The sequence below is a fragment of the Magnolia sinica genome, chromosome 9 (genome assembly GCF_029962835.1).
Source record: "Magnolia sinica isolate HGM2019 chromosome 9, MsV1, whole genome shotgun sequence".
NCBI lineage: Eukaryota > Viridiplantae > Streptophyta > Magnoliopsida > Magnoliales > Magnoliaceae > Magnolia > Magnolia sinica.
In genome coordinates this window covers 25,000,220-25,130,691 of record NC_080581.1, presented here as the reverse complement: position 1 = coordinate 25,130,691, position 130,472 = coordinate 25,000,220, and the positions used below count along the sequence as shown (strand labels likewise).

General features: G+C 38.6%; 1 protein-coding gene across 2 annotated transcripts; it reads left to right on the top strand.

Moving 5' to 3' along the window:
* The first annotated feature begins 20,472 nt into the window (after nt 1-20,472).
* LOC131254742 (uncharacterized) lies at nt 20,473-118,552 on the top strand. 2 transcript variants are annotated; one of them, XM_058255457.1, is made up of 16 exons: nt 20,473-20,608; nt 22,271-22,636; nt 22,730-22,858; nt 22,972-23,179; nt 24,891-25,037; nt 32,695-32,769; nt 39,504-39,575; nt 51,592-51,663; nt 62,046-62,117; nt 67,947-68,018; nt 69,830-69,901; nt 94,495-94,566; nt 101,278-101,421; nt 106,416-106,487; nt 117,474-117,620; nt 117,990-118,552. In XM_058255457.1, the coding sequence occupies exons 2-16, from the start codon at nt 22,439-22,441 to the stop codon at nt 118,181-118,183; spliced, it is 1,746 nt and encodes a 581-aa protein (XP_058111440.1). In that variant the 5' UTR covers nt 20,473-20,608; nt 22,271-22,438; the 3' UTR covers nt 118,184-118,552. The 2 variants fall into 2 exon arrangements, with proteins under 2 accessions (XP_058111440.1, XP_058111441.1); XM_058255458.1 differs by lacking the exon at nt 106,416-106,487.
* The last annotated feature ends 11,920 nt before the right edge of the window (nt 118,553-130,472 follow it).

Genomic DNA, 130,472 nt, shown 5'->3' with positions numbered 1-130,472 from the left:
GTGCTACATGCATACTGTCCAACCTTTTTGAAAGATAATTTTAAGGCTTGAGACAAAAAAAAAAAAAAAAGAAAAAAGAAAAAAAAGACAGATCTAGGATCAGGTGGACCACATTACAGAAAACAGTGAGTTTGAATGTCCACCATTAAAAACCCTTAGACTACAGGGTTTGGGCCAATATGATATTTGTTTTCCCCTCTTAATCCAGGTCTTTATGACCTTATGATTAGATTGGTTGGAAAATAAATTTTATGATGGGCCCTGTGATTTTTTTAACAGTGAGAATAATTATCCCCACTACTATTTGAGGTATGGTCCAACGATCCTTCTGTATGACTTAATTTTTGGGAATTTATAAGGCCCATGTGATTAGGCCTATCTTGATGTATTTATGACCCATTGTTGAGGCCTACCTTGATGTGTATGAGGCCCGTTGATGAGGCCCACCTTGATATGTAAGAGGCCCGTCTGTTGAGGCCCACCTTGATATGTATGAGCTCTCATCTGTGAGGCCCACCTTGATGTACTTTGTGGCCCATTTGTCAGGCCCACTTTGATATATTTTGTGGCCCATTCGAGAGGCCCACTTTGATATACTTGTGGCCCATCATGATGTATCTTTGACCCATGCGCAGGGCCCACCTGTTGCGTGTTTTGTGGCCTAGGTGTAGGGCCCACCTGTTGTGTATTTGAGGCCCGTGTGGTGAGGCCCATGTGATGTATTTGAGGCCCAGGTTGGGGCCCACCTATTGTGTATTCCAGGCCCGATGTGATGTGTGATTTTGCCATGAAATATGTAATAATGTCTATATGGGCCATTCCTTGGGGGCAATGTTGGTTAAATGTCCACATTAATAGACACTGATGGTTGAATGTCCACATTGTGACCTTCCCTTGGGCCTTGTTAGGCCCATTCTCATCGTTGCCAATTGTCGAGGCTGATTATCGTAACCGATTGCCGATTATGAATCAGCGTGACCGATTGCCGATTGCAAATTAGCTTGACTGATTGTCGATTCTGATTGTCAAGGCCGATTTCGAGTGTCGAGGCCGATTGTCGAGGCCTAATTTGATGTATATGCTGCCCATATTTGAGGCCCATTGTGATGTACATTCGGCCCATGTTTGAGACCCAATGTGATGTATATGCAGCCCATATTTGAGGCCCGTTATGACGTGTATTCAGCCTGTGTTTAAGGCCTAATTGATGTATATGAGGCCTATGTGATGAGGTCCATTGTGGTGCAATTGAGGACCAGGCGATGGAACCCATGGTGTTTTAGATTAGGCCCATGTGAGAGGCCCATCATGATATGTATTAAGCTCTTGAGAGAGGCCCATGGTGTTGTATATTTGGCCCTTGTGTGAGGCTGTGGGTCCACTATATGTTAGGCTCTACATTGTCGAGGTCGATTGTCGATGACGGTTGTTGATACCGATTATGAGTATGTGATAGCATAACATCATGATACATGCCCATACGCATCATCTGCATGTTTGTTATAAGATATGATTGACCATTGCATATGCCATAGTGCTAGTTGTTATGAGACTCCCTGATAGGCGGAGATTGTCTCACATGAGCGCATAGTATGTGCAGGATTGATGCATGACTGGATTATATGACTCATGCATCTTATATTGTGTGTTGTGATAACTATATGTCCTAGCGACATAAGGGTCGTAGCCTCCACAGGCAAATCGTGGATGGCCAGATGTGACACTGAAAATCTGTTACTAGCATCGGGCTGCTATAGATGGCCCTCGGTGAAAATTCATAAACCCTCTTGGTACTAGAGAACGCCCCAATGTTGAGACCGAGTAGATATATATGAGCGCATGAGGGCCGAATACCAGGAGGCCGCGTCTCCCATTGTGTCGTCGTCGGTTGGGAGGGGGTATGGCCTTACCCGCCTGAGGGAGTAGGCATAACTAGGCTGAGTTTAACCAGCTCCTGAATGGGTCCGCTATCGATATGTCGGGTAGATATTGGCTGACTAATGGTCAGGCGGATAGTGAGGTCTCTTCCACTTACCCAGTTGTGCACTTGATAAGGCAGCAAGATGATGTAGAGTGTACTAGACCCCGGTGATGACCCAAAGATGAACTGTACTAATACAAGAACTTATTGAGCAGGAGTTGCATACTCATTCATTCATTCATTCACTATCCACTCTAGCTGGTGGTGCGCAACTATTTGTTACATGTACCTTCACAATGGCCAGGATTTCGGTTGGGGTGCGCAACTAACCTGAGATCAGGAGTTTACCACATTGAGTCTGACTATCCAAATTAGGTATGAGACTAGTTTGGATAGAAGTCCCTTGTGATGGACCCCATAGCCTGCGATACTACGTACTATCATCCCGATTTCATACTCCAGTATGGTCATTCTATTCACACCGCATATCGTATTACATCCACGGCATATGGCATTTTGGGTTACTATATTTCTACATTTATGTGACCTAGATAAGGCTGATGGTATTCGTAGCTCTCTCGAATTGCATATTTCATTGCATCCTCGATATCTAATATCTAGTTCATTGTGTTTCCGCATTACATAGCCGAGTTACATTACTTTCTCAGTATATGACATTGACTTGATATGTCTTTTCATCGCATATCCTGGATGAGGTTGATGATATTCTTATGGACTTGCAATATTTCCATTTACTTTGATATCGTATGATTAAAGTATTATATTAAATGCTTGGCACTTATCTTATGCACACACTTACACCACCCTCTAAGCTTTCTATAAGCTTATGCACGATAGATGCGTGCAGGTAACGATAGGACGCAGTCCACGCTGGGGCAGGAACGTGCGAAAGAGCTTCTGGAGATTTTATTATATGCATGTATTTCCTTTTTAGTATTGTACTCAAATAATTATATTAGTGGATATGTGGTGATGATGTTGTTATTATGATTTGGGTATACTTGTGGTTATGCTTTTTATGAAACAAATTCATGTAAAAAAAATCCTCCTTGTAGGATCCCAGGATCAGAATCTGGCGCATGAGCTTTGGAAGCTGAGAATGGGGTACTACGGAGGTTGTCGGCACCGGATTCGGCGATCGAAAATTTTGTGAGCCCGGTTTCCGAGTTTGGGGCGTGACAAGTTGCGAATCTCCTTTTCCATCTTGAGGAGTCATTTCTATGTTTTTTTTTTTAAAGACTCATCTACCTAAATGTTGTCTTCATTAACGATGAATCCTGGCAATTTTCGCCCTGTCTCACCAAAGATGCACTTTTAAGGGTTGCGGTGGAGCTTGAACTTTTCGAAACTATCGAAAAGCTTTCCTAGGTCTTTGAAGTACACCCTAATCCTTCGAGACTTAACAATCATATCATCCACGTAAACTTCGAGATCTTTATTTATCATGTCTTTGAATAATGTTGTAATGGCCGTTTAATATGTCCGGCATTCTTCAACCTGGATGGCATAACCCAAAGCAGAAGGTTTTGTCCATAAAGGAGAAGAATTTGGACCTTATCGTGTTGTCAATCAGAGTGTTGATATGGGGTAATGGGAAGTCATCGTTTGGACTAGCCTTGTTGAGCTCCTAGAAGTTGATGCACATTCGGATATTGCAATCTTTCTTGGGGATGAGGACGGTGTTGGCAAGCCATTCCAGGTAGTTTCACACTACTAAAAAGCCCGTGTTATATTGTATGATGATTTTCTCCCGTATCTTCAAGATTCATTATGGTTGCATTCTTCGCAGTTCCTGCTTTACTGGCCTGATTTCTGGCTAAGTAGGGAGGTAGTGAACCATGAGGTTTTCATCGTGCCCATGCATATTTTCGTAGGAGAAGGCAAAGTTAGATAATCGCGGTTTCAAGAACTCGATCATTTTCTATCATTTGTCAGGGGACATGCTCCTCTCAAAGCTCACTCCCCGACGATTCTTGGGGGTCCCGAGATTCACCAATTCGATATCGCCAAGTGCAACACTAGTCTTAAAATCGAACTTTTTAAGGAGGTGTTCAAGTTCGTGAATCGGGTCATTATTTCCCTCGTCCTCGTCCTCTTCCAAGCCCATGAGTTCAAAGCCTAATTATTGATCAAAATCATAAATGTCAACTTCAAATTCATGCAACCCATTAGACAAGCCAAGCGTTTTATTGCATGTGGTTTTGAAATATATTTTGAATTTTTAGGTTTTGAAAATTTTCTATTTTTTTGTGATTTAAAATTTTTTTCTATATGTTTTTGGCTTTTAGAAGTTTTTTGATGTTTTTGAATTTTGAGAGTTCTTCGTTATTTTTTAGGTTTTGTGGTTATTTATTTATTTATTTATTTCTGAGGTGGTTGGATTCCGAGCAAGATGGCATTTCAAACCAAAGTTGCCCTTGGTGTGGCCCGGGGTACTGAGTCCTATTTACATAAGCATTTTGTTTTTTAATTTGGCCTTGTTAGTGGCAAGCATGCTAATTCCAATGTTAAACGGGTGGTGAACCAATTAATGCCCTACGTTCCTTCCCCTTGGAAAGTAAGGCCTAAAGTGGTGACAGATGTGTTGGTGACGTCGTACCCAACCATCATGATGAAATGAGGGCTGGGCTTTGAGTCGATGTTGAATGTTATGGCTTCTTCTTCAATTCTGAGGTTTTAAAGCTCCTCAGGCGCTACAAGTCCGGGGGAATTTCCATGGTGGTCCAATCAAGATGGGGCACCTTCTGTCCCTTGCCCAAATGCTTTGTCGTCGGGTGTAGACACCCCACTTCAAGCTGATAAACTGGTAGAGTTTGAACGGATGGATGGACAACCACATCACAATCCTAAACCCTAACCCTAAAAGCCTAAACCCTAGGAACCCCAGTCCTAAACCCAAAACTTAGTCCATCCAACTCAGTCAGCCTAACCTAAAACCCTAAGAACCCAAAACCCTAGAGCCTTGAGTCAACTTAGCGAGTCAACTCACCCGGTCAGCCTACTCAAACCCATAACCCAGTCAACTCACCTAATCAAGCCCGAACCCAAGTCCAAAACCAAGCCCAATCGGAAAGATGGTCGAAACTTCAAAGCCCCAACCCTCACAACAGAACCTGCACATGCTTGGATGATGCTACCAGCCAAAGCATGGAGTCCAAGTGGGGATCGATGGCAGCCTGGTTACCGCCGGCTAGGTGGCACTCCCCCTCTTTCTGGAAGCATCCCTCAAGCATGTGGGTTCCTCTTTTTTTGAATTTTAGGTGTGAGGTTGAGGTGCATTTACTCCGATGCCCAACTCATCCAACCCATGAGATGATGTCATGTGGCAATTTCCAATACTATCCATTCAAACGCATTTTACCCCTAAGATCACTAGGAATTACAAGAAAATCGAGTTGGGAGACTATAAATACCTCCCCTCCCCTTCACATTTCACACACACCAAGCTTCAGAAAGCCTTCTCATTTTAGAGAAGCTCACCCATTAGCCTTAGCCATCCTTCCACCAATGAGAGAGAGAGAGAGAGAGAGAGAGAACCCAACCCTGGTCTAGCCTAGCCTAGCCGAGCCAGAGTCCAAGCCTCCTGAGCCACCTAAGTTCAAATTTGAGCTACTCAATCTAGCATTGCGATATAACTATTCATCTTAGGATCCAAACCTCTATCTGTAACGCCCTGAAAATCGGGGGTCGAGCAGAAGTTCAACTCCCGAGTTCCAACGCATCACCTATGCAACATGGATAATATGATTAAATGTTGTCTGTGTTAGTGCACTAAACATGAGTGGGATTATACCAAATCAGCATATCATACCCTAGAGACAATTAAATTACGCAAGCGGAAGACCATGATAGGTGTGTATAAAACATATAAGTGGTGGTGCGTCTCCAGAGTATAATCATGTTCCAGGTAAAACAATTACATGTATCGTTTCAAAATACAAAATATCAAAATGTGTAGGTCCGTCTACATCATGAAATCCCTATAGCCCCAACGATCAGAATGCGGCCTACATGAACCCGCCAGAAAATTGCATATACGAGAACTCCTCGTCGTCATAAAAATCAGACTCTGCTTTATAAGTTGCGTCATCATTTGCAACTAAGACAGAGTCTGGTTGGTGTTTTAAAACACTGTCCCAGAGTGGGAGTGAGTGATCAACTCAGTGAAACTATAAGGCAAAGGTTAACATATTATCAATTCAGTCAAGCAGTAATAATAAAGCAGTACAACAATCATGTCCTAGATTACTTTTGTTAATGTAAGAATGATATGCAATAATGATGCATGCCCTCGCCTACACTCCCTTAGCAACTTTATCTCACGTTCGTGCATGGCATCCCCCCGAAACGTGCGCTTCCTCGCCAAAGCACATGCAGTGCAGTGCATGATCGTGATTAGTCAAGTTCTTAATTAGGCATATTCATACAGCAGGATTGGGAAGCTAAGGTACCTCCCTTCATATTATTTACTCAAACATTGATCCATCTAGGGTCGTCAATCCTAGTCAATCACATACGAAGAACAGTTCCAGGTAGCTACGGAGCAGCTCGTCACCTCAGCGCAGGCCTGGTTTATACTCGAGGTCACTACGGAAAAGCTCATCGCCTTAACGTAGTCTTAGAGTATACTCGAGGTCACTACGGGCTCATCACCTGATCGTAGGCCGACAGCTCGAATACAGTGTCTCATACCACCGTATTTAGCTTACGAGTCTGGGTTGCTCATTGGACACTACGAGGAGGCTCGTCGCCTCAACGTAGGGTAACAACTCGACCACGGTGTCCCATACCACCATGCCCGACTCATGAGTCTTAGCGGATCGAGGTACCAAGGTTAAACGGGCATTTCGCTGGTAAGTTTGGTACCTTAGATTCAAGCAATAGCGTCCATACATGGTGAACATACATTGGGTCAATCGGGTTACTTGACAAGCTCAACTGGTACGAGCGTACATTAACTTGAACAACATGGAGTGCGTAAACATTCCGCGTGGCCTAACCACTTTCGACAAACAGCGTACGACTCGGATTCATTAGGTGTATCCGTTGTGGCTAAGCAGTATGACCACCGACCATAAACCATTACCGATTGTCTGGACTACATCGTAGCCCCAATCACACTCCAACCAATAGCATCCACATATGATATTTCAAGACAGCATGTGACAACTAAATCTAAACATAAATCCCATTCTAGCATTTCAACAAACACATATCACACATGTCATCATACATAGACATTCATCTGTAAATCACATAGTAGTAAGATAGGTTGCATAAAGGAAACTGTAACTATATATAGGGGAATTGAGAATCCTATCTCAACACCCCCAGTAAGTACATTACATCAAGCATTTTCTCATTCAGGCATTTTATCAAACACTTAGACCACACATATTGCATACAAGTAATAAATTCGTTAAAAACACATACTATAGCTAGTCCTTTCACAATGAGTAGCTACGTATACAACGATCATGTATTAGCGATCAATAATCATAGCAAGCACAAATCATAATTCCATACTCATTCAAACATTTTTACAAACACTTAGACTACAAACTTCAACATACATGGCGTATGTTGGTCATAACATGTATTAGGGCAAATCCTTTTACCAAGGAGTTGTCACATATACAACAATCATATATCCATGACGGATAATCATAGCAAGCACAAATCTAAATTTCATACCCATTCAAACATTTTTACAAACACTTAAACTACATACTTCAACATACATGGCGTATGTTGGTCATAACATGTATTAGGGTAAATCCTTTCACCAAGGAGTTGTCATATATACAACAATCATATATCCATGACGGATAATCATGGCAAGCACGAATCCAAATTCCATACCCATTCAAACATTTTTACAAACACATGAATTACACTATATTCAACATAGTTCATATATATCTGTAAAACGAGGGAAACATTGTATCTAGCATGAGAAATGGCAACCAAGTCAGTTATAAATCATTAACCGACATTGACAGCCTTGAAAACCATAACCTAAACGTTTATAGTCCGCACCTTTCGCTGGTAAACTCGTAACGGATTTAGTTTGAACATTCTTGCCTTGTAAACTAGACTTTGAATACCTAATCAATAAAACGGGTTAACTATTTCACCGATTTACGTATTTGGATTCCTAAAATAGGTTAGGGTTAGGGTTTCTTACCCAAGAACGAAATCAAAATCTCCGGTATAGCGACACAGAAGCGGTAGTTACGTACGTGGAGTAGTGAGATCGAATCCCAGGAACTATCTCACACTCGCTCTCTCACTTCTCCACTTTCTCTCTCTTTTCTCTCTTAGGGTTTAGAATTCGTATGGAATGAGAGAGGGGTGGGTAAAGGTCCTTATATAGGCTCAGAACTGAAGGGAATGGCCCCAGGGCCATGGTATACTTAGGTCATGGACAAAGAGTGGTTGTTTCGGTCCAACGGAGCACATCTGGAGGCCCATTTTCTGCATACGATATGGAAAAAGTTCTCTAACATTGGATCTATTTCAGGTTAAGTTTTCAGTCCGATCGAATTTACAGAACGACCGCAGAGGACCAGTTTCAGTTCAACCGTCACCGCCACTCGATTAAGGCCACAAGTACACTGACCTGCATATGAAATTTTCCCTGATCCGAGGGTATATTTGGGTCAAATTCTGACGGTCTGAAACCTTAAAATTGGCCCGTAAGCGAACGGCCCAGTTTACTTAAATCTGAGTATATTTTCTAAAGATATTCGTGTTTCTCACACACTACGCTCCAGGCTAAATTTGTGCGTTTTTGGATACTATCTGGACTTGATTTTCGAGATGGTCGTCAAGCCCAATAAGGCAGTCATAACCGTATAGTTTCGCAGTCGTCGGACTTTCGACGCGCGGTACAGGTCCGATACGGAGTTTCAACGTGCTCCCGAGAGCAACCTAGTTTTGAGATTGATTCTAAGTTCCAGGATAATGTAGCGTAAATGAGTCTATAAGTTTTGGGTCTTGCAGATCGTATTTAAAGTGATCTAAGCTAATTTTACAGATAATCTCGTTTAACACTTAGTTAATTCTCGTCTAATTTCTAAAGGATTTGGTCCTGAGTGATTTCTGCCTGAGGTGGTACTCGGGTCTTAGTACGAATTTTTCCGAGACATTACACTATCAATTTTATCAAATTAGTGCATCAACATCGTACAACATTCATTCCATTCTCTACCCCCTGCTTCTCATATACATAGGCATCATAGTGCATTCTCATTATTTTCACGCATCTGACTCATGAGCGTATGCTCTGTGGCTTGCCAATATAATCGGATCTTACCCATCAGAAACCTTAGCCAGTTAGCCGTTGTTTTAGCATATACATTACATTCCATCGACTTCCATTTTATCTAATTGGCGGGCATATGCTTCGAGATCTGCCGATATAATCGCAGTAGGTCCACCAGAAACCTCATCCGGTTGGCCATCGTTTTATCGTCCATACAACATCAAGCATTCTTTGCACCCTACATGTGATCATTTCAAACATATGCTTTGTGGCTTGCCAATATAGTTGGATCCCACCCATTAGAAATTCAGATCGATCAATCGCTAGTATCATTGCATCGCATTACATTTTCAGCACGTAAGAACTACCCTTATTCTTCAGAAATTATTCAAATCTTGTGAAGTAAAGATCGTACATCTGTACGGGCAGAGTGAGTGCCTAATATATTCCCTCTCTATAACCACAATCCCTTACTTGAAATATCTAGAACGTAAACTCACGAGTCATCTTGGGGTTAAGAATCTTTGAGTTCTCGGTCCTAAGATTTTCTATGGTCTCTAACTGACTGTAGAATCGTAATAATTGGTTAGTGGCGACTCTGGTCAAATATCGCATCCTTTACCCCTATCACAAAAGCCATTGAATAAGGCAACCAGTGGAAAGAAGAGAGTAGATCTCTTGTACCCTCGGGGAATCGTGCTTCCTTCAGCGTCCACAGTCGGTCTTGTTATCATGGAGGTTGGGGTGACTAAGTGGATTAGGGTTCGGACTTTCATTCGGGTGGATGATTCCTGCTCTGCAAAATTTGACAGGGGTGAGGGGCGAGATTCAAATTTTCTTCTACTATAACTAACACAAAAAATAGATAGACTTAATTTCATTGCCCTTGAGATTTAAGGGCACAATGGACTTGATGGATGGCTGATCTAGTGAAACCAAATCTATGGTTAAAATTTCTCTAATTGCCATATCCAATATATAACATATAGAATTGATTTCATAGTCTTGGGGTTTATGAGACAACACATTTAATGGCCACTAGATATGCGAGTGGATACACATGCAAAGATTATCAATAAAATATTTTTCTTAAGTCATGTTTGGATCAATCTCATACATCGCGTGGTATAGTGTAGCATTATCTCTACTATATATAATGCAAGGAGCCAAGTGTATTTTTGCTTGTGCGATTAGTTTAGAAGAAGTGTGGCCTTCAAGATTTTACAAGACATTAAATGTGATTTTCAATTCATATCAATTGCATTTTCTGAAATTTCAAAATACGCATGCTTATAAATTGAGGGCTTGATTTTAGTTGCATCAAGGACGGATTGGATTGTACCCACTCCTCTCTGCTATTGTGTGAGTAGCCAACTCCCACCATTCTTTGTGTTCACAAGTAGCCCGCACACGAGCCTATCCAACAAAGGTTATGGAGTAACCGTGATGACTGTATAACACCCATTCTTACATTTATTGTGCGGCCTCATACTAGGATGTTAGCTCAAATGACAGGTGGATTTAAAACTTGAGTAAACCAGAAAATAAGAAAAAGTATGGATGAATTCCATTATTGAGGACTTTCTCTTTCTTTCCATGTGAGTAGCCACACTCATTCCATTCTCTTCCTTTTTCTCACTCTTTCCAAAATATTTTCCAATTTCTCTCTTTCCTTTCTTCTCTTTAACTGCACTATAGGTGCAACCTAGGTTTTCATTATTATCAATCTACTACAAAGGTCATTCTTCGAGTGCAATTTTTAATTAATGACATATCTATAAGGTAGTCTCCTTTTTGGATGTTGTTGAGATAATATATTCCATATGAGTATTCACTCGCATTGTTTACAAAGCTGACAATGGACTTGGGCAAGAAAAAATTGATATTTTAAATGGAAGTGAATTGTGTGGTGACCCTACTACTAGGAATATCCTTAGGGGTAGGTGTTGTAGAGCTCACCATAATGTATGTGTTTTATCCGCGTCATTAATCTATTTTGCTAGCTTGTTTTAGGATATGGCTCAAGTGGACCACGCCACACGAATAAGTAGTGACTGAGTAGCTATAATAAAAAACTTCTTAAGAGCCATAAAAGTTTTAAATTCAGTAGACATTTGTGTTTCCCTTCATTTAATCCCGTGTAACCTTATAAATGGGTTGGACGGCAAATAAATGTCAAGGTGGGCCATGGGAAAGTTCCATTAGTGGGTATCATTATCCACCCTATTTCTTGTGGTGTGGCCCACTTGAGCTTTTGATCTCATGTCTTAAAACAAGTTGGCAAAACCAATGAATGGCGTGGATATAAAACACCTACATCATGGTAGGTCCACACCTGCAAATAAGGATATATTCTCTTCTATAACTTAAATAAGCTCGGCTCAAAAGCCAAGCCCAACTAGTTCAAAATCCAAACATGAGCCCACTGTTGCCAAGCTAAATGATCTAGCACACATACAAATACATGATAAGATGGTTTTTTTTATTTATTAAGATAATGTATTCCATATATATAAAATGTATTCCATATGTATGTCATGGTTGTGTTCATGAATTTGGATTGAGTAGTTGGCGAGATTTGATGGTTCCATACAAAGCATGTGTGAAAGTTATTTTGAGTGGCCAAATTTTCCATAGCAACCTACCATTCAATCAAGCCTTACCATGTTGTGCCCATTCGAGCACGATACCAGTGCCACTTGGCTTGGATCCAAAACCAGCAATGTGGGTGGGACCCTAACCGTGAGGCTAACTTAATGTATGCATTATGTATCCATATTGTTCGTATATTTTTCTAGCATATTTTATGGCATGGTCCAAAATATGAAGCATATCCAAATTTCAAGTAGGCCCCATGACAAGAAACCATAGTTATTGACCATTAAAAATCTCTGCGGCCATAAAAGTTTAGACTAAGCTAGTACTTGTTTTTTTATTTCATCATGACCTTATCAACAGGTTGCATGGTCAATGAATATTATTGTGGACCCTAATAAGTTTTTAATGATGGGCATTTAATAACTGCTACTTCCTGTTGTGTGGTTCACCTAAATCTGTATCAGCTTCATTTTTTTTAACAATATTTCATTATAGGCCGACAAAACAAATAAATGGCATGGATATAATGCATAGATCAAGGTAGTCTTACTGTCAAGTCCCACCCACATCCATGTGGCAGTTAGTTACGCTAGCGAACTGTGTGGTGAGTGTTGGTACTCGGTTTGTTTGCTGTTACATGTAATGCACACAGGTGTGCTAGAGTTAATAAAGCGACTCGATCCAAACTGATCAACTTCGACCCAAAGCGATGAAATAAGCATATACATACAACATGAACGTATATATATGATCAGATTTTGAGAAATTTAGTCGCTTACTCAACCACTTGGAAAATTTTATAATGATCGAGCGATAATAGATGGGTGGGGTTCATCATTCAAAGATAGATTGCTTTGTGACTTCCACAAGAAATGATTTTTTAGAATACTAGTGCAATCAAACCAAAAAAAGCCTCATAATCAGTCACTAAGAGTGACTGCAAAAATGTGTCTATTGAAAGAAACATATGATATTAGATAATGTTAGATAGATAAGAGTTTCATGTATACAACGGAGGATATAAGAAAAAGATAACGAGACGATCAGATTTATCGGGTTCAAGGCTTAACTTGAATAGTCAATTTCTCAAGATAAATTTGTTGCCATTTTTCTATAAGTTCCAGCAAGCAAACAAAGAAAATCTGTAAGTTGTCTTCATGATACAGTGATCTCTCAATCCAAATTTCAACATAAAATTTTGCACATTTAAGTGTTGAATAAATATCTAGTTTTGACATCGATATGCCTTTAAGACGTTCAAAAAAAACTTAGCAGAGGTCAGATCGAGCGTACTTGTACAGAAGATGATATAATCTTAAGAATTGAGAGTATTAAAGAGTATAGACTTCTGGATTATACTATTCAGGATTTATATTAATTGAAAGGTCATGGATTTCTTCCTGAATAGTAAAAACTGTATCCACATGTGCGACACGTGGCATATGTGTCACATGTACAATCGCATCGTGCGAAGTGCTAAGTGCGCCTAATAAAGCGTCAAAAAGCGCCTAAGTAGGCCCTAAAGTGCACGCCGAGCGCGCCCTTGGTTGCATAAGCAAAAACCCCTTCTCTTACCGACTAGCTATACACACTATTTATGGAAGGTTTAAATAATTAATATATTTAATTACTTTCTAAAAATAACTTTTATTTTTAAAATTTATTTTTATTCTAAAAAACATAACAATCCCCCCCCAATTTCAAAAATAAAATAAGATTATATAACGAATGACATATCAGTATAAATAGGTGCGTAAGTAAATGTATCTTTTAGATTTGAACATTTACTTTAGTGTATATTTATCAAAGTTATGTCAGGTACTTAGTGACCCATTAATCTTGAACTAAGGACTTTATATGACTCATTGGACACATAACACACATCTATTTATATATAACTGGAAATCTAAAAGTTCGCACATTTCTGACCTTGTGCGTATCTTGATTTCATGAGTATTCTAGAGACGATACCAATCTCTTCTAAAACGGCCTCACTTCTCTACTCATATAGGTAGATCTATTAAAGATGATTTTGTTTCATTTTGGCAAAGTCTGCTTATAGATCTATTGAGAGTTAGTACTCAGCCTCCTATGAGATGCAGAAACCAAATACCAGACTTTTAGGAATGAGACTCAAATTTTCTTTTTCTAATATATGTTTCAGTCACATACTTAACTTGTTTATCCCTTTGAACCTAGCTTATATTTCAAAACATATGTATGGTTGGCATCAAGAGTGAAAGTTATATCTTTATATATCTTAGTCTCATTCCTTTCGTGGTTCTCCTTATTTGATCTCTTGATAAACTTTTTGTCAAGGGATCTACTAAGGTCAGGATGGATTTAACATATTCCACTGTGATTACTCCATCTCTGAGCAATCCTTTAACAAAGTTATGCCTTAGGCCTACATTTCTAGACTTACCATTATAAGTCTTACTCATAACACAACAAAGAGTAGCCTGAGTATCACAAAAGATATATATGACAAGAGTAGGTTTTGGCCAATACGGGATTTCCATTAGTAGGTATCTTAGTCATTCACTTTCTTTACAAGCAGCGCCAAGTGCAATAAACTCACTTTCCATTGTAGAGTGAGATATACACGTTTGTTTCTTAGAAACCCATGATATTGTTCTTCCTACAAGAGTTAATATCCAGCCACTTGTAAATTTAAATTCCATGCTATCTGCATTCCAGCTTGCGTCGTTGTACCCTTCAAATACAGCGGGATATGATTTATAATGCAGTCTATAATCTATGGTTCCTCTTAGATACTCTAAAACTCTCGAAATTGCATTCCACTGTACTAGTCCTGGATTACTGGTATACCTACTTAATATTCCTACTGTGAATGCTATATCGGGTCCAGTGCAATTCCTTACATACATTAAACTCCCAATAATACTCGTATATTTATGTTGCGCTTTATATCTACCAGTTTTTTTAACCAATGTAATACTTTGATCAAATGGGGTTGAAATCGGTTTACCATCATAATAATTAAACTTCTTTAACAATTTCTCTGGGTAATGAGATTGTGTTAAAGCTATTCTATCATTAAGATTATAAATCTTAATACCTAATATTACATCGACTTTACCCATATCCATCATATCGAAGTTGGAACTTAAAAACTTTTTACTTTCTTTCACACAGTCCTCATTTGGTCCAAATATTAATATATTATTTACATATAGGCAGATAATGATTTGACATTTAATATATATGCATTTATCTGCTTGGTTTACTCTAAAACTATTAGATTGTACTACTTGATGAAACTTCTCATGTCATTGCTTAGGAACTTGCTTGAGCCCATAGAGAGATTTGACCAGTTTACACACTTTCTTCTCTTACCCAGGTTGAACAAACCCTTCAAGTTGTTTCATATAGACTTCTTCATCTACATCACCATTTAAGAATGCCGTTTTGACATCCATTTATTGGATTATTAGATAGTGAATTGTTGCAAGAGTAATTAAAACCCTAATGGTAGATATACTAGCAATAAGAGCATATATATTGAAAAAATCGAAACATTCCTTTTGCCTAAATCCTTCGGTTACCAATCGAGCTTTAAATTTATTTATGGTTTCATCAGGATTAAATTTCCTTTTAAAAATTCATTTACATCTTATAGGTTTTGAACCTAGTGGAAGATTGACCAAGCACCATGTGTTATTGGAGACTATGAAATTCATTTCATCGTTGATGGCTTCCATCCAAAACTATATATCAGAAAATGAGAGAGCTTCACTAAGTGTTGATAGATCACTTTCAATACTTAGTGGTAGAATAATTTCATTTATTATTTCATTTCTATTCCCTTTTATAAGGAACATAAAGAAATCTGAGCCAAAAGATGTTTCTTTTATTGTCCTTCTCGATCTTCCTAGTTCATTTCTTTTTAGATAAGTGTGAGTTTTATCATGAATGCTGCTGGATTTTTTATTCATTGGTTCTGCTTTATTTTCATAAATATGATTTTTTCTATGATCATTCATATAGTCTTTGTATACCGTATTTTCAAAAAATATAACATTCCTATACTCTATAATCATGTTTTTGTCGGCAAAAGTAGTTTATTCTAGAACTAGGAATCTATATACGGGACCATGAATTTCATAATCCAAAAAAGCATACTTGATTCCTATAGGACCTAACTTTACTCTGTTAAAATCAATAATTTTGACTTCTGCTATATTTCCCCACACTTTGTAGTAATGAAGATATAGTTTCTCCTTTTTTAAGAATCTATATGGAGATATATCTAATTTTTTTATGTGGGATAACATTTAAAATACGGTTTGCTGTTAATAAATATTTTCCCTACAAATTTAGTGGTAATCCAGAATTTAATATCATACAGTTGATCATTTCAACTAATGTTCTATTTTTGCGTTCTACTAGACCATTTTGTTGAAGTTTGTAAGGTGCCGTAAATTCATGTATTATACCATTTGATTCACAGAAGTCATTGAATTTATTAGAAGAGTACTTACCTCTTTTATCACTTTTGAAGACTTTAATCTTTACATTCAACTGATTTTTCCATTCGACCTTATAAAGCGTAAACTTTTTAAAGATTTCATCTTTAAATTTTATCAAGTATACATAGAAAAATCTAGTGAAGTCATCGATAAATGTAATAAAATACATTTTTCCTCTATGAGTTAAGGTATTATTTAAATCATAGATATTGCAATGAATTAACTCCAAGAGTTGTGATTTTCTCATGCCAGTCCCAAAATGGTTTTCCGGTTATTTTATAATGGACAAACACATCACATTTTCCTTCTTTTTAAATTTCATATTTTCGTATAAGTCTTATGATCATCATTTTTTTCATTGAATGATAATTAACATGACTTAGTCTAACATGTCATAAAGATACAAAATCCACTATATAAACGGAAACATCATTATTATTATTAATATTCAATTTAATCATACCATTACATGAATATCTTTTGTTTACAAACATACCATTCTTGGTGATAACCAACTTATTAAACTCAAGCACTATTTTGAATATTCTCTTATTGAGAAGATCGCCTGACACTAGATTTTTGGATATGTCAGGTACATGCAATATATTTATTAGTGTCAGTCTTTTGTCTGATGTAAACTGAAGCTCTACTGTTCATTTCCCAATAACATTCACTTGAACATTATTACTCATATTCACTTCTTGTCCATTTGTAATACCTTCATAGGTCTTAAAGATGTTTCAGTTTTTTGATATGTAAATGGTTGCCCCAGTATCTAGCCACCATCCACCATCGAATATTACTGTGTTAGCTTCAGTAACCATTACTACAAGTTGGTCTTCTGCCATGTTAGCCTGAGCTTTTAATTGCTTCTTCCTACGTCGATATTCCTTTATATAGTGTCCTGGCTCATTACAGAAGCAACACTTGTCATTTGTCTTTCAATTTTTCTTAAATTCTGTATCTTTCTTTGGAGGAATAAATTTGAAGTTATAAAATTTTGACTTATCATCTTCTACTATATTTATTTTGGAATGATTTTTCAAAGCATTTTGCTCTTTTGTCTTGGTTTCTGGACTCTTCTTCTATACGAAGATGTTGTTGAAGCCCTTTAAGAGTGTAATTCCTCTCATTATGTTTCAGTTTGTTTTTATAATTAAATCATGATGAGGGTAATTTGTAATTAATACATCGACCAAGAAATTTTCAGAAAGATCTATACCACCAATCTTCAATTCATCAACCAAGTTCTGTAGTTCGGTTACTTGAGAGAGAATTGGCTGATCATTTTTAAACTTGAAGTGGACATAATTGTCGATCAGAAATTTCTTAGTACTGATCTCTTTAGTTTTATATATTTGATCTAATTTTGTCCACAGATCTTTAGCAGATGATATTTTACGATACGAATTATATATAGAATTAGATAGAGCATTTAGGATATGACATTTTCATAGAAAATCGTCCTCATTCCTTTTCTTCCGTTCTGCCTTCACTTGATCTGAGTCATATTCTTTTGGTTCGGGCAGAGAAGACAGATCATCATACAGAATGTATGATAACTTGAGAGTAGTTAGAAAGAAAAATATCTTCTACTGCCATCTTGAGAATACTTGACCGTCGAAACGATCCAATCGTACAAAGTCTTGTTTCATAACTTGAATGGAACGGAATTAATTGTCTCCATTATGAAAAGATAATAAATTTTATCTTTAATGTTAGATAAATAAGAGTTTCTTGTATACAACAAATGATAAAATAAAAAGATAACGAGACGATTAGATCTATCGGGTTCAAGGCTCGACTTGAATAGTCAATTTCTCAAGATAGATTTGCTGCCATTTTTCTGGAAGTTCTAGCAAGTGCAAGCGAAGAAAATCTATAAATTATCTTCATGATACAATGAATTTTCAATCCGAATTTCAGCACGAAAATTTGCACATTTAAGTGTTGAATATATCTCTAGTTTTGACATCGATATGCCTTTAAGACGTTCATAAAAAACTTAGCAAAAAGTTAGATCGAGAGTACCTGCACGAAAGATGATATAATCTTAAGAATTGAGAGTATTAAATAGTATAAACTTCTGGATTATAGTATATAGGATTTATATCAATTGAAAGGTTATGGATTTATTCCTGAAGAGATACTAATGTCTTTCATGAAATGACATGATTCTTTATCTTATGATAGTTATTTCTGTACCAATTTAGACAGAAACAGTTATCTAACAGTAAAAACTTTCTACCCATTCAGACAGAAACAGTTATCCAACAATAAAAACTGTATCCACATGAGCGACACATGGCAAGTGCTTCGCACAGTCCTTGAGAAAATTTGAACCCTGGTTGCATAAGCAAAAACCCAATTTTTTATTGACTAGCTATATACACTATTTATGTAATGTTTAAATAATTAATATATTTATTTACTTTTTAAAAATAACTCTTAATTTTTATTATTTTTATTTTAAACACAACAAAAAACAAATCCAATGTATGAGTATAGACTTGGTGGATCATAGCTAAAAACTATAGATAAGAATTACTACTACTCCTAGGACAAGCTGAGATTAAGTAAATTAATAGGTTTGTTTGATGCAAGACTTGAGTATCTTGTTCTATTGGATTCCTCTCATATTATGAAGTTTTATTACAGCTTCTACTTCCATATCATTATTCAATTACTGCAATGGTTATAGTGGTTGAAAACCTTTCTCTAAATACTTCTTGTTGTCCAAATTTTCTTTATCTTATTGCCTTTTGTATCTTGAGTAGTTCCGTCGTGTTTCTTTCTTCACTCGCTAGACTTCTAGGTAAGTTGGCCATAATCACTTCGTTGAACATTCACTAACATGTAAATTTGAATTTATGCCAATTATGATTCTATAAGAGGCCTTTAAGTATTTTGAAAATATTTTCATTTACACCGTATTTCTCATGCAATGCCACATGTTGATATTACAAAGAAGTTGGATGACAAATAAACATTATAAGGGTCATAGGAAGCTTCAACGGTGGATATCATTATTCTCACTATATCCGTGATGTGGTCTACTTGAGCTTTGGATATAATTTAATTTTGGATTCAAGCCCTAAAATAATTTAGAAAATCAGATGCATGGTGTTGACAAGACACATACATCAATGGTGGGCTGACAGAGATTATTCACTACGGTTACGCATAACGAGTAAATATGTGCACAGATAAGGCACATACATCAATGGTGGGCCCACAGAGACTGTTCACTACGGTTATGTATAATGAGTAACTATGTGCACAATCCGCTTCCCCCGAACCGTAACCCATGCGTATGTGTGTAGATGATAACACCCCACCAGACTACCGGCCTTTTTTACGGCAGCAGATACTTTCTCCAAAGTACCCAATAATTAGAGGAAAACGCGGGCTTGCGTGTGCTACCTTCCAAAGCGGCATCTGGCGGAGAGCGGAATAGGTGTTCGCCGGACAACACGTTAGTGGTTATTACCCTAACCGTGAGGTCCACATTAATGATATGTTGTATATCTACTCCGTCCATCCGTTTTTTCCATCCTATTTTAGTATGTTTACAAAAAAAATAAATAAATCCAATTCTAAGGTAGACCACGCCATAGTAAACAGTGGTGATTGAAATTCCACTATTAAAAACTCCCCAAGTCCACAATGATGCCAAATTAATTTTTAATTTCCATCCAAACCGTTGATAAGGTCAAAAAGACCTGGATGAAAGTACAATAAAAAAATCATATTGATCCAAAACTTTTTTGGCCCACGAAAGTCTTTTAATGATCATTCACTACTGTTTCCAGTTTTATGGTCCACCTGATATTTATACCTGTGTAATTTTTCGGATCACGTCTAAAATGAAATGTGAAAACGTATGGACGGTGTGGATATAAAAAGAACTTATTAATTTGGGCGCAACACGGTAAGGGTAACACCCACTGAGATATTACTCGGTAACATAATCCGCTCCCATCTTGCGTAATCCAATAAAGCAAATCCGGCGTCCCCGTGGGCCCAACTCCTCGCGCCTTCTTATCCCGTCCCATCCCCGAACCACCTCATCCGAGCCGGTCCGCTGACGCCCCTTACACGTGTCGCAAATCACTCGGTTCGGAGCTCGGTTCGGTCACCAGCTCCCTTTCTCACTCTCCCTCTTTCCGTCTCTTTCTTTCTGCTTCCTTCCCTTGTCTCCTCATTTTTTCCTACTTCAGTTGCGTCTCTCGCACTTCTTCTCTCCGACGATGAAAATACGAACAAGAGATCAAGAGAATCTCACGATCGGACGGCTACGATGAACCGGTGAATCTTGTCCTTTCGTTGCTTTGATCAGCTCCTTTTTAAAAACACTTTCTTTCATTTCCGATCGTTTCTGATCAATCCGTCGTTCGATCGTTTTTTTTTTTTTCTGTGATGGATGTATGATTTTTGAATTGTCGAAATATTCTGTTGTAAAAGTGATATTTAGGCCCTTATTTTTGACAGGTACAACCGCAACGTAGACCCCTTGCAGTGTTTAGCATGTACTCAGTTTAAAAGATAGAAGGGGTGTGTATCAGAAATCCGGGTTTTAGATATCATTTATCGTCCAACCAGCGGATAAGCTAGAACTCGTCATGTGTGTGAGACATCCAAACCATTAAATAAGTTGGCCTCACGATGAGGGTCGCCAAGTGCACAAATCAGCCCAATCCACTTATCAAGTGGGATAAACCGTTGAAAATAATAAGAACACAGATGTGACCCACCTGCTTAGTGACTTGGAGTGATTTTTGCATGAGGTGATCATCGTCGTGGGGCCAACCTTTTGGACGGGTTGGATGCCACCCGTACTTGTCAGGATGGAAATTATCGTCTGATTGGATGGTAAATTATCGGTCCAACTGGTTGCACATGAACATGTATATGTATGCGATTATATATTTCTGTTGATAGTTGTTTGTGTAGAAATTTGCTGTTTTTGGTCATTGTTGGAAGGTGGGTGTGTTGTTTTATTTGGCTTAAGCAGTTGTTGTATGCATAATTCAGATTGCATCGTCTTGGTATTTATTGGGTGGCAGTGGCAGTTTGGAGGTGTTATTTTGTTGGTTTAGAAAGCATTGTTTTAGTGAAATATTATATCATACCAAGGTTGATAGTATTCGAATGTATCAGATCACAATAAATTCTTACTGATATGGCACGTTTGAGCAATAAATCGGACCTTTTTTTTTTGCAATATAATTCACTTGTAACAACCACTGCCATGGCCACAATTTCTGCATGTTCTACTCTCCCTATTCGAAATAGGTGTATGTGTATGTTTGCGAATGGGTAGGCATGATTGGTGTGCAAATTTTCTTCAAGGAATTAGAAAGCACACGCTTTTTGCACACTTCCATAGTATCTAAAAGTCTCGTACTTGATGTGTGTCGGGAGTTTGAGATGCAGAAGTTATGGAAGTATATGATCCATAGCCATTGAAATATACGTGTATATTTGTAGTTTAAAATGATTGAGCATATGAATGATTTATATATACATGTGTGTGTATGCATGTATCTTTCTCTCTCTCTCTCTCTCTCTCTCTATATATATATATATATATATATATATATATATATATGATGTGTGTCGGGAGTTTGAGATGCGGAAGTCATGGAAGTATATGTTCCATAACCATTGAAATATATGTGTATATTTGTAGTTTAAAATGATTGAGCATATGAATGATTTATATATACATGTGTGTGTATGCATGTATCTTTCAATATATATATATATCAAATTTACAATGTTGAGCAAATGAATGATTAATATACCATTATATTAATCACTTTTATGTCAATTACTAAACTATCTCTTGTGCATGACTTTACATTTATTCACAGGTGAAAATGCACACACATTTCATGCTAATTTGTGTTTTCCTCTTGCCAGAATGTGTGCTAAGTTGCTTAAGCTTTTTTTTTTCTGTTTTTGTAGGGCAAAGTTGAAGGGAAGCCATTAACATATTTGGAGAGTAAATCATTATCATCATCTTAGCCATGCCCAATAATTTATGGCTGGCACGCTGAGAGAATAGATGATGCACGATATTGTCTCGAGGGTCTGTTGATAAAGACTTTTGAATATTTTCAAGATTGCAGCATCATGGGGGGAGCTTGTTCACGGAAGAGGGACCAACAGGTCAATGAAGACAGCGTACGCAGGGGGGTCTCTGTAAAATACAGTAAAAGTGGCAGTTCGAAATGGCTGATGAGCTCATTGTCTCGGTCTGGTGTAGATGTGCAGCAAGGAAGAGGCCAATGCCCATCCCTCATGGAGCTTTGTGTGCATAAAATACGGGAGGTAATTGTTTTGTTTTGATTTGGGTGCCTTGGAATTTCTACTCATCGTTCACTTTGAGTAGTTGAATATGTCGTTTTCACCTTTCCGTAACAGGATATCGATAAATACAGCAGCTTTGCGATGCTCCCGAGGGATATAAGTCAGCAGATCTTCAATGAATTGGTGGATTCTCACAGTCTGACTAATGTTTCCCTAGAAGCTTTTTGTGATTGTGCTCTCCAAGTAATATCCTAGCACATGCTTTGACATCCGGATTTAACTGCCACTGTGATTCGTATTTGTTATTACTTTGTAATTGTATATGAGAATTTCTGAAGGTTCTTTTGTTTGGTCAGGATATTCATTTGGGAGAATACCCTGAAGTGAAGGACAGTTGGATGGATGCCATTTCTTCACAGGGGCCATGTTTGCTCTCTGTTGATATTTCCGATTCTGATGTAACAGATTCTGGTCTTGTTCTCCTGAAAGTTTGCCCAAACCTTCAAAGCCTGAATTTCAACTATTGTGACAAGATTTCAGACCGGGGGCTGGAACATATTTCTGGTATTTACATGCTCTATCTTGTTCTACTTTACTGCAGTGGTTTTCTTGAAGGAAAAAAAAGCTGTATTCTATATTTAGACTAATCTTAATGCATATGATCCAACAAGGTGAGAGTTACAAATGTGACAAAATTTTTGAGCATTTAGAGGATAGAGACTGTCCAATGAATCGTTTTGGGAACTTGGTAGTTGAATAGACTGGCTAAGGCAACATAAGGACGAGACCATCAATCATTGTTGCAGTCATGTTGGCAGTTTTGTTCCCTTGCTTCTAGAAGATTCATTGTTAGTTCTACTAGTCTCTCCATGAAGGAGTGTTGGAGGTCTAAAGCGCCTAACAACTATTATTTGGCATTTCCTGGGACATAGGGAGGTTGCGTTTGGTTGGTTGCTAGCTATCGATAAAGTTCTAATATTATTGATCACTTGCATGGAAGGGGATGATAATTGCAAATGTCTGTATCTTCTCAAGGACATGGAACTTGTGGATCATCTATTTATTCATTGTGGTCATGTGTCCGTTGTCTACAGGACATTTATTTTCGATATGTTTGGCTTATGGTGGTCTGTGTCATGGTCACTCGAAGCCATCTTTCAAGCCTGGAATTGGGGAGTCTTGGATAGTAGGAGCAGACAGCTGTGGCATCCATCCTTGTTGCTTGTTTTCTAGTTGTTGCCAAAAGAATGTAATAATGGAATGTTCAACAATAATTATTGCTCTGTAGCTTCAATAATCCATACAGTCAAAAAGTTTGGGTGATTTCATGGTTTTTGGGACTGCCCCTTTTTAGGGAATGTATTAGGGTTGATATTTGAGCCTTGTAGGAGGTCAATCTTGATCGATGTAAGTGGGGCTTAGGTATGATATCTCACCATCTGTCCCCCTTTCCCTTGTCTCTTTTGTTTGGTATTAATAAATTAAGTTACCATTTGAAAAAAGGCCATAGGCTGTAGTTGTTAATCTCTTTTTATATACTACTGGTATGGCATGTGTAACTTGTGTGTAAAGAGGGGAGAGGGATAAGAAGGGGAAGGATGGGGCTAGATATGATGAAAGAGGATGCCGTGTACATACACAAACACACGGACGGAGGGTAAGTAACATGAAAAATAAATGACAGAAATACTCCCAGTTGAAGATGCAAAGACATCCCCCAAAGCCCAAAGTGGATGACTCTTGCAATGACTAATTGCGTAGCTAAAATTGTCGATAGCTACTTGAGACATAATAAAGATATGCATGGTAAATAAAGGGAGCAATTCGATTGATGTGCATACTAAATACTGGGAACAATTTGAGCAGTTTAATTAATTGGAGTTCTTTTTGTTTGGAGTGAGAGAGTTCTCTCATATACAACCAACCCTGGTATGATGCATCAGTTATTTCCCACAAGGATAAAGAAGGTTAAAGCTGACTCCAAATAGGTGGGAAAAAAGCTATGGTGATGATGATGATGGCAATTTTCTATCTTATGCTAAGCTTGGAGTGCTATACACCACACCGTGGTGTATTTCTTCCTACGTTTGAGTTTCTCCTATTTTATTCTTATTTGCCTACCCTTTAGTGATTGCCTTTGCCCTAATCTCTATGGTGCTTATTACTTTTGGTTTCATTTTAAGTGGTATAAGTGAGCAGCTGATTTATTTTACTATCTTATCATATTAGCTTCTGCCTATTGTAATGCGTGTTTGTGGTTGTTTTGTGCACTCAGGTCTATCGAACTTGACATCTTTGAGTTTCAAAAAGAGCAGTGCAATCACTGCTCAAGGAATGAGTGCTTTAGCTAGCTTGGTTAACTTGGTAAATTTGGATCTTGAGAGATGCTCGGGGATTCATGGTGGATTAATTCATCTGAAAGGTTTGTTTCATATTCTTGTAAGTTGGCTGGCTGCCAAAGCAAATTCTATTGTATGCTTTCTCATCAAATTTTCACATGGTTAACTTGCAGCATCTGTAGTACGATTATTTAAAGTATCTTGCAGTTGCAGGTTTTTGTTTTTCAAAGAAACTTTGATTTTAGAATCACATTTATGCGCAAGAACCCTCATATTGTGAAGCTAAAATATCTTATTTTATTTTATTTTTGAATGGTACTGTAGAGCTCGTAATTGATATTCAAAAATGATTTCACAGCTGCTTTCTCTTGGGATGTTTGTTTATGCATTTATAAACTTATGCAGATGCAGATACCTAGCACACAAGTTTTGATTTGGAATTATGTATCCATTCTTGTCAGTACATTATACGAGCATGGACACCCCTATACAAATGATGGCATGAGGAAAATGACTTATGACATTTAATGAAGTAATAGTTAAAGATGAAAGCACTGCTGTAAGCCACAACGAGCACATGTTCTAAGCTATAATTTAACTGTAACTACTAGAACTCGACGTTGGACTGATTATGATCTGGTGGTGCATTAATTTTGAATGTGCTAAGCTGACACAATATCAAATCAAGGGGGCCATTTACATGAGGGAGAAGACGAAAGTCCCACGGGAAAAAAAATGGATTTTTAGCCAAAATCATGTCATGTGGATCCCAAAAGCAGTTTTCCAGCACTATTGTTGGTCCTAGTTGGGTAATTGTTTGAGTAACATGATGGGTTATGGACATAAATACAATAGGTGTAGGAAAAAAGCTAGGGAGAGAATATTCTAGGAAAATTACTGGATGAACATGCAGCCATAAGTATAACACTTTATCAAGAAGATTCAATTAAGTTTTACAATTTTAATACCATGGGCATGGATGCCGTCCTCATTGTTTGAAGCATTGGTATCACACTTTGTTCACACCCTTGGTGTACAAAATATCATGGGATGTATTGGAAAATGTTGCGTGTATCGCGTAAAAGTATCGTAATATGAAGGAAGCATTGGGGAAACTATAGGAAAATGATGGATTTTTTTAGTGAAATTTCAGGAGGTAGAAGTGACATGATTATACAATTAGACGTTAAGACCGAAAACATTACAAAAAACCATGCACGATACTTTTCCATATATATTTTTTTGAGAAGTAACAACACTTTATTAGAAAGCCACAAAGCGGGCAAAGCAAATTAGAAAAGAGAACTGCCAACAACGGCCTTAACATGGACCGCCCAATTAGACAAAAAATACTTTGACTTTAAAAATGGCCGCTTCTAGGAGAACACCCTGGTTCCTAAAGCAACACCCATTTGGGGCATCCCATAATGCCCAAAAAACCGCCATTAAAAGCAGACACCACTTAACCTTCCCAAATTTACCTACTCCCCCACCGTGCCACGCACAGATAAGTTCCCAAGCTGTCTTTGGCATAACCCATTCGACATGGAAGGCTTAATACCATACATCTCGAGCGAGGGAACAATGAAGGAAGAGATGATCTATCGATTCCCGATTCGCCATGCAAATTAGCCACATGTTCGAAAGGACGGGCGATCTCTTCTGCAAATTATTCTACAATTAGAACTCTTTTTATCCCAAGGAGCTAAACAAACACCGCCACCTGAGGAGTGCCAGAAAACCAAAAACGAAAAGGATGGGGAAGAGTAGAATGAGGAGAGTCTTTCAAGATCAGCTCAAAACAAGACTTAACGGTGAACTTCCCCATTCTATGCCTCCTCCACACCATAGAATCCTTCTCAAGAACTGCAGGCCGGACTTTGTTTAGGAGATTCAGGAGCGCAACAATCTCCTCAATCTCACCTTCCAACAGGTTCCTACAATCAGTGTTCAAAGTATCGGTATTGCTACAAGTTTCTCTAGCCAGGGATATGGAAACAATATCGATATCGCCGATAATATTGTTGATAACCGGAAATGCGGAGAAACATAGGAAAAACAATGGAATTTTTAGTGAAACTTCTGGAGATGTTAAAATGTACATATTTGCATATTTAAAAATAAAACAAAATTGCAAAAAGAATGCATACGTTACAAGTTTCCATTTAATGGGGCCTTAAAAGCATGTGTTGGTGTAAGAAATTAGTCCAACCATCCCCTCCGGCCTATTTAACCATCCAAACATCCATCGATATTTTAAAATATCAACAACACATGATATTTCACGAAGAAATCATCAACAATTGAAAAAGAAACGAAAGATTGTGATCTCAATATCTCACATGTTGCGATATCGATAATATCAAGATATTGTCAATATTATCAATGGAAAATTGAACACTACATACAACCATGTGCCCATGAAAAAAAAAATTGAAATAAATTTTTTTCTAATAAACAAAATTTTGATGATAGCAATAGTAGGCAATATTATTGAAATATCGTCAATACACTTATGATACAAGTATTACCTAGAATTTACATAGTCGAAAATATTGGCGATACATTGGCGATATTGATGCATTGGCAATACAAGCGACACCTAGAATTTACATAGTTGAAAATATTGATGATTACATTAGCGATATTGATACGTTGGCAATACTTAGCGATACATTGCTAATACCTAGAATTTCTGATACTATTAGGGTTATTGGTATCGCTACCAGTGTTATCGGTATCGCTAAGCTAGAGATAAAGATAATATCGAAGATAATTTGAACACTGCCTACAATAAGGCGGGGACCAAACAACCGATCCCTCAACAATAGAGTAGCACTCTGCCACTGATATGAATCTATTCGGCGGAGGCGAGCAAACCTTGGGAAAACATGCTGCAACACGAGACCGTCGCACCAAGGATCAATCCAAAAGTGAGTACGGTTGCCCCTTCTCAACTTAAAAGAAATCCCACGCCTAACTAGGTGTTTGGTGTTTGCAACAACTTTCCAAACCGCGGATGCTCTGTAAAGAGAAGATTTTCTCACAAACCATCTGCTTTGATGTGACCCATACTTGCTCTCAATCACTTGTTTCCAAAGCCTTCCTTCCCCCACCCTGAAATGCCAAGTCCATTTCTCGAGAAGAGCAGTATTTATATCACCCAGGGTCTTAATACCGCTCCCCTTCTTTAACTGGCTTGCAAACCTCATCCCATTTAAGGAGATGGGACTTCCTTTTGTCATTAGAGCCTTCCCAAAGAAAATTCCTTCGCAACTTATCTAGTTTGTCCCGCATTGCTTTGGGACTTTTGAAAAGGGACAATAAATAAATATGTATATTGGAGAAGGCCGTCTTAAAAGAATTAGATGTCCACGCATCAACAAATAGTGATGCTTCCACGAGGCCAACCTCCTCTTGATTCTCTCAATGACTTTGTCCCAAAGATGTTTGGCTGGCTTCCCAATGCAGAGGGGCAGACCTAGATCAGTAGAAGGAAAGGTGCCCAACTTGCACCCAAAGATGCTGGCAAAGTGATCAAGGTCGTCTCCATGAATGTGAATCCTGAGCATTTTAGATTTTACCACATTAATCTTCAACCTCGAGACCGCTTCAATGCACACTAGAAATTTCTGAAGATTATCAATCGAATCCTCCTTGGCTTCACAAATAAAAGAGCGTATCATCCTCATACTAAAAGATGATAAATCTGGCTACCATTCTTTGTAATATCAAATCCTTTGAACAAACCATTCACGATGCCTCTGGAAAGCATGCCGCTAAGGGCCTCACCCACGACCACAAAAAGGTTTAGTGATAGCGGATCACCGTCTCAATCCTCTGGAAGCTTTATAGAAACCTTTCGGAGAACTGTTTACTAGAATGGAAAAAGACGCCGATTCAATACATGCCCTTATCCCCCCCCTCCACTTGATACCAAAGCTTAGCCGATCAAGCATGTAATCAAGGAAGTCCCAAATAACATGATTATAAGCCTTTTTGATGTCTAGTTTACATACCAGACTAGTTTTCTTGTCTCTATGTCTGGAATCGATACATTCATGAGCCACAAATGTGCTATCCATGATCTGTTTACCTGCGACAAAAGCCCCTTGATTCTCAGAAATAACCGAAGAAAGAGCCGTCATGAACTTGGCTGCGAGAATCTTAGCTAGAATCTCATAGGGGCTCCCAATTAAACTGATCAGCCTGAAATCTTTTATATGGTCTGCCCCTTCAATCTTGGGGATGAGGGCAATAAAAGAGGCCCCTAATTCATAGGGCAGACGACTCCTATACTAGAACTCAATAAGGAACTTCATAATGTATAAGAATTTTTGAAAAAATAGCGCCTTATCCCCACACATGGATTCAACTGTAGCTTTAACCTCCTCTTTTGAGAATGGTCTTTCCAACTCCAACACGAGTTGGAGTGATAATTTCTTGAAGTGCAAGTTGTCTAATCGCAGTCTTGCGGCTGCCCACCAATTTTCTGAGAGTAAGGCTTCATAATAAGATATAATGGTGTCACATTTCTTGTCCTTCTCAGAAGTGAGGGCTTCATTGATCATTAAGGGACGAAATTCTGTTGGATCGAGCCTGAGCGCTAGCAATACTATGGAAGAACTGCATATTTTTATATGCTGTTTTTAACCACACTGCTGTGGACCTTTGGCGCCACTTTATTTCCTCTTCCTTTGCACGATTCGTGTCAGTAAGGGCCAGGTCAGTCTGATTTTTACCATCTTCTGGGGTAAAAATCCTGCCCTCTTCTAACAGATCAAACTCGTGAATCTGATCCGCCATTTTATCAAACTCCTCCCGTTTTCCTAGAGCTTCTTTCTTCTAATCTTTGAGTTTTTCTTTTGGTAACTTTAGCTTCCTGAAAACTCTAAAACTAGCATAACCATCCACTAGAAAGGAGGACCACCATCACTCCTCCACTAGTTGGCCAAATCCTTCCACTTCCAAGTAGGCTGCTTCAAAGCTGAAAGGTCTGGGGCCTCAGTTCACTGTCGACATAACACCCCCCCCAAACACACACACACACACACACAAACAGCAGCATCATCATCATCCACCAGGCTAGCTTTACATACCTAGTTGGAGAATCTCGCCATTGCAACGGTCATCCGCCCACCATTAAGATTTTCATAAGAATACCGGACGATGTTGAAGTCCCACCCATACACCGAGTCAACCACATCTTCCTGATACTGTCCAACTCTGCCCCAAATTCCTCCCGCATGGCATTTCTACATGGGCCATAGACAGCTGAGAAGATCCACTGAAAACCTGAGGAGACATCACACAACAACACAAAAATAGAAAAAGAGCCTAAAAAAAATTCTATCTTTTTCCAAAATTAGCTTTCCAGGCGACTAAGATACCCCTCACTGTCCCCACAACCTTTTGAAAGACCCAGTCAACATTACTACATCCTCAAATAGAATTAAGCGTATGTCTGTCCATCGATTGAAGCTTAGTTTCCCGGATTGCAACAATTTTAGCCTTCGAGCTCTTGCATGTCTGCTTGACTTGAGCCCTCTGTAAACTGCTCTCCAACCCAAGAACATTCCAAGACTATATTAACATAAGTTACCGACTTTCCCTGATCTCACCCTTTTACCACCGCTTCCCTTACTTGCAGCTTCATAATTTATGGAGCTCTCCAAATTTAGCAGTTCTCTCCAACCCTTGAGCAATTTTTTGGTCTTCAACTTCTAGTGAGATTGGTTCCGTTGAATCACTTTAGCCCGCATGAACTGGTAGAAGTCATAGACATCCTTGTCCTGCATGCCGTATGAGATACCCACTATACCACCCACTCGGACTAGAGTATCTTTAGTCCACTGGAATTGTTCTTTTGTAATCACCCCTTTGCTCGGACGATCTTTGTAACTTGCCATGAGTCTCCCCCCGTTGAAGGAACTGACTAAGTACGAGTAATCTTTGATCTTCTCAGTGCACAGAGGGGTCACGACTATAGCTTCCTCCAGGAGGCTTTCATCATGCTGTTGAACTTCAACTAACATCCCTCTTAGCTGGAGCTCGTCTGATTGATGATCCTCTTCATCCACTTTGAAACCCCCTCCCCGCCCCTCATTTTTTCCTTTCCCATCTTCCCATCTATTCTTTCTGCTTCTTTGCTGGTCTTAAATTTCAATCTCATCATCTCTTCGTTGTTCACTAATAACAAATTTTTTTTTTTTTAATGAGAAGACAAAGATTAGTGGTAAATCAAGATTTTTTTTTTAATAGCTTCCTTCAAAACTCAAGAGAAGGCAAAGAGAAACTAATATTTTTTGGATCCATTCAATCGGCGGAAGGTGGAAAAGATGCATCGGAGAGTTTTTCAATCAGTGGGTGTGTGCGCGCTTGCTAGTGTGCTGCTGCACAGGTGTGAATGTGATTGATCGATCACCTTCCATTCCCTTCCTGTTAGACATGCGGCTGGAGAAGGACTCTTCACTTGATTCCTGAAAGTGGTAGGTCTTCCCTGACTATGGTAATTACTCAATGAGAGGTCCCCGTGGTAAGTCACAGATCCACTTGCCCAGGATAGCGCCTAGAATTTCTGTTTTCTGGATTTGGAAAAGTTCCGATTTTTTCAAGAATGGGAATCTTATGATATGTTGGTAATCTATTATGAGAATCATCCATGCCTGAAACATATCTTGATGGCTGAAAGTTGGATGGGCTGGCCCCTACTGAACCACCTAGTCGAATCGCCTTGACCGCTCTAATATGATTACTGATCCCAAGAAGTTTTCAATGGTAGGCATTCAATCCCCACTGTTTCCTGTGGTGTGGTACGTTTGAGTTTGGGATATGCTTTAGCTTTGGGCTCATGCCCTAAAATGAGCTTGCAAAACGGATGGACGGTGTGGACAAAACACATACATCATGGTGGGCCCCACAGAGTCCTGACACCATGTAGCTATGTGGTGTCAAGACTATGGGGTCCACTGTGATGTGGGCTTTAATATGATTACTGCTTATTGAGGTGCAGTTGAGATGCGAAGTAGTTATTGGCTAGTGACAAAACATTGATTGTTTTGCACTGCTCAATGGCCAATGAGAAAGGTGCATCCAGAATTTATTATTATCTGTTACAGATCTGTGGCTGGTTGGTTTGAAGTTGAAATCATGGGAAGAGATAAAATGGAATAAATGATCTTAGAAATCTATTTGACACGCTTCATTTCCCTACATACTTGTACAAATTTCAAGAGAACCCTGGTCGTCTTGCATGTACACCTGTTGTCTACATTTTACATCCTAGATTTCCCAATCTGACTTCTTAACTGATATACCATCGTAGCCTGACACTAACTATTGACATGGGTGTACTCTAGCCCATGGTGAAATTATGCATGTTTGTTCCGTTGTCCCATACTCATGAAGTAGATGTGAAATTTATTTGCATCATTTTTCTTACTGATTTTCATTTCTATCATTGGTTACCACTATATGATGTTCTTATTTGGGATGGGCTTCTGCTTATACTTCGACTTATTGAGAACTTTGTCATCTATATTTAACTTGTAAGGTTCTCTCAATTTTACAAACAAGCAACTTTTATTTTGTTATTGATTGGAAGATCACACATGGTGTGAATACCTGGCAAACTGTTTGCATCATGTCATGATCATCAGCATCATCTCTCTCTCTCTCTCTCTCTCTCTCTCTCTCTCCACCTACAGAGAGGTCTTTATGACAATTATCTCTATTTGACAGGTTTAACAAAACTCGAGTCTCTTAATATAAGATGCTGTAACTGCATAACGGATGCAGATATGAAGCCACTTTCTGGTAACTACTGTCTTGACTTTTGTATTTTCTTCTTCTCATACTATAATCCTAGAGAGGATTTTCGAGTAAATTATTCATCAAAACACCTTCTGAGGGAATACATTCTGAAGTGGATGTTCCATGCATTCAGACACGAAGGTGTTACAAACAGTTCTCTCTCTCTCTCTCTCTCTTTGAGGGATAAGTTTTAAAAACTGAGAATAAATGAGATGCACAAATCTTAAAAAAGGAAGTGTGAGAAACTGAGGATGCTTTATCTTTTCAAACATTTTCCTTGTCCTCTTATCTCTTTTTGGTGTAACCTGCAGTAATGTTGCATACAGCTGCCATTTTAGCAGTTCTGCATTTTTTTTTTTTGATGGAATGCTGCAGACTTTTTGTTGCTTTGTTGTTTCAATTTCTTATGTTACTGGATTTAACCAATGGCATTTATAATAGACAGGTGATAATGGTACTGTCATTTTCATGCATCCTTTAGTTTTTTGTCAATGAATAACATTGTATGTGTGTTAAATATACAAGTCGCGACTTTTCTTTTCTTGCAATATTTACCGGGATATAAGGAACCATTACATCACATGGACAATATTTTTGATACATTACATATGGGCAACCTCCAATGCTTTAGTAATCTCTATATGGATATTTCTTATCATAGGTCCTTGGATAGTGAAACAGGATTCATAAACCCTTTCAATAGGATTGATGGGAGAAACAGGATGTGTAAAAAAACTGAATGGTGGTGGCAAGGACACTTGCATTTGAATTTAATCATGATCTGCAGGTTTCTTATCATGTGTTGTTTTTGTATGCTGGTCCCACTATTTTTCCTTGCTTTGAGATATTTTATGAAGCTTATTAGAAGGCTTCTGATGTTTGAATGTATATGCTTTAGTAACAAAGATCGATAAAGGAGATGTCCTACTCTATTGACTTGCATGGTACATTAATTAATGCATATGGTGGGAGATGCATTTCTGTGGTATGTCATTTGAGTGTGTACTATAATCAATTGCAAATGAGCAAGAAGTCAAGGCTTTTGACATACCATCATTGTATGATGCATGAGTATGATCTATGCTCAACTACTTAAGTCTTCTATGTGCGGTTGCCAAGTGTCGGATAATCTCATGTACCTCGATTAGCCAGTAATCATCTTGTTACATCTTTGTTGGGCTTACCCCGGGCCTTACATTATACATCAACTGGGCCTCACATGATGGGCAGCGACGATATCCGATATATATGAATGATGGGCCACAAGATGGATGGCATTGATATACAATGCATACATCAAGTGGGCCGCATGATGGATGGGGTTGATATACAATACATATGTTCAATGGGTTGGATCACAAATAAACATTGTGGCGGGCCCACAAACGGTGAATGGTGTGGGTATACAACATATAAATCATGATGGGGTTGCAATTGGACGACGTGGTTATACAACATATACCTCAAGATGGTGCCGCAGTTGAATGGTGAGGCCAAAGTACATCATCTAGGTGGAGTCCACAATGGGCCCCACTTTTGTTCTGTTTGGATGACTACATCATAGTGGCCCAGGAGGATTTTAATGGTAGGCGTTCAATCAGTTGTTGCTTTTGGCAATATGTTCACGAGGGAACTTGGATCTGTTCCACTTTGGGGTGGCCCACAACAAACATGACTATTCATCATGATATTAATATCAATCAAATGAAAAGTCCATGCCAACAACCAAAATGGAATTTTTGTTGTTGTTAAGACTCTTAGCTGTTAGCACCAAGTTATTGGTGATACTTTTGAGTTCTTATATCCTTTTTGATATCGTGTTGTTTGAATATCTCAAGTTCACTGGGAATTTTAGATGCTTCCCCCCTCCCCACGTAAACAATGTTCATAGTATTGGTATCGTTACATATATCGTTGGCTGCTGATATGGAAACATGTATCGATGTCGCTGACATTATTGCTTATACCTGGAAATGTATTGTTAACTAAGGGAAACATGGGGAAAATGGCAGAATTTCTTAATGAAACTTTAGGAGATGCTAAAACACATATTTGCTTGTTTAGGAATCAAATAAGCAAAAAGATGCATGCATAATAAGTTTCCTGTTAATGGGGGCCTAAAAGCATGTAATGCTGACTCAATGAAACATTAGGAAAACGTGGGGAAAATGGTGGAAGTTTTCAATGATACTTCGGGAGATGCTAAAATACACATTCGCATATTTAAGAATCAAGTATAGCAAAACAAACACATATTTGCATATTTAGGAATCAAATAATGTCTCTTTAATGGGTGCCTAAAAACACGTATCGTTGACTCAGGGAAACATGGGGAAAATGGTGGATCCATCCTACCCATTCAACCATCCCATCCATGCATGCACGCACGCACACACAAACACATGCATGATCCATCCATCCATCGAACCATGCTTGCATGCATATATACAATGACACATACAGACACACACACGTGTGATCCACTTCCATCCACACACACACACACACACACACACACACATCCATCCATCCAACCACCCATACGTCTGTACCCTTCCACCAACCATCAAACCATCCATCCATCCATCCATGCGTACAAACATACATATGTCCATCCATGATCCATCCATCCATCCATGCATGCATATACACACATAGAAATATGCATTTCATCATACAACCATGCACCCATAAAAATTCTGAAATGGATGGCAATATCGATACATTGTCGATATTATTGAATATTTCTGATGCATCGGTGATACAAGTGACACCTAGAATTTACATAGTCGAAAAAATTGGCGATACTTGAGTGATATATTGGTGATACTTGGAATTTTTGATGCTAGTGTTATTGGTATCACTGAGCTGGCGATACCGATAATATTGGTGATATTATTGATTATATCGCTGATACTCGGAACAATGCACTCGAATATGATATGTTGTTGCTTTGCTTCACGCTTCGTGCTATAATACAACTATTTGTGATGGTCATGTTTCCACTTCTCAAATGGTTCATAGTAAGGGCTTTCTTTTCTCACTAGCCAGCAAAAAGCGGCCACCCTAGGGGGTCCATAAATCTTCCAAATGAAGGCCGTTTGAGAAGTGCTTTTAATGTTCGAGCCAGCAGCTATCATGAGTGAATATGATATGTTCCTTTCAACGCTTCAGATCCACTAATCCCTTTCCCCTTCTTGGGCTTTGAGAATTTAGACCTAGTCATGAGAGGCTCATGATATCTTCATATCGGAAGGAGCTGGTTTCATGAATTAGAAAAGAATGCAGCATAACCAAAGGCATAGTTTCTTGTAAACTAGTGTTAGGAGGAGTTCAGACTGTTTCTTCTGAACCTGTTTCATTTACATTTGGAATTTGCTTCAATTAATTACACCATACTTTTACCTCATGGATGTAGTTTCAATGTTTCAAATAGCGCCCGTAGCGTACGCTAAGTAGCGTAGCGTGGCTGTAGCGTTATGTAGGGTCCCAAATAGCGTAAATCCCCTGTAGCATGGTAGCGTACGCTACAGCTACGTAGCATAAGCTGCATTGTATTTTTTTTTACTATTTTAGTTTTTTATTATTTTTTCACGTTTTCTTTGTTTCTAATGTTGAGGAATGTGACACTTGTATTGTACTTGATACTTTTAACCTATTTGATTTTTATTTCTTTCCATAATTGTGACCTGTGGTTTCAATTAGACATTATTAATTAAAGTGGTTTGTTTAGAAAGTTGTTGATGTGATAATTATTTGATTTGGCCTATATATGTGGATTGGCTTTTGATAAATGATAACTAATAACTTTTTGGAACATGCTTGTAATTGATAAAATGAATAATCTTTTAGGCATTTTTATAATTTTTTTCCTTTTTTTTTTCACTATTTATTATATTTGTCCTATTTTTAAATTAAAAAATAGAAGTATCGTGTAGCTTACGCTACACGCTACGTATTTACGCTACACACTACAGAGGGCTGAGCTTTACGCATCACGCTACCGCTCTTTAAAATACTGTGTAGTATTAATTTGCTTCTCTTCTTCTTGCTTTTGAATGCTACATTGTTTTCTATTTGGAATTTTTTTGTGTGCTGGTTCTTGGAATGGTTATGGAGGTAACTGGTGCCTTCATCTGAAAGTGCACTCTTAACCTTTAGTATCTATGGCTGCAAGCCTTAAAACTCTGACAAAAGCTTTGCAATGGCCAGCTGAAATCATCTCTGGCATCAGCCTACCTCTCATGCAGTTTATGGTCCATGGTTTTATAACTTTCGTCTTCTTTATTGAAGAGAAGGGGGGAAAGGTGCGATGGATGAAAGGACTTAAACTCTCTCATTGAACTTATCAAATTTGCAGGGATGCTATGAGAAGGGAATATCTTTCTGTATGTTATTGAACTTATCATATTGGAGGGCATTGTTATGACAAAATGGATTTAAAGCCTTTGTCATGTTAAATATCAGTAAGGGCTGGTTTGACGTTGCTTCTAGGAGGTGCAGAATTGCTTCTGAATAAACATCTCCCTGGAAATGTTTAGTGAAAATTGTGTATGCAAAATTGATTATCAATAGACATATTTGGTAAATATACATTAAAAAAATTCATGGGCCTTGCCATGATGATGGGATGCCCCCCCAAAGTCAAGCATATACAATTGTTAGGTGGGTTCACCATAGAAAACAAAGGACTTCCATCCAAAGTATTAAGCGTATAATTATATTAAATTAAATTGTCTAGATTTTGGGTTCCAATATAGATGTATCATGGACCAAAAATAAATTTTACTTTGATTATTTAGTTATTGGATTGGAGAGCATTCATTGGACAGTTTAAAGTGGTAAATATCTAATGTTTCTATTTCAACAAACATGTGCCCACAAATCAGAAGTTAGGATTAACCAATTTAATTTTGGGACGGTCACTTATGGACATTATGTTCCACAATTTAGTTGGTTTACTTCGAGCTAATGCATGCCACATGCAATGTTTTAAATATCGATGACATTGACCGATATATTCCACGATATATCTTGTATCCCACTTGTGCAATACGAAACGCATAGGTAGTGCCGATACATCCCACATGTTCGATCCGGTGAGCATTTTCAATTTTTTGCTTTTGTTTTTCGTTTTGAAATTATGTTAAATCAGTGTCAAATGGTTACAAATCCATTGGTTCTTTATGTTTTCTATAAAAAAATCATGGAGTTAGTTATTCATTTGTTCTTTCATGTTCTCCTTCTTCTTCTTCTTCTTGTTTTTTTTTTTTGAAAATTTCCTTCCACCAGCTGTCAATTGAGACTAATTTCGAAGTATTTAGGATTATTTGATGAAATGATTATCACATACACTCTGATTTCGGAATTAGAGTGTTGGTGGTTTGATTTAGGAAAAATTCAAAATTTGCCCAATTTCTCCCAAATTGCTTGCAATGTTGCACTCCAAACATGAAATCAAGCATGTATGCGGGCTGATCTACTGATTTGTAAAGTCCTTGTCAATTTTTGAAAAATAAAAATCATTTTTTAATTAAAAATTATTAAAATATTATTATTTTTTTTCGAAATTTCCCTTCAACCAGCTGTCAATTAAGACTAATTTCGAAGTATTTAGGAGTGTTTGATGAAATGATAATCACATACGCTCTAAATGTTATGCATTCAATTTGAATACAATTGCATTAGTTCAGTCAGACATCGCATAACTTTTGACCCTATACAAAGGAAACCTATTATGTGCACTTCTTTTTTTGCGATATTATGATTTAAAAGTGTATTAAGGTCTTTTTTAACATTCCTGAAGTTTTATTGAAAAAATGTAACCATTTTCCCAATGTTTCCCCATGTTTCCAAAAAGTGCGATAAATTGCCGATACAAACGATATATCCCATGCAATAACCGATACATATCTGCATCCTAAGGATGCGATTTGTAAAGCGATACTGATATTTTGAACGCTGGCCACATGTACCATTTCAGTGTGCATGCATATTAAGCATAAATTCAATTCGACTGGATTTTGTGTTAGAGCGCTGGAAAGAATGCTTCTACTTGCCGGGAAACAATCAGGTTGCCAGAATTATTTTCTACCTGCTGGAAAGTGCTCCTAGTTTCTGGAAATGGTGTTTATTTTGCTGGAAATTCAGGCTATTTTCTGGAAAGTATGATTTATTGCCACCCGTGTCATTATTGTTTTATTTATTTATTATTTTTATGGTAAACACCATTATTGGGTTGGAAATCGAATTGTTCCTATTGTAGACTTGTGTGACTGAGAGGGCCATTGATCGGGACCTTGTAATCCCTAGTTTGATTGCATCAAGAGGGTCCAAGCTGTATGGCTTGTTCGTGGTGAGTGTGCTAGTTTGATTTAATGCAACATTTATTGTTTTGATTTTCGAGAAGATTGTTCCCTTTAATTTTTGGGGGATTCATTTGCCTACAAAGTGATCTTCTAGTTTTCATATTTGAAGAGCTGGTGTTTTCTCAGAAAACAAGTTAGATAGTCGGAGATGCTGACATAGTTGCTGTTTTCCATTAACCATTTGTGCTATTTTGTTATTTTATTTTGTTGAGATGACCCAATAAGTTCAACTTTGTTTGTTTTGCTGGATATTAAATTGTTAATGGGCTAGTAGTCATTTCTTGGGAAGTTTTTAAATTGTTAATGGGCGATTAGTTATTTCTTGGTAAGTTTTTCTTAGATATTGAACATTTCCATTCCTTGGTTCAGGACTTGTTAACTTGAAAGAGTTGCAAATATCCTGCAGTAAAGTTACAGATGCAGGCATTACTTATTTAAAAGGTACCTTCTCTCTCTGTGTGTGTGTGTGTGTGTGTTTATACACACACACACACATCATTTATGGTTGTGTACTATATTGGATAAGTGCAGCATCTAGTACATTGGATTGTTCAAAATTTGGAATTCTTTTTGATGATCTGCTTTTTTTTAGTACATTCCATATGCTTTTTGGCTATTTGTTATGGCTTTGCTGTTATCATGCACAATAGATGTGTACAGGGGTTGAGAACATCATGCGGATTTTTGTGGCTACAACTGCTTCCAAATAAGTGATTGTTTTGATCCCACTCTTGATTGTTCTAATTATTTGCATATCATACTATAGAATTTATTTCATTTGTCTTGTCTAATTATCCAAGTGGTGAAATTGATTATGGTCTCCCCACTAATGAGTGTTGATTGAGTTGTTTGTTATGTACTTTTTAATATGCTTTGCTTCTGTTTTAGTCTCTTGTTGAAGATACAAATCCATAGTTTGTTGTATCTATATTTCTTGAGACTGCTAGTATGTCAAATTAATTGCTGATCTGATAGTAGGGACTGGAAGATTGGAAGTGGAAAATTAGAAGAGAGAGGAGAGGAGAGAAGAATGAAAAGAGAGGAGGCCCTATTCTCATTCTTTTATAAAAAAAAACTTATAACAAAATTACAAATAAGTCTTCCACATTCCTTTTATTACTAGTGGCCCTTATAAATTATATCCCAACACTCCCTCAAGCTAGGCATAAATGTCTATCATGTCAAGCTTGCTATGAATAGATTCTGTCTTAACAGTTCTCTTAGTGAGAATGTCAGCAAGTTGATTCTTGGTTGTTACGAAAGGTAAGCAAAGGTCTTGAGAGATAACTTGTCATGGATGTAGGCTTCTATGTGGAGATGACCATAATTCACAAATAAAAAGCCTTCCAAAGAGATGTCTTCAAATTCCTCGGGATTATTTCAACGGCCTCCAAGTGAGGAACTCGTGGTGCTTGCATAATTGACTTACCACACTACATACGCTATTGCCATATCAGGTCGAGTGAGAGATAAATAGAGGAATCAGCCAACTAATCTATGATACATCTCTTTATTAGGAGGCAACTACCCCTCACTATGACTCAACTTATGATTAAGATCAATAGGAGAGTGTGGATTGAGAGCCTTGCTTGCCATTGTCCTTCAATCGTTCCAAGGTATACTTTCTTTGTGAGACCCTGCAGTTTGGCGTAAGGAAGAATTCTGCCTAGGTAAGTATTCAGTAAACTCTTGCTCCGGTGGTAGACTCTTAGGAGTTTCAAGACCCGGTCAAGGGTTCGAGTATCCATAGGTGGTGAAATCCCACTACGGCGTGAGTATGTGGGGGGTATGTGTGCGTGTTTAAAAAAAAAAAAAAGAGTATTCAGTAAACATTGTCTTCCGAGATATTAAATTTGATTTCTACTGGCTTTTCTTAGGGGTCTATGGTCCTTGCCCCTCCTTTAGACCCTCATTCTAGGAAGAGTTATCCTCTATTTGTGATAAATGGCCCATACCTCAGTGCATCTAAGGGGATTTTAATGTTGTAAGATTCATACATGAAAAATTAAGCGGAGATGAGAGTTTCTGCAAGTGTAGGGGTTTCTTGGAATGGATAGGGAAGCATGACCTGATAGATTTCCCAATGGGAGGCGTCGGATTCACTTGGTCCAGTGGTCGTGCTTCCCTAACCATGTTGATGTAGGACGTGATTTAATGTCAGTATGCAATGTGGAGATTATGAAAAAGTCCATAATGCAATTCACTTAACAAAAGATGTTAACCCACAACGTAATTAAGAGTAAATAATAGGAAATAAAATCTGATTCAACCTAAATCACATGTCTGCATGCTAAGAAATCACATAAATCAATTAAAACTAGGCTCGATGAAAGGATAAAACTTCCAATTTAGCATATGCACGTTCCACACTCAAGGGACTGACTTGTAGGTTCTATGATTAGGATTAGGAAGGGAAAAATTTGAACTTTGAAATATTAGGGTTTACGAGAATTGGGGATTTTGGAATTAAGATTTTTTAGAATTTAGGGAAAAGATGAAATTAGGAATAAATTGGGTGAATTGGTTAAAGGGGTTGATGGATTTAGGTATTGGTAGAGGGAAATTAAGGTTTTGGATGAAGGGGAGTTGGGGATTTTGGGGTCCTCAATGGTTAATTTCGATTAGGGTTGAAGTTGGATGATGAAAAGTTGAAGAAAAAGATGATTTGGATGGTTTTGGATAGGAAGGGAAGAAGAGAGATGAAATTTTTAGAAAAATACCTCTTTTGGATAGAAAAGAAAAGAGAAGGAAGATGATAAATGGAAGCCTTGCACCTCCGTTGAATGGGGAACGGAATCACACCACACCCAAGCTCCCAATCACATGGAATATTCTTCAAATCACACGAAGAAGAGAAAGCACAACTTTTTTTTTTCCTTTCCCATCAAAATAATGGCATTAGGGCTCCTCACATTCCCTTCTCTTTTATTGTCTCAGAAAAGACATTTTACAAAAAGGCGCTCTTAGATAAGATTAACAACATAAAGACGCTTAATAAATTAAAAGTTGTTCCTAACTCCCTAATCTCAACATAAATGTAAGTTATACAAAGAATAACAATGTATGTAAACAATATAAACAACTGAACTATTTCGTGGCCCATGAGGGTCCACAATCAAGATGTCTGATAATGATGATCCACTGGTCCGATCATCGTGTCCATCAAGCTCCTATATGCAGCCCACGTGCTTCTTTCCAGTGTAGGGTCTTCAAAGATGCACAAACATGCATGTGGGGTCTTCAACGTGGCTAGGAATGTGAATTGGGCCAACTGGGTCCCATGTAATGGTCATTTAGCCATAAGGAGACTGGCTCAACCCTCCTCTAGTATGGTGCTCGCATGTCTGCATCACGTCTTTGCTGGACATATTTTTGGTGTCTCCTGGTTGGATTCTTAAGTTCCCCCCTAGCTTGTCAAAGAGGTCTCCCCAAGCCAACTTTGAATCACTACGCAGTTACCCTTGAGGTTGATGACATTATATTGGTCCCAAACCTTTTCGCTTTGAGCTAGCTTAACTCGAAGTGGAGGGTTCACATTCCTGGTCAATGATTAGTGGTTGTCTTTCGTTGTGAAGGGGAAATTGGGTTTTGTTCTTTTAAAAAAGTTGCAGATGTGGAGCGAAAATCGGGTTTTGTTCTCTTTATGGAGGGAAACCAAGTCGAGGGTCGAGAAACATTATCAGGTTCGACTCCTACCCTAGCTATGAACGAGGAGCGTACGAAGAGCTGGCATCTCACGATGAAGACATGTTTTTTAATATTGGTCGAGATCGGCTTTAAGAGGCCGCGCATGCCGACTCTGCGCCTTGTGTCTACTTTTAGGTCACGTGATCTCTGCACGTGACTCTTTGGTTTCTAATTCTCTCGATTGCGTCCAAGACTCGCAAATCGACCATCTTCCGAAGAAGTCGTAGGATCTTAGCACCCCTGTCTTGCTTCGAAGACCAAGCAACATTGACAACACTGAAGAGAATCGATTGTAAGGCATGACACATGATCTCTTTGAAGAATGTCAAGAAGAAGATTCACTTACTGATTCTGAAGACTACTTTGTCATGGAAGATTGCAATTTAATAGGAAGCTGGGAGAAAGGGACTTTAGAGACTGATGAAGATATCTAGGGAGTATGCAAGGATGTTGTAACTTCCACTGACCTTGAGGAAGGTGAAAGACCTCTCGTGATTATAGTTTCGAATCTGAATCTCGAAGATGCCATGATAATTACGCCTTTATGGGCTGAGAAGTTGATCAACAATACTTCCACAGATGATCCTCACTCGGATAAGGTTAAGTCAATCACGCTGGAACAGTTTCAGTGGGCAAAAGATGTTCTGCTGCAAGTGGGAGGCATGGTGGGGATGTCATATGGGTTCAAGAAGATGACGTTCGTGATTTTTTTTTTTTTTTAATAAATATTTTGCTTGCAGTAGGGGAACTCAGGCACAATAGGATAACCAGATTATCCCTAAAAGAAGTCGCCTAAAGGTTGGAGGGAAGTGCTCAGCCTTGAATGTTCCATCAATTACGACACAGTTGGAGTAAAGCGAAAAGGGGGCAAGTTAAGAGAATCTAAAAAAAATCTAATGCTGGAATTGTTGTGTTACATGAGACCAAGCTCCAGAAGGTGGATAGGAGGGTGATAGATTCCATTTGGGGGTGTTAAAAACAAGGATTGGGTCTTAGTTGATGCGATTAGATTGGATGAAGGCATTATTCTTGCGTGGAACATTGACCTCTGGAAGAAAATAAATGTTGTTTCTGTATCTTTTTCCATTTCAATTTGCTTTCGTGAGATCTCTTCTAGTTTCCATTGGGTGTTTACAGCAGTGTATGGGACTTGCATCTCGGCTTTGAGGGACAATTTCTGGGCTGAGCTGGACAGTGTCAGGCAGAGATGGAATGATCCCTGGTATGTGGGTGTTTAGATTTTAGTGTGATTAGATTTAGTCATGAGAAATCTTCTGGTAGTAGGATCACTCGCAACATGGCCAACTTTGCAGATTGGGTGGGTCGAAATGATATGGTCGACCTTCCTCTGGAAGGGGCCAAATTTACTTGGTCTAACGGTCATCAGGATCCTACGTTATCAAGTAAAGGATTCAAACAGTTGGTGGCCGAATGATGGAACTTGTTTGAGGTGGATGGATATGCGAGTTTCAGGATCACCAAGAAACTCAAATTGTTGGAAGGCAAGATTAATATTTAGAAGGAGGTCCTCGCAAATCAAGAGGCGGAGTTTGATGGGATTTTGGATCAAATTTATGAGCTTGGCATTTTAGAAGAGAGTGGGGATCTGTATAAGGAGCAATGGGAAGTGAGTGCGGATTTTCTTTCAGATACGAACAGATGGTTAGAGAAGAGGAGATTAGATGGCGTTAGAGATCGATGGCAATATGGCTCAAGGAAGGAGACGAGCATGTGCCATTTCCACAATATGGCTAGTGCTTGGGAATGTGCAAACAAAATTTCCAATATATTATTGGATGGGAAACGAGTATTGGATGAGAACAATGTTTCTGATTCAATAGTTCAGTTCTATGAGAATCTCCTTTCAAAGGGAGCAGCGGGAAAGGCTGAGGTTCGACAATCTTCAAGTTCAATCCCTTTCTTGCGAAGATCCTTTGATGCTTGAAGCGAAAATTTCGGAAGATGAAGTTAAAGCTTCTTTGGATGCGATGTGTGGGGACAAAGGGCCAGGGCTGGAACTTCTTCTTCTTCTTCTTCTCTCTCTCTCTCTCTCTCTCTTTGTTTGTTTGTTTAAGAAGTTTTGGTCTTTACTCAGAAAGGATGTCATGGATTTTATCATGGAGTTCTATGAGCGAAGCAGTCTTTATGTTGAACTTGGAGTGACATTTTTGGCTCTTATCCCAAAAGTAAAGGGCGTATAAGAGCTTAAAGACTTCAGACCTATTAGCTTGATAGGGGGCCCTTATAAGATCTTTGTAAAAATCTTGGCTTCGAGATTTAGAAATGTGCTTGGGAAGGTTATCTCTCAAAATCAGGGAGCATTTGTTGGAGGTCAACAACTCTTAAGACGGTGCTTTCATCGCCCATGAGTGCATTCATGCCAGGTACAGGGAGGGAAAGTCTGGCATAGTTTGCAAATTGGATATCTAGAAGGCTTATGATGTTGTTGACTGGAGATTTCTGAATTATATGCTAAATAGGTTGGGTTGTGGTTAGAAATGGAGAGGGTGGATGAGGGCATGTGCTCATTCCGCTTCCTTTTTGGTGCTCATTAAAGGTTGTTCTTTTTTTTTTTTCTTGGGCCTTGAGAAACCTTAGGTAGTTTTCTCCATATCTTTTTATTATTGTTGGAGAAGCGTTTAGAAAGATGCTTACCAAGGGAGAGGAGAACGATCTGTTTAATGGCTTCAGGGAGGCTAAAAATTTACTCTCTCTCTCGCCTTTAGTATGCAAAAACTCCTCTTTTGTGATGCTGATTTGGTCTTGGTAGATAATCTCTATAAAGTAAGTGTGTTTCGAGGCAGTTTCGGGATTGGAAAACTTTGCAAAGTCTGAATTGCTATGAATCCATGTCAATAGGGGTGACCTTCTTTCTTTAGCTAGATGTTTTGGCAGTAAAGCAGGAGATTTTCCATCAACCTACTTAGGGTTCCCGTTGTGTATTGGTAAGCCACCAACCCACCTGCGGAATAAGGTTATTGAAAGGATAGAGAGGAAGCTTGCTAGTTGGAGTGCTTGTCGTCATCTCTCTTATGGCGGTTGGTTGATACTTTTAAAGACAACTTTTGCTAACATGCCGATTTATTTCCTGTCTCTATTCAAATGTCCTAAATCGGTTCTCAATAGATTGGAAAAGCTAAGAAGATATTTCTTTGGGAGAGGGTCTTAGGGAGAGGTTTGCAAACTAGTGCAATTAGAAAGGGGGGATGAAGATCCTGGAACAGACGAATACTGCTCTTCTTGGTAAATGGATTGGCAGTTTGGTTTTGAACGGGGGAGAATGTGGAGGGAGCTCATTGCTAATAAGTACGGAGTGCATCGAGGTCGGTTGTCGGTTAGGAGATCTTCCCTTTATAGAGCAACTTCTATATGGAGGGTAGTTGCGACAACCAAACATTTGGTGCAAAAAGCAATCTTTTTCTCTATCGACAATGGGCATAAAAACAAGTTTTGGGTTGATATATGGTGTGGAGATACAACTTTGCAAGATTTATATCCAAGATTGGCTAGGATTGCTCCCGACAAATTTCTTGGTGTAGCTAACTGTTTCTCCTCTTGTGACTCCTCAGTTTGGAATCCTACCTGTCACAGACAGGAATTTGACAGATGTCTGGAAACTGAAGATTTGGTGGGTTTACTTGCCTTGCTTCGAAATAGTATGCCTTTAAGTTAGAATCATGACTCTATGGTTTGGAATGCTCATGGTTCGAGGCTCTTTTCGGTGAAGACTTTTTATGATATGATATCTAAATTTTTTCTTTATTGTGCCTCCCCCCACCCATTTCATCTTTGGTTTTACGGTGCCCCTCCTTGTGTGGCGATGTTTGTTTGGTTGGTGGGGAGGAGGATTCTCACCATTGGTAATCTTCAAAGACGGTCTCTCATCCTGACGAATGTGTTTTTGATTTGTATGCAGGATTTGGAGTTCATGAACCATCTTTTCTTCCATTGCCTGTTTGTGAGGAAGATTTGGGATCATTTCTTGTTTTCTTTAGGCACTACGTGGGTGATTCCTAAGGCGGTTGAGGATCTCCTTTTGGCATGGCACAAGGGCGGTTCTGGAATGGTTGGAACAACCATTTGGAGACTTCATAGTATGGCCATTCTGTGGGTAGTTTGGGGAGCTAGGAATGCACGTGGTTTTTGTAAACCAATTTCAGTTGATAATGTTCTTTGTAGGATCAAAGATTTCACTTTTGAGTGGGCGGCCTTTGTAAAGCTTTCCTAGGATTGTTGGGGGGCTTTTCTTTTCTTTTTCTTTTTTGCTTTTTATTCTTTCGTGCCTTTTAGTGCGCTTTCCAGTAAAATATTGTTCTCTCTCAAAAAAAGAATTGTTGTTGTTCAAAGGTAAGCTCAAGCTGTGGCACAACGATGTCTTTGGCAAAAGAAAGGAAATGACTGAGATCCTAGATCAGATTTGGGTGTTGAATATTCAGGAGGAAGGGGAAGTGCTGTCTAGTGAGGAGTACTCCTTCAAAAGACAAAGACGCTGTCAGAGTATGCGGGTAGAGTTGAGGAAATAAAATGGCGTTAGCGGTCCAGAGCTGTCTGGTTGAAGGAGTGAGACAAAAACACCCCTTTCTTCCATGTAGTTGCTAGCGCAAGAGCCAGGTCTAATGCCATTTCCTTTATGGTTGTCAACGTTAAACGCCTAACTGGTAAAAATGACATTAAATTTGTGATGGTAAGCTTCTATACTTAACTTTTGTCATATGATGAATTCGATAGGCCTGCTTTGGATAATCTTTCCTTCGATTGTCTCTCTCTGGAAGGAAAGGAATTTCTGGAAAACCCCTGCTCCCTTGATGAAATTAAAAAAGGTGCTTTTTGATTTTGAAAGGGATAAGTTTCCTAGACCCGACATGTATCCAATGGCATTCTTTCAAACTTTTTGGGAATTGATTAATTGGGATGTTATTGACTTTGTCCGGGACTTCTTCCTTTCAGGTCGAATCCTGAGGGAGATGGGCAACTCATTCATAGCCCTAATCCTGAAGTTGGAAGGAGCTGAGAGCTTAAAGGACTTACACCTAAGCAACGTCATTGGAAGTCCTTATAAGATAGTGGCTACGCTCCTCAGTTCCAGAATCAGGCTTGCTCTTCGTAAGGTTATGTCCACCTCCCAAAATGCTTTTGTGTTTGGTGGATAGATAATGAATTGTGCGTTGATTGCTCATGAATGCATGGACTCCTACTATCGAGTTGGTGGATAGGGTATCATCTGTAAACTTGATCTTGAAAAGGCCTATGACCATGTTAACTGGAAATTTCTAAATTATATGCTTTGTAGGATGGGGTTTGGGCAGAAGTGGAGGGGTTGGATCCAAAGTCGTGCTGGGTCTGCCACATTTTCGGTTCTAATCAATGGATCCCTGTAGGTTTGGGCGAATGGTCTTCACCGTAGGTTTGCTCCCTACAGGTGAGGGTTTGATTCCCCTCCTTGGCTTTACCCGATACACGTGGTTGTGGGTGATTGCGTGTATCCGCATGGATTAGTCTCACTTCAAAAAGAGGTGGGGACACCCTGTGTCTTAAAAAAAAAATAAATCAATGGATCCCCGTTTGGTTATTCAAGTATTCTAGGCACCTTATGTAAGGGGACCATTTGTTTCCCTTTCTTTTTGTTCATTGTTGTTTCGGAGGCCTTCAGGATGTTGTCTAGAGGACAAGAAGTGGGTCCGTTTCGTTGTTTTTTTTTTTTTTTGGTGGAAAATCTACCTTAATCAATCATCTGCAAGTTGCAGATGATACCTTATTGTTCTGTGAACCTTTGGAGGCCACGGTGGACTGCCTAGCTATGACTATTTGTTGGTTCAAAGTAGTTTTAGGTCTGTAGGTGAATTGGGCTAAAAGTAAATGTTTTGGGATCCATGTCTCCGCAAGAAATCAACATTTGGGCCTTCGCCTTTGGGTGTAAAGTGGGTTCTCTCCCTTCTACCCATTTAGGCCTCCCTCTTGGTGTGGGTAAGTAGGGCCTAGATCTTCGGGACAAGGTTTTGGAAAGGATGGAAATGAAACTTTCTCCGTGGAGTAATCTCCTTTCTTTGGGAAGGAGGATTATGTTGATCAAAGATTCACTCTCCAACTTTCCTCTCTATTTTGACTTTATTTAGATGCCTTAAATCGGTAATTATAAAGATTGATAAGCTACATAGGGACTTTCTTTGGCAGGGAGGATCCAAGTTAGAAAAATTCCTGCTGCTAAACTGGAATGAGGTGTGTAAACCGGTGTTGGAGGGAAGGGCAGGTATTAAATGGTTCAACGTAATTAACTCCGCTTTACTACATGAGTGGATATGGTTCTCAGTCCCATGGAAAGAAATAATGAAACCATCCAACGTTATATTCGGAAATGCCTCATTCTTAGTGGGAAATGGTATTAACATTAGGTTTTGGTGTGACAGATGGTGTGGAGATTCTCCACTTCAACTCTCCTTCCCTTTGCTTGCTATGCTCTCTCCGAATATCAACATATTGGTAGCTAATTGTTTATCTTCTACAGAGCAATATGGAGTGCCGACTCTCTCTCTATCTCTCTCTCTCTCTCTCTCTCTCTCTCTTTTCTTTTCTTTTTTGGGGGGGGGGGGGGGTAGAGCTTCCTGACGCTGAGGGTTGGTGTTTGAGCTTGTTTGCTCCATTTCTAGCTTAGTGTAGTCTTTTGCCTCTTTTCTGTTGCTTTTGTTTTTGTCCTTTTAGGTTTTATTTTCTCCTGCTTTTGGTTGTTGCCTAATAAAATCTTTCACTTCTCAATCTTTTTTCCTAGGTTAAGAACATTGATCTGACCCCTCCATCATGTGGGGAGCACCTTTGATTGCCTGTGCCTTTTCCAAGATCATTCTAATCAAGCTATCTTAACCATTTGATTAATAATCAGAAAAGTGGATGGTCTTGATCGACTGAAGGTAGTTATGATCATTAATTTGGAACTTCCATCATGTGGGTCCTACCTTTAGTTGATCATTTTGGTTGGATGAGTTTGACCATTTGATAAATAGCAATTGCATTTCTAATCATTTATTTTGTACTTTTAGTTGATCATTTTGATTGGAGGAGTTGGACCATTTGATCAATAGCAAAGAAGGGCACTCCAAGCCAATCATATGTAAAACGTTTGATTATCTGGATCGCCCATTACGTGGATCCTGATTATTTGTAGTGGAAAAGGTTCAATCATTGACCTAGAGCATTCATCACGTGGGCCAACTTTGATTGACCGTGCCTTTCAACAATCTCTTTGGTCCAACAGTCCTAACCATCTGGTCAACGGTGGGATCCCACATGGTACAATCTTACAAGCTATAGATCAAAGCAACTTGTTACTAAGGATCGAGTTTTATTTACTTATTGATTTTATAACTCATATTGCTTTTTTTTTTTTCAAGAATAGGCAATCAAAGGTGAGTTCTGCACAATGTACCCTCCTATCAAGGAGGGTGTTCCTAACCACGTGATCAATGAAAAACAAGAGGTGACTTGTGGGATTTTATGTTTTGATACTATGTATTTTCAGAGCATTTCAGTTTCAGACCTTTCTAAGGATAGGCCAAATGTATTGTGAAAAAAGAAGGATAGGACATAGGTTTCTAGCGCTCAAGTGTTTCTCCAACACAATGTTCGAAATATCGGTATCGCATTATGTATCGCACCCTTGTGATACGAATATGTATCGGTCATCGCATGGGATATATCGGTTTTATCGCGTAATGTATCGTTGTTGTTGGAAACGTGGGGAAATTGGTTGAATTTTTCAAAGAAACTTCAGTGATTATTAAAAAAGACATCAATACACACTTATAAATCAAAACATTACGAAAAAACAAGTGCACATAATTGGTTTTCGTTGTATGGGATCCTAATCTATGCGCTGTCTAACTGAATTCATGGAACTATATTCAAAGTCTATTCATATAATTTATAAATGTAAGAAGATGTGTGGAAACACAAGTAATACATTCAAAAGCAAAAGAAAAATCACTAGATCAGGTTACATATATTTTTGATTTTACGTTTGGAGACAAAAATTGCAACTGATTTTTGAAATTTTGAGAAATTTGGATTTTTTTTTTCAATTTTCTGTATCTCAGCCAATCTCCTCCAAATCTTGAAATCGAAGCTCCCAATCCATGATTTTTCATGCAAAACATGGAAATCATGGATTTGTAACAATTTGACATTGATTTAACATATGATTTATATATAAGAAAAAAAGGATCAAAAATTGAAAATGCTCACTGGATCGAACATGTGGAATATATCCCACTACTTGTGTGTTTTGTATTGCACAGGTGGGATGCAAGATATATTGTGGGATATATCGGCCGATATTGTTGATACTTAAAACACTGCTCCATCATAGAACTACTATCATGTAAAACATTTTCCTATGGATAGAAGTCGTCATATGGAAACACGCTCTAATGGAGAGCAAAGATAAACTGTTGTCCTCGTAGCTTAGTTTGTATTCCATAATATTACTGCATTTGCACCTTTTGAGTTAACTTTTTGTTTTTTTTTTTGTTTTTGTTTTCTTGGTGGCGGTGACTACCTGAAATCTTATTTCCTCATGTATACCTATTTCAATATACAATTGAAGTTACACTGGTTTTAATAGTTTCATTTGAAAGTATATGCATGCATTTCTCACTGAATTCGTGCCATATGTGTGATACTTCAGCATCTTAGTTTGGTCCTTGCCAGACAAACTAAACCTTTTGGTTGGTTGTTTTTACATTCACAATTGAGTTGCTGATAACATTTGAGTCAATGACAGGTTTGCGTAAACTTGCTTTGTTGAACATGGAGGGGTGCCCTGTTACTACTGCCTGCTTGGAATCTATTTCAGGTTTTATATAAGCAGAGTTTTTAACTCATTATTCTCATATATCCCCAATTATGTTGTATCATTAAGGATTCTTTGTTGATGCTTTGGTATGAAAATTAGAACTTCATGCAAGATTTTTTTTTTTTTTAATTCATTATTCTCTTTTATAACCAATTATGCAATGCCAATAAGGATCCTACGTTGTTGCTTTCTTAGGAAAATTTGAACTTATTGCAAGAAGTCTTGAGTCTTGACAACTCATTATCTGATACAGACGATGTTGTATGTACGTCTGAGAGACATGTATGAGAAACTTCATGATCTTGTTAATTCATTATCTGATACGGACGATGTTGTATGCACGTCTGAGAGACATGTATGAGAAACTTCATGATCTTGTCAAGATTCAAGATGCCTTGAAGTAGCAACCGTGAGCATTTTATGACTTGCCCTTGGCAACTACAAACTAGCTACTATAAATGTTTTGCATTCTACATGCCTTTGATGTATGTCCTGTTTAGACATCTAATTGATACCTGAGTTTCTCAAAAAAGATGGATGGATTGAAGGAGCAACTTTGTGATTCATTACGATTAATTCTTTAAACTTTCTGGGATTGAATTGTATATTTTCTGCAAATAAAGATGTTGTAGAAAATCATGGTTATTGGGCTGGAATGAGTTCTGGATTCATCGTGTGAAATACATACAAAAAGGTTTAGGGTTTCTGTTTTATACTTACATTGTACGAAAGGCCCAAAATAATAATGAGATATTAGTTATCTTAGCAACCTTCATATGATTACCCTCTCTTATGCATGTGATGTGGGGCAATCAGATGTCCCAAGCAGCCCTAAGGAGCTTGCAGAAAGAACGAATGCAGAAAAAAAAAGAGGCAAGCAAGAAAAAAAGGTTCTCCACCTTGGAGCAAAAGCCAATCTAAAATTCTATCAACTCAACGACAGAAAAACTTACATTCAGTCGAACGTTTTTCATTGGAACCTAAACCTTGCCCAACTGATCTCAATCATTTTTCCTGCTGAACCTAATAACTTTAAATCCCAACCACTAGTAATTTCAAAACATCCAAGCTAACTGCAAAAATCCAGAAAATATAGCACTCATTATAGAGATGTGCTCCAGTGCTCTCAGCATTATTATTTATTGTGCTCCTAGTTGCATTCGGAGACTTTGTCCAATTGATTGATCCCAAGTGTCCACTAAGTTCGGATCACATTTCATGGGTCACCATGCAAAAAATACACTGATTGGATGATCTAATCCATCCTTAATTTGGCCTTATTTTTTGCAGCCGTCCTTTTTCCAAGCCATTGTTGGGATGGTTACGATTACCTAACAATAGTGGTTCTTTAGAATATAGGAAATCCATGATGGTCCTTAACAAGTCTATGAATCAAATTGTTGATTGGACCTATTTTTGTGTAAATGATCTTTATCATCCATGATTAAGGCCACTGATCAAATGGCAACTTGCATTAGACCTGATAAAAATCTAGATAAATTGAATGGACAAAGGAATACAACTAGGAACACTAAAACTTGTTGCACTCTGAGGGCACTGGAGCATTTCTCTTCATTATAAATTCTTCACCGATTTTTTTTTTTCTTGATCTTCTCTCAATTCTTTTAGTATTTATGCACGGTTTAACATGGATACAGTCTATTTACAGTGAAGGGCAGTGACCAGTATCTTGCCATATTGTGTATTCTATGATGTGGAATATTATAGATAATATTGATCTATACAGTGTAATTTTTACATTACACCATGTATCTTTATTACTAACCTACACAGGAAAATAGTGGCAGGTATTATTGATAATTTGGACGATAACAGGAACACTTTGTGCAAACAATACACACCATGAACTCTCTTCTTGTGGGTGCCTTGTTAACTCGTCAATAACCATTGTAAAAAGATCAATGTTGACCCTTGATGTAACTTGTAGTTAAACTCACTCCTCTCCACTAGTAGTCTTCGCTCTTGTTACAAGTACAACTCTCTCACGCAAATTCTTAACCATGTCAATATATCCTTTTGAGGTTCCTTTCCCAACACGTGATAGATTATCTATATTGGGATCCTATCATTTTATTTAGCTAAATCAATAAAGACTGAGGAGATCCTCCTCTCACTATGTTTGGGCAGGACATGAATCTTTGGCATTTACTTGCCAAAAGCTTATAGGGTGGCTATGGTGAGAGGAACTTTAGTGGAAGATTGTTATGAGCCATCATGACATAAATTTGTGTGCGGATCATCAAATTTTGGTAGCACTTCTATACTAATAAATTGAAGGGTTAGGAAACCAATGGTTTCCTAGAGTTGTATGTGTTTGTGTGTTTATTTCGAGGGGTGAACAAAGGGTGTGATGACATTCAATTAATGGCGAGTTCTCCTTAACATCTTTTCTGAAATTCCCTTTTGAATAGTGGTGGTGATTGTTCCATGTTGATCATCTAGTGATAAAAGGGGATGGCCCCATGAGTTGAAACCTTTTGTTGGAGGTTGGTGGCTTATAAAGTGCTCACTTCGATAATTTAATGAGCATAAGCATAAGATGCCTAGGTTGTGCTCTATGCACAAATAACTTATGGAAAGTACAAAACCGTTTTCTTCGACCAAGGTTGTGAGTATGATTGTATGTTGATCTTTCCAAAAATTTAATGGTACATATTTTTGAGAATTGGAAAGCGACCCTTCGGAAATGTTAAAATTCTTTGCAAACTTTCTTTGTTTGATGTTCTTTGGGTGTTTAAGGGAACGAAATGTGAGAATCTTCAACCTTTTGGGTCCTCACTGAAAGGCTTATTGAAATGATTACTTACTCAACAATCAACCGGTGCGTATTGTTGTTGAATTTTCTTAAGATTGGGGGTGATTGTCAATACTCGATAGTGAAGCTTTTAAGTAGAAGAAGAGGGCTAGGTGGGCCCCACGTTCCAATGGTTGTTGGAAATTGATGGATCCTCTGTTGGAAATCTGAGGTTTGTATGCATTGGAAGTGTCCTTTTCAAGGGCTTGTAACATGGTGGAGGTGAATGCTCTTAGGGAGGGTATTTGGCTCCCTGTTGTGTGTTTAATTGGTGCATAATTGTTGAAGGGGATGTAAGGAATGTAATAGCATGTGCTTTTAATGGGATTGAGCCATGTAGCTCTACATCTTTTTGTGAAATTAGGAAACTTTGTTCTTGTTTAAATTTCTCATTTAGTCAGATTAATAGTGTTCAATGATTCCGCATATATCCTTGTAGAGGAAGGAGTGTCAAAACCCTCTCTAAGCTAGAATTAGAGTTGGCCCCTAATCTACTATCTTTTTCTTTTTTGGCCATTCACCTGTTATCAATGTGTGTTAGAGGATCCCATCCCGGGAACACTTGAATGCAGTAACATCAGATTTCACAAACATAAATGACCATTTGTGAGGTTTATATCATACCTAGACACGATTGATCGTGTAGACAATCTCCACAGAGTAGATTTGTTGATGCCCATATCCTAAAGTAAGGAGTCTGTCCCTGATATATCGATGATATATAGGGACACCCAAGAGAATGTATTTCCTCTGGTAGGTGTTGTGGAAACTCCACAATCGTCCACACAGGTGGACCATACTTTAAAGGCTTGCAGGCAGGGTAGATTATGAAGTGATTGAAGGATCGATGTCTCTCTTACTCTCTCTTTTCTCTTCTCTAGATGGGACATTGAAGGAGGGAGATGTCCAAGCTCTCTCTTGTGGTTGGATCCCCTCTGCAATAGAATCTATATATAAGGAAGGGTTGGGGTTTCAGGGGGTGCACTCAGTATGGTGCTGCACCACCTTACGACCTTTAGTGTACCCTATTGTGTAGGAAGCCCTTGAATCCGTTTCTCACTCCCTCTTATTGATTGGTTGTGCCAACTAAGGTGTTTTCTAATTAGTTTTCATATTCTCTGTTAATTGGATAATAACCGGATTTTATATCCTTTGCTAGCTTCTTTTATGGAAACGTGAATGTGAGAGGGGAGAGAATGTGTGGGATTTTCCTATTTTTCCCTTTCTCTTTCCTTATGTTCACACGCCCCTTGTGTTGAAAGCTTACCAAATCTAAAAAATTCAAAATATGGACAGTGTGGTGATGTGTGGAATTTTAGAAAGAATTCAAAACTCTGGAAATTAAATTCAAAATGGGGGGCGTCCAAGTGGGCTTGGGCATCCCTGGGCTTCTCACTTATCCCTCCATCTTGGATATGATCTTAAATAGGAGGCGGATAGGATTTTAGGGGAGAAAAAGGTATGGTACTCCGCCACCCTATGGAATCCTTTGTACCCTACTATGAGGGGAATCCGCTTACCTTCCTAATATATCTACCTCAACCATCTAATTCCTTCCATTAGCCATGGACACCAACCTAGGGCCATCCCATGCCCTTGGGACCAGTTCATCAAATCTTCACTATTAGATGTTTATCAAGCATGATTTAAAACAAATCAATGTTTAAAACTCAAGGAGTGTGGGCAAGCCTTTAAAACACTTGATGAACAGTGCAAACTCCAAGATCAAGCCACATACTAACGTTTCAAGTAAAGTGGAACCTCCTAGCCACACCTACTTTCAATGGTTTGTAGGTAGCCTCGTAAATTGAGCCAAAGAAGTCTTGATTAGGATATCTCCATCCACACACCCTTAGGTCCAAGGATTTGATGGAGCTAGTAAAACCGCAAGTGTACTCTAGTTTAGGCAAAAATGGGTCTCCCTGACTAGTACTTGCAGGCGATCCTGCCAATATGAATGGTAAATGGCCCGAACCTAGTAACCATCCATGGCCCATTTACACTCTCATGTAGGGTGGGGTAAAGGCACGCGAACACCAAGTTAGGCCCAATGGTTGAGAGTATGGAGACTGTCCATCTTAAAGTTAGTCCCCTCACATGAGATGACAACTTTCTAATATATGTGTGTCTTAACACTTACATGGTCATAACCAAGGCACTGAGATCCATGGACCACATCCCTCCCTATTCATTGACCAACGTGTCCAATCTGAGAGTGCTTAAGGACAATAAACCATAATAATAAACATGTTCCTCACATGATTAACTAAGCCGATCAATATATAATCATATATAAAAGGTCACGAAACAACATTAACATTGGCTTTCAAGGGCATTACCCCAATAATCTCCCAATTGCCCTAAAACTAATCGACCTCCATATGTGGTCCCATACTGAGTACATGAACATTAAATGGACCAACAACCAGAGGCTTAGTTGAAGGATCTCTCACTTGCCCCCACTTGCTCTAATTTCAATCAAAATGGGGTGGAATAAAAATTTAAATTCCATATTTTAGATTAATTATCATTAATAAATGGACGTATCTTATTGCAATTAGACCATCTTGCAAAAACTATAATAAAACATGCACTGCAAATCGTAAACTTGGTGGATGGACCAAATCTAAACGACAATGCCATTGTCCCAATGTAGTGAGTCTCTCCTAGATCTATTCTGGGTGTAGGAGAAGCCATGTCAGATTCCCTGGTAGGGGCCAAGAATTGACTCTGAGTCTTCAAGAGAGTGGGCCCCACATCCAAGCGGTGTATAGATGGTGTGGATCGGAGATGGTAGAGGTGGGACGTCCACTCTTCTCTTTACTCTCTACTCAAAATGGGGGGCATCTAAGGGAGCTTGGGCGTCCATTCTCTCTTCTCTCTTCATGCGCCCTTGGGTGGCAAAGTACCATATGTTTTTCTACCTTGAAACCTTATCCTCCGATTCAAGATCTTATCCAGAATGGATGGATGAATGAGAAGACCAAGGATGCCCCCCAAATTTAAATTTAATTTTCAGATTTTTAGAATTTCTCCAAAATTCTACATGTCACCACGCTGCCCATATTTGTAATATATTGAATTTTGGAGATTTGGTAAGCTTCCAATGCAAGGGGTGTGTGAACATGTAGGGGGGAGAGAGAATCCCACACGTTCTCTCCCCTTCCATTCATGTTTACATAAAGTAAGCCTCAAAATGATATAAAATCTAGTTATTATCTAATAGAGTGAAAAATAATTAAGAAACACTTTAGTTGGCATAACCAATTAATGAGGGAGAGAGAAGAGGATATTTGGATTCGTGGGCTTCCTTCGTAGTAGGGTACACCGAAGTTCATAGGGTGGCGGAGTTCCATACTGTGTGCTCTCTTGCAACCCTGACTCCCTCTAGAATATAGATCTTATTGCAGAGGAGATACAACCACAAGAGAGAGCTTGGACGTCCTCTCTTAGATAGGACGTCTCCCCCCTATCTATAGGGGAAGAGAGTGAGAAAGAGAGATACTTTCCTCCATCACACCTCCATCTACCCAGTGTGGTTCACTCGTGTGGATGGTTGTTGTATTTTCTCTGGCCCTACCAGAGGAAATACATTATCCCATGTCCCTTCATCTACGATAGATTAGGGAGATACTTCTTAGTCTAGGAGATCGGAATGAGGTTTCGGTATGGAGTCCCCTAAATCCAAATTCTTAGGATATGGGTACACAAAGGATTGGATATTGGGTCTAAATACAAATTCTTGGGATACATCTTACATGCACTGCCAACGATTGGTTACAACTCATAAGCATAACTATGTTAAAACATCTCTTTCGCAACATCATAAGCTGCATTTTTAGTTGCAGACGCCTTCTACGAAGGTGTTAGTCTCTCTTAAGACTTTCGTTCCACTCTTCTTTCAAGGCCTTTACACCTTCATACATTTTGTGGTAGATTCTACCCTACTTCACCCGAATCCCTTCCCAATTCCCCTCATCGTTTGTCTAGTAGAAAGTGGATAGATTGAAGGGGAAGAGAAGGAAGAAAGTGAGAGAGAAAAAGAAGAAGTTTAAGGACAGCAAGTTTGGTGTTAGCCCATTAGATTAACATACACGAGACCATGGTGGAGACGTGGTGTGTCCAATCATCAATCTTCATGGTTCATCCATTCATACTACTAGGAGAAAACCATGGTATAAATATCACACCAATCAGATGATCCTAAACATCTAATCAATAGCATGAAAAATAGACACTCAAGATTGAATGGAGAAACAAAATAGGTCATATCATCAACTTCAAACATACACTCAATAGATCTCACTTTGCATTGTTTATGATCCCAAAGTATCACGGTTTGATGATTCTAACCAATGAGTCATTCAGATTGATGATTAGACACCCAATGCGTCATTTAAAAGCTTTGGGGATGTTGCTAAAGTCCTCATGAAGGTAGGGATGTTAACATGAGAGACATATAGAGGACATGAGAGACATGTAGTGCTCCCTCTCTAGTTACATCTGGCTTCCTGCACTCCCTCACTAGCTGGAGCGTGTTATCGACCATGCCCAACTTGGAACACATATGAAGAAGATGATAACAATCAGAATGGGTCACCATGCCCCCTTAAACAGAACATGATGGGATACAATATCTTTAAATGCACTTGTCTATAGGTTTAGTTGTTGTCGTTCGTTGAATATTCTCTTCAAATAGAAGGCCATACCCAAACTCAACAACCATTGAACCACCAACCCACCATTCACTTGTAAAATCCTCTCAAAGGCATGTGCAATAACTTGCAATAGTTGATGGGGTGTGTGAAGACACGTGTGTAACCCTACACAATACATAAGTGAACTGTACGTAGAACTGATGACAAATGCATAATAAATTAAGAAATAATGAATGGAAAAGGAAAGATCCGGTGCCTGTAGAAATCTCCATGTTAGGTTCGGTTGAGCATTACATCAAACTGTTCGTGTGTTCTACCATACCCGGTCTTCGTCACCTTCACTTGGCACACATACACTTGCAATGATACCTCAAAGCACAGAGCAAGAACACCAAGAACTCCTTCAACCCACCACAATACTTCAACCATTAATCATCCTTGAAAACAACCCCCAAAATTTTTTCTTTTTTTCTTGAGAAAATTGCAAAATACTCCCTATGCGGCCCATGTATAGCTGCTCTATTACCAAGTAGAAAGTGGAGAGATTGAAAGGGAAGAGAACGAAGAAGCTCATCTAATTTTTTTCCCCCCAGATTTATCTGAGCAACCATCATTTATCATACTTACCATATATGATCACCAAACTACAACAAATCAAAACAATCCCAAAAACATAGTTATTTCTCCTTGTTCGACAAAGCTATTCCATTTAAAAAAAAACTTAATAACTCTAATCTGGTTTAAATCACACAGAACTTGTTTTTATAGTTGAAAACATTCAACCACACCGGATTTAAACGACATACAAATCGTAAGAGAAAACATTATGGCGGAAAAAAACCAAAATTTGATGGTTTCCTGACTTTTTCTATTTTGAGTGAAGCCCCCAAAAACTTACAAAACAAATCTTAGAAAAATCACTATAAGTCTTCTAAAATCAAGCTCTTTCAAATCCCATACTTGTTCCCTTTAGAGGACCATCTAGTCGTGCCCCACTATCACATGTTGCGATCAATTGAGGAAAGATGCTCTGACACTTTTAGAGTAGAAAACAATTTGAGAGGAGAAGAAAGCATACTAAGGTTGATGTCCACCCCTCTTATTTATAATTGATAGCCTCGTACAATTAAAAATATGCCCTTAATATTGAAGAGTTGCTAAAGCGATAGGAAAATGGCAAAAGTGGATATAAAAAAACAACTAAAGCCTAAATAACTAAGGACTAAAAGCCCATAACACAAAGGCCTAGAAGTGGCACATTCAGGCTCAGAGCCCACACCCTCATAACACCAACACTCCCCCATCAAGTTGTGGCATAAATATCAATCATGCCTGGCTTGCTAAGAGTATGTCGTCCGGCTTCCACAGTACGAGCGTTAGTGAAAATATCCGCTAATTGTTCATATTGTAGAACAAATGGAGTGAAATGGTGCCTATTGAAACTTTTTCACGAATATAGTGACAATTAGCTTCAATATGTTTTGTTTGCTCATGAAAAGTTGAACTAGAAACTATGTGAATGGCAGCTTGATTATCACAATACATTAGCATAAGAGTCTTTGTAGGAAATCCCAATTCAGTAACAAAGCATTTCAACCACAATTTCATATAATGAACCTATTTGCCATATAGGATGATACTCTGCCTTAGCTTTGGACCTAGCAACAACCGATTGCTTCTTAGTCTTCCAGGTAACTAAATTACCGTTGAAAAAAGTACAGTAGCCTATTGTAGATTGCCGATCATCTAGAGAACCTGCCAAAGTTGCATCAAGGTATCGTTCAATATCAAATTTATCATGACAACTAAATAAGAGGCCATGTCTAGTGGATGATTGATGTAGCGTAAGATGCAACGAACTGCTTCAAAGTGGATATGACGGAGAGCATGCATGAACTGACTAACTGAACTGACAACATGTGACAAATTTGGACGAGTAATTGTCATGTGTATCAATCTTACAACCAAGTGCTAGTGCATGCGAGGATCATCAAGTTCTCCATCACCTACCATGAGCTTCTTATTGACTTCCAATGGATAATCAATAGTTTTGACACCAACAAATTGTGGAGAGAGTGAATGGAAAGATAAGGAAGTAAGTGAGAGCGAAGGGAAATTTTTTTTTAGGTCAAGTGTCAACCCAAAAGACTAACACATATTAACAGGAGCGAAACATATAGTGATCCATGGGAGTACATGGATAATGTACAGTCACACACAACACAACTACATATGTTCATACATGTGCCACTGAGGTTAGATTTTTCTTTCAAATTGGCATGCTTCTTAAGTCTCCACAAATTCTAAGTAATTCATAAGACTATGCTTTGGAATCATAGTCTGAGATCTGCTTAAGTCTCAGGGGATGGATCCCTATCCTTGCTATTATCTGAGTATCCAACTGGCCAAATCAGGTACTCCAAAATTTGAAAGATACGAGTTTCTAGGTATTCTGTCACATACTGTTATTGTATTCTCGTTGTGTTAATTTTACTTGCTTTTTGTTTTTTGCAATCACATGAAAGAGAATTTTGGGTCAGATCTATTTAATAGTTGATCATCTGTAGCTTTGAAAGTTCAATTTGTTGGCAAAATTTTCCACATGCATAATTTTGGATTGGATATTATATGTGCACACATTTTCTGCATTATATTGATATTTTTCCTTTAGAGTTTTCCATTTCACATATAAAAGTTTTTTGGTTTGTTGTTTGCTTGTGAATCTCACGTTGCTAGAAAGCATGTGCCTGCTGATGGTTGTTTACCATCTGTATATTATAGCTTGGTAGTTTCCCTCATTTGGATTATGATGTTGAGATCTGCAATAATTCTCTTGTAACTGCCTTTCTTTCAGTAGTTTTCTTGGAAACAGTTTTTAATCTTTGTACTTCTGTATGCATTCTGCACAGGGATTGTAGCACTGGCATATTTGAATCTTAACAGATGTGGTCTTTCTGATGATGGATGTGAGAAGTTTGCTGGTGAGTAAAGTTGAGATTCCCTACTATTTTGGCTGCATTGAATGTAGGACAATATTGAAATATGGTGTCATGCCAAGATTCTCATGACTTGCAAGTGATTATGAATTATCGTAAAGATGATTGTATGTCTTTGTAGACAAATGGATGCTCAACAGATGTAAATTTCCATAGAAGAACAGATGTATACAACTGAACAAAATGCATAAGCATCCAAGCACATAGGTAATCATGCTCATACTTCTAATAGGCACACAAAATCCTTTTGTGCCCTGTGTTGATTAGATAATGAAATCCTCTATTCTTACTCCCATGAAATAGGTTATTCTTAATATGCCCTTGATGCCAATTCATATACCCTATTCCTGTATACTTGACAGTTTCTTGTTTACAAAACCATTCTGGGAAATATATTGGTCCAACAATCCTCTAGCCGAATACTAGAGATCACAAATGCAAGACTATGAGCAAGCTCAACAGTCCTCTAGTCTAGAACTAGAGACCACTCTCCCTCCCTTCAACAACCATTGTAGGGAAAATAAGAAAATTTCATAAAGAGTATTAATTAGCTTCGTCTTATTCCATAGGCTATAGGTCCTATTTATAATCAGCCTTACAATCTGTAATAAAAGATATAGAATCTTAAAAATCTATGAAATAGGAAAGCACCTAAATAACAAAGCTTTCTATAATTAAGAAACTGCCTAAAAATAAGAAGATACTTAGATAAGAAAATATTTTAAATTATTCCCTGCCTAAAAAATAAAGATATGAAAGAAAGAGCAAGATTTCCTAATCTAGAGATTTGAAAAAAATGAGAAGTGATGATGGCTAAAAAAAGGAAGGTGGTCCTTTTCTTGTACATGTGTGAAGTGTGCGCACATGAGATGCGGGCCTTTTCTTCAAATCTTGATCAATCGGCACATGTGGCCATTTGGTTGCATCAAATGAGGAAGTGGAGGATTTTATTTGTCTTTTGGAGTGGCTTCAATGTCCCAAATTGCCTCCAGGTAGGGCTGAAAGTCGGGCAGGTTCAACCCGACAGACCTGTGACCGACCCGATTTGGGTTGGGCTTGGGTAGGATGTATTGGGTTTGGTCTCGAGCTTGGGCTATACAAACACCAACCCGATAAAACTTGGGTCAGGCTTGGATTGAGGTCTCGGGTTGCCCGACCCAACCCGAACCCAATCGATATATAAGTTACTAATAAATTATAATTGAGTGCGGATTGTCTGTGTTGAAGGCACAGGAAATTCTAGTGCCGTTGGGTTTCATTGGCCCACATCATTTCCAATGTCTCAAGCTGTCAAGATACGTTGGATTTCTCTTCCAAATAGATTGCATGCTACACAACACGACTTTTAAAGGAGTAGTTGTCCTATATTTTAGCTTGTTTGTTTTGAAACAATGAAGTTCTTTACGTTAAATAACTACATATGTAATTGATAAAATCATATGTACAAAAAATAAGACGTGTTGAAAATATAATAGACTAATGTAATAATGAAAATATTAGCATGCATCCACCCAACCAACCTACCAACTCGACCGAGCCCGCTTGGGTTGGGCTTGGGTTTAGAATTCCCAACCCGATGTTGGGTTGGGTTGGGTTGGATTAGGGTTGAGGTGTAGGAACCTTGGGTTGGGTTAGGGTTAGGGTTGAGCACCAACCCGACCCAACTTGCCTGAGCCCACCCGACTTTCAGCCATACCTCCAGGTGAGAGGGATTCTCCGTTGTGGTCCTTGGAGAATTCGGGGTGATTCTCGATCCGCTCTTTCTACATGTTGTTGTGCTATTCCCTTGTGGTAGAGAGTAAAAGGTCAATTGTCATTCATTTGGTCTTTTGGCGCTCCTAAAGAGGCGTTGTTTGTTTGGTTAGTGAGTTGAAATAGGATCCTTACAATTGATTACTTTGAGAAAACATTCTTAATGATCCTCAATTGTTGTGTGATGTGCTAGAGGGGGCGGAATTGGTGGATCATCTATTTATCTATTGCCCCTTCACTCGGAAGGTGTGCGAGAAATTCCTGGCATTCTTTGAAATGTCTTGGGTTACGTTGGGGTCCGTCTTGGGCCTTTTTTGGCTTGGTTAGGGGAGAGATTGGGAAAAAAGAGGAAGTGGTGTGCAGGTTAGTCTTGATGGCTTTAATTTAGGCTACTTCGGGGAACATAAATAATTGATGCTTTCAAGACAAAAGTGGGAAGGAGACAAATGACTATAAAAGGTATAAGCTGGATGTGATAAGGTGGGTTTCATGTATTTAGGAGTTTTACCAAAGTGTTTGGTCATTCTTGTTCGGGATTCCTTTCATGCTCTTTTAATAAAAATATTCATTACCTTTGGTAAAAAGAAGTATTTGGGTGATATTTGCAATATTTTGTTTAAAATCAACATAAATCAACAAAGATAAAAAATAAAAAAAAAAAATTTTTTGCCCAAAATTTTTGTGGATTCTCTTTATATCTATGATTTAACAACACCACTTTATTGTGCATCGAAATATGAATTTGGTGGAGAATTCATAGTTGGAGAGGGATTTTAGAGCATAGTTTTGTCTGACAAAGGATTGCTCTGTCCCCAAAACAATGGTGAACTATTTTGCATTTTTTATTTTTTATAAATGGTTTTAAGTTCCAAGTGTGCAAATCATGTCTTTTAACTTCTCGTGAAGTTTCAGTGAAAAATCCACCATTTTCCCAAACTTTCCCCATACTTCCCTCAAACCGCGATGCATTTCACGATACATGCAATATTTCCCATTGTTTCCTGTGATATTTCCTCATCCCAAGAATACAACACAAAGTTTGATACTGATACGTCAAACGCTTACCATGCTTTATTGATGAGGATATCCGAGCACCATACTAGAGGAGGGCTGAGCCAGTCTCCTTATGGCTAGACGATCATTACATGGGGCCCACTTGGCCCAATTCCCTAGTTACTTTAAAGACCCCAAGTGCATGCTCATGCATCTTAAAGGACCCCATTCTGGGAAGGTGCACGTGGGTTACATATAGGAGCTTGATGGATACATCAGACCATTGGATCGAGTGGACATGATGATCAGATAGTTAGATCATCATCATCGGACATGTTGATCGTGCACCCCCATGTGCCATGAAATAGTTTAGTTGTTTAATTTGTTTACATGTTTTGTTTTTGGTATAACTCATATTCGTGTTGAGATTAGGGAGTTAGGAATAACTTTTAATTCATTAAGCGTTTTTATGCTGAGAATCTTATCTGAGAGCGCCTTTTTATAAAAGGCCTTTTCCGAGACTATAAAGGTTGGACGTCCCCACCCTAGCCAATATGCATGTTATGAATGAAAGAGGGTTCTCTCTATTTTCTTTGAGATTGAGCAAAATTTCATTATGTGATTAGATCGGTGGTGCGAAACCACTGAAAGCGATTCCCTAGTCATCTTTTCTACTTCTCTCTCCTCAACAAGGTATCACTTCTCTCATCTTCTTCTTTTATTCATTCTTCATTTCTTCCTTTATTTTCTTCTTTGTTACCATCCAAGACCTAAATCGACTGATCACAAGCGCAAATTGACTACAACCGGCCTTCCTTTGCTGTCTGTACAAACGTACGGATGCACTCACATATGGTTGTCCGTACGGACCACCTTGTATAGTGCCCCCCCTTTTTTTTTGTCACGAACACTGTTCCTTTCCCTTAGCTTCTCTCTTCAAAACCCCTAAACTAATTTCACCAAACCCTAATCCTAAAATTCCCAAGTTCTAAAATCCCTAATTTTTCCAAACCCAAATTCCCAAATTTGAAAATCCCTTGACCAAATTGTAAACATGTAATTCCCATAGCATGAAACCCATATTCCCAATTCTAGAAACCCTAAATCCTAAATCCCTTTAGCCCAAAATCTGAAATCCTAACCCAAAAACTTCCAAAACTTCAACCCTAATGTTCCAAACCCTAATTCCTCTAAGCCTAGATACTCCAAACCCATTTTCCACATTCTCTAGCTTTTAAACGGCCCTAACATGTCAAAACTCTTACAAGACAGTTGATTTCCATTGAATCCAGATTTAAACCAATGCTAGGACGGGGGTTCTATCTCCCACACGTCCTGGATAATTAGTAATCTATGAGATTTGCATATGTCGTTGGCTTCAATTTGGACATGTCATGAATCTGAAATTTCTAAATTTATGGTAAATTAGCTTTATTTTATTGTTCCATTGCTCTAATTAATCTGTCTTTTAATTTTATAGCATCATATTATGTTATATCATTCCGTCCTACATCATTTATTCTCTCTTTTATCTATATGTGGTTAATAGAGTGGAATGGCAGAAAAGGGTTAGTGTAGCTGATCCCAGTTAGTTGGAATGAGCTTAGATTATGGTGATTTATATTTTTGTAACTAATCTTCTTCACTATGTTTCTTCCACCATCTTTGTGAGGGAGCAACATTCATGCAAATTGTTTTGAGACTTTGATTCAAATCATGGTTCACCAACTGTGATTTATGAGAGCTTTAGGAGAGTTTTGTGCATTCATGCTTTGCGTGTTGGGACATCCTTTTCACCATAGATTTGTTATTACATTCTTTGACCTAAAGTGTTAAAGCATCTGGGAAGTAAAAATTCATTTCTCTTGGTAATGATTTTTGATCACAACACAGTATGCACTTGGCCCCTTTCCACCTGTTAAATTAGCACTCTTGCAGCCCTTCTTGATGAAAAATGAGTTCGAAATCATGTTGGGACGAAGATATAATGTAGTAAAAACAGTGCTGAATCAAAATCAGCCTTTAATTTATGATCTTATGAATCACATGGAGCTAATCATTGATTTTATTACTCCAAATAAAATTTGTTTACCAAATCTGCTGCTGCCCAGTAGTTATTATGATTTATGAGTATGTAGTCGCCAAAATTGGTGAACTCCCTTGCAGTTTTATCCCTGCAAATAGAACTGACAATCAAACAACCCCCAAGTTTTCCCAACTTGACTCTGTGATCTTGCCAAGAGAACTGATTACCTATTGGCAAGGCACCAAAATTCTGTTTGACTTTCGTCTCTCACGCCAATGTGCCACTTTTTGGACATCAGGTACTGTGAAATTGGTAGGCCCCAATATGAAGATCATCTTGAACAAAAACTGGGTTGTTTCTCTCATCAGGTGTGGGCCACACTGTTTGAATTTTGAATCAATGGACAATGACAGTCTGAACCAAATACGTGTGTGTCCCACTAGCAGATAAGCCTGTCTTCTCATTGTGGGTCTATTGCTTTCATGGTACTGATTTCCTCAACAAGTGGCATGTTAGCAGGGAAGATGCTATTGCCCTGCAGGTTACAGTAATGTTGTCCATAGGTGATCAGTTCTCATCAATTCAATTTGTTCTTTTCATATAAATTCATCTAAATAAGTGTATCATGCATCCTAGTGTTTTGTCCTGAATTCAGAGCTTTCATGATGTGACCAAATCTGATTTCGGGAAGATGTGAACATGACCTGCATAAGGGTTGAAGCAATCTGTTGCAAGGTGGATTAATGCTGCGTATTGAATGAATGAATCCTGCGAAATGGGTGAATTAATGCCATAGATTGATACAACTGATATAAAATCTCAATGAATTTGGATTCTCTGTTAAATGCCCAAATTATATGCCGATCTGTAAACTGATCCCAATCCGAAGTAAACTGTGCTTAGATGTACCTCTTATGTTGTTTCATGTCTCTTTTAAAAATTTTTTGTTGCAGACAATTGTAGCATTCTTATCAATTTTATAAGGAAATTAAGAGATTACAAGCTTAGCCTTCAATTTATTGCACCCATTGATGGTTTTGCAGGGCTTGGGAATTTAAAAATATTGAATCTTGGCTTCAACAATATTACAGATGCATGTCTGGTGCATCTAAAAGGTGGGCTATTTTTTAACAGATTAGTCAATGGATGGTATTTCTTTCTTCTTTCTTCTTCTTCTTCTTCTTCTTTTTTGTTTGTTTGTCTTTTTTCTTTTTTTAGTTACCTGCAAATCCCTTCAATTGGAGAACGTTTAGATCAGTGGATGCTATTTCATCTTTGATACGCTTTACCTTATTTCAGCATGTCATCATATTCATGATATATGATCAAGTGTGTTACCTCAAAATCAAACTGATCAGGCAGTATTGTACAAGCTTCTAATTTTGTTTATCCGTATCCTTTGGTAACAACCAATTTCGAGGTCATTCCCAACTGTCATGTGTATGAGGGATGCGGAGTTGGACCATTTGTTTATCCAATGCAAGTTTTCTTAGAAGGTGTGGAGAAATTTCTTGTCTTCTTCAATGTCATGGGTGATGCCAGCATCCATCATCTGTCTCTTCCTTGCTTGGCACATGGGAGGGGTTGGGGGAAAAGAGAGGGTGGTGTGGATGTTAGTTTTGTTGGCCGTAATTTAGGCTCTTTGGGGGGAGAGGAATGATCGGAGCTTCCGAAATAGAAGTGCGACGGTAGTGGGTGCATTTAAGAGGGCAAAGTTAGATGTAACTGATTTGGTTTATTGTATTTAAGCCTCCGACCATAGTGACTGGTAAATGTTGTCTGGGCTTTAGTTATATCTCGCCTTTCTTTTGGTACCCTCTTTATTGCCTTTCAAGGAAAAAAAGAAGGAAGACCCAACTTGGAGGTGTTCATCAATCATGCCTATCGTCCTCTTTCATTTCATTGAATAGTCGATGTTGTTTGATTAATGGAATGGCTTTGATAACTTCCCAAGGTGATGAAAGAGTATAAGATTTATAATAGTCACCATTCACCAAGTAAACTAGTTCCTGAGATACGCTATTTGCATTTAAGTTTGGTTGATGCTGCAATTTGCCACAAAATTTCCAGTTCAGTTGGTCTTGCTTTGACTAAAATTCTTACTTGTGGGTTCTCGACAATTTTAATGTGATTTATCTTCTTGCTCTTTGAGTACTGTGGCAGTTCACATTCTTTGGAACTCATTTGGTGGAGCTCATTTCTGGACTATAATTGATGCTTGTGTTATTGCAGAATATTATTTACCATTTTTTAATTTCATCGTCTTCTTTATTTAGAACTTTTAATGCTCCCTATGGTTCATTATGGGGATCAACACTTCAAGTGTTCTCTCTCTCTCTCTTATATATATATATATATATATATATATATATAAATATATATGTATGATACAAATGATGAAAAACAATCCAGAACATACCATTGTTCTCAACCATGACTAGAGTAGCATATATATATATATATATATATATATATATATATATATATATATATGCTAGTTGAGAACAATGGTATGTTCTGGATTGTTTTTCATCGTTTTTATCATTCATTGATCATCTTTTATATTTTTGTGCTGGTCCTGTGTGAAAATGAATATCACTATCGGTATTTACTTTATTTTTACATTCCTTTCTGGTTTTGTTGACTGTACTATGCATGAATACAACTGCATCTTTAGTGCCTGCAATTTCTCTTGTTTTCCTTTCTAGCAGTGTGTTAGAACTTTGGGTTGCTTGAGCTTCTCAATTTGCTCATTTATGCCATTCTTGGAATATATTTGAGCACCACGATTTATTGGCTGTTTCCATATCTTACTATTTTCTGTTATATATTTCAATTAAATCCTTTATTTACCTATCTTGTTATGTAACATGCATTTGTGTGTGTTTATTTATGGCTTACATATATTTGTCCTGTACTATTACAGGTTTAACTAATTTGGAGAGCTTGAACTTGGATTCTTGTAAGATTGGTGATGAAGGGCTTGCTAACTTGGCAGGTTAGTTCTAGTAACCATTCTTCCTCTTTAACTTTGTTTCATCATTCCCATTGACACTTTTCATGTCAGACAAGAAGTTTAAGTTCACATAACTTGTTTTGTTTCTCTACTCTGCTTCAGTTACATAAGCTTCACTAAATGAGTAGATAATAACTAATTATTGCTGGAACATGCATTATAGCATGTCCCCCTTTTAGTGTTCACGTGTCCGTCTCCAAATGAATATGTGAACGCACATGTACATGTACGTGCATGCTTTTTGTAGCGAGGCTTTATCATAGATTATTTCAACTATTCCTTACTATCCCCATGACCACCCCCCCTTTTTTTTGGTCTCGCTGATGTGATTTTAATTTTTTTCTGTTTCTCCCGAGGTTTAAATATTTGTTTTGGCAGACTATCAGTCATGGCCAATATTCCAATCTGTGCTCCATTCAGCCTCAATCAGATGGTTAGGATTTCTTGATCGCTTGGATCTTAGATATAGGCTCCATCGGCAATGTGTCCCACAATGCAGACTGTTCGGATGGCTGTATTTAATGCCAGATGTGAGAAGGCTGAGTCACCACCATGGTCCAACCATCCTACTTCGACAGGTATCCCTGAATCAAGGGTTGGAATTGTTCAACCAATCTGATTTTGGGAGTGTAAATCTGAAGCAGTGAGATCCAGAATTCTGAGTTAATGTATGCCATGTGTACAATTTCTAAGTGCAGGCATATCAAGCATCTAACTCTGCGCAAACGTCAAATGACTCGGTAAACTCATACTCAAAATTCAAACTCTGGCTTGAGGCTGGTTCCTCACTTCCTGTACAGTGTTTGCAGAATAAGCTTATTCTACATCACAATGTGTAGCGTCACCATGCTACAGGGACAACATCCAGAACACCCACAAGATGAGTCCCTTCAAGTTCACCCCGTATATTAAAAATCAGCCGAATCCGAAACATACGTGGGTCACACCACAGGGAACAACTATGACTGGGATGCGCACCATTAAAACCTTCCAGATTATGTGGGGCCCACCATATTTTGTACAGTATTTTCCTCACCAGGATGAATGAATACTTCAAAAATCAGGCCATTTCAAAATGCAGGTGGGCCACACCATATGATTTTAGAAATTTTGACATGATTTTACATGGTGTGGTTGACCCAAGTTTTGGAGTTGCCTGATTTTTGTAATCCACGGAAAAAATTAGGAGGCTCACATAGCAGATGAATTAGTTGTCATGAATATAACACGGTGGATCCCTCAAACCATGTTGTAGATGAGCTTATTCTTCAAATGCTTCAGAGAATTCGACCTTCACTGACAGTTGTTGCAAACATGAGATAGCTGTCGTTAGCACCAAAGCGAAAACTTGTGTACACGCCTCATTTCTACTACATCAAGTGTTTCAGTTTGTGGGACCATCTTAATAAATGTGTGGCATCCAAACATTGAATCCTGTGTGGCCCATGGTGATGATAGCACACCAGTAAAATCAAGTTGATCTAAAACTTAGGTGGGTCACGACAAAGGAAATAATGTATATCCCCCAAAACTTCTTAATTCAAGTGGTGTGGCCCACTTGAGTTTTTAATGTCTAATATTTTGGGTGTCCCTTCATCCAAAACAATATTGATATCGGGTGATAATATTGCTGATATCTGGAAATATAGGGAAACATTGGGTAAACATGTGGGAAAAGGTGGAATTTTTCAGTGAAACTTTAGGAGATGCTAAATATGCATATTTGCATATTTAGGAATAAAAAATTGCAAATAAAATGAATACATAATAAGTTTCCATTTAATGGGCGCCTAAAAGCTTCTTATGTCTTAAGAAATTAGTTCTATACTAACCAAAATGAGTTTGTCATACAAATGCAGGTACCATACAATAACTAAGATATGTAAAAGTAAATGAAGTAAAACACATGCCGATCTAGCCATTGATCAAGCCACCCTATTTTTCCAATGATCCAACCATCCCATAATATATATACATCTATGCATCCATCCTTGCATATACACCATGGTGTGCCGTAAAGGTTGTTATGGGGTCGTAAAGGCTGTTACGTAAAGGTAACTACGTAACGGTGACAACTGTTACACATTACAGGGTCGTAACGGCCATAACAACCATTATTGAGAAAAATAACCTGTAACTGTTGTTAACGGCCCATTACACCCCCATAAAAGGTTGTAACAACCCCATAACGATCTATTATGGGGCAGATATAGGTTTTTCAGGTTATTTTTTCCAATAAAAAAAGGCTGTAATGGCTGTTATGAGGGCCGTAACAGAAGTTACAATCCGTATTGTAAGGGTAACAGTTGTGGCCATTATGGACACTGTTGCCGTTATACAATACCTTGATATACACACATACAAACATGCATTTCATCATCCAACCATGTGCCCATAAAAAATTGAAATGGAAAAATTTTTAATTAACAAAATTTGCGATATTGATATGTTGGTGACTCATAGGTGATATTATCGAAATATTGTCAATAAACTGGTGATACCAGTGACACCTGGAATTCACACAGTCGAAAATATTGGTGATACATTGTCAATATCGATACATTGGCGATACAAGCGACACTTGGAATTTACACTGTAAAAAACATTGACGATATCGATACATTTTTAATACTTAGTGATATGTTGTCGATACCTGGAATTTTTTATACTATCAGTGTTATCAGTATCGCCGAGCTGGAGATATGGATAATATTGGGGATATTATACTGAGGATACTCTGAACAATGGGACCCACACAAATGTCGTCAAAGAGGTTAGGCGGGTTAGCTTGATCTTGGTGTCCTAAGCGTCCCCCCCCCCCCCCCACATAATTGCTAAAGGTTGAGAAAGTTGTATTTAAGAATGTCATGATGCTTAAATTCTTGCGAATACAAAATGAAAATTGGATATGCACCTCTCCTTGCACCATACCTAGGAGGGGTCTCAATATGCACCTCTTGTAAGTCCTTGTGCAGAAATGTGCTTTTCATGTTAAGCTGAAAGAGAGGCCAATTGCGATTGATGGCTATAGGAATAACATCTCCAACTAAATTAAGTTTAGCCACTAGAGAAAAAGTATCTGAATAATCCACTCCATAAACTTGGGTGTATCCCTTAGATACTAACCTGACTTTGTAAAGATCAATGGAACCATCAGGCAGAAACTCAAGTGTATAAACTCACCTTTTCTTAACTTGCGTCTTATTGGATGGAAGATCAATTTACTCTCATGTAACACCTCGAAATCCAAGGGTCGAGTACATCCATGATCCCCGAATTCCTGAGTGTCACTAATGCCAGAAATGCAATTTAATGATTAAATAATTGGCATCAACTCATTTATTGAAATTTACATGAAACAATGCATAATAGTTGAAATGTAAATGATAATACAATTACACTAGTGTCCATAACATCATTTATATACAATCATCAACTTCAATTAATGGGGATTTCAAAATTAATGTCTAAAACAATTCCACGCCTTGATATTTCTGTATATGACAAAAACGAAAACTTTGGAATTAGAGGCCTACTAAGTTATTCTTAGTCACCAATCACAGCGGCCTTGGTAACACCTCCATACATGACATCTAGTTGGGTGTTTTAAAACACCATCCCAGGTGGGAGTGAGTACTCAACTGAGTATCACCATTTCCATAATTTCAACCAAATCAAGTTCAGGTAATGAAGCATACCATCGTAAGTACTTTCCTAATCTACTTGTTTAATGCATGGATGTGTGATCCAGGCAATTTTAATGTGGGGGCTCTCTCGCCTTCCACACTATGCTAGGGGTCGAGTTATCCACTAGGGTTCTCGTTGAACGGCCAGGCACTCGATACAGCCATGAGTACCCATGCATATGGATGCATGATTGCCAAGTCTTTATTATTCCGTGTTATTGGCGAAGCTAGATTACCACAATTATGGTACAAGTACATGGGAACTGCATGGCTCGTCACCAGGTCCTTAATCCATTCTAGGTCGTCACCCAATGTTCAATACTCTCTGACATGAAAATGGTATTGCCAAGGATTTACGAGAACACTTCAAGATGACAAAACTCATGGATTAGAGAATCCAAGGATTTACTTGTCGACCAAGAGGGTCACTACCGCGAGCACATAATTTCCAAATCAATTCTATTTTTGGGTCATCGCCCAATCAATCATGATAGGCTCGTCACCTTCACCGGTGCTCAAGACTCACTATAAGGCTCACCTGCGTACACAGGTCAGAGACAACATAAACACAATGTCCCATACCACTGTGCCTGGCCCATGAGCTGTAACAAGTAGCTCGCTGAATCATAGATACAAACGGCTATGAATGGTGACTATATATCAATGGTAATCATGGTACACTAGATTCGATTGGATGTGTGTCAACGTTCACAGAATAATGATTATCCCTGGATTAGACTAATTTGGTGGATCAAGGTAACATAGGTTAAACTGGCCTTGGGTGCAAAGCAACCCACGAATATCCCAAGCTAGAGTTGGTCAGCCATGTTCCGCCTCTATCGATCGAACCCGTCTGTGGCAACCAAACCTAAAGTAGGCGGTCTACAATTCTAGTGGTTTTCTAGAGACTAATCTTAAACAATGCAAGTCAATGATATTCTAATCATGTTTATAGGCATGAATTAATCATATTTCATCAAATTTCTTAAGCATTTGACCAAACACTTAGGGTGCCAAATGAACAATTTCTTATTTTTACAAAATCAAGCCCAAATGAATACCAAATTCATACAACCCAAGAAACATATTATCAATTCAACACACATAGCATAAGAATCACAACCATATAATAATTCTAACATTTGAATACGTATAATTTCAATCAACACACAAAATTCACCAACTGAAACCATTTGAAGCTGATAAAAGCTAACTTAGAAGAATAGTCCTCACCTTAGGATATGATTCCACGTACTAACGACGTCTAGGATCTAAAATTCAAAGAAAGATCCTAAAATCCTAAATGAATTTCAAACAAAATTCAATTAAAACAAGAAAGACATGATTTCAATTTCTCAAATCGAGTGTATGACGAAGACTAACCTTCAATTACTACTAGGCATCGATCAAACAGAAGAAACAATGACAAAATCGAAGTATTCTAGCAAAAGCCCCTAAGAAAACCCTAAGAAACCCTGGAATTTGAATTCTAACCTAAAACCCAAATAAATTTCATCTCTCTCTCTCTCTCTCTCTCTCTATATATATATATATATATATAGATTTATATATAGATTTTCTTGGAAAACTGAGTTGACTCACACAACTCACACTCTTAGGTCTTGATCTAAGTTGAGAGATTCGGGGTACGGTCTCAGACATCTGATCCGTGTTAAAGGTCAAGCCCACTAAAGCGAACATATTCCTATAGTTTCGCGATCGTTGGCCCACCAACGAATGGTCCAGAGCTCGTTTGGGCATTTCAATTACTTTTAAAGTGATTTAGGGAATATGATTTCATAGATCTTGGTAATAGGTTTGTGGCATGCATTATCAGGCATATGATTTTGATTACGAGGTGCATTTATTCATGGTGTAAGTGCTTTTAATTGAGATCTTACAATTCTTATGTTACAAGGGTAATTTGGTCAATTCAACTCCTGGACTTAGGGAAGTCAAGATCAAAGCTATTCATTAAGTGGGTTCTTTGATGGATCTCTATTTTGATTCAGTCACTTGCTTCGATCAACTATGGTTTCCTTAGATCGTGGGTGATAAGGGGAAATCAATGGCTTTCTAAAGGCGTCAAATTGAATTCATACGGTTAAAGTTGTGTATCCAAGGATTCTACGCAGTTTTGATGGCGTCAAGATTCTAGAATCAGGGTTTCATATACCAATTTCCAAAGTCTTCGACTCTTAATTCAGACATGTGTATATGTTTTCGCCTACTAAATTGGAAAAGCTTCCAGTGTTACCCATGCACATTTAATACTCGAGTATCAAGAAATCTAGGACGTTACATCTCATGTCTCATTGGAATACATGGTGTTCATCTCTTCATCTCATGCATGACGAAGACTAATCTTCAATTACTACTAGGCATCGATCAAACAGAAGAAATAGTGACAAAATCGAAGTATTCTAGCAATAACCCCTAAGAAAACCCTAAGAAACCCCGGAATTTGAATTTTAAGCTAGAACCCAAATAAATTAATAAATTTCATATATATATATATTCATTCTTGGAAAACTGAGCCGATTCACACAACTCACACTCTTAGGTCCTGATCTAAGTTGAGCAATTCGGGGTATGATCTCAGACATCTGATCCATGTTAAAGGTCAAGCCCACTAAAGCGAACATATTCGTATAGTTTCGTAATCGTTGGCCCACCAACGAGCGGTCCAGATCTCTTTTGGGCATTTCAACTACTTTTAAAGTGATTTAGGGAATAGGATTTTGTAGATCTAGGTAATAGGTTTGTAGCGTGCATTATCAGGCATATGATTTAGATTGCGAGGTGCATTTATTCACGGTGTAAGTGCATTTAACTGAGATCATATAATTCTTATGTTACAAGGATAATTTAGTCAATTCGACTCCTGGACTTAGGGAAATCATGATCAAAGCTATTCGTTAAGTAGGTTCTTTGATGGATCTCCATTCTGATTCAATCACTTGCTTCGATCAACGATGGTTTCCTTAGATCGTGGCCTATGATTTATAAATCACAGGGTTTACTATAAGAGTAGGGTGATCAGGGGAAATCAATGGCTTTCTAAAGGTGTCAAATCAAATTCGTACGGTTAAATTTGTGTATCCAAGGATTCTACGTAGTTCTGAAAGCGTCTGGATTCTAGAATCAGGGTTTCATATACCAATTTCCAAAGTCTTCAAATCTTAATTCAGACATGTGTACATGTTTTCGCCTACTAAATTGGAAAAGCTTCCAGTGTTACCCGTGTACATTTAATACTCAAGTATCAAGAAATCCAGGATGTTACATCTCACGTATCATTGGAATACATGGTGTTCATCTCTTCATCTCATGTATGACGAAGACTAACCTTCAATTACTACTAGGCATCAATCAAACAGAAGAAACAACGACAAAATCAACGTATTCTAGCAAAAGCCCCTAAGAAAACCCTAGGAAACCCTGGAATTTGAATTCTAACCTAAAACCCAAATAAATTTCATATATATATATATATATATAGATTTTCTTGGAAATCTGAGTCGATTCACACGGCTCACACTCTGTCCTAATCTAAGTTGAGCGATTCGGGGTATGATCTCAGACATTTGATCCATGTTAAAGGTCAAGCCCACTAAAGCGAACATATTCCTATAGTTTCGCAATCGTTGGCCCACCAACGAATGGTCCACAGCTTGTTTGGGCAATTTAACTACTTTTAAAGTGATTTAGAGAATAGGATTTCGTAGACCTAGGTAATAGGTTTGTAGCGTGCATTATCAGGCATATGATTTAGATTACGAGGTGCATTTATTCACGATGTAAGTGCATTTAATTGAGATCGTATAATTCTTATGTTACAAGGATAATTTAGTCAATTCGACTCCTAGACTTGGGGAAATCAAGATCAAAGCTATTTGTTAAGTAGGTTCTTTGATGGATCTCCATTTTGATTCAGTCACTTGCTTCGATCAACGATGGTTTCCTTAGATCGTGGCCTATGATTTATAAATCACAGGGTTTAATATAAGATTAGGGTGACAAGGGGAAATCAATGGCTTTCTAAAGGCGTCAAATCGAATTCGTACGGTTAAATTTGTGTATCCAAGGATTCTACGTAGTTCTGAAAGTGTTTGGATTCTAGAATCAGGGTTTCATATACCAATTTCCAAAGTCTTCGAATCTTAATTCAGACATTTGTAAATGTTTTTGCCTATTGAATTGGAAAAGCTTCTAGTGTTACCCGTGTACATTTAATACTCGAGTATCAAGAAATCCAGGACGTTACATCTCATGTATCATTGGAATACATAGTGTTCATCTCTTCATCTCATGTATGATGAAGACTAACCTTCAATTACTACTACCCTAAGAAACCCTTTAATTTGAATTCTAACCTAAAACCCAAATAATGGATTTGGAGCTTCGATTTTGAGATTTGGGGGAGATAGGATGAGTTGTGAAAATTTGGGGGAAAATTGAAATTTCTCAAAAATTTCCCGAATTGGTTGCAATGTTAGGGCCTCTTTGTTTTTCAAATCCCATGGTAAAATGCAATGTAAATGGGCAATTATTACTTTTTCTACCCAATTGGAAAAGAGGAAATGTGGTTGTAATTTCACCTCGAAAACCGTGGTGCAAAAAGTGTCATCTTAACAAAATTATGGTGGTAAAATTTGGGGGCCATCATTATACTTGTGTCTGATCCACACTGCCATATGTTGATGCAGGACATGAAAATTAAATATGATATGCAAGATTTCAGGCTGTAGATCACACTAATTTTAGAATCACAAAAATTCCACATCCCATATAAAGTCAAGCATTCAACAAAGGGGAATCTACGAGGGTCCAAGCCTACACATGTTAGGGCTGGATCAGTTAAAAATTATGGACCGAACATTGGTCAAAGGAGAGTAGATTCATCCACACATGCAAAGGATTATTCCCCATTCCAAGGGATTCACATGTTGCAAAAGTGGAACAGAACTTAGGATTTAGGATTATCGAGGGTTAGGGTTAGGGAAATAAGGTGAGAGAGGAGTGTAAGAGAGGAGAGAACCTGTAATCAATCCACACATGTGGACAATAGGCTGGCCTGGCTTGACGCACGTGTGTGGATTGGGGCCCACACGTGTGTGGGGCCCACGAACCCAAAAAGGGCCAACTGGGGGTTGGTCGGCTAGTGATGGGTCACCCACACACCAAGTTTCAGAGCGATCGGATGACTAGGTTGAACACGGTGCTCTGCCGAAGTTTCAGCCCTCCTGTAGGGCCTGATTCTAGAAATTTGCTGTAGAGAAGGATTGACTGTAAAATAAAGGTAGATTTGAAGATTGGATGGCTGTAGGAGAGGATGAATATTGAGGGTAGGAGATGGGGGCGATTTAGGATGGGTGTGGCTTCGTTCCATGGTAGTTAGCCCTTCGAAGAAGGGAGGGTTTCACACTCAATTAGATTTCCACAACTAAAAGAATTAGAGAAGCCGGAAAGCACCGAATTTTATTACTAATCTTCATTGAAAAAAACCTACAAGGGGTTGCCTATTTATAAGAAAAACCTGTACCCCAAAAGCCGCACCATGTGCGCAGCCTATTACTTAGAGACGAAGTAACAAAAATAACAACTAATCAAAGCAATTTAAACTGTCCATGATGTTCCTAATAACAATAATAAGCAAAACTCAAAGTCCTAAATCATTTAGGGTAGGGGCCACGATCATGAGATCCAATGATGGGATCCACATGATGATTGGGTCCCCTCCAATGAACCATAGCACAACTCAACTACGAGGCCCTCCATGGATGTCGTCATCGATCCAGATCGATGGTGGGGCCTTCCTCCCTGCGTACGTGCGTAGGGGGCGTGCGTGTGCGCGTGATGTCCCCATCAACTCTCTCCGGTTGCGGGGATTTCGCCACTGGCGAAACAACACTACTGAACCGCTCCAAGATGTCAGGATCAATTCGTTGAAGCTCCTCCTCAGTGAGCCACGTACTATCTAAAGTTGGGCGTGACTTCCATTTAACTAGGTACTTTTAAAATCCGCGGTCCGACGTTGATACTATCTGATGGTTTAGAATATCCTCTATCTCTTCTCTGGGTGTGGGAAGGGTACGTATGAGAGATAGAGGCTGGGAAGAAGGGTCGGGAAGAGGCCATGGATCAAGGGAAAGGTATGTGGAATTAGGATGGTTAGGCGAAATGCTGGACAATGTATCAGAGATCCTCTGAAATGCTACTAGATCCTCAATATTAAATGTGGAACTAATTCCTATGGAAGGTAGAAGATCTACGACATACGCATTGAGACCGTTTCGTTTTATAATTTTGAATGGTCCAGCGCTACGCGCGTGTAATTTACGAACGACTCCTTGAGGATACTGCTCTGGTCTAATGCAGACCATCACAGAGTCCCTTGCATTGAATTCCTTGAATCTTTTATCTTGGTCTGCAGAAATTTTGTAATGTTCATTACTAGTATTGATCTTTTGCTTGATTTCTTGATGCAATGAATGAATGTGATGTGCAAATGACTCTGCAGACTCTGATGGCGTATGGGACAGGGACATAGGGACAAGATCAATGAGCTTTCTAGGTTTATATGTCCCAAATTGATTAAGAACAACATTATACCAAAATGTGTCTTTATATGATCCAAATTGAATAGGAACAAGATAACAGTGCGAGACTAGAATGAAAGTTTCATCAACCCAAGACACTTTATAGGGTTGGGGATGGGCTTCAAGCTTCAAGCCCAAATGGCTTACAGTGTTAGTTGATGCCACATTGGCACAACTATTGCAATCTATGATCATCTTGCAGCTCTTATCACCACATGTTGTGTAAGTATCGGAGATCGTGTTGCGGTGCCAATCGTTGGTATTCTTTGCTTGTACAAATGCGCAACGCACAACTGCAAGGGTCGCAGACTCTTGTGCTCCCTCTTCCTTATTAGTAGGGGGTTTCTGCTAGCTCATATTCTTCCTCACCGTCACTTTCTGGGGGCACTAATTCCACTTGCCCCTCAATAAGGAACACCTTGGTGCCCTCTTTTGTGCCACACTAGTGGGCAAAGTGATTAAACCCCTGACATCTAAAACATCTAGTTGCTTCACTTTTCCGCGAACTAGACCTGACAACCTCTTTACCCTTATCATCTTTAGGCCTAGACTGAGAACCACTGGAAGGCTTGTGTTGATATCCAGTGTTGGGCTTAGCCCCAGAAGGGTTGGCCTTAGTGCCAGAATCACGAAACTCAAACCGCCTTCTCACAGATGCTTCGAGGTATTGCTCGACCTCCAACACTACTTGATACATCTGTTCACGTGTGTCCATGTCCTTGGCGAACAACTCTCCTAATGTCAGAACGTAGGCCCGTCTTAAATCGAGCAAGAGTATGGGGTCCTCATCCACTTCACATCGGGTCAAGTACTCTTTGAACTTCTCAATGTATTCAGCAACACGCATGGAACTTTGTCGAAGAGACTGCCATTCCTCAACCAACCTCAAGTGATAAGAGAAAGGGAAGTATTTTTCCTTAATAGTTTCTTTCATTTCTCCCCAATGGACTATTGGGGGCTCCCTCGACCTTTCTTTATTTCGCTCTAAAGTAGCCCAAAACCTCTTTGCTTGGCCCACAAGCTTCATCTTGGCGAATCGGACTCGACGAGCATCCGACATGTCATACTACTCAAAATAGTGGTGCATATTCGCCAACCAATCTAGAAAAGCCTTAGGGTCCAAGTGGCGATCAAACGCAGGGGCATCTACTTGCGCATCTGGGTCATAATGATCATTATCTTTATGCCCCTCGCGGTGTGGGTGCACGGGTATGTGCCCATGACTAATTCCTTGGCCTTCTCTATTCATTGGTCTATCCTCTTGACCGCCTGCCTGAGATTGAGCATCTTCCCCAATGGTGGGGTTTGCTCAGGTGGAGGTCTCTAATTAGGTAACGCGCACATTAAGCTGTTCAAAGCATTCGTCAATATGTTGTTCTAAGCGGTTACCCAAAGACTTAAACTGCCGGGTTATATTGTTCATTGATTCTTGCAATTGCTCCATGTTTAGTGTAGGGTGCAAGCCAAAACCATGACCAGTACGTGTGGGCATACAACTACTCACTCAACTCAAAGACCCTCTAACACAACTATATGCACCTAAATGGGACTAAATGATCCTATTGGACTCTATATGAGGGAAACTACACAATGCTACTAATATTCCTTTAACCTAACTTCCCATAGAGTCTGTCAACAGAAAATTCGGCTAAGAAATTTGGGGATTTTCTGACAGCAGAAAATTCAGCAGCCCTTAATGTGAATGATGGGTCCTATACAACCCTATATGATAAGATTTAATGCAAATTAAACATGAGTAGACTAAACCCTAAACATGCAATGTAATCCCCTATGAAAAACCTAGGCTCTGATACCAAATTTGATGCAAGACATAAAAATTAAATATGATATGCAAGATTTCAGGCTGTAGATCACACTAATTTTAGAACAATCACAAAAATTCCACATCCCACCTAAAGTAAAGCATTCAACAAAGGGGAATCTACGAGGGTCCAAGCCTACACATGTTAGGGCTGGATCAATTAAAGATTATGGACTGAACAATGCTCAAAGGAGAGTGGATTCATCCACACATGCAAATGATTATTCCCCAATCCAAAGAGATTCACATGTTTCAATTCGGGAAAACCTAGGGTTGCAAAAGTGGAATAGAACTTTGTATTTAGGATTATCTAGGGTTAGGGTTAGGAAAATAAGGTGAGAGAGGAGTGAAAGAGAGGAGAGAATCTGTAATCAGTCCACACGTGTGGACAACAGGCTGACCTAATGCGTGTGCATGGATTGCTGCCCGCACGTGTGTGGGGCCTATGAACCCAAAAAGGGCCAACTAGGGGTTGGTCGGCCAGGGATGGGCCACCCACACACCAAGTTTCAGAGCGATCGGATGACTGGGTTGAAAACGGTGCTCCGCCAAAGTTTCTGCCCTCCTGCATTACCTGATTCTCGAAATTTGCTGTAGAGAAGGATTGGCTGCAAAATAAAGGTGGATTTGAAGATTGGATGGCTGTAAGAGAGGATGAATATTGAGGGTAGGAGATGGGGGCGATTTGGGATGGTGTGGCATTGCATCACGGTAGTTAGTCCTTCGAAGAAGGGAGGGTTTCGCACCCAATTAGATTTCCACAATTCAGAGAATTAGAGAAGCAGGAAAACGCAAAATTTTATTACTAATCTTCATTGAAAAAAACTTTACAAGGGGTTGCCTATTTATAAGAAAAACTTATACCCTAAAAGCCGCGCCATGTGCGCACCATATTACTTAGAAATGAAGTAACAAAAATAACAACTAATCAAAGCAATCTAAACTGTCCACGATGTTCCTAATAATGATAATAAGCAAAACTCAAAGTCTTAGATCATTTTGGGTAGTGGGCCATGATCATGAGATCCAATGGTGGGATCCACATGATGATCGGGTCCACTCCAATGAACCATAGCACAACCTTCTAACTGTGAGGCCCTCCATAGATGTCGTCATCGATCCAGATCGATGGTGGGGCCTTCGTGTGTAGGGGGGCGTGCGTGTGCGTGTGATGCCCCCATCATATGGTCTACGTGCTCATTTTAGGGCATGAACCAAAAAATGACGTAGATACAAAGCTCAGGTGGTCCACACCACAGAAAACATGAGGAATTGAATGTCTGCCGCTGAAATTTTAAATGGGCCTAGGGTCCTCAAGGATGTATACCTTCCATCCAACCTGTTCATAACATCACACAACATGGATGAAGGGAAAACAAAAACAATAAGCTTGAACTAAAACTTCTATGGCCCCAAAGAAAAATTGAGCGGTAAGCATTCATTTCCCCCTGTTTCTTGTGGTGTGGTCCACTTGATCTTTGGATCTGTCTCATTTTTGCGCTCATGCCGTAAAACAAGAGGGAAAAATGAATGGACGGTGTGGATCAAGATCATACATAGCAGTGGAACCCATGTGTTCTAGTGGAAAAAATCTTTGCCCTCTTTATTTTAGTGCAAGAGCTTTTCAAAGAAGCTTCCTGTCAACATCAGGTCATTGTCAAGAGACGGCTACTAGATGTAAATACATGGGTAAATAATAATTACCCATTTACATTGGTTTTACCGTGGGATTTGAAAAACAAATAGTCCCTTAATGTCTAAATATGAAATTAAACATGTATATAACCTGATCTACACATTCTTGGCGATTTGGGGATTTTGCAGAAAAAATTATTTTTTAATTAAAAATAATTGAAAATTGTTATATATATATATATATATATATATATATATATATATATATATATATATATATTGAAATTCACTAGTATATTTTTGGTTTTCTACTTCTTCTTTTGCTTTTGAATGTAATGCTTTTGTTTCCATTCATGTCTTCCAAGTGTGTATGGGTGTCTTGTTTAACAATTTCTGAAGTTTCTGTGAGAAATTCAACCAATTTCTTAATGTTCCCCATGTTTCCTAACAACAACGATAAATTACATGATACAACCGATATATCTCGTGTAGTAATCGCCATGAATCCGTATCCTAAGGGTCCGATACATTATGCGATAATGATACAAAAAACATTGTCTATAACCTTTAAAAGTATGGGAGTACAAAAAAAATTATTTTAGTAGAACATGGAGGTGGAGCAAGTTTATCTTCGCCATGCCCAAATAGGTGAAAATAACTTGTACAACCTGAACTTTTGGAGGAACTAAAAAAAAAAGATTATCAGGAAACAATAATAAGAAGGGCATTTTCCCATCCAAAACAGAAGAAGGCATTTGGTTTGTCAAATAACATGCGGTAAGTGTGGCATCACTATAGAAAATTGTGGAATATTAATTTCCAAGTGTAAAACACGTGTAACTTCAATCTAATGTCTATTCTTGCACTCAGACATCCTATGTTGCTAAGGTATGTAAAGACATGAAGCCTGATGAATAATACAATGACATTGCAAATCTGTGTTATGTATGTTTTTGTGCTTAGCTGCTGAAAACATCACCTTAGAAAAACTATGGAGCATTCATTTCCAAGAATAAACCATGCACAACTTCAGTTAAACGTCTATTTTTGTGCTCATCTACCTTGTTTTGCTAAGGTGTGTAAGTACAAGAAGCCTGATGAATAATACCATCACATTGCAAATACGATTAAAAATCATGAGACAAATTACAATGCATTATCAAATTAAAATATGTAAATAGTTGAGCAGAATTGTGTTTTTATCTCACTATGAAAATTCTGAAATATAGAAAAAACTTACCGACCAATTTTTTGTAAGATATAGCCAAGGTATTCCAGAATAGTCATCAATAAAAAAAAAACCAAAAATCTAATAGATTTGGTCAAGCTAGTCTGCACACATTTTGATTATTTAAAATGGAATAGTGCTTCGTTCATTAACTCTAGAAGGAAAAAGGTAGTCTATGATGTTAACTCGGTTGGCACATTTTGTAATCTAAACTTGATAATTTTGGAAGGGATGGAACAAGGCTTTGCATTTTCTCAAGAGATGGATGGCATAGGCGATGATGCCACTAGACAGTGACCCTTAGGTAGGACCGCAACACCTACCGATACTCTCTTTAAAGAGTATGAACCATTCATCTCATCTCCTCCAATTATCTTGCCAGTCTTGAGGTTCTGGAAAACATAATAAGAAGGGAAGAAGGTGACAGAACATTTAGAGACTTTATTAGCTTACTCACAGATAAAACAGTGAAGGGAAATTTAGGGTATATAAGATAGACTAGAATGACACAAATGCACTAGACTGAGTTATGCCAGCTATTATTCCATCCTTCTTGGCTTCATGGGATGGAGGAGGTGTGGGCAAAGAAGGTAGTAGAGCGGTTTGGCATTTGGCCGCTATGGCCACGTTTTGGGGAATCTGGGGAGAAAGAAATAGGAGGTGCTTTGAGAACAAGTCCAAGACAGTTGAGCAGATTTTCTAGAAAGCTCAAGTGTGACTTCTTGAGTGGTCTTTAGGCTTGAAGGATTTGGATCCTTGCATCATTGTTGCGCATGTAGTTTTTCTCCCCTTTCCGTCTTTTTTCTCTTTTGTTGTATTCTTTTCCGCCTTCGCGGTTTTCTTAATAAATTTGGTTACTTCTCAAAAAGGAAGAAGAGAGGAAATAGGACCAAATGAGGAGAATAAATTGCGATATCAGTTATATGATCAGAAGCCCTAGAATCTATTATCCAGGGAAAGCGGGATGACACAAAACGTTTTACCTGAATGAGCAAAAGCAACATTTAGATATGGAGGGAACGTTATTGGATGAAGGACCGTTGGAGGAGACGAGCTGCTCATATTCTTCTCATGATAATGTAACATAAACCCGATCACCACAAGTAGTAGTAGCGAGTCATAGTGGAAGTAGTGAGCCTACCATCAAATGGAACATTATCAACAACCAATGCTTGATTGGCCCTTGGAGGTTTCCCATGGAGGTCTCAACAGAAATCCACAGAATGAATAGTCAGTCCACAGTGAGTGTAAGAATGATCTCCTCTACCACCATGACCATCTCTCTCTCCCCTTGAAACTTTACCACCTCTGCCACAACAGAAACCACCATAAATAGTCCGTGCACCATGACCTCCATGTATACCAGTGTAACCAAGGCTGATTTATCTGTACTATTAACCTGTGCACTATAGGAATAATTTCCAATGGAAACTCTTTGAGGTCTAGCATAAACTTCCACAATTGAATGAATCGAAACACCAACTAAAATCTGATCCTTATTGGATGGACTCCTTTGGCAAACCAGACGAGCTTCGCCAATTCCATGTTTTCCATCTGCTTCTTCATAAGTGTGACATCCTAAGTAATAAGATGGTAGATCGAAGGTTCTTCCCACATAATAATAAGCTTGGCAAAATACTCACTAAGAGATTTATATTGCTTTCGAAGAGAGAAAATCTCTTATTACGACTGATATACCTAAGAAATACATCCTTCTAACTGTATCCCACACATCTTTAGTGGTATTAGAAAACATTAGGTATGAATTGACTTATGGTTCCATACTATTCCACAACTAGGACCTAATTGGAGCATTATCACACATCCACTGTTTATAAAATTTAGGATTGGATTCCATAGGTTTGGTCTCCATGAAGAAGCGATACTTCTCTCGGGCTAAGTGAGACACTTCAACAAATTTAGCCCAAAGTAATCAGTTCCGCCCATTAAGTTTTACAGATGTAATTGATGTATTAAATAAGGAAATGTGACTCGCACCCAATGATGAACTAACAACGTTTTACCTTTCGGCTCCATAACTAGAGCTGTACACGAACTGAGTTAGCTCGGTTAACTCGCTCAACTCGACTAAAAAAAGGTTGACTTGGCTCGGCTCGAAACTGGGTTCTAGCCAAGTCGAGCTGATTTTTTGAGCTGAAAATTTTTTTGAGCTGAATATGAGCTAGACTGAACTTGGCTCGAACTTGACTTGGTTTGAATTGATTCGACTTGGATTGGGTTCACTTAGTATAAATATTTTGTATATTTTTATATATTTAAATATATTATATATTATTTATATTATAATATTATATATATATATATATATATATATATATATATATATATATATATATATATATATATATATATATATATATATTAAAAACGATAAAACCTAAAGTTGAACTCAACTTGTAGGCTCGAACTCGGCTTGAAAGATCGAGCTCAAGTTCGGCTCAAACTGCTGACTGAGCTGAGTTGAGCTGCCCAATCATGCTCGAAGACCGAGCTGAGTTGAGTTCGAGTTGGGGTCAAGGTATCCCGTATCTGTATCGGTTCGCGTAACGGTGTCCTCTAATGCCGATATGGATACGGGGGTGTAACGGCGATACGGGGGCATAACGGCTCATAACGGTGTAATTTTTTTTTTAAAACAAAAAACTATGGATTAAATCCGGAATATTCTAAGCACTCCAAATATGTTTATGGTGGTGTAACGGTCCACTCTTTGGTGAGAAGTTGTATCGGACTGTCAGATGAATTTATAAACCAGATAACCTGAATTTGATTACAAAATTCATATATTTAATTTTCTAAATATCTAATTTATGTACTTGACATCATTTCTCCCAATAGTTCTTTTAAAAAATGAAATTAAATTCAGGTAGATCGCGTTGCCAATTTGGGTATGACTTGGAGGACCAATCCATGCCCCAAATCAGCCTCAAATTTATGCAATTTATTGGCATTATCCCACTTGTGAATTGGTGGACATTTATTGGATAGTGAATCATGAAAAAAAATCAAAAGGCCCTATTTTAAAAAATAAGCGTCCACAAATTAACAATTAAAACTGTTCAAACAATTTGATTTTGGCATTTTGAGTTAGCACTTACAGTCCATAATTTAATTGGTAAATTTTAAGTAAATGCATGTCTCGTGTAAAATTTTTTAAGGGCCCGAATTAGGTAGGACTTGGATTGTGAAGTGTAGCACACGAGTGTCAAAGTTTTTTGGACCCCACTCGTGATGAATGTGTTATATCCTCACCGTCCATCCATTTTGCCAAATAATTTTAGGGCATGAGCCCAAAAATGAGGCAGATCCAAAGCTCAGGTGGACTGCACCATAAGAAACAACAATAATTAAACGACTATCATTAAAAATTTATTGGGGCTACAAAAGTTTTAGATCAAGCTGACACGTGTGTTTTCCCTTCATTCATGTCAGTGTGACCCTATTAACAGGTTAGATGGAAAATAAACATTACAGTGGACCCTAAGAAAATTTTAATGGTGAGCATTCTATAACCACTGTTTCCTATGCTGTGGTCCACCTGAGATTTGGATCTTACTAATTTTTTGAATCATAACCTAAAATGATGTGGCAAAATGGATGGACGGCATGGATAAAATACATACATCATGGTGGGGCCCATGTGGCACGTGTACATTTTATTAAATTGTGCGACGTGCTGCGTAACTTGTTCGCAGTCCATTCATTTGACGCAAGCAAGTCCTGTGGGTCTGATCATGAGGTATGTGTTATATCTAAACCGTCCATTCATTTGACGAGCTCATCTTAAGGCTTGACACGAAAAATAATACAGATCTAATTATCAAGTGGACCACATTGCAAAAGGTAGTGGGGGATTGAACGTCTACCATTGAAACCCTTTTTGGGATCACAAAACTTTTGGATCAATATGAAATTTGTTTTTCCTCTTCATTCAAGTCTTTTTGACCTTTTGAACAGATTGGATGGAAAATATACGTTATGGTGGGCCTACGAATTTTTTAACGATGAAAATCATCATCTTGTTGCTATTTTTGGTGTGGTCCAGACGATCTTTGGATACGATTCATTTTTGGCTAATGCTCTAAAATGATATTTAAAAATAGATGAACGGTGTAGATATAATAAATACATCACTGTGGAGCCCATGTAACTTTGATCTCCTTTGAACCCTTCGTACAACTCGGAGCTCGAGGAGTGTCAGCGCTCGTCTTAGCATGACACGTACCTGCAACAGTTATACTGGTGTGTGGTACACTAGTCAATCCGCTTCCGATTTCAAAAGAAAAAAACGAGAGAGAGGGAAACCGAAAAGAAAAAGAGGGAAAGAAGAGGGGGAGAGAGAGAGAGAGAGAAGAAGGAGGAGGAGGAGGCCCGGGCCGCAGCCTCAGCCACAGCAGGGCGAGAAGAAGAAGAAGAGGAAGAAGAAGAAGGAGAAGAAGAAGAAGAAGAAAAGAAAAAAAAAAAGGTATGTTTTTTTTTCCTTCTTTCTTTTTTACTTTTTTTTTTTTCATTTTTCTTTAGGGTTATGGACCGTAACGTTTGTTACGGTACCGTAACGGCCGTTACGGTCCCAAAAAATAGAGGTGCCCCGTTTCGGGGCCGAATCGCGTAACGGTTGATGCCGTTACCGTTATGTATCGGCCGTTATGACCGAAACGTAATCGATTTGGGATACCTTGGCTGGGGTAGCTTGCTGGCCAAGTCGAGTCGAGCTTGGCCCAACTCGACTCGTGTACAACTCTATCCATAACCCATTTTTAATGAATTTGATTCAATTAGTATTGAAAAAATATTGATCTATAGTCATATCCACGCTCAATTACATCTAGATTAGGTCATTGATAAAAAGAATCAATTGAAAAATTGCTTTTCACTACAAAGTAATTGACGGGTAACAATTGCAACATTACGTTGATATACTAAATCGGTAAACTTTAATTGAAGCTTGATTTTTGCACTTCCTTTGCAGAAGATTCCAATAACCTTAAAATGTTGCAGAAAACTTTTTTTTTTTTGTGAAAATTGATGAAGGATCCTCTTTTTCGAAGCAACATGATGGATGTGTCCCCCTTACGTCAAGTAGATGATGCTATGATTTGGTCTATCCATCCTTCTAGTAGATTCACAGTGCAATCTTTCTATTCCCTTTTATTATCGGGTTCTTACAGTTTCGTTCCTTCGTCTGTTCCAGTAGTGGTTCTATGGCGCCCCATTGTTGGTGGCTAGAAAGGTGTTGACTGTCTATAGCCCTCTGCGAAGATCGCTTATTCTCTTGAATGTTTGCCTCATGTGTATGGAGAGCGCAACGTCTATTGATCACTTATTTATTCATTGTTCTTTTGCGTATAAGGTGTGACTCTACTTTCTCAATGCGACTAATTTGCCTAGGGTGATGCCTCAGACAATTGAGGATCTATTGTGGGCTTGGCATGGCAAAGCTGGAAGTAAAACATAAAAAGCTATAGGAGACTTCTCAAGATGGCTATCTTCTAGGCCATTTGGAAGGAGTGGAATGGGTGGTGGTTTAGGAATGAGGTAATTTCATTTCATAGTGTGATCGATAATATCATGGGCTTTCTTTTTTTTATTGGGCTCCTCGTGTAAAAGCTTTCAAGTAGGCGATGCCCTTGACATCTTTTTTCCTTTAGAGTTGTTTGTATTCTTTTCTCGCTTTCGCGAGTTTCTTAATATATTCTTTATTATCTCTAGAAAAAAAAAACTTTGATTTAGTCCCCTAATAATTTTAAATCCTCTAGATTCTATTGCATCCCTACATAAATATAACTTTTTGTTTACACCCTTCCCTGTATTGCTTCTATCAAAACTATGCCATCAGCTAACAACATACACCATGGAATCTCCTCCTGCAAATGCATTATTAACCTATCCATAACCATTGTGAAAGCTACATGTCATTGTCGACTGCTGGTGCAAGCCTTCAATAGTTGGGAACTCACTTGTCTCTCTAGTAGTAGTCCTCACATTTGTTACTGCTCCCTCATACATATCTTTAATCACATCAATTAATCTTGTTCAAATTCCTTTCTTTTGAAACGCTCACCGGATTAACACTTTAGGGACCTTATCGTTCTCTTTCTCTGAGTCAATAAAGACCATATGGAGATTCTTCGTCCTCTCTTTATATTTCTTCATTAATTGTCTAGGTAGGAAAATAACTTCAATGGTTGAACCCAAACTGATTTTCTAATAAATTTGTCTCATGCCTCAGTCTATGCTCAATCACACTCTCTCCCAATGTTTTATAGTATGGCTCAGAAGATTAGTCCCACGATAGTTACTACAGTTCTGGATGTTTGCTTATTCTTATAATAAGTAGGTAGCACAATTCTTTTCCTCTATTCATCTGGCATTTTCTTCGATCTTACAATCTTGTTGAACGACTTTGTCAACCACAATAATCCAATATCTCCTATATACCTCCCAAACTTCTATCGATATACTATTTGGTCCAAAGGCCTTTCCTGTTTTCATCTTTCTCAAAGCTTCTTTTACTTCAAATATTGTAATCCTATGTAAGTATCCATGGTCTCCGATTTCATTTGAGTTTATGGTTCCTTCTATCTCTATGCTCTTAAAGTGGTTTTCATTCTACAAGTTTTGAAAGTAACTTCTCCACCTTTCATTGATGTCATTGTCTTTTATGCTCCTAATACATCAGACATGATCTAAGTACACTTCTTTCTCACCTCATCTTGTTTACAATTGATCGTAAAGATCATCATTAGCCTTATGTATAACCTCACTACTTTCTTAGCAATTGTTTTGGCATTTCTATATTGTTCAAATTTTTCATCAATTGTAGTACCTAGCTATTATGTCCACCGTTGCTGTTATTGAATACTATATCAATTTGGTGTTTCAACCAATTGAGAAGTAAAAAATATAAGAAAATGCAAAATGATTTAAAGTCGAAGAGAATATCTATTATGTAATCTCTTATAAAGAATAGGATAAGTAATTAACATCTTCTAAATGATTCTTAAAGCCCACACCAATTTAAAAGCATAAGATGAAAGCCAAGTAAAGCTTAAAATAGAAGAGAATAAGTATAATTTGAATTGTAAATTGTATGATTTGAATCATAAATCGTAGGATTCATCTGAAAAGGGATTCAATGTGGGATTTAAATTATTTTTCTTAAGATTCAACTGAAATTGTAATTTGTAAATCATAGGATTTTGACAACATTGTGCCCTAGCATGAGTTTGGAATGCCATATTGGTTGGATTCATGATGAAAGTTATGGAAAAAGTTTAATGTCGGATACTAACCTAATGCAATCCTCCTTTATTGGGGCTAGGGACCAACAATGAGAGCAAAAAACTCCCACAGGTCCAATGGAACTCCCACAGACGGCGCAAATTTTTTTTATTTAATATTTTTAATATAGGGTTACTTACAATCATGCCCTATCTAATAGCCTATTACAGATTACTGTTGAGAGAATTGCCAACCTTGCCAGAGGTGACGTCTTGCTTATCATGCCTACATCGCCTCCTGGCCTAAAGGTAGTTGATGGACCCTTATCGGATGAAGACCTTGAATAGACCAAGGATGTTATAGACAAAGTGGGAAGAATGCTAGGCCTATCTCTGGTAGCTGGGGATGAGGATGATGAAGCATTACTTAGGTTCATGTAGCAAAGGAGTCAATACCAAACCTCGGAGATCGCTAAAGCATACTCCCAAGGGTCATAGAGAGCTATGACAACTGGAGAACACTGCCAATTATGAAGTGGGCAACAAAATCAGCAGCTCTCATAGGGGAAGAAGGGCAAGGTCAATTTTCAAATGAATATTTTGAGTTAGTACATCAGGAGTTTGGGTTCCAAATCCAAAAGATTCCTGACTAAGGAAATCTGTAGGAAGATGAAGGCCCAGATCATAATTCTTGAAGAAACAAAGCTTCAGTTTGTCAACATGACAATTGTGGACTTGGTTTGGGGGGCTCACAACAAGGATTGGGTTTGTTTGGACATAGGGTTCTTTTGGAGGCATTATGGTTGCTTGGAATACAACTGTCTGGAGGAAAGAAGTTAGCTAATGTTGCCTTTTCTCTGTTTCAGTGGTCCTCTCTGAAAATGCATTAGGCTTGTACTGGGTCTAATTCTATCTGGGTGTCGCCTTGTAGGAGAGACTTTTTGGACAACGAGATGGAAGAGCTCTTCAAATTACTAGATCGGTTGAAGTAACCCCCCAATGGGGAGTCCACAGCTTGGGCCATTTTTGGTCAAATCATTTTATAGAATGCTTTGGGTGACCAACTCAATAGTTGAGCAGGATCATACTTTCTATTTTAAGTTCTATACTGCCTCTCTTAAGGCAGCGTTCGCTTGCTTAGCGGGTGGGAACAAGGTCCTGACAATTGACAACCTTCAAAAGAAGTCAATGATTATCTTGAATATCAACTCCCTATGCATCTACCGCCCTTTCACTTATAAAGTATGGATGCACTTCCTAGTTATTTTCAAATCGCCTTGGGTTATGCCACTTAACTCATGGACGCTCCTTTGGGCATGGCATGGAGGAGTGGGGAAGAAAGAAGGTTACTCTGGCATATTATCTTTTTGACTTTATGGTGGGTTATTTGGGGGGTGAGAAACAATCGGTGCTTTTGAAATAGTTCTGTTTCAGAGGCGTTGGTGGTGAGCAAGGTCAAAGTGTTAGTGAGTGAGCTTCTCTTTTGAAAGATATAGCTGATTGTGACCTCCTCTCTTTTCTTAGGATGTTATTTGGGGTTTATTTTATTTTTGTATTCTTTTATTGTTATGCTTGTTAGCGGGGCTTTTTAATGAAATTCTCATTATGCTAAAAAAACTCTATTACAGAGGTTGATTACAACCAACGAGATGCATGTGCGTAAAGTAGACACATGTATCATGTATAAGGCTAACTGAAATGATTTTGCATACTAACCTTTATTCGTATAAAAGTCGAAGTCATTGCGGAAGTCCCTCTCAAACTATAGAACTTGACTTTTTGAACTGCCACAAAATTCTCAATATGGTCAATTTTGTTTCACCTTTTTTGAATTTAATATTTGAATTACCAAAGTTAATAAGTTGGCTCATTTTGACTTAAAATAGATCCCTAATTCTTTCCTTGGCTCTTAACATGGTGGGTTTCGACTCACATCATTCAAATTTTGGATGATTGCTTATAATAAATTGATTTTTTTTTTTTTTATTTAAAATTTTACAAAACTGCAATTATCATGGTTTTAGAAGCCTTCATATTTTGCACGTATGTAAGATCTGTTAATAGTAAAGTTCTTGGAAGACTGTTAAAAATAAGCAACTATTGTACATTGTAATTTAAGATGATAATGACGATGATAGTAGTAATAGTTGTAATTCTTTTTTAGGTGTCAAATCTGTCGATTAATTGGTAGATTGGAGATGTTATTGCTTGGTTGATGGTACCTTTCTATTGCTTGTAGAACTTGAGTTTCTTTTATCTACTTGTATGTGCTTCTTCAGTAATAATTATTAGACTTTTTTCTTTTCTTTTTCCTGTGAGGTGTTAATGTATGTCTGTATATACTTTGCTTTCTTCATTTAGGCCTTCTACGCTTGAGAAGTTTGGAGTTGTCAGACACTGAAGTTGGTAGCGGTGGGCTTCGTTATATCTCTGGTTAGTCCATCTTCCTGTCGAAGTTGGGTAGGACACATGTTACTTTGGGTAAATGCGCATGTATATTTTATTTTTACTGATTTCTCCTTCTTGTCTTATTCACTCATGTTTTAAATTATGAAGTTAAAGATGTTATTTATTTATTTAAATTTTTGTTTATTTATTTATATATTTATAGTGTGCCCTAGTACCTCTCGTTTTTCTTTTTCTTTTTTGTTGTTCGTTTTTAGTGTTTGGAGCTCCGCAGGTCATTATCTACATAGATGCTCTTTTCTATATGTCAATTCGTTCTCTTCAATATATGTTTAGGCGTACGATATTTGAATTTTACTGTTTAGGTCTACAAACACACACCATTTACTCGATGGAGGGTAGGTCATGGAAATAGATTAATGGTCCAGTATGAGCATCATTTATAAGTTGGAGCCTTTCGGATTCGCCCTGCCGCATTGAATTTCGGAACATTTGGCAGCTAAGGGTATGGAGCTAGTCGATACGACGAAGCAAAGGAGAGTTAGTATAGCTTACATTCAGGAGACCAACTAGGAAGGGGCCAAAACTAGAGAAATTAATGGATATAAGCTTTGGTATATGAGAAAGGACAATAATAAAAATGAAGTCAGGATAGTGGTAGACAAAGATTAAAAAGAAGAAGCTGTTGATGTTAAGAGAGTAACTGATAGGATTTTATTAATAAAAATGAGTTGATAATTAGTATTATTACTGCATATGCGCCACTAGAGGATAGAATCAAGAGACAATTCTGGGAGGATATGGATGAGACTAATGCAAGAAATTCTAACGGAGAGGATATTTGGAGGAGAAGACTTAAATGGTCATGTAGGAAAAGAAAGTAGAGGAAATGAGAGAGTACATGTTTGGTTTTGGTAGAAGAAATGAGATGGGGGAAGCTATCCTTGATTTCGTTATGGTATTCAATTTGGCACTAGCAAACACATACTTCAAAAAGAGGGATGAACATTTAATAACTTCCAAAGATTCATATATTGGTCATGTAGGAAAAGAATGTAGAGGAAATGAGAGAGTACATATATGGTTTTGGTAGAAGAAATGAGATGGGGGAAGCTATCCTTGATTTCTCTATGGCATTCGATTTGGCTCTAGCAAACACATACTTCAAAAATAGGAATGAACATTTAATAACTTCCAAAGATTCATATACAAGCCAAATAGTTTTTTTTTTTCCTACTTGGAAAGAGTGCGATACCTGGAGAGTGTTTGACCACGCAGCATAGATTAATGGTTATGGATGTTTACATTCAGAGATGGAAGAAAGAGAATAAATTAGGTGTCCCGATAAGTTAATAGGTGTCCAAAAATTAGGTGGTAGAATTTAAAAAGGAGAACAATGTTATTCAAAAAAAAATTGATCGAGCAAGAAGTAAATGTTATGTTGGAATGAGATGGCCATGTCAATTAGGAAAGTGGCAAAATATGTTTTAGAAGTATCTGGAGGGAACAACAATCATATATGGAAACTTATTGGTGGAATGATGTTTGTACAAAAAGTCATTAACGAGAAACGTTCATGTTTCATAGCCTAGCAAGGGACCAGAAACAATGAAAATCTTGAACAATATAGAAACACCAAAAACATTGCTAAGAAAGCAGCAAGTGAGGCTAAACTTAAAGCCTATATTGTTTATCATAATAGATTGGGGACGAGAAGGTGAGAAAGATATCTTCAAACTTGTAAAATGAGAGAGGTGAAGAGTAGGGACCTAGATCATGTTAGATACATTAATTGTAATGATAAGAGTGTACTAGTCAAGGACAATGAGATCAATGAAAGGTGGAGTAGCTTTTTGAGAACTGTTAAATGGCAATAACTTTTTTTTTTTTGTGGGGGGTGGGGGGGGGGGGGGAATAGAAGGTACCATAAATTCAAATGATGTCGGAATTGATAGGTACTTTTGTAGGATTGGGATATCTAAAGTGTAAGAAGCTTTGAGAAAAATGGAAACAAGAAAGAAAGGCCCTTGGACCATGTGGTAAGTGTATGGGAGATACTGGGATATGTTGGTTGACAAAGTTGTTCAATAAGATTGTATGATCAAAGAAAATGCTAGACGAATGGAGGAAAAGTGGAAAACTACCATGGTGCCTATTTTTAAGAATAAAGGAGACGGGAGAATAGAAGGTACCATAAATTCAAATGATGTTGGAATTGATATGTACTTTTGTAGGATTGGGATATCTAAAGTGTAAGAAGCTTTGAGAAAAATGAAAACAAGAAAGAAAGGCTCTTGGACCATATGGTAAGTGTATGGGAGATACTGGGATATGTTGGTTGACAAAGTTGTTCAATAAGATTGTATGATCAAAGAAAATGCTAGACGAATGGAGGAAAAGTGGAAAACTACCATGGTGCCTATTTTTAAGAATAAAGGAGACAGGGGAGAATAGAAGGTACCATAAATTCAAATGATGTTGGAATTGATATGTACTTTTGTAGGATTGGGATATCTAAAGTGTAAGAAGCTTTGAGAAAAATGAAAACAAGAAAGAAAGGCCCTTGGACCATATGGTAAGTGTATGGGAGATACTAGGATATGTTGGTTGACAAAGTTGTTCAATAAGATTGTATGATCAAAGAAAATGCTAGACGAATGGAGGAAAAGTGGAAAACTACCATGGTGCCTATTTTTAAGAATAAAGGAGACGGGAGAATAGAAGGTACCATAAATTCAAATGATGTTGGAATTGATATGTACTTTTGTAGGATTGGGATATCTAAAGTGTAAGAAGCTTTGAGAAAAATGAAAACAAGAAAGAAAGGCCCTTGGACCATATGGTAAGTGTATGGGAGATACTGGGATATGTTGGTTGACAAAGTTGTTCAATAAGATTGTATGATCAAAGAAAATGCTAGACGAATGGAGGAAAAGTGGAAAACTACCATGGTACCTATTTTTAAGAATAAAGGAGACAGAGTTGCACCAACTATTGTGGAATAAAACTTTTGAGCCATTCTATAAAACTTTGGTAAAGAGTGATTGAGCAATTGAGCAAAAAATTAAGGAATGAATTTATGAGAAAATCAGTCTACCATTGAAGGTATTTTCCTACTTAGACAATTGATGGAGAAATATAAGGAGAGGAGCAAGGATCTCCACATTGTTCATAGGACGAGTGTTGCCGAAATGAAGATGTTGAGATTGACGAGTGGCAAGACAAAGGACAAAATTAAAAATGAATGCATTTGAGGGAATTTAGATGTTGCACCAATAGGTACTAAGATTTGGAGAAGTAGACTTAGATGGTTTGGTCATGTTCGAGCTGTCTATATTGCTACAAGTTTCGTCAGTTGGAGATAAAGATATAATATTGTTATTGCCAATAATATTGCCGATAATCAGAAATACCGGGAAAAATGGGGAAACATGGGGAAAATGATGGAAATTTTCAGTGAAACTTCAGGACATGCCTAAATACATGTATTTGCATATTTAGGAAAAAAAAATTGCGAAAAGAACGCATCATATAAGAAGTTTTCATTTAATTGTTGCTGTAAGAAATCACTCCAATAGTAACCAAAATGAATTTATATAATACAAATGTAGCTAGCATACAATAATTATGTGGACCGACAGAAGAATCTAGAAGTTTTGACTAGTTCCTTTCAGTTTTGCCTATCTCATGATAGATGGTCCTGATTTTTCATAAATCCAACATCATGGTGCAGTTCACTTAATAAGTAAATAGAGCACTCAGGCCATAAAAAAACACAATCACCTATAAACATCTGATTCAAGTGGGGGCTCACGAAATGGGTTGGCCTGCCCAATTATGAGATTGACAGGATGACCCTTTTGAACAGATTTTTTCCATGAAAACATGTAGGTGGGGCCATGTCCAACTGTTGTAAAAATAAGCTTATTCTACAAATGTTGTGGACGTTTCTCGAGTAATTTGGGCACTTCGAAATGGCACACCTAACATGTATTAACTTGGATTAAACACTGTCTGAGAAAAATCCTAACCTCTAACTCGCAACACTTATTATTATTATTATTTTTTAATAAACCATTTTGATATTTTTCGTCTTAACCTTTCATTCTTTGTCCAATAATCTAACAATTAGATAACTACATAAAAGTAGTTTTTTAATGATGGGTATTCAATGATCATTGTTTCTTATGGTGTGGTCCACCTGAGATCTGGTCCCAAACATTAAACAAATCCAAATCTTAGATAGATCAGACCATAGGAAACAATAGCGATTGAACGTTCACCGCTAAGAACTTCCTAGGGCCTATCGTAATGTTTATTTTCCATCCAACTTGTTGATAAGGTCAATTAGACTTGGATGGAGGGAAATACAAAGATCGGCTTGATGCAAAACTTTTGTAGCCCACAAAATGTTTTTAATGGTCATCAACCAATGTTTCCAGTGGTATGGTCCACGTTCTCCCGAGATTTGGATCTAATTAGTATTTTGGATCACATTGTAAAATGAGTTTTAAAAATGGATGGACAGTGTTGATATACAAAAAATTCACCAAGGTGGACCCCACACGGTAAGGGTAACACCCTCTTAGGTGTTAGCCGAGTAACACCTAATCCACGGAAAGCGGATTGTGTACCGAGTAACTCAGTATGCTTTTTTTGTACTGAGTAAACTCTTTTGGGTCCATCTTGGATGTATTTAGCTTATCCACACCGTCCATCCATTTTTTCTGCTCATTTTAGGGGTTAGGCCCAAAATTGAAGCGTAAACAAAGCTTAAGTGGACCACACCACAAGGAAACAATGGGGTTAATGATGTCCACTGTTGAAACCTTCCTAGGGCCCACAGTGATGTTTATTTTTCATCCAACCTGTTCATAAGGTCAAAAAGATGCAGATGAAGGGAAGAAATAAATATCAGCCTCATCCAAACTTCTGTGGGCCCCAAAAATTTTTCAACGGTATATTTTCTATTCACACCGTTTCCTGTAGTGTAGTCCACATGAGCTTTGGATATTCTTGAATTTTGGAACCATGCTCTAAAATGATCTGGAATTTTTTTTTGGACAGTGTGGATATGACACATACATCATGGTGGGCCCCACAGAATCTACTCAGTACGCTAAGCATATTGTGTACGAATCCAAGCTCCCCGTCATAACAGGCGCAGGTACTTCCTCACTAGGACCTAGCTAGAGACAGATGGACCTGTCAAGAGCTCTGTGGGGTCGACAATGGTGTATTTGTTTTATGCACGCCATCCATCAACTTTTAAAGACCATTGTATGGCATAAGATCGAAGTCCAAAGTGGACCACACCAAAGGAAGCAATGGGAATTGAAAGCTTACCGTTGAAAACTTTTTGGGAGCCATGAAAATTTTGGATCAAGTTGGTATTTATGTTTCCCCTTCACATAAGACCTATGTGACCTTGTGAACAGGTTTGATGGAAAATAAACATCACGGTGGGCCCCCAAGAAGTTTTCAACAGTAGAAGTTCAATCCCCACTACTTCATATGGTGTGATCCACTTGAGCTTTCGATCTGCCTCCTTTTGGGCCTCATGGCATAAAATGAACTGTCAAAATAGATGGACGATGTGGATAAAACATATAGATCATGATGGGCCCCCGACATGACCGTCCGTTTCTAGTTAGGTCCCGGCGGTTCGTGCCTCGTAACAAGGGTTAAAAACAGAAACCCTCCTCCTTTTCCTTTTCAACCTGAAAACCCCTCTCCCTCGAACCCTAAAATTCAATGTTTCCTCCGAAAGAAAATATATCCCTGGATTTTCATAGCCCTAAAAGCACGTTTTGAGGCTCACAATGCCAATTCTTTCCAGAGAAGTTGCCATCGAAGGATTTTTCGACAGAAAACATGAAGTTTTATTGGTTTGATTTGTACCTTTGAAGAACGGTTGCCGATATGCAATCCAACGATTGTCGAGGCGTTGGAAATTTCTTCCTCAAACAGATTCTTGAGAAAAAAAAATGTAGTTTTTTTTTTCCTTCTATATTTTATGTTGTATTTCAAGGATTTTGTCGCCGGAAGTAGGGAATTATCGGCGATATTTTGGAACTATATATATATCGGTGAGATTTTGGTGATTTTCAAAAGAGAGACGAAAAAAGGGGTTATAGGTTTCGATTACCTAGCGATACCGACATTATTTGCAACGATTTGATATCATCACCGATAATTTAAACATTGTGCGATAGAGACAAACTGTGGCAGTGACTGAGTTGGTACAAGTTGAAGGCTCTAAAAGGGCAAGGGGAAGGCCCAAAAGGACGTGGGTGGAGGTAGTAAGAAAGGACTTGGTTACCCGTTGTCTAACTGAAGCTATGGCCCTTGATAGAGTAGAATGGCAGAAAAGGATTCATGTAGCCAAACCCAATTGGTTGGGATAAGGCTTCGATGGCGACGACGGCGACGATGACAATTATGATGAATCTTTAAGCACTTTTTGGCAAAAAAGAAGACCATATCATAAGCACTTTTTGGCAAACCATTCACAAACAGCAACTGTGTAAAGCATTTGCATTAGTGACTGGTCCTTGTTATGTTTATTGTGTAATCTCACCCTACCTCTGTGCCTGAACACATACAAGGAGCAAAAGTTTGATAATCGTGTGTATAGTTAATCTTTTGAGGTTTCTGGTAGCACATTTGAATTTGTTCTTTTCACATATCCTATGCTTCAAAGCTTTTCCTGATCTACTATTGCCCCTTCTATCATAGGTTTGGGCAAGCTCGAGACCATAAATTTGTCTTTCACTCTAGTTTCTGATAGTGGATTAAGAAAGTTATCTGGATTGACATCGCTCAGATCACTTAATCTGGATGCTCGACAAATTACAGATACAGGGCTTGCAGCTCTTACAAGTAAGTGTTAGTACACTCATGATACGTGCATAATTCACATGCATGCTTATTTATTTTGAAGTTTGTCCATGCCACCAAGAGCTCTTCTTTTGTTGCTTTTCATGCATGCTTTCAAGTTCTCAAGCAAGCTCTAAATGTTTGTTCTTAAGTGCTAGGTTTTCCAAAACTGCTGTTGCTTTTTTTTTTTTTTCCTATTCTAATCATTGTTACTTGATGGTTGAGAGTTTGAGATATACGTAATTCAGGTGAGCTAAGGTCCCAATATGTGTTTTTAGGTGATTTTTGATGCAGTTAAATATTCATTTTAGCTGTGCAAGTAATCCAGGTTTAGACACTGATGATGATGGTATGCGATAGTTGAAGTGTCTAGCATATACTCAAAATGTTATATAGCTTCTTAAGCTGGGCTCAAACTCGAGACCTATTGATGGGTAAGCTAGGCTCAAACCCGAGACCTCTTTGATAGGTAAGCTGTGCTCGAACCTGAGACTTCAATGCTGAAGATTCCCTGGCTATTATTGAGCCTTGGGCTTGAAACCCCCCCAAAAAAATCTATAGCTTTAATGATACCATATTAAAAGAGGGTTATGAATTTCACTTTTATTCTCAGCATTCCCAATGCCTTCTGTTATTTTTTGCCTCTGAGAGTAACTCATGATTTAGTTCAGCTGTAAGTGGATCTGGAAGCCTTTTCTTTTATTCATTTGTCTATTTTATATTTTGGAGGACATCTGCTCCAATTTTTTTAAGCTTGGGAACAAAGGAAGTGGAATTAGATGACACTTTGCCATTGTGTGGTGGATCATCACATCTGCAATACATATTGCATGTCCATATGCCAATCTTTTGATTCTCAATGCAATCATCCACAAATCAGACATTCCTAACTATCTATAGTGGCCACAAATGGATTAAAAAGGACTAATGGATCTCCCATTTCCAACTCAGGAATTTACATTGTAGGATGGTGAGGAACACAAGTGTTCAATGTATCAATCGTATTGGCTGATATATCTGCCGATACTATTGGTATCACACATGACTGACACAATGTCCGGGATTTGTAAATATCCCCGCTATCAACCAAAATATCACATGTATTCTGCGATATATAGCGATCTGTATTGATATAAGACCACTCAAACAAAGGGAAATTTCACAGGATAGCTACAAGACCAGCCATGCTTTGTGGGATAGGATGTTGGGCAGTTAAGGAATAACATGTTCATAGCATGAGGGTAGCTGAAATGAGGATGTTGAGATAGATGAGTAACAAGACAAGGAAGGATATAACTAGAAATGAATGAATTCGAGGGAACTTAGCAGTAGCACGAGGTAATAAGATGGGCTAGACTTAGCTTGATCATGTGCAAAGGGAACCAAAACCTGCCTGGTTAGGAGTGAGTTGGTACAAATTGAATGTTCTAAAAGGGCAAGGGGTAGGTCCAAAGGGATGTGGGTGGAGGTAGTAAAAAAAAATGTGATGACTTATGGTGTAACTGAAGTTATGGCCCTTGATAGAGTGGAAATGGCAGAACAGGATTCATTTAGCTGACCCCAATTAATTGAGATAAGGCTTAGAGGAAGAGGATGATGATGATAGTGATACGCATCAATGCCTCGATATTGCACATAGGGACCCTTCATAATTCTTCAATTTTTGGGGGAAAGTGTGCGTTGGTGTGTTTGTCAATTCCACTTGGGTTGTTTCACTTCAAAACACGATTTTGGTAGAGAAATTGCAGTCACAAACTGGAACACAGTGGGAAAAGTTGGATTGAATCTGTTTAAATTAGTTTCTTTTGTATGGATAAGGAAGAAAATAGATGCAACTCCAAGATACATATATGGTTATGGAAGTGTTGAGCCAAGAACACAGCCGATAGCCTTAGTTACAGTGTCCATGTAGCGTCCATTAATGTGCATATTGGTGTAGTTTGGAGAGGATGGGTACCAGAGATATGTTAGTACACGGACTAGTACATTAGCTTATTAGTTGGGCACAGTATTATTGTTGGAGCAACAATATTATGGTTGCTCCGATGGTGATGGGACGACAAGTGCCAGCCACCTTGTAACTCCATGGGGATATGGGTCCAAGCTGTATTTTTGTTTTTGGATGCATTATTTGTGTTATATTACCGGTATTGTATGAGATTTGAATGATATGAACTCATTTTTGAAATAATTGCATCACTTTTTTCCCAGTGTTACCCAAACCGCTAACCCCCTTACATTTTATGTTCCAAATTGCATGACCTGAAATATGGATCATTTGCAATCTAGATTGCTACTTTTACATTCTGCATCCCATGATCTGAATTAGCAGTCCTTTGCAGTCCTAATCACTTGTACATTTTGAATCCTGCAATTTGAAAAAACCTGCATTACCTTGAAGAAGCATAGCTTCATTAACCCCAGTGTGGGTGTTCAAGGACTCCTGTTAGTTGAAGGCATTAAGGCTGATCCAAAGAAGGCATTAAGGCTGATCCAAAGAAGGTTAAGGCCATTCTTGATTGGCTGATTCCAATGGCCATTCATGAGGTTTATCAAGAACTTTAGTTCCTTCATGACACCAATTACTGAATGCATGAATTCGGGTCTTTTTGAATGGATGAGTAGTGGTTACCACTTTAAATGAAATTAAGAAGAAGATGATCAAAGGACTGATGTTGTGCCTGTCAGACTTTGCCAAAGCCTTTAAAGTGGTGTGTGATGCTTTTGATATGGGCATTGGTGGTGTCCATAGTCTGGAAGAGCATCTCATTGCATATTTTGCCAACAAGCTCAATGACACACAAAAAAGTACTTTTACTATGATGCTGGATTTTATGTTGTGGTACAAGCCTTGAAGTATTGGATATGTTATGTGTGTTGAGAGTGGGTAGTTAATTCTGATCATAAGGGCTTGAGGTATCTGAACTCCTAGATAAGAAGTGCAAAACACAACAAGTGTGCATGCATTTGGGAGTTTACCTTTAATGTCAAACACCAAGCAAGTGTGGAGAACAAGTTAGCATATGCCCTTTAGCAGGAAGGCACATTTCTTGACTACATTCTTAGTTTCAGTATTGGGACTTGGGAGATCATTGCAAGATCTAGTGCTGTGCAGCTGCTTTTTGGTGCCTCAGTCATTACTTTGGGATCACCAAGACCGTGACGATGGTTGAAGATAATTTCTATTGTGTGGGAATGAGATGCCATGAGCTTCTGCCTGACTCATAGGTGAAGGAAGAAGAGAAAACACTAGTTTGTACCCTACATCTTTTGTGCTGAATGGACCATGGGAAGATCGGGTTGCCAAAGACACAACGTGGTTATGACTATCTGCTCTGTAGTCTATTGCTTCTCTAAGATGGCGATTTTATCCCATTTAAGGAAACGTCGGATGACATGCATACTGCAAATCTCTTCTTCAAAGAAGTAAGAGGTGGTCTAACAACTTGGAGTTTCTAAAACCATTGTCTGTGGGAGATGTGAAGCTCATGTGTTTCTTCTGAAAAAAAAAACTCTTGAGCAAAAATGGGAATGAAACTGAAGTTCTCAAGTGGGTAGCTCTGTTAATTGTCGACCAAACTGAAGTGGTCAATTGAAGGCTTGGTAACTTGTTGTGATGTTTTGTGCATCACCATATCAGCATATAGGATCTTGTTCCGTCTCAAGTAGAGTTTGCCTACAGTTCCAATGTTAACTGTACCACAGGATTCACCACTTTCGAAGTTGTTGATGGGTTCAACCCTCCTATTGTTCCAGTATGGCTACTGATTACTACCTGACTGAAACATCATGCCGAGTATTTTGTGCAGCATATCAAGGGGTTCACAAGGATTTCAGGCATAAGATTGCAAAAGGTAATGAAAACTAGGGATACACTAACATGAAGCAATGCTTCTCACAGTTCAAGGAAATTTGGTAATGGCTTGTCTTAAGTCTGCGTACTTTAATTGCATACTTCGGACACCATGAATCCGGGAATGAGGAACAACACGCGATTCAGATGCCTAAAGTGTTGTGACAGCAAGATGAAGTGATTGAGGATTTGTTTGACTATCAAAATCACATCCACACATTGTGTTTGGTGTCAGAAGTTTTTAGTTAAGTGGAAGAGCCGCCGAAGGTCTGAATGTTTGTGGATTTGTAGGAACAGTTTTAGGGGCTTAACCCTAAGCTCTGTTATTGGTATATAAAATCAACTCAATGGAGATTTCTTCCAAGCTGGTAGGAGCTGATGCAAGCTGGTCCTACTCGGGAGTTTATAAATGCAGGATGAAGTGCCCCACGGTGACACACGTGTGGGCTCCATATGGCTGTATGAGTGAGCTGTTTGACATTCAAGTAGTTGCCTTGTGTTTCTTTTTCTTGTTTTATTATAAGAGGATTAGACTGAAACATACTTATATCTATATTATTATTATTATTGTGGAGGGGGCACCTCTTCTTGTGTGGTTGGTAGGGGAGAAAAGGAGGAAGGTTACAAGTGATCTCTAATAATCAACTAGAGGGGTAGTAGGGTTCATCCCCTACCCATGGAAGCAATCTGGCACCAGTTGCACTACAGTTTCTAATTGATATTGCTGATCTATACATGTGTTATTATGATTTTTGTTTATGCTTGTCATTTGCCACCATATTTTGTGTCTGTGGGCTGATTTGTTCACTATTTTATCAACATTCTCCTTGTCTGAAGATGCTGATAATGATATGCTAGCAATGTGGTACTTTGGTTTGTCTGCACATGAGTCTTTCTAATCTTTTTTTATTTCCCCTTTTAAATTCAAATCCTCTAATTATGTTATTCCTATTTCATAGAATCTGTATACTTGTCCACTGTAACATTTGAAGTTTGTACTTCCATTTGTGCATGATATGGTTCAAATGATTTTTATTTCTTGGAAGGCATATGATATAACTCGTATGCGTACTGATAATTTACCATTTTCTGATTCATTGAGTTTTTTTTTTTTCTTCTTGTTTCTTCATGTAACTGCATGCAGGTCTGACTGGGTTAACTCACCTCGATCTTTTTGGGGCTCGTATCACTGACTTCGGAACAAACTGCTTCCGATGTAGGTTACAAGAAAAATTTGATACTAATTATTTGGATGAGACACACTATTATCATCATAACCATATCCCAGCTGAGGCACATGTTTGTTGAAAATTCCTGTTTATATTTTTTCTTATTGATCATGTAGCCTATGTATAAGACTGTTAATATTTTTTAGCCTTTGTATCAGTAACGGTACTTTCCTGCAATCTACTTACATTTATGCATGGACATGTTATTTCTCTAGGGCTTCTTGTTTATCGCAAATAATTGTTATCCATTTCTCTAGTGCTGCTAGTTATCTCTGTTTTCGTATTGTAGAGCTACTAACATGAATTTGATTTTTAAGTGTCTCCTACTATTTTGCATGGTGAATGAATGATCTATAGCTCAAACAATGTTGTGGCAATATGTCAGGATGTCAAATTGTTAATCATCCATGGTATCATAAACTCCATCCAGTTTAGACATTCACCTGCTTTCCACTAGCATAGATGTCACCTCTGGTATGACCCATTGCATCCTGTACAATTCAAACAGGAACTGTCTGATCCATGTCCTCATGTCAAGATTTTAAACCATGGCATTAATCTTGTGCAGAATCTAAAGATTCGGGAGTTGGTTTTGTGATCAAATGATCCACATGGTGAAGTGCTTGAAATAGTTGATGTTGTGATATGTTAGGGTGCCAAAATGTCAATCCTCTGGGCTAGTTTAGACACCATCCATTTTTGGACATCACCATCTTAGATGTCATCTCTGGCATTACTCATTGCATGGAAACTATGCAAAGTTCAAACGGGTGCCACCATCAGTTCTCTTATGCCAACATTTTTAAACCATTGCATTAACCCTTTGTGGCTAAAGTTTCGGAAGGGGACCTTGTGAATCTAAATTGTCGAGAGGGGCTTCTAGTTGATGTGTTTCTTTTTTACTTAGCCTAGCAATCATATTTATGAGCTCTTTCTTTGAGTGGAATATTCATTTCTATCGTGTTCTTCAAGGACCCCCCCACCTGATGCAGGATATGAAAATTAGATATGATGTGCTAGATTTCAGGCTTTAGATCATAATAATTTAGAAACAATCACAATAATTCCACATCCCACATAAAGTCAAACATTCAACAAGGGGAATCTACGAGGCTCCAAGCCCAGACATGTTAGGGCTGAATCAATTAAAAATTATAGACCAAACAATACTCAAAGGATAGTAGATTCATCCACACATGCAAAGGATTATTTCCCAATCCAAGGGATTCTCGCGTTTCAATTCGGGAAAACCTAGGGTTTCAAAAGTGGAATAGAACTTAGAGATTTGAGATGATCCAAGGTTAGGATTATGGAAACAAAGCGAAAGAGGAGTGAAATAGAGATGAGAGGGAACTTGTGATCAACCCACACGTGTGGCCAACAAACCGGCCTGACAGATGTGCGTGGATGGCGATCCACATGTGTGTGGGGCCCACAAATCTGGAATTGGCCAGCTAGGACCTAGTCGGCCAGGGATGGGCCACCTTCCCTCCAAATTTCAAGCCAAACGGATGATCGGTTTGAATACGGTGCTCCGTTGAAGTTTCAGCCCTCCCGCAGGGTCAGATTTTGGAAATCTGCTGTAGGGGAAAGATTAGCTGCAAACGTGGGTGGATTTGAAGAGGGGATGGCTATAGGAGATGAGGAATATGGAGGGTAGGAGATGGGAGTAATTCGGGATGGGTGTGGCTTTGCACTACGGTTGTTAGCCCTTCGAAGAAGGGAGAGTTTTACACCCAATTAGGTTTCCACAACTTAGAGAATTAGAGAAGCAGGAAAACACATAATTTTATTAATCATCTTCAATGGAAAACTCTACAATGGGTTGCCTATTTATAAGAAAAACCTATACCCCAAAAGTCGCGCCATATACGCATACTATTACTTAAAGATGAAGTAATAAAAAATAACAACTAATCAATGCAATTTAAACTGTTCATGATGTTCCTAATAACGATAATAAGCAAAACTCAAAGTCCTAGGTCACCTAGGGTAGTGGGTCACAATCATGAGATCTAATGATGGGATCCACATGATGATCGGGTCCACCACAAGGAACTAAAACACAATCCTCTAACTAGGAAGCCCTCCATGGATGTTGTCATCAATCAAGATCGAAGGTGGGGCCCTCCTTGCATACGTGCGTTAGGGGACGTGCGTGTGCGCAAGATGTCCCCATTAACTCTCCCCGGCTGCGAAGATTTCGCCACTGGCGAAACAAAACTCCTGAACTGCTCCAAGATGTTAGGATCAAGTCTCTGAAGCTCCTCCTTAGTGAGCCACATACTGTCTGAAGCTGGGTGTGACTTCTACTTGATTAGGAACTTTTGAAATCTGCCGTCTGACTTCGATATTATCTGATGGTTTAGAATATCTTCTATCTCCTCTCTGGGTGTGGGAAGGGTAGGTATGTGAGATAGAGGCTGGGAAGATGGATCGTGAGGGGGCCATGGATTAAGGGAAAGGTCTGGGGAATCAGGATGGTTAGGTGACAGGTTGCACAATGTATCAGTGGTCCCCCTAAAATGCAACTAGATCCTCCACATTGAATATGGAACTAATTCCCATGGAAGGTGGAAGATCTATCGCATATGCATTGAGAACGTTTCGTTTTATAATTTTGAATGTTCCAACCTCTACGCATGGGTAATTTACAAATGGCTCCCTAATGGTATTGCTCTGACTTGATGCGGACCATCACAGAGTCCCTTACATTGAATTCCTTGAACCGTTTATGTTGGTCAGTAGAAATTTTATAATGTTCATTACTAGTATTGATCTTTTGCCTGATTTCTTGATGCAATGAATGAATGTGATGTGCAAAGGACTCTGCAGACTCTGATGGCCTATTGGACAGGGACATAGGGACAAGATCAATAGGCTTCTTATGTTTATAACCAGTAACGACTTCATAAGGACTTAAACCTGTGGATCTATTGATAGAACTATTAAATGAAAACTCAGCAATAAGTAGTGCAGTGTCCCACGTCCTGGTGTGCTCCCCTACTAAACACCTGAGAAAATTTTCCAGTCTCCTATTGACCACATCAGACAGGTTTGGTAGAGTCGCCCCAGGGATTAAATCAATGGCATGCTGTATATCCTTCATAGGGGGAAGCTCATCCGGTAGATCATCGGGAAAGACATCACGAAACTCATCCACTACCGGAATGGCCTCAGTGGGTACCTCTGCACTAGCCTCTGGTGCACTTTCCCTAGCCACAAGAGCGTACACCATCGAGTCCGACTCGGTCTCTCGCTCAAAGTCATTCGTATTTAGAATTTGGAGAAGGTTAGACTTGGACTTCGATTCATCAACCAACCTCAAGTGATAAGAGAAAATGAGGTATTTTTCCGTAAGAGTTTCTTTCATTTCTCCCCAATGGACTATTGGGGGTTTCCTCAACTTCTCTTTCTTTCGTTTGGCTCACAAGCTTCATCTTGGCAAATCGGACTCGACGAGCATTCGACATGTCGTACCACTCAAAATAGTGGTCCATATCCGCCAACCAATATAGAAAAGCTTTAAGGCCCAAGTGGCCATTAAATGTAGGGACCTCTACTCTTAACTCCCTTGAGGAGTTGTGCATTTGGGTCATAATGATCATGATGCCTCTCGCGGGGTGGGTGCCCGGGTGCGTGCCCATGTCTGTTTCTTTGGCCACCCCCATTTCCTTGTCTATCCTCTTGACCACCTGCCATTTATCGAACATCTTTCCCATTGACGGGGTTTGCCCAGGTGGAGGTCTTTAGTTGGGTAATGCGCACATTGAGCTGATCCTAGCGTTGGTCAATACGTTGTTCCAAGCGCCTACCCAAAGACTCAAACTGCCGAGTTATGTTGTCCATTGACTCTTGTAATTGCTTCATGTTTAATGCAGGGTGCAACCCAAAACCGCGACCAGTACGTGTGGGCATACAACTACCCACTAAACTCAAAGGTCCTTAAATGCCCAACTATATGCGTCTAGATGGGACCAAATGCTCCTACAGGACTCTATATGAGGGAAACTACGCAACGCTCCTAAAATTCCAGCAACATAACTGTCCAAACAGTTTGTTAACAGAAAATTCAGCAATGAAAATTGGGGAATTTCTGACAATAGAAAATTCAGCAGTCTGTTGTGAATGATGGGTCTTAAACAACCCTATATGATGAAATTTAATGCAAAATAAACTTGAGTAGACTAAACCCTAAACATGCAATGCAATCTCTTATGAAAAACCTAAGCTTTGATATCAAATTTGATGCAGGACATGAAAATTAGATATGATGTGCAAGATTTCAGGCTTTAGATCATAATAATTTAGAAACAATCACAATAATTCCACATCTTACATAAAGTCAAGCATTCAACAAGTGGAATCTACGAGGGTCGAAGCCTACACATGTTAGGGCTGAATCAATTAAAAATTATAGACTAAACAATGCTCAAAAGATAGTAGATTCATCCACACATGCAAAGGATTATTTCCCAATCCAAGGGATTCTGACATTTCAATTCGGGAAAACCTAGGGTTTCAAAAGTGGAATAGAACTTTGGGATTTGAGATGAGCTAGGGTTAGTGACGTAGGACAGCCCTAATTATGATGCATGCTCATGGAGATAATTAAACAGCGGAAATAAAATGAATAAATGATCTAAAATTCTAACAGTAATCATCATAACTGAGAAAATCATAAAGGAAACATGCAATGGAGCGGGCCATCACTACAACCATAGATTATGGAATTCAATTACTACTTAGGTTGGATCCGGTGAGGGATGAGACCTCCTGATCTTGCATGGTCACACCCAATCGATCAATGAAGATCACTAGTCCGAAGAATCAAGAAGTTTTTCGGATTAGGGATTTGAGAATTTGGGGATTTAGGGTTTAGATCGGTTTTCAAGATTTTGATCGAAGAAGGATTAGCCAAAACTGGAAAATAAAAGGAAGAAAATTATTACCTTGAAGAAGTTGGAGGGACACAAGAAATTAGAAGAAGAAGATCAAGGGGAGAGAAGAAGCACCATGAGAGAGAAGAGAGGGAGGAGGCAACCAAAGGGTTTGCTTTTCATTAATCAATAGTTGAAATTCGAGTTTAGGGCTTTAGCCCACTTAAATAAGCAAATAAAGACATAAAATTACTAAAATACCTCTAGAATAAGCAAATAAAGACATAAAATTACTACAAGAGCCCTAAGTCAAAAACACGCAAATAACATAATTACGGGAAAGTTTGGGCGCTCGGTCTTCTTTCTCCAATCTTTTTTCACATGTGTCTTCCCTGAGTGGGGTCTTCTATATGTCCAATTACATGTGAAAGGTCTTCAGCTCCTCAATAGTCACCTATCCACAAGGACGACACTTGTGGTTGGCGCTTTCTTCGTTGGTACACCTTGAATGCGCTTGTGTCCGCATTAGTTAGGGTTATGGAAACAAGGCGAAAGAAGAGTGAAATAGAGACGAGAGGGAACCTGTGATCAACCCACACGTGTGGACAACAAACTGGCCTGACTCACGTGCGTGGATGGTGGTCCGCACATGTGTGGGGCCCACAAATATGGAATCGGCAGCTAGGGCCTAGTCGGCCTGGGATGGGCCACATTCCCTCCAAATTTCAGGTTAAACGGATGATCGGTTTGAATATGGTGCTCCGTTGAAGTTTCAGCCCTCTTGCAGAGCTAGATTCTAGAAATCTGCTGTAGGGGAAAGATTAGCTGCAAACGTGGATGGATTTGATGAGGGGATGTCTATAGGAGATGATGAATATGAAGGGTAGGAAATGGGGGTGATTTGGGGTAGGTGTGGCCTCGCACCATGGTTGTTAGCCCTTCGAAGAAGGGAGGGTTTCGCACCCAATTAGGTTTCCACAACTCAGAGAATTAGAGAAGGGGGAAAATGCAGAATTTTATTAATCATCTTCAATGAAAAAAATGCTACAAGGGATTGCCTATTTATAAGAAAAACCTATACCCCAAAAGCCACAATATGTGCGCATACTATTACTTAAAGACGAAGTAATAAAAAATTACAACTAATCAATGCAATCTAAACTGTTCATGATGTTCATAGTAACAGTAATAAGCAAAACTTAAAGTCCTAGGTCACTTTGTAAAATTTGTGTTCCTTCATTACGAGACAGCTTCAACCATTTGGCAATCCTTCAGTCTCTTTGAAACATATTGAATTATGCTGAAGACTGTGGGTGATCTTTTCAAGGTTGGGGTGATGGTCCCTTCAAACCATGTGGGCAAATATAGTAGAGAATGCTTCCTCATGATATTTATGGCATACAGAAGGAAGAATAAGGCTTTGATGATGATAATGATAGAATGAATAAACAACATGTTCTTCGAAGAAAAATCTTGTCCATCCAGGTGTTCAAGAAAATCAAACTGTCCCGGTGTTCAAGAAAATCAAACTGTCACTTGTTGATTTGAGAAGGAAAGAAGAAAGAAAGGACAAAAAAGTACATTTAAAGGAAATTTCATTTTTGATTTTTTAAGAAGTTCAAAGGATGTAATAAATGACAACTCAAGTCAGGTTTGCCAAGATTGCCCACCGCCCACAAATACAACTGGGGGGTAAAGCCAGGGTGGTCTGGTGGTTTATTATTATTGTTGTTGTTGTTGTTGGTTTAAATCTCTACAAAGATTTAAAGGATTGCATAAGGATTGTCATTGAGGGTGACTCCAAGTTTTCTAGTTTCACAGTCTAAGCTGATGCCATGGAGGTGGCAATTTATTGGAAAAGAAGTTAAAGGGTTAGTTCTCGTTGTTTATGTGTTCTTTTAATTTTGTTCCTAGAGAAGCTGATTCTCCGTCTGATAGTTTGACGAAGGATTGAATCTGGGATCTTTATATATTGGAAGATCTCTTCCATCACCTTAGTGATTGTCTGTTGTTGTTGTTGTTGAAGTCAAATAGGGGTAATCAAGACCATAGTAATGATCTCGTCCATTCTGACAAGGCGACTCTAATCAAGCAGAGTTCAAAGGAATTAAAACTGGTTTAAATCTCTAGAAAGATTTAAAGGATTGCACAAGGATTGTGATTGAGGGTGATTCCAAGTTTGCTAGTTTCTCAGTCTAAGCTGATGCCTTGGAGGTGGCAATTTATTGGAAATGAAGTTGAAGGGTTACTTCTCGTTGTTTTTGTGTTCTTTTAATTTTGTTCCTAGAGAAGCGGATTCACCATCTGATAGTTTGACGAATGGAGGATTGAATCTGGGATCTTTATATATTGGAAGATCTCTTCCATCACCTTGGTGATTGTCTCTCTTAATACAATTTTTTTTGTAATCCATAGAAAATTGGAGTCATCCCACAATCAGTTTTCAATGACTCTAGAGATGTTGTGGCCAAAGGCTTGCAATGCAGATTATAATGTAAGATGATATTGGACGATGGGGGAGATGCTGTTGCAACAGCCGAAGACAGAGCTGTTGTTGAGGCAAAAGACACTAGGGAAGTGATCAAAGAAGGTGCCGGTGTGTGAACAAGCATTGTGAGGTAACAAGGGCACACAGCAACAAATGGACTGTTCAAGACTGGAAAGAGATAAAACATGAAGAAAAATTGAGGTTTGAGGAGGTTAAAGGTGTGCTGGTTCATTGGTTTGGAGGTCTGGACCCAGGTGGCATTTTTATGGTTCTCTGGTAAGTTTGGCAAAGTGGCCGATGTAATCGTTATGAGAATGCAGATATTCACAATTGATCGGGGGTTTTGCCTTTGTTCACTAATAATGTTGGGTAGGAAGTTAAAAGGATGTTATATTAGATGTCCACAAAAGATGGGTATCAAGGAAGAGATTAGTCATGCTCCTCAGAAAGCATAGTTAGAAGCAACCAACGATAAAGAAGGCAGTCCTATTGATCAAGGAGGTACTGCTTGCCGACCCCATTTACTAGGATGAGGCTTAAATGATGATGATGAGAGCTAGTTAAAACGCAAATAAAAAGATGACAGTACTGGAATCTGTGAGAAGGTTTCAGCTCGTGCTGTGATCTTGGGAAATGGTCATCGAGAAATTGATATGGCACCACACAATTGAAGGACTTAACATGGAAGGCTATATGTAGGAATTGGGTGATTATATACCCAAAGGCTATGCCACAATATTGATGATTTCTAGTAGAGAAATAAAATAAACCAGAGGATGGATAAATATGTGGGGTCATACTAAAGGGATCTAGTGGCATCCCACCTTGAGATTCCAGAAGAATCTCTCATGTGTCTAGAAATCCGTCAAAGAAAGAAAAAAAAAATGCAACTTCAATAATTGAAATCATCAAGCATTAATTATATCCATGATTCTCAGCTTTGCATAGGCTACAAAGCATGTGGAAAAATGGTTACATAACAGTAACAATGGCCAATTTTTATTTTTTTTTATTTTTTAGAAAAGGAAAAAGAAGGGACCATTCCATCCGCTATCGTGTAACGACAGTGGCTGCTACTGCCTCGTTACCGTTTATTGAATCCCTGTACAATCCGATCTAGAATGGTCCAGAAAGAAATCTTTAAAATACCGCGTACTCCAAAAGTATGCCTCAAAATTGATGGTTTCTTCACCTGTAGCAGAAAATAAAATTAAACAGAAGAAGGATAAATATGTGGAGCCAATACTAAAGGGATCTAGTGGCATCCCACCACTAGATTCTAGAAGAATATCCCATGGATATAAATCCATAGTAAAATTGAAAATCAATTCATTATTCATGCATTTGGTCCTTTTGCCTTTATATAGATACAAATTCGATCTAGAATGATCCAGGAAGAAATTGCTAGAACATTCTATACTTCTCCCCCACTGGCCCACATTAATAATTACCTAATCCTACTCGAATTGTCATACTAAAGAATCCTTTCATGAACTGGAAACTAGACATGAAGAACCAATCTTTCTTGACCTACATATTCATGAACAATATGTTTTTTGGGGCGGCATGGTTTGTGCAAATCTTCCAAAGTGTCCTATGCATGCCTTGTAATGGTGTAAAGTTTGATCAGTGGTTCCCCGAGTCCAACTGCCATTCAATTGGTCTTGTGGGTCCTATGGTGTAATCAAACCTTTGAATTGGTCCCAATCTGTCATTCAAGTCTTTAACCTGGTCAATATCATCATTCAGCTCATTGTGGACCCTGGTCCAGATCTTCAATCCGGATGGTTGCATAAAAGCCCAATCTTCAACTGAAAGGTTGGGCGGGCCTGATAGCAGTCTGTACCCTTGGATGAGCTTGATCACACAAGCAATTATCAATAGGAACCAATCTGGACCTCGATTGAATGACTGGATGGCATAGCTTCATCAGGAGTGTTCTTCTCACGGAGAAGTGTCTATGGCTGTACCCTTTGGCAAGTTGACATGCAATCTACTTTAGAGGGTTAGAAAGGTGGTGGGTTGATTCATAATCTGCTTTAAGGAAGAGGGTAGAAAGGTTGCCCTAGTCAATGATTGCTTTCTGATAGAAAAGCTGGAATGCTTGGATGGGGTTCCTGTGTTTTTCCATTGTTTTAAGTTCACAAACACCAACCTTATCTTATTTTTTAAATATAAAATCAATGTTGATGGAGCTTACAGAGAAAGTTACGCTGAAGAAAATCGGTGAAATTGCGAGCAATTTTCTATCCTCCTAATCCCAGCAGTTTGTCGTGGGCCACTGTCATAGAACCCTCGCGATCGTTAAAGTTGTGAAAGGAGTCTAGCCACGGTAGTCTGGGGATGGTTGGATTTTTGTAATTGGTGCCTTGCTTGGGGAAGGAAAACTGTTGTTGATCTGGGATCTAGTGTTGGAAATGTTATGGAACTTGACTTTCTGTCCTTAGATGGTCAAGAGATTCACAAAGCTTGTCTGAAGGTGCAGATTCAGATCGAGAGCTGAAACGATCGTCTTGTTTTGATGTACAAGGTTGATCCAGCTGAAGATGTTAATCATCTACCTGAGCAATATGTTGAAGGTGACCTCTCATTGCCGGTGAGCCCAAAGCATGGGCTGCTGTCCACCAAATTGTTGCTGGAAATGGTAGCAGGTTAGAACAGAGGAATTACAATGAGTAACGTGGGTGAGAGGAGTATTGATCAGTTGGGGTGGGATTCAACCATGAAGTAGGGGCCGGGTTTCACAGCTTTAGGCAATTGGATTATCATTATTAATGCTTCGCCAGTTGCAAACACACATTGCGAGTCGATGACTGATAATTTAAAAAAAAAGAAAAAAGGGTGCAGGTTCAATTGAGTCAAATTTCAATTTTAATATAAAGAACGTATCAGCCACTGAACTTCTCATTTTAAATTCATCAATTTCATGAGATCATATAATCCAAAATTATTGAGACGATGCATTTGAAGGACAAGGAGATGTTTGGAGATGGGCAGCCTGAGGACCCGTCTGGCATGCACTTTCCCAAGGATGTGAACAGGCACATGCCCAAATCATAGATGAGCTGAAATTCGGCATGGGTGGCATTGGTAAACAATGTTTAAGTAACATTTAGGAAAAAATGGATAAGTATTACAGCATATTCAATGTGATATTGAGTTCTTCAATGCTCTGCTATTCTATTGGGTCTCTGACAAGCCTTTTTTTTTTTTTGTCTGATGCCGTCGAGCTTGTAGGCCTTTCTGTGTTCTTTTTTTTGGATGCTGAATTGGGCTTTACGCCCTGCTTTTGCTGCCTTTTGGGCGTGCTACTTTTGGATTGTATCTTTTGTTGATTGGACTCGGGCTTAGGCCCCTTGGTTGGTAATAAATTTCTGTCTTACCTTACCTATACCAAAATAATAATAACAATATCTTTTTGCATGATGTCAATTCATCTCATATATGATGTGATTTGTTATGTGATTGAATAGATTGTATAAATGGTGTTCCATTTGATGTAGCTGAGTTCCCTTCAACCATATCAATACATGTAGGTTATCTTTAGATGTTTGATGCTATCCTGCAAATTGTGAATGAGGTCTTTTTCCTTGGTATTGAATCAGACTTCAAGAACCTCCGTTCCCTTGAGGTATGTGGTGGAGGGATAACTGATGCTGGTGTGAAGAACATCAAAGATCTTGTCTCCTTGACACTGTTAAATCTTTCGCAGAATTGCCACCTCACAGATAAAACCTTGGAATTGGTTTCTGGTATGTTCACTTTCACTTATTTAATCCGAAGATTCTTGCTATATTCATGCCAATGCAGCATAAATGTGGTCCACTAGTCCTTGCATCAGGTGAGCCCAGCTTGTATATGCCCAGGCCAAAAGCCTGGTTAGTACCATTATCGGGTTGCCTGCACATGTGCAAATGAAAGTACAATTTGAGAGTCTCTCTCCACTGGTCGAGATTCAGTGTGGCCCATCTAAAATGGTTGGGCCAGCCTGGGCATCTAGAAGTAAGGGCTCAACTGATCTGATCCCACGCCTCAGCTGGACGTGCAGAGTGACATGTCAGATTAGCTGACCTTTTTGCATGCAGTCATTGTTTTCTGACATTCTTATATGCTATATACAGGATTGACTGCCCTGGTTTCCTTGAATGTCTCAAATTCACGAGTAACCAATGCCGGGCTGAAGCATTTGATGCCTTTGAAAAATCTAAGATCTCTGTCCTTGGAGTCGTGCAAAGTGACGGCAGCAGAAATCAAGAAGCTTCAGCAGACTGCCCTTCCCAATCTGGTAAGCGTCCGCCCTGAGCAGAAAGCATAAGAAAGTTCTGTAAATAGTCCCACAAACATATGAAAGGACACTGCTGCTGTGGAATGGATAATATATATATATATATATATATATATATATATATATATATATATATATATATATATATATGAAAGAAGAATAACCAAGCAAGAAGAAGACTTGAATGAATGAAATGTGTAAATATGGGAGGGACATGGAATGCTGATAGCTGTAAATAAGGTTATTGAAAGAGTTTGGTAAGACCTGTATGCTGTATGTGAAGCCTCTTCCAAAGCATGGAAGGATTGGCTTCCTCTGGACAGGCAATGCAACTGTTGGTTCTTGTATATATAGGTATGATCTGATGCTGGACTGTTGAAATGAATGGAGTCTTTTAGTTAGCTGGACCGTCGAAATGAATGTAGTCTTTTAGCAGTCATCGTGTGTGTGTGTGTGTGTGCGCGTGCGCACATTTGCAGACGTGTCATGGGCGTCTAATCCGAATGGTACATAAGATGCGGAATCCCATGAAACCCCAGGGGACGAATTTTCACCCTGATCTAAGATTCTGGTGGGCCTTGGCAAAAAGAGATGCAAATCAAGGGAAGAAACTGTTTTCATTTTTCATGGCTTGGTTCAATGTAAAAATTGGTACCAGGGAGTTTCATGAGGTTCTGCTTCATGTGGACCGTTCAGATTTTCGAGACTCATCACGAATGATGAGTTTCAAAAAAAGTTCCTAGGACCTCCGTGCCAGCAGGCTATATATATATATATATATATATATATATTGACCTCATGGGAACCCCACTGTGATGTGTGCCAAATATCTACCCCATCAGTCAGATGCACCATTCCATGGTGGGCCTTGGGCGTAAAAGTCAAGTCAATTCATGACTTGTGTGGGCCACACTACATAGTCGAGAGGGGTTACCTTCCCATTAAAACATTCATAATCATTTGTTGGGTCCACCGAGATGTGGTTCATAAATCCAGCCCATCCATTATGTGTGTCCCACTTGGATGAAGGGTCGGACTAAGTTAGATGGTATGGCCCACCTGAGTTTCCGATACGGGTGATTTATGGGATATCCTATAATTTAAAGGGGACCCATCAAAAGCACGGTGTTGATGTTGGTGTTGATGTTCGACACACATCATGGTGGGGCCCACACAGCTCGACCTCATGGGAAGTTACCAGGAGGTTGACCGCATGGAACCATATATATATATATATATATATATATATAGGGCTGAGTACACGCATCCCGTTTAGCACTTTCCATAGCATGAGGCACTTGTGACAGCAATATGCCAACTGTTCAATAGGCACATCTTGTCTCAAAAGGCTGGTTAGGTGACCATAGTTCTAAAATTTGCTGAGGCAACTAGACTAGGTTAGATTTCGAGTACAGTCGCTCAGAGACTTCAGAACTGTGGGAGGGACTTGGTCAACTCAACTAGAATCACTTGGATTCTTGAAGGATTTTTTAAAAAAGATGAATGGAAGATGGTTGCACTGTTCGAGTCCCAAACTCACAAACAAGTTATGATGTTGCCGTTTAACTTTTTAGTTTTATATTACTCGTACCCAATATAGTTTTTTATTAATATTTATTATCATTCTTAATATTTTAATTTATAGTAAATTAAATATTGAGTTGAGTCCCCAACTCAGCTGAGCATAGAGTCAAGAGTTCTTTGAGTTTTTGAACTACGGGGGATGCATCTGCATGGTTGGACAATTTCTTTTAACCGTCCTGGCAATGGGTGACCCTGATGATGATGGGACTGGCCTGGTTTTTCCCCTTTTTCCCCTTTTTTTTTCTCCTTTAAACAAGGCATCCATAGAGGCAGCTGTCTGATGAGCGACTTGGATGTTTCATGTATGCTATGTGCCAAATGCGAAGTGTCAATAAGGTAATGGGCTACTTAACATCTATAATACTAAAAGCTTATTGGCTTTCTTTTTTTCTTTTTTTTTTTTTCTTTTTTTTTTTAAATTTTTAAAAGGCCCATTTAGCATTTTTTATCTGATCTTGTAAGAGACACTCGAGAATTTAGACCAATTGTTCTAGCTCTTGTTTTATAATAAGCTTATTTGGTAAAATCACTTTTAAAAACCAAAGAAAGTTTTTATTTGAAATAAGCACATTTTAGTAAAACATTCAAACAAGATTTTATTTATTTATTTATTATTATTATTATTTTTTTTGGGTGGTGGTCATTACAACAAATCCATCTCAAACAAGTATGCCCTTTCATGCGTTTCATATTAGATGTCAGCCATCCATCATGTTAGACATTGGATGTGGATTGTCCATCATGTGGAGCCCACCTTTGATGTCCTGCTTCTTGTGGCCCGGTGCCCACCTTAGATTTGGACTGACCATTCATCACTGTGGGTGGATCTTTAATGCGCACCCTCAATGATATAACCACACCTAATGTAGGTTATCCATCATGTGGGTCCATCGTCAATGTTAAAATGTCCTTCTATGTTGCACCCTTCAATGTCAATTGCCCCTCATGTGGGCCCACATTTGATGTGTCCACGTGGGGGGCCGTTCGAAGTTGGTTGTACGTCAAGCAGTCCACCTCGATATGGATCATCCATTAGGTAGGGCCTACTTGATGTAGGTTGTCCATCTTGTGGAACTACACTTTGATGTGGGCCATCCATCATTTGAGGCCCCCTTTGATGCCCACCATCTATCTTGTGCACTTTCTACATGGATCATCCATCATATTGGGCCACTTTGGATATGGGACGTCCATACTTAGATGTGGGCCATCCATTATAGGAGGTCCACTATGTCTATTATTTTTGCCCACTTTGGACATCATGTGGGCCCCACCTTCAATATGGACCATTCATAATGTGGGCCCACCTTTGATATCAACCTTCCATCATGTGGCCTGACCTTCAATTTCCACCAACCATCATGCGCGGTTCTATTTATAACAATGACCCTAATGGTTGACTTTGCAAGGTTTTGGCCCTAATTCTCTTATTATTATTTTTTTAGCCCTAGGGTAGCTCTTGAATTATTTTTTTTTCAGACTAAAATGCCCTTGTCTAAATGTTGCAACATACTAACGGTTGCTTGTCTCGAAAGTCGAAAGTCGAAAAGCCTTCTTTTAAAAAAGAGAGTGGGTCCCACTAAATGAGGATTGGGCCTATTTCATGGGAGGTTTGATCCATGCATTTTATTTGTGGCATCCTGAGACCTCAAAAGGTGTTGATTTTATCTTGATCTGAGTCATACGTGGCCCCCAAATGAAGATAACAATGGCTTTTTCTTTCCAAGTTGTTTCCTCTAGTGTGGTCCACATGTGATGTCTTTTTCCCTACTTCTTAGGGCCATGCCCTGAAATTAAATCCTCATTCGAATAGTTGGAGTAAATTTCAACAAGAACTCATAGTGGGCCTATAAAACCTATTCGAAAATGTCTACACGGGGCTAAGATTGAAGCTTGGATCCCATTTGAGTTTTTTTTTTTTAGATTTTTTTTAGAGAGAGGCGACCACCACTGTAAAAGGCCATTGTCCGATGCTGCTACCTCCGTGGGACCTATTCCTTAGAGATTTCGGCATGTTTTCGATGACATTCTCTCCATTCTTGCATGTTTCTGATAACTTTTTTGAGTTTTTTCTAGAGTGGGACCACCACCCATTCCGAAAAGGTTTTGACTGTTGGAAGATAGTTGTGTGGGGCCACTATACTCTCCAATCACTCTTCGGTGAACCTTCAAGGAACTATTCACTTCATTGTAAGACCTATATCAAATTTCAGTTAGGAAATGACTTGTTTTACCCTAAAGGGCCTTATTGTGGTGCCCTACTAGGAATTGAAAAGACAAATAGGGAGGAGAGGTTGGAGAAGAAGATGGATAAGGAGGAGTTACGAAAGTAAGATGACAGGAAGAGAGGTGGGGAAGGAGAGGATTACACCTAAGGGTTGTGGACCACACCTGGTGTTGTGGATTGCACCTGGGTCTGTGGATTGCATTTGGGAGACTAGGATCGCACCTGTGATACTGTGATTGCACCTAGGTTCTATGAATCGCACCGAGGACGTTGGATCACACTTGGAATACTTTCAACGAAAATTGTTATAACTCCCTTGTTACAGGTCTAATTGGGGTGATCTTGTACTCGTATGAAAGATAATTTGATGAACTTTCGAATGGATTTGGAATCATCTTGTTTAGATACGATTTGATTGCCCAAAAGTAAGCCCAAAGTCCATCAAGGCATGGATCGCATCTGGAAAAGAGAGTGAAAGCGATCCCATGAAAACGATCTTAACTCCCTCATATAGGTCCGATTGGGGTGATCTTATGCTCGTTGAAAATATAATTTGATAAAATTTCAAATGGATTTGGAATCATCTCATTTTGGACACTATTTGATAATCTAAAAGTAGGCCCAAAGTCTATTATGGCATGGATTGCACCTAGAAATGAGAGCGAGAGCAATCTCACAAAAAATTATTTTAACTTTCTCGTTACAGGTTCGATTGGGGTGATCTTGTGCTCATTAAAAAGATAATTTAATAAACTTTCAAACGAATTTGGAATTATCTCATTTGGACACCATTTGATAGCCAAAAGGTGGGCTCAAAGTCCATCATGTCATGGATCGCACCTGAAAATGAGAGTGAGAGTGATCCGACGAGAACAATCATACTCTCTCGAAAACAAGCATACTCTCTCGTTGTAGGACCGATTGGATCTTGTGCTCATTCGAAAGATATTTTGATAAACTTTCAAATGACTTTAGGGCTAAAAGGTTTTCTAGACTCTTCCTTCGATACACAATGGAGATCCTTGAATTAAGCTCGACAGCAATCCTGTTGAAAATGTACAACAAAGATCCTTGGACTAGGCTCAACGGTGATCCTATCAAAAATGTATAATAGAGATCCTTGGACTAAGCTCAACGATGATCTTGCAAAATGAAAATCCTTAGACTAAGCTCAACAATGATCATGTTGAAAATACACAATACACCCTAATCCATAGCTCAAGTGGTAGACTAAGTGAAAGATACCTCGTTTCAACACTGAGGTCTTGGTATCGATCCCTAGTGGGGGGTGGCTAACAGTGAAGTGTCAACTGACAGTGGGGTGTATTAACAAGCTAACAAATAAAAAAAAATGTTGAAAATACACAATGTAGATCATTGGACTAAGGTCAATGGTGATCCTATTGAAAACGCACAATAAAGATCCTTCGAATAAACTGAATAGTGATCACCTATTAAAAACACACAATGGAGATCCTTGGACTAAGTTTAACAATAATTCTAAAATTCATAGCAGAGATCCTTGGATTATGCTCAATGGTGATCTTGTAAAAAAAAATGAACAACAGAGATCATTATACTAAGCTCAATGATGATCCTTAGGATTAGTCGATGGATCTTTGTTTTGCATTTTCAATATGATCAATGTTGAGCTTAGTCTAAGGATCTCCATTGTGCATTTTCAATTGGATCACCGTTAAACTTAGTCCGATGATCTCCATTGTGCATTTTCAACTGGATCACCGTTGAACTTAGTCCAAATATCTTCGTTGTTCATTTTTTATAAGATTACTATTGAGCTTATTCCAAGGATCTTTGTTATACATTTTTGATAGGATCACCATTAAGCTTAGTCGAAAGATATTCGTTGTGCATTTTCGATAAGATCACTATTAAGTTTAATTTAAGGATCTTCATTGTCCATTTTCAACAGGATCATCATTGAACTTATTCTAATGATATCTTTGTTGTATATTTTCAATAGGTGATCGCTATTGAGCTTTATCTGACAATCTTCATTCGTCATTTTCAATAGTAGCACTACTAAGCTTAGTCCAAGGATCTCCGTTGTGCATTTTCAATAGGATCACCATTAAGCTTAGTCCAAGGATCTTCATTGTGCATTTTCGAGAGCATCTTCATTGAGCTTAATTCAAGGATCTTCGTTGTGCATTTTCGACAAGATCACCGTTGAGCTTAGTCTAAGGATCTTCATTCTGCATTTTCAATAGGATCATCGTTGATCTTAGTCCAGGGATCTCCTCCATGCATTTTTAAGGGGGTGCTTGGCGCATGAAATTAGATGGTATTAAGTGGGATGGAATTGCTTTTTTGCAATAAATGTATTTGTACACAGATTGTCTCTTAATTCCATGGGAGTGAGCTATTCACTTTGGTGTTTGGATCATGTATAATGTAGGGCTTAAATACATGTTTTGATTCACGTAGTGTTTGGTTGTACATGGAAAAGAACGACTACTCTCAAAAATCATGTTTGAAAACTGCGGTGAGAAGTAAGGTGGGGCCCACCTTGATGTTTGTGAGTAATTCACCCCGTCCATCCATTTTGTGAGATCATTTTAGGACATGCCACCAAAAGCCAAGCAGATCCAAAAGTCAAGTGGGCCATACGAGAGGAAAGAGTGGGGAAAGAATTTCCTACTGTTTAAACCTTCCCGAGCTCCACTTTGATGTTTATATGTCATCCCAACCATTTATAAGTTCATTCCAGCTGGGATGAACTGACAACATAGAAAAATTTATCGTGATACAAAACTTTTGTGGCCATATGAATGTTTCAATGGTGGTCACTCAATCCCCATTGTTTTCTCGTGTGGCCCACTTGAGTTTTAAATCTACCTTATTTTTTATTGCTTACCCTAAAATGATCTTGTAAAAAAGATGGATGGGGTGGATTCCTCGCAAATTTCAAGGTGGTTCTCACCTCCCTTACTAGCGTAAGAACTTCATAGCTCATGCTTTTAGGAGGAAATCCAATGGATTTTGCAATTCCTAGTTGAATGGGGGAAAGCCCTCCCTAGCCCTCCTTACTCCATGCACAAGATCCAATGTTGGAAACCTATGATGAACCAAACATGAATAATTATTCAAACCAAGGGATTTAAAGTTCCATCCCACTTAATATCATTTAATTTCATGTACCAAACACCCCCTAATAGGATCATCGTTGAGCTAAGTTCAAGATTTTATTTGCATTTTTTACAGGATTACTGTCGAACTTAGTCAAAGGAGACGATTCTAAATTGATTTGAAAGTGGTGTATGAATATAATGATTATATTGTCATTTGAAAGTTCATCAAATTATCTTTCAAACGAGTACATGATCACCCTAATTGGACCTGTAATGAGGGAGTTATAGCTACTTACGTGGAATCGTACTTGCTCTCATTTTTAGGTATAATCCATGCCATAATGGGATTTGGGACAAGTTTTGGGCTATCAAATGATGTCCAAATGAGATGATTTTAAATCCAATTGAAATTTTAACAAAAATTTTTTCCAACAAGCACAATATCACCCTAATCAGACTTATAACGAGAGAGTTATTAACGTTTTTGTGGGATTGAATTCCTCTCTTTTTTAGGTGCGATCCACAAGTGAAATGCATGCCATGATGGACTTTGGGTCTACTTTGGGCTGTTAAATGTTATTTAAATGAGATGATTCCAGATTCATTTGAAATTTATCAAATTATCTTTTCAAATACCACAAGATCACCCTGATTGGACTTGTAATGAGGGAGTTATAACCGTTTTCGTTTTAGGTGTCCCTGGTGTGATTTCAGTGTTCCAAGTGCGATCCTAGTGTCCTAGATGCAATCCACAGATCCCAGGTGTAATCCAGTATGCCAAGTGCGATGCATACACCCCATTTGCAATCCCAGTGTCCTAGGTGCGATCTTAATATCCTAGGTGCAATCTACAAACCCCGATCCTCTCCTTCCTCACGTCTCTTCCCATCATCTTCCTTTCGCACCTCCTCCCTATCCATCTTCTTCTTCAACCTCTCCTCCCTATCCATCTTCCTTTCCTACTTCCTCCTCCCTATCAATCTTCTCTTATAACAAAGCCCCATGATAAGGCCCTTCGGGGTAAAACAAGTCGTTTCCGGCCTGAAAGTTGATGTGGGTCCCACAATGATGTGAATAATTCGTCGGAGAGCGACTAGAGAGTGTAGTGGCTCTGCATAATCACCTTATGATCCTCGGAACTTTCGGAATGGTGGCGGTCCCAATCTTTGGAAAAAAAAGTCACCTGAAACACACTAAAATCTCGAAGGAATAGGTCTCATGGAGGTAGTAGTAACGTCTAACGGCCTTCTGCGGTGGTGATCCCCTCTCTAAAAAAAATCCAAAAAATAAAACTCAAATGGTGTTTGAGCTTTGGTTTTGGTCCCATACATACATTTTTGAACAAGTCGATATATGCCTACCCGTCTAAGGTCTCGCTAGTACCTACATCAATAATATTGTCTGGTTAGTGTTTTTAAAACATCATCCCAGGTGGGAGTGAGTAGGTAACTTAGTGGTTCCATTATTTCTAAGTTACGAAGGTTATCAACCCAATCAGCGCAAGTAATGATACAACAAGAAATCAAACAATTCCTAAATACTTTTGTTAAATACACATATGAAGATATGTCATGATTCATGCTTTTTACAAACAACACTCCCTCTTAAACGACTTCAACGATTATTTCGCATATGCCAACACTTTCTCACAGGCGGCCCAACGCCAAATCACAAGTCTTATCTAATGCAATGCGATGAATGTATATGTTAGTGAAGTAGTAATTAAGTTCCATTCATCCAGCATATTAGGGAAGCCAGGGTACCCTCATTTTATCGTGATCTCAACTGGATCACTAGACTTGGGGTAGCCGAAGTAGCTCCTTACTTGTGTCCCTTGATCTGTATGCGGGTTTACCACCCAGATGACAACTCCCCAATCAATGTGAGGCTAACATTGACCCAACCGATCACTAAGGACCCGGATGATATAGCCTAGGCGCACAGGGTTAGGCGGCCTATCAATGGGTGGAGGGAGCCTACAAATGATATAAGAGTCGTCGCCCAAAAATAAATGTGGAGCAGTCGTGACATCATTACAGTTGGATGCACCAGGCTCATAGCCTTCTCGATTGCTCATTGGTCACTACAGGGAGGCTCGTACCCTATCGTAGGTCGACAACTCGAATACAGTGTCCCATGCCACCATGCTAGTGCATGAGTCTTGTGGATCGTACCACTAACAGTTAAACGTTGACTCATTCAATGGAAATGTGGTATCATAGATTCTATTTAGTGTTGTCTTACATTTTGAACACACATAGTCAGTCGACTATTAAGCTATTTCGATTGACTTGGAGAACTCCGGCATGACCGACATTGGGTGTGAACATCCTATATAATCAAGCTACTGTCGGTCGTCCGTGTTCGACTTGAGTTGACCGAACAAGTCTAGGTTAGCCAACCTAACTCGGGCCTCCCCTTAGTTTGGACTGTTAATCGATTGACCTAATATCATAGGCAATTCTAATATCACTATGGACCTAGCAATTCATCATGTGATCATTGCGAGGTTTCATAAGAATCATAAATTCAATAAAGCGAACACATGGGCATTTCATCAAACACGTGAGCCTCAATAGAGTAATACACTCACTGGAGCATTTAATCAAACATGTGAGCATCAACAAATTAACACATTCAATCAAGCATTCAATCAAACATGTGAGCATCATTAGAATAACACATTTAATCACTTAGACATTTTATCAAACATGTGAGCATCATTAGAATAACACATTTATTCACTTAGGCATTTTATCGAACATGTGAGCATGCATAGACAAGCAATGACACATATTACAATCAAACACGAAATATAAATATGCTAGCCATTTACAAATCATCTACAATAAGAAATCATTAATTGAGACCCTCAAGGGTCGATAAATGGAAACCTGGGTATAATGGTTCGCACCTTTAAAAAGGAATCTCCGATTTTGAGCTCCTAGGGTTAAAGATTTGGAGAAAGTCGTCGAAAGGCCTAAACAACATACAAGCTTGTGAGATTAAGGACAAAGTGAGATTCAACACTTGCCTCCAATCGTTGCTGAAAAAGCTCCAACGATGGCTCTGATTATGATGAGGCAGCTAGAAAAGGGATGAGAGGGTGGAGGTGCACCAACACTCACACCTCAATCTCTCCCTCTTCTCCTTTCTCCTCTTTCTCTTCTCCCTTTCTCCTTTTTTTTTTTAATTTTTTTTATTTCTCTTTCTTTCTTTCCAAGGCAAAATTCGTATGGGGAGAGGGGGTGCCCAAATGAGGGCTTTATATAATGCCAGAAGTGGTGCAAATGGTCATAAGGACTAGGTTTTTATTATACTAGCCCTATAGGAGGGTATTTCTAACCTTCGGGGTCCACTATGGGGTGTAGGGGTTAATATACACCGTAGGATAGTCCTAATAATGATGTACATATGAATACAATCAGCCCACCATTTGGATGCGTTAATTGATGGGTATGATCAAAAGTCTGTTCAACGGTCGATCGGGGCTGCGATTATATGGATATGTGTAGGATATTAACTTAAGTTGTTTCATTAAATTTGGTCGTGATCTAACAGTCCGAAAGCCACAACTTGGGCAGAGACTAGACGTAGACAATTAACTTAACTTCTTGATTAATTTCAAGAATATTCGCACATCTCATGCACTAACCTTGTAAGTCCAAGTTGAGCAATTTGAGGCACAATCTCGGCTTGATGTTTCGCGATGGACGTCAAGCCCACTAAGACGAATGTCTTTATACAGCCTCAGGTTTAGTGGCCTACTAATAAACGGTCTAGAGCTTATTTGGATAATCAGGATATTTCTTGAATGAATTGGGTAGTGAGATTTCTTATGCTCAATTATTTGGGTATGGATTAGATAAGTCCATAATGTGACCTACTCGCAATTAGCGAAAATGTCGATTCGGTAATAATCGCTCTAAATCATTGGTTCATAGGCTATATGAGTAGCTAAGTTGATTTGGTTTGCTAATTAAGATTTGACCCCTAGTTGTCTTAACTTTAGTTAGGTTTTTATTTAGTTGTACTTGTCTCGATTAGTCAGTGATAGGTCGGCTAGATTTGGACCCTATATGAACAAATCGCGAGGCTAAACTCAATATTTAAGTGATCGGTCAGATTCGTTGGCTTCCTACGGTTAGGGCTAAAAGTCGGGCAGGTTAGGTCGGCTTGATGCTCAACCCTAGCCCAACCCAAGGTTCTTGTACCTCAACCCTAACCCAACCCAACCCAACCTCGGGTTAGGAATTCTCAACCCAAGCTCAACCCAAGGTTCTTGTACCTCAACCCTAACCCAACCCAACCCAACCTCGGGTTAGGAATTCTCAACCCAAGCCCAACCCAAGGTTCTTGTTCCTCAACCCTAACCTAACCTCGGGTTAGAAATTCTCAACCCAAGCCCAACCCAAGTGGGTTCGGTCGGGTTGGTTATTTATCATAAAGAACTTCATTTATTCTAAATAAACAAGCTAAAATATAGGACAACTACTCATTTAAAAGTCTGTGTTGTGTAGCACACAATCCATTTGGGAGAGAGAAATCCAACATTTCTTGTTAGCTTGAGTCATCGGAAATGATGTGTACCAATGAGACCCGACAACACCGGAATTTTCTGTCTTCAACACATACGATCCACACTCAATTATAATTTATAACTTATATATTGATCGGCTTCTGGTTGGGTCGGGCAACCTAAGACCTCAACTCGTGACCGACCCAAGATTTATTGGGTTAGTGTTTGTATAGCCCAAGCTTGAGATCGGACTCGATACATCTTGCCCAAGCCCAACCCAATGTCGGGTCGGTCGGGTTTAACTCGCCTAACTTTCAGCCCTACCTACGGTTGATTAATCAGATTTGTACAGTTCTTTACCAGTACTACCCGCGTATAGGCTCACTTCGAGCATCAAGGGTCATTAAGTGACAACGTAGTATAGTCATATCGAAAATTTTTAAGGAAATTTTGAAGTCTAAAATAGCGAAAATCTAGGACGTTATAGTGAATTCTTGTTGAAATCCACTCCCCATTTCAATGGGGATATAATTTCAAGGCATGGCCCCAAAAATGAGAGAAGAAGATATCACGAGTGGACTACATCAGAGAAATCAACTTGGAAAGAAAAGGACACTGTTATATCCATTTGAGGGCCATACAGGGCTCATATCAAACTAAAATCAATGCCTTCTGAGATATTAGGATGCTGCGAATAAAATAAATGGATTGGATCTTTGTAGTGGGTCCAATCCTCATTTAGTGGGACCCATTCTCTTTTTTGGAAGAAGGCTTTTCGACTTCCAAGACAAACAATCGTTCGTACACTGCATGAGCTAACAATGGGCATTTTGGTTAAAAAATATTCAAAAACTACCCAATGGCCAAATAAATAAGAGTTAGGGAACGGGGCCAAAA

Coding starts and splice junctions, on each gene's coding strand:
- LOC131254742 (XM_058255457.1), top strand. CDS start 22,439: ATGGGGGGAGCTTGTTCACGGAAGAGGGACCAACAGGTCAATGAAGAC. Junction 68,019..69,829: donor ATGTCTGGTGCATCTAAAAG/GTGGGCTATTTT, acceptor GTACTATTACAG/GTTTAACTAATTTGGAGAGC. Junction 106,488..117,473: donor CGGAACAAACTGCTTCCGAT/GTAGGTTACAAG, acceptor GTATTGAATCAG/ACTTCAAGAACCTCCGTTCC.